Source organism: Osmerus mordax, chromosome 11 (genome assembly GCF_038355195.1).
Source record: "Osmerus mordax isolate fOsmMor3 chromosome 11, fOsmMor3.pri, whole genome shotgun sequence".
Lineage (NCBI taxonomy): Eukaryota > Metazoa > Chordata > Actinopteri > Osmeriformes > Osmeridae > Osmerus > Osmerus mordax.
The window spans coordinates 5,862,598-5,992,287 of record NC_090060.1 but is presented as its reverse complement, the minus strand read 5'-3'; the positions used below and the strand labels follow the sequence as shown (position 1 = coordinate 5,992,287).

Below are 129,690 nucleotides of genomic sequence, written 5' to 3'. Positions count from 1 at the left end.
AGCCTTGGTCAGGTCAGCAGTTTAGCGCAGACAGAAGATACAGAAGCCATGATTGGTTTTTTTCAGCTAACAGAGATGGATATAATACATTTCAGGTGTGATTGAAGTAGAAGGAGAAATGTTTATTGATTGTGACTGGAAGGAAGAAAAAGACACGTTTCACTCTGTCTAATTGGAGAACATGAATGCTTTATGGGGTTGAGATTTACGTGTAGGTTTACAGTGCAATAACAAGCATCCCACACAATACAGTTTTACAGGAACTGTATGCTACTATCCATCTGTCCATTCACAGTGACTCTATGCTTGACAGTTTGCACCTCCCATCATATCTACCTTATCACTCTCTCCTATCCCCCCTTCATCCCTGCCCCTTCCTCCCATCTGTACCTCCCCCATATTTCCCAGCATTCCCCGTACTTCCCTCTCTCCCACCCTCCCTTCACCACCAGGGGCACAATCCAAACAGTCATCTCAGGACGAGTGCTCTGCATCTTGGAGAACTCTCCTTGGAGAACTCGGCCCCCTTCCACCTCCAACTCCTGGACCATTAATAACAGGTAATAACATTGTAGTGTGCATGTCAGGCATGCCAAGCTATCTCAGTGTCTACCAGGGAGGGAGAGGGGAGGGAGGGAGGGAGGGAGGGAGGGAGGGAGGGAGGGAGGGAGGGAGGGAGGGAGGGAGGGAGGGAGGGAGGGAGGGAGGGAGGGAGGGAGGGAGGGAGGGAGGGAGGGAGGGAGGGAGGGAGGGAGGAGTAAAGGAGGAGTGAGAGAGGGGATGGTGAGGTAGGGGGAGGGAGGGGGAGGCCAGGAGCGAGGGAGAGGAGGGGGGAGGGATAAAGCACTTGACCTTACACACTCCTTACATCCACTACCTGCCTCCAAACTGTCAACAGGGTGTCATTCATCTAGGAGAAGGGTGTGTGTGTGTGTGTGTGTGTGTGTGCGTGTGTGTGTGCGTGTGTGCGTGTGTGTGTGTGTGCGTGCGAGTGTATGTGTGAAAAAAGAAAGGAAAGGTATTTTAAGCTGCTGAGTGGTTCTCGTGTGCCTGCCAATAGCTCGTTCATCTTCATCTCAGCTCAGAATAATGCGGGGGATATTACAGGCGAGATAATGGTCTAGCATCAGCCTGCAGAATGGCAATACGTCTTCCAGCCATCCATCCATACTGGTGTGATGTTGTGTGTGTGTGTGTGTGTGTGTGAGAGAGAGAAACACGTTTCTCTCTCTCTCTCTCTCTCTCTCTCTCTCTCTCTCTCTCTCTCTCTCTCTCTCTCTCTCTCTCTCTCTCTCTCTCTCTCTCTCTCTCTCTCTCTCTCACCTTCTGTCTGTGTCTCTTTTTCAATCACTATCTGGCTCCCTTTTTTATCCATTACTCTCACTCCTCCCTCACACACCCTAGCGCACACACACCCAGCAGAAACCACACACCCAGCAGAGACACACACACAAACCCTCAGCAGATACACACACACAGTTGTGTAATGATCTCTGTGGACATTAAACCTCTACTGTCTCCCCCCCATCCTCCTCCTCCTCTGGAATACTGGCCTCTGTCCCAGCACCAGCCTACAGAGGTGTGATATAAGAGGGAAAAGCACTAGACTGGCACATTCAGAAGTCATTCATCCGCCAATGAATCAACAGCCTGCTAATTCTAGTCACATGAAATGGTGCCTGGACCAGGCCAAGGTGAGGGAGGTGTGTGTATATGTGTGTCTGTAGCATGTGTATGGTCAGTGTGTGTGTGTGGGTGGTCAATAAGTGTGGTGAGTGTGTGTGTCAACAGGGGTATATTGCACACACAGACTTGCATAAACCTGCTTAGTCAACAAGGGCATTTCTCAGGAAATGCATTTGATGACAATGCCAAGTTTATTAGCTTTGTGGCTAGTACATTCATTCCACGGGGCAGTGAGCTCTCCCACCTTGATAAAGGACTTCATATTTAATTTTACCATTGGTTGTCATGAGCCAAACATACTTAGAGTGATGCAAAGTCAACCACATAAATCAATTTGTCAGTTTTAAGTTCACGCCCAACCATTAAATGTGTATTACTTGCAAAAATAAATAAAATGATTGAAGAACGACTTTCTGTGGTCTCATGGACCTTAATCAATCCAAGTTTGTCAACAAACAATGACATGACAGTTTCAATCCCTCCTTCCTGACCTGGTCTGGGTTAGGGGCAGGGTTATTTTGTAATTAGCCACCAAATACCTCATTGTATTCAACGTAGCCACAACAAGACCTAAGCCTCCATGCTAAACCAGATATAATACGATTAGCAGCCTAATAGTGGCAAACAAATACTTACTAGACCTCATACTGCTGTGAGTGGGTGAGGAAACATCTAGAGCAGGGGTGGGAACCCTTTTTCTCAGGTGCCACTGTCCTGCATGTTTTACATGTTTCCCTGCTCCAGCACACCTGTTTCAAATAAATGGGTTGTGACCAAGCTCTGTGGAAGCCGGGTAATGATCATTCATTTGAATCAGGTGTGCTGGAGCAGGGAAACATCTAAGACATGCAGGACAGTGGCCCCTGAGGACCAGGATTGCCCACCCCTGAGCTGCTAGAGCTTTCAAAACCACCTCTGTGACGTGACGGAGAGGGAGGGACGATCGACCGTGTCTGTGTCTCTGAAACCAAACTGGAGCAGATTAGAATCATAGCGGAGCAAAGTGGCTGGTAAACACAGACCGTTCCTTGACTCTGACAACCAAAATACTGTTAGAACTACACACTTCTGATCCTTGATATTTTGCTGTATTTGATTTGTTATGTTGTTATGTCATATAGAAAAAAAACTTGAAGTTGTGGGGCCCAAATAACTGTTTAAATACCCCACAAGGGTAGTTAAACAGTCCCGTCCCCCCCACACACACACACACAAACACATTCACACATACAAACACACGCTCTTACATACAAACACACGCTCTAACATACAAACACATGCACACAAAAGCACACAAATACACACATACATACAGAGACACACAAACACACACTTACACACACTAACATAAGGCACTCTCCTTGACTGGACGACATATTGACATTCTGTCTGGAGGTGCCAACGAAACTAAACACAGAGCCATTCGAAACTCCAAACAGCAGAGAGCTGTGGCAGAGCACCTGTAGGAGCTGGGAATGGATAAATAAACGACTCTTTGTCGAAGAAGAAATCAACATGGCAACCTTGACAGGTTCAGATCTCTCTGGAGGGAAAGAACATACATGGGTAGTGACATGCTGAGCCAACATCAACATACTTGGTCAAGGTGTGAAATTGGTTTATAACCTTAAATAGTCAGCCTGTGATGCACCTTGAACACGAGAAAGTGAATGCATGAAAGTGAAAGTGATGAATGTATTCTGTGTGGGGATGAGCATAGAGTGACAGAAAATGCAAGCTTATCCAGCATTTGAAAAGGATGCCATGAAACCGGATTGTACGGTAGTTTAAGAAATGTCAAACATTCAACTATTTCTCCTAGACGTTAAAAACAAAATACTGTTCTGAGAGTGAATATGTGTCAAAACACATATCGGCTTTCGTGTTAACATGATACATGTTGTCCAAGAATAATGTTTCTCAAACATTTCTCCACAGAAGGACTGCCAATACCCTTTCAGGGGCTGAAATATGAACCTCGAACGATAAAGATAATGGAACTATGCAAGTCACCAGTGGAACATTCTGGAGATATGTTTATTGGAAGTGACCATAGTGGACTTACTCATTCAGTACCTGTGCCAGCCAGAGAGGGCTTGGTCCAGATTGGGACAGCAGTGAGCCTGGCAAGTTCACACTCAATAAAGGGATGATTTTATGTGATGAATTATTTCCTTCTTTTATTGTCACAAAAACCTTCAAGAATAAAGTTTCTTCTGGTTAAGGAATAAGGCTTCTAATAGTTTTGAAGAAGGGTTCTGATGGGTCCTGAATAATATTGTTAATGTTTCTGGAATGAAGCCTTAAATGGTTCTGGAATAAGGCTTCTAATGGTTTTAATGGATTTAAGCGTTCTTATGGCTCTGGGAATAAGGCTTCTCTTGGTTCTTAGCGAGTTTTCAGATGCAGATGGGGCCATGGCTGTTTCCAGGAACCCAGAACCTGTTTGGCTATTCAGTTTCCCTCAAGTTAAGTCCACTGAATCAAGTCTTGAACACCTCTTTTTTATCTTTTCATTTTGTGGCGAGTGTTTTTTGGCTTCTTCCCAGACTCCCCCACAGCTTGTAAAAGCCAAATTAGGATTGATCACAATAAGATGTCATGAGAAAGTTGAGCTCCCAGAATCAGTGGTTTAGAGAGCTCATTGCTGGGAGACCACATAATTAGCTCTTCCTTCCTGCCTCTTATAACTACATGGCATGGAGCTGCATTGACAGGGGCTTTGGCATTTCTCGGGTAATTTGATCAGAGTCGTGCCCTTCACGGCAGATTGATAAAATGGATGGACTCCTGTTAGATACTCTGTCTTGTTGAGATTCCTGTGGGAAAAAACGAGTTCAAATGTGGGCTCAAACAGTGGTCAATTTGTAAATGTATTTGGTATTTGCTCATGTTGTTATTATGTCACTGTATTTGTTGACAAAACTGTACTATGTGCTATAGAAATACTGTTATATTTACATTCACTCATGACTGTAATAATATAAATAACAGTATAAAGCAGTTATTACTCATGTGGAAGAAAAGAGGGTCATTGTTAACCACAGTATGATCAGCAGTCATGTCTACAGCAGAGCCTGAGCTGAAACTATGCTTTACTGTTCATACGATCGTACAGAAATGACTCTTTCCAGCCTGCCCTCAAACTGTGGTCACGCCAGACCAAACCACTATCCGTCATGGTCGTACTGTACCGTAACCCTAACAACATGCCAACCTGAGGTGCTGGGCAGAGGACTCGCACTGTAGCAACAGCTCCTGTGTCTCACCTGGTTAGCGTCAGGGTGAGGGCTTCAGTTTCCGTCCTCAGGTGATATTTGCGTCTGTTTGTCGCTCTCGGCTTGGCTTCCTCCACTGAAGGACACGTTTGAAATGTAAGCAGTGTTATTTATCGTCAAAGAACCAGTAAATCACCAGGCCTTATGGGATAGAGCTCTGGGTCTCTGGCAGCTCCAATCAACATCTCAAGATACCTAGCAACTGTAGCTAATGCTTGCTAGCGGTGACTGGTGTGAGCATAGTGGTCTGTGGGGACAAAATGTGTTGAAGATATAGATTCGGATCCAAATGAATCCAATGGATACACCCATGTGCCTCCCCGAAACATGTTACAAAGCTGTCGGAACGCTTTTTTTGTGATTCGTTAGATCATAATGCCAGGGGGTGTGAAATAGAAGACTATAATCCGGGTGCCTGAGAAGCTGAATACTACAGCATCAAGACAAAAGCCAAAGAGATCTTTCTGTTCTGCCAAATGAAACACAACAGAAAGAGAGAGAGAGAGATTCTGTCCCAGATCAATCTGTCATCAGGGGAATTATGTTTTCATGCATGACAGTGTGTGTCTGTGGTTCAGCGGTGCTGACCGGCCACAGAGTGATCTGGCGTCCCTCCTCTGCCCTCAGGGAGCTGCGAGGCGGAGGGGACACCGGTACAGGGAGACACTGCAGCCTGCTATGGTTTTATTTGTTTAACTGCAGTGCCCCCCCACCCCCACACACACCACCGCCCCCCCCCCCCCCCCCCCACCCCCCCCCCCCCCCCCCATCATCCCCACTCCCCAAACATCCACCCCAACCCCCCCCCCCCCAATATCCCCTGGCATGCACCTCTAGTGGACGATTTACCACAGCTTCACTGTTCTCTCCTCCCTGGAGTGGTGGTTCTTCACATTCAGTACTGAAGTCCTTGGACAGACATAGATAAAACAAAGAAAAGAGAGAGAGAGAGTATGTGTGACAGAGAGAGAAACAAAGAGAACAACTGAGATAAAGAGACATAAAGAGAGATAAAGAGAGCGAAAGCGGAGAGAGGGAGGGAAAAGTAAAGAAAGAGACAGAGAAGGTGTTAGACAAAGGGAGAAAAAAAGAGAGAGAGATAACAAGAGGTAGAAAGAGAGAGAAAGAGAGAAAGAGAGATAACAGGTGTATTTTTAGGCTTCCCTGTTGAAGACCATCGTCTTTGTACTAGTTTATTATCATATGTAAAGGATACACAAGTATACAAGGACAATGAAAAGCTTTGTGCTGCCGAGATACCTACAACTGTACAGTTTTTAATAATCAAATGGATAGTAGCGGACAATAATAACAAAACAAGATAAAAGATAAGATAATATTAATAATAAAAACAAAATTAAACAATATCATACACAATACTCACTGACCAAGGTAATGAAACAGGGATGGTAGGCAGTTGCAAGGTGGTTATAATAAGTGCAAATGTGCAAAGTCTATGCTGGGCAGTGCAGTACTCAGACTGTAAAGTCTGCGTTTGCGCTGTATGCATGAGCATCAAGGTGAAGCCTATCTTCATCTGACTTCAGAGGTCAACCCAGCCACCACAAATAACATATCAAGCCAATACTCCTAAGGGACTCATATCGTCCCATGGGACCATTATCTTCCCATGTTCCCATGACAGCCCTTATGACAAACGGCTTCCAACCAATAGGGGCCAGATGAGGGATGGTATGTTTATGAGGTGACTGTCGCCATACGTTACAAGTCAGCGATACGTCCGGCCCGTTCCCCGACACTGCACTGCCGGTATCCACTGTGACCCCCGTTCTCCTTCCGACGCGGCCCAGAGGAAGCCAAGCTTCCTGGGTGTCCCGTCTGCATCTCGACGGCCCAACATCGGGAGAGTTTATGTCCCACTTGTCTCAGATACGATGTTGGATGCCTCCTTCTCCTGGTCCTCCTCCTCTTCCCCTTCCTTTCCCTCCTCCCCCTCCTCCACCTTCCCCTTCTCCTTGTCATCCTCCCCCCCCTCCTCCTCTCCCCCCCTCCTCCACTTCCCCTTTCTCCTCCCCCTCCTCCTCCCCCTCCTGCTCGCCCTTGTCCTCGCCTGCCAACCCAGAGCGCAAGCTGAGTCAGGGAGCGTGAGTGACGGATGGTGCCCGGCAGACAGCCTTCTTTATGGGCCGTCGTCAGACCCATTGCCTCCCTCCCCTCCCCTCCTCTTGCAGATGACCGTTAAACGTAATCGCCTCGGGAGCCAGTTTTTTTGGGACACTTCTGCATGAGTGACATTGTTAAACCTTGGATGGCCTCAGAGGCCTGGTGAGGCAACAGGCAACGCTCTCTACTGTACTGACACAGAACTGTGCAACATTAACCCTTAAACGCCCGTGGACTTAATGTACAAGCACACAAAGGCCGTTGTCTTTTGTGTACTTTGCAGTGTGATCTGCTCGTTAGTCATGATCCGGCCAGACCAAGTCACAGGGCTACAGTATCACTCCTATTATGGGCCTGGAAGAATGGCTTACTCACATCGACACTGGCCAAAAGATAACATTGACCTGTCACTGATTTACGAGGCGTGTGGAATTTATAAATGGTATTGTGTACAGTATGGGCTGTACAATTGTCCTTTCACTCAGACGATTGTATAAGAAATTAAAATTACAGGTGGATGTCTTATTCAGAGGAACGCATTTGACAAACAAAGTCAAGCCCAATACATTTACATTTAGAAGACGCTCTTATCCAGCGCGACTTACCGTAAGTACAGGTACATCCCCCCCGAGGCAAGTAGGGTGAAGTGCCTTGCCCAAGGACACAACGTCATTTGACTCGGAATCGAACTGTCAACCTTCAGATTACTAGCCCGACTCCCTCACCGCTCAGCCACCTGCCTCCCTATCCAATAAAACGTAGCAAATCCTGATTTACAGATGTTTACATGAACGTAAATGTAAAGTGTCCCTTTCCTCTAAGGCACTGCTGATAGGAAACCCAGGTCAGTTTCAAGCCCATTCAATCTTAAATCAATTGCTTTAATTCTAAGTAAATTCAAGATGTGTAAGCGTCTTCCACAAATTATCATATGTTTTCTACAAGGAAGTTTAAGGATGTCAGTTAAACACTGGTCAACCGGACATCATATGGTTTTACAGTAACAGCACAGTATGGAGAAGCAAGAACTCTCACTTCCTTTTACCATGCTGTCACATAGTTTTCAGGTACTGATTGACATTAACTATATGTTGGAATGGGGTGGTGACAAGGCTATGTGTGATGTTCTGATTCCCGTAACCTTCCAAAATGTTACGTTCTGCTTATCCAGCATGTTCTCTGAGTGACTGCTTTATATTTCACTGGGCTCTTCAGGTATGTATACAGGCCACCCGCGCCAGCTAATCGCTAGCTTTTCGTTGATGTAGCTGGTAGCGGCCCGAGCTTGAGATGACGGAAGTGGCGGGTTCCGTCCCAAGGGTGCGGGTAAACGTCGGCCAAGTGTACCTCGGACCGGGCGAGGCCATGTCTGTTCCAGCAGCACAGCTCCATCCGTGGGCTTCAGAAGAAAAACTTTGGAACTCCTTCTGAGTGGATATGAGGGAGACGTCAACAGTTCAGTTCTTAATGCTCCACCTGTTAGAATGTCCGATGCCCTTGAACAAGGAACTGCCCAATTCATTACCTTTGACCTCCGACATCAACAGGACAGTAAATCCTCGCCCGCTGCCATGTGAGAAAGCTGTTTACGAGAGACACAGCACAGTATGGGCCATAGTAAAATAAGCTGTAAATTCCTGAAGCTCCAACCTACCCTTATTTACAGTGGTGCCTTCTCCAAAGTACACCAAGAGATTTTAAAAGCCGTTCTGGATTGTGAGAGACATCGACTTGTTTACTGTACCAGACACAGTTCAGTGTTCCAGGTAAAGAAACATTTTCCACCCACAGGACCCCCATCTGCGCTGGGTGCATCAGCAGGGCTGATGTGGCAGGCGTATGTGACTCCAACCTGATTTTAGGCCAAAAATCTGCCTGGGGGGAAAAACAATATGTATGATCAAGTACATTACTGTAATACAGTACCACCCAGCCAGCGCTCTGCCCCTCTTGTCCCCAGGGTTGGGTGGCTCTTCGGCGGGCTTCAAGGACAGCCATGCACCTTGTCCCTGGTCCCATGGTTCCTGTTCCAGCTTTACTTTTGATGAAGTATGGATCGTGACGGAAAGTCACCCTGTGGCGGTGTTACATCATCTGGAAATAAAAACCTCAATAAAGAAAGGAGGAGACAGAAGTGGATGGTAGAGAACCAGGGGTCTCCTTTATAAAACTATGCGTGGAATTCACATGAATTATACGCATTGAATTCACGTAAATATTTAAGGGTTCTTTTGCATAAACAGATATGTCTGTATTTATCGGAAATCATGTTTGATTTGAAGAGTGAACTCTTCATATGTAACACGATGTGAGATTATATTTATATTTCACAATGTCCACTTGAAGGCTTGTCCAGAGTTTCATCCTTCTGCCATCGGAGTCGTAGTTTCCCATTTCTCAAAGTTTTGTGCGTACGCACGGGTCACAGTGTGCGTGCAGGACCGCACATTCTCACCTGAAGTTTGGTTTTTATGAAACCCAAAGTTTGCGTACGAACTGGCGTATGCATTCATTTGTGCGTACGTCCCATTTATAAATGAGGCCCCAGGAGGAGAGGAGTGGAACTCACCCAGCTCGGTTACACAAAACCTCTTTATTCATTTCTCTTATGCAGTTATTCCAAGTCTCAACTCCTCAACCTCATTACTGGTTCTCTGAATTACCATATCCCTCCTTAGCAATGCTATTCACCAGAGCCAGGACAGGCTGTAGTAACATGTCTCCCTGGGTGATTCAGGAAGCCTTGAGGAGCTGCTGAGTGACAGGACTAGTGCCTCCCTATTGGCTGGGTCATGACTGGAGGGCAGCATAGAATAAGTACTGTAGGGCACCATAGAAGAAGTACTGGAGGGCAGCATAGAAGAAGTAGTGGAGGGCACCATAGAAGAAGTAGTGGAGGGCACCATAGAAGAAGTACTGTAGGGCACAGCAGAAGAGACAGCAGTGTCTCCCAGCTAGCCAGTGCTCCTATGCATCATTTGCAGTGTTAGTCTAGGTGCTTCGCCCAAAGGCTCTCTCCTCTCCCATTCAGCTCAAACAGGAGTGAAAATACAGTGATGAGTCGGAACGTGTTGCTGGCATGCATCACTGAGCTTAGTTTAGCACAATGGCTTGTAAGTACTGTAAGTCGCTCTGGATAAGAGCGTCTGCTAAATGACTAAATGTAAATGTAATAGAGGAACAGGTCACCAACACAACCCTAAACATCAACACAGTACTATAGTGGGGATCTTAAATGAGCCATAACACACTGTAAGAAGGGCTGTGTGTGTCAGGGAGTCAGGTGGCTGAGCGGTTAGGGAATCGGGCTAGTAATCCGAAGGTTGCCAGTTTGATTCCCGGTCATGCCAACTGACGTTGTGTCCTTGGGCAAGGCACTTAACCCTACTTGCCTCGGGGGAATGTCCCTGTACTTACTGTAAGTCGCTCTGGATAAGAGCGTCTGCTAAATGACTAAATGTGTGTGTGTGTGTGTGTGTGTGTGTGTGTGTGTGTGTGTGTGTGTGTGTGCCTGTGTCAGATATGACACAAGGTAACCTAAACACCTTATTTAAAGAATTCCCAGGAAGATTAGTGCTTCTGACAGGTATTGGACACACCTGGTTGGAGGTGACCAGCACTGCCCCACCCCTGACCCAGCAGGGTGACCCAACACAGCTCACGCGTGGGCGGGCAGTGGCCTTCCCGGTCGGGGTGTGTGATGGGTGAATTCTCATGGTGCCTTTGTGTGGTACAGGTTAGAACGAGAACACGAGCAAACAGTTCAACAATGGCTCAACTAAGCAAACAATACTATCCTGGCACGCAAGGATCGCAACCGTTGAAAGTCAGCTTTGAAATCGTTGTTTGTCTAGTGTCACGAACAATGTAACATAGATTACAGATAGCTTATTCGAGTAGTGTGAAAATGTTCTGAGCCATGTTCAGAGCAAAGCCCTTCTTGGGTCTTGCTATGCACAGCCAGTGTCTGGATTCACCGATGTTTTGATTTGTGTCTTCTGTATTATTTCGTCATGTCATAATGTTATGCAGTTGTAAAGATTTACACATTAATCCCCACTGTAGCTTTACATGTGACACACTGTTTCGCGTGCTTTGACGAGCACATCTTACAAAGCGCGATCCACGGAGAAGAGGGGAGGGTGTGACTGCGGCCGGACCCTGCGCAGTCTGTCACCGGGACAAGTGTTTTTTAACGTCCGCTCCTTAAGTCTCATTTCCAAGAGCTTAGAAAACACCGAGTGACAAGCACGTGTTTTCCACACATCTTAAGATTTTCTTCACATTGACCAAACTGTAATTCTTAAATCACGCGGACTACTTTTGGCGCTAAGGGGCACGGTGGCGCACGGCACGGGATCTTACTACAATCAACCGCACATTGATAAAACATGAGTTTTCAAACGGTAAGCTGCACACGATATAATTGCATTCTCTATTTTAAAATGTAATGTGATCTGGTTTCATTCAAAAGTATTCGTTGGTCAGATCTGTCTAATGAAAAATTTGCTTTTTCTGGTGGGAATGGTAAGAAAGAGATTAGATACAGTAAGATGTTTTATTCGTCTAATTACAACTGAAAGTAAAGCAGACATTTGCTGTGACAATTTCTTAGCAGAAGGTTGATGAATGGCATCTGCTTATATTGAAACTGCTCTAATTAAGCACCAAGGAGTGAAGCGTTACAGGATAGGCTACTTAGTACTGAGACTAAGAGACCATAATTATAGGATGTCAGTCAATTAGAAAGATTCTCAACTTATTACTTGTCTGTAGCCAATGATTTATGGGCTACGGAACTTTTGTATTCTTTTTTTTTTTTTTTTTTTTTGGGGGGGGGGGGGGGGGGTTATCAATCATTTCATATTTAATTCTCATAAGCAGGCTAACATAATATAACATATAACCTAATAGCCTGCATCTTTTTAGAAATCTAATTGTAAAGTTAGACTTGCTCTCAGCTTGTAGTGCTCGAGCGTTGTCTGTGTGGAAAACTGCTGTTCATGGATTGAAGATTTAATCCACACAGAAAAACAAGAATATTTAAGGGCACATTGTGCAATGCCTGAATTAGCTATAGCCTATTAATTTATCGACGGTCAGATATCAAAGAGCGTGAAATCCTATAGGTGCAACTTAAGCGCGACAGCAGTGATCTGCCCTCTTGTTAAGGGTTTAATATATTATTCGTTATACAAGTTATACAATGCTGAATTTTACACAGCACAGCCAAAACAATCCTAGACTCAGTTTAGACCGTGTACTGCTTTAAGCCATAGGGGGGTTTACCTCCAACCTAATAACGCTCTCTCAGACATTAGCTACATAACTGGTTATAAACAGGATATTTGTTAGCTAGCACACTGTTATTATTAATTAACTATGGGATATTAGGACGTGTTAGGTCTACCGAATTACTGCCTACTGGACGTCTAGAAACCACTACTGAGTAAACACAATAATCATGTGCGGTATTTGGTATTCAGAGGTCGGGATATTGGGATCTTGGACATGACTGTTGGGAGTTCATCTCTGTTGTGTTAGTGGTCGGCCGTGGTGTACAAGCATTGTGCCGTATTTTTAGATTATGTTGTGGTTCTGTTATTAATGTACACCTAATGTGTGCTATTTTAGGTAATGTTGTTTTATTGGTGTACAAACATTGTGCGGTACTTTAGAAGTCAATAGGAGGTTGTTGTTATTTTATGGGTGGAGTTGTATTGTTGAGATACTGTAGGTGTGGCTGGGACTGTGGAATGTATGATCTGAAGAAACAATATCAGCTGTCTGCCTGGCTGTCTTTTAACCCTCGTGCTGCCTTCGGGTCACATGACCCAAAGGTTCATAACGAACCATCGTTGTGTTTACCCAATTTTACCCAATACAAGAACAAATACACAATAATTTTATTTTAACCTTTGCAATGTGGGGGGTCTGAGACAGCCCAACGGTTAAAAGAAAATGCTTCACTTTGTTTCTGTATGAGGTAAAGTTGTCGCAATACTACGGTGGGTCACAATGACTGATGGGTCAGAATGACCCGAAGATAACACAAGGGTTAACCCTAACCCTATCAGCTGTCTGCCTGGCTGTCTTTTAACCCTTTCTGTGTTGCTCTTTAACTCTATCTCCCGCACATTTTTCATATCTCCCACTCCGTTTCACTCACTCCACTGTCCTCCTACACACACATACACACACACACACACACACACACAATGAGAGTGTTGATCTGTAGTGGCAGCTGCTGTTACAGTTATGGTAAAGAGAGCCATCAGGCAGTCAGCCCCACTGTGTTGTCAGTGCTAATTGGTCAGGCTCCTGTGTGCGTGTGTGTTTTTGCTTATGTGTGTGTGTGTCCCTATATGAATGAGTCATACAGGCAGCTGTGCTGTGTGTGTGTCAGCTCCCTTGCGGTTCCAGGTTAGAGTGTGATAGGACAGGAGCCGTCAAACTCACATCGAAGCCATGTTGAGGTTTGCTGGTGTGTGTTGAGGTATGCTGGTGTGTGGTGAGGAGTGTGTATGAGGCTGGTCTATATGAAGCTGGTCTATATGAGGCTGTGCGAGGCTGGTCTGCATGAGGCTGGTCTGCATGTATTAGGGTGTTTGCGCATGCTTAGGTGTGTGTATGACTGTGAGTGTGTGTGCATGCTAGGTGTGTGTTTGTGCGGGACCAGGCCAGCAAGTATAAAGGCCTGCAGCAGTGAGGAAGTGTAAAGCAGTATGTTATTGTAGTATAAACAGTGGGAACACAGAGCAGAGCGCTCTATGCTGGTGCCCAGCCAGGTTCAGACACAGCTGACATGGCCTTAAACAGTCAAACAACCTCGGAAGTTAGAAACCTGTCATTTTTGTGTATGTGTGTGTTGGGGGGTGGGGTGAAGGGTGGGGGGAAGGGGTGTGGGAGGGTTAAGGGATGGGTGTAGGGGGGTTAAGGGATGGGTGTGGGAGGGTTAAGGGATGGGTGTAGGGGGGTGGGAGCAGGTTAAGGGATGGGTGTAGGGGGGTGGGAGGGTTAAGGGATGGGTGTAGGGGGGTGGGAGCAGGTTAAGGGATGGGTGTAGGGGGGTGGGAGGGTTAAGGGATGGGTGTAGGGGGGTTGGAGGGTTAAAGCTTAATTTATACTTCGGTCGCGGACACTTTTGAAATGGTCGCAGACGGAAAAAAAAAAAGTGTCTGTGCTCAAGGTTCGCGTGACGTAAACAGAATCATTTTACCGTTACATTCATAGCTATTGTTACATTGTTAACGCTTTGTAGCCTAGGTGATCAATCGGAGAAACTGACAATTTAAATTTTTCACTATGTGACGACATCCGCGCCAGTAGAAATTTCTCCTGGTAGGCGACACTTCTAAGCGACGGTTAAAAGTGTCGACCGAGACGTCATTTCTGTCGGCGACCTTTTCAAAAGTGTCTGCGACCTAAGTATAAATTGGGCTTAAGGGATGGGTTACATTTTACATTACATTTACATTTAGTCATTTAGCAGACACTCTTATCCAGAGCGATTTACAGTAAGTACAGGGACATTCCCCCCGAGGCAAGCAGGGTGAAGTGCCTTGCCCAAGGACACAACGTCATTTGGCACAGCCGGGAATCGAACTGGCAACCTTATGATTACTGGCCCGATTCCCTCACCGCTCAGCCACCTCCTGGGTTGAGCATTCAGATCAGTGGGTTCAGTTTGCATTCCTGGAGGAGAGAAGAAGACTGCTTGTCTGCTGGGATCATTACTGTTGACCCGGTAAACAGACTGGCTGCCAGCCTGGGACTCCTAGTACTATGTGTGTGTACACACACACACACATCCCAACTCTCCTCAACACTGCGTAGAAGACTTTGATCAGGCTTTGATCCCAGACGACACTATTCCCTTATTACCACAAAACTAAATTGTTTTGGTGTAATTATTTATTTCCCTAATATAGTTAATGAGCAGCAACACATTTCATGTCTGGGAGAACGCTCACAGTAATCATCTTTTTTAATCTTGTAAAACACCCCTTTTGTGGATGTTTACAGCACTGGAACAACTCCTCCAAATTGATTTAATTTAGATGTTGTGGGATGATGGCCTCAGTACAACCTCTGTACCCGTGATTTGAGTCAAGCTGCACTTCAAATAAATATTTGATTCATGTGTTCATTTGGTAAAAGGTTTCATTAAATCAAGCGTTACGACATGCTGATTGCATATTGATGGTTGCGTCTAGAGTTCCAGTTAGCGACTGTGTCAGGGCCAAACCAACATTAGACAGTCCAGTGTCTGTGTTCAGCATTATGTCATGCGTTCATAAAGGCAATGTAATGCTCCATACAGAATGATATAACAGGCTGGCCAGTATGGCACCATAAATAGCTGTGATGTTATCTCCAGGGCTAGGGGTATGCATGCTTGGAGATCTCCTCCTGCCCCTAAACCGGTCATGATGCCCTCTAGCAGAGGGCTCGTGAGGAGGAGTGAGTGACGGCTCCTAATTGGATCGTCTCTGGCCGGGTCACTTGACAGGCTGAGGGAATCGGAGTTCCTCTGCTCTGTCTCCCTCCCTCTCTCTTTCTCTCTCTCTCTCTCTCTCTCTCTCTCTCTCTCTCTCTCTCTCTCTCTCTCTCTCTCTCTCTCTCTCTCTCTCTCTCTCTCTCTCTCTCTTGTTTTCTCTTCCTTTTTCTCATATTCTCTCTGCCCTCCAAATGTATTTTTCTCTCCTTCTTTCTTTCTCCATTTCTTCCTGTCTCCCCTTCTCCCCCTCTTCCTCCCTTTCTGAAGGATGGTCTAATTTTCCCTCTCTCTCTTTCTGTCTCCTCCACTTTCTCTGCATCTCTTTATCTCTCTCTCCACCCTTCTGCCCCCACCCTGTCCCCTATCTCCCCTTCCCTCTCCCCCCTCCAACTCACTGAGGACAGAAAGATGGATACAAAGAAAAATTGGAAAGGGAGAGAAAGAAAGAATAAAATGCTTTGTCAAGTTAGTTGTTGTGTTTGATGGCAGTGGGAAGGGTTTGGAATTCATGAGTGAAATTAGTTTTAAGAGTTGTCACACAATGTTATTGTTTGTTTGTTTTTGTCCTCAAGCCCCGACACTTTGTGTGTGTGAGAGTGTCTGTCTGTCTGTCTGTGTGTGTGTGTGTGTGTGTGAGAGAGAGAGAGCGAGAGAGAGAGAGAGAGAGAGAGAGGCAGCAACAGAGACAAATGGAAACTTTATTGTTTACCTTTCTAGGAATGCTATCTGTCGCCTAGCAAGTGTGTGTGTGTGCGTACGTGTTTGTATGTTTTAGATTTCTGTGGGACATTTTCCCCCTCGTCTGCCATTCCGGCTCTTTGCCTGCATGGTGGACAGCACAGGCCATCCCTCAAGGTCCTGGGGATGTCAGCTGTGCTGGTGCTCCTCCATGACCTATCGACCCTGCATGGGACAAATCCGCCCCTCTCTCCTCCGTAACCTTGCGGAGGGGTGAGGGGGTCAGGGTGGTGTCAGCCCTCAGCACTGCTCCCTCATACGGGTTCTAAGTGAAGTTCGAGTGAACAGTAAACAGGCTTGTCAACATGGCCGCCTGCCACTGTCTCTCTACTGATGCGTCTGTCAGATAAAGCATTAGGAATGCACTGTATGAACTTCCGCCCTCTCCACACTCCTCTCCTTCAGTCTCCTCTCCTCTCTTCTCATTGTCTATTGTCTCCCCTCCTCTCCTCCCCTCTCCTCTTCTCTCCTCATCTCACCTTTCTTCTCTTCACCTCTCCTCTTCTCTTCTCTTCTCTCCTCTCGCCCTCTCGTCTCAGTAATGGATCCACCGTGGCTTTGGTCGCTGTGACCCAGTGGGGGTGTAGCTCAGGTCAATCAGAGCTATTCATCCTCCCAGTCCTTTAACCAGGAGTGGTCACTAAGAGCACGAGGCAGACCCCGTCCTGACCTGTTTTCGTCCAGGCACGACTGCAGAGAGACCGTAGGGAGCAGGATCCTGGACAGGAATATGACTGATGTGCTACAGCACATTGGGGATGTCTGGAATGTGTCTGTTGGTAAGCCTGTCTGTCATATAACTGTCTGTAGTCCTGTCTGTCTGTACGCCTATTTGTATGTGAGCTCTCTGTCTGATAGCTGTCTGTCTGATAGCTGTCTGTCTGGTAGCTGTCTGTCTGATAGGTGTCTGTCTGTAAGCCTGTTTTTCTGTAAGTGTGTCTGTCAATCCTGTTATACTCCTCTGGATATGCAAAAATGCCACTTAAACCCTCAGGACTCGTTAAAAAGCAGAGATCTGACGATACGCACTCCAAAATGAAGATAATCTGTCTGGGTTTTTCCTTGTCACTGCATTTCTCTCTCTTTCTCTGCTTCTCTCTTTCTGTCTTTGTGTCTCTCTGTATCTCTCTCTCTGCCTGTCTCCCTCCCTCCCTCCCCTCCCTCCCTTCGTAGTGACTGCAGATGGGGTGTGTGTACATGGCTGGAAGCATCAGGCTTCATTGTAGCAGCAGCACTGACACACTGGAGCTGGGTTTCCCTGCACCTTTCTTTCTCTATCCCTCTCTTTCTCTCTCTCTTTCTCTCTCTCCCCCTCTCTTTCTCTCTCTCTCTTTCTCTCTCTCCCCCTCTCTTTCTCTCTATCTCTCTCTTTCTCTATATCTCTATCTCTCTCTATCTCTCTTTCTCTGTCAGTGTCCAGGGTAATGCGGGTACAGTAGGTGTGCAAAGGTCTCAGTACAGTGGACTCACTGGGCCCTGACTCAACTAATCTAACAGAGGTGGTTCAGAGACCATGTTTGTGTGACTGACTGTAAAAAGGTTCCTGGTACCTGGTCGGTTCTGGGTGCTACAAAGCAGATAAAGCCGGTGAGTCAGCTCCAATGCTGGTCATCCAAGCATCAGTTAGATGAGCCTGTAACAGGTCAGGTTGGGTCACTGTTTCTGTTGGGTTAATGATGTACACACAGTTTGTCTTACGTAATAATTCCCTGGTTCTCTGAAAGAGGTTAGTGTTACCTCTGTGGTGTAGGCACAGGAACCAGAACCAGCAGGACACACTCACACTCTCGCCCTCTGACCCCCCCACCCCACACACACACACACACACAAACACTCACACACTTACTGTTTCCTGTTAGCCCAGGAAGTACTGAGCCGCACGCTAGCATCCTGTTTTATTACAAGCAGGAACACACTTTTAGAGAGGGTCCCTAAGAGCTCTGTCATGTCACACACACACACACACACACAGACAAACAAACAACTCTGGACACACATACACTCCAGATGAATCCCCAGGGGTCATGTACTTCCTTTTTATGTTCCATTTCCTCTTAAAGGAAGATGCTTCTTTTGCACACACACACACGTGCACACACACACACATGTTTATTCCTGATCTTTAGGGAGTCCCTAGATCGATGGTCTTATTCAGAATGCTGAGTTCAGGTCATTCTTGTACATCAAACTTCAAAACTTATCAATAGTCAACTTCAGAGGACTCATACAGTACAGTTGTATATAAACATACTGTCATCTTGGAGAGCATGGACATAGTATAACCCTGCTTTCTGCATCTACCCATCATCGATAGTTCAGGACATGATTGTGAACACAGGGACATTACAGGGACAATAATAACAAATCAACTGAGTCTATACAGAGTAATATCAGTCTACTGGAAATGAAGCCAGATTCTCTCACAAATCTTTGCAATTTCCTACCTTCATTTGACAGGCCACTTTTAAGCACTCTCTCTTCCCCTCCCTCCCTCCCTCCCTCCCTCCCTCCCTCCCTCCCTCCCTCCCTCCCTCCCTCCCTCCCTCCCTCCCTCCCTCCCTCCCTCCCTCCCTCCCTCTCTCCCTCCCTCCCTCCCTCCCTCCCTCCCTCCTTGTCATCATAACTGTTGCTGTGGACTGCCTCCTCCAGTAACCTTTATCTTCTAAACCCCAGCCCCCACCCTTCCCTTTCCGGTTTTTGCTTCTGCCTCTCTTGCTCTCTATCTCCTCCCCTCCATCTCCCTCTCCCTCCCTCCCTCCCTATCTCTGCTTCTCCTTGTCTGTAATGAACTCAGACGCAGGCTCTACGTACGCTACGACCATCTCACACCATGTCACCGCGCCGCCTTTTTTAGGGTTCGGATTCCGTTTTCGTGAATTTAGAGAGGCGTACCAGAAGGGTCGATTGATTCTGAAGATGTTTATCTCGGTAAATCAAAGCTTAATGAGCGCGTTATTGGCTCGTTATCGATCGTGCCCATTCAGACGACTGGTCCTCAGACGCACAACCATAAATAATATGTGTTTGGAAGTGAATAGTTCTGGAAAGCTCTCCCAGTTGCCTGCTCTCTGTCTTTGTTTCCTTCCGTTTCTCCGTTTCTGTCTTTCACGCTCTCCTGCTCTTTTTTTGGAGTCCTCTCACATCCTTTCATCTTTCTTCCTGCGTCTCGTCTTCCTCAGCTGTCTGCTTGACCTGTCTGTCTGCCTCTCGTCTCCTTCTAAAACACAGACAACCCTGCCTGTCTGCCTTTCTGCCTGTCTGTCTGTCTGTCTGCCTCTCGTCTCTTTCTAAAACACAGACAACCCTGCCTGTCTGCCTTTCTGCCTGTCTGTCTGCCTGTCTGCCTCTCGTCTCCTTCCAAAACACAGACAACCCTGCCTGTCTGCCTTTCTGCCTGCCTGCCTGTCTGCCTGCCTGCCTGCCTGCCTGCCTGTCTGTCTGTCTGTCTGTCTGTCTGCCTCTCGTCTCCTTCCAAAACACAGACAACCCTGCCTGTCTGCCTGTCTGCCGTCTGTCTGTCTGTCTGTCTGCCTCTAAGCACGCTGACAGGCAGGTAGTAGCTCCCCAAGCCAGCCAACTTTAGGAGCTTAGAGACAAGCCTAAATGGTTCCACACCACTGCCTCCTGTGATATGAAGCAGATTATTGCTCCCTGCTCCATTCTAGCTGTCAGTTTCAGCAAAGCCTTCTGGGAAGAATTTGGGACGCAACACACACGAAGAGCAGTGGTGTTCATGGCCAAACATAATGCTAGTGGGGGAATTGGCTTCCAATGACAGCTTTGAGACTGAATTATGGTTGTTTATCTCTTCAGCAGAGATGACTTGTGACATGATATGAACCAAGGTTGGGGGGGCATGTGTTTTGACCAGGAGACAGTCTTTCTTTAACGTGGTCATCCAGTTGTTCTTGAGGTTAATTGAGTCCCAACTTGAGAGTTCTGGCAGAATGTTCCTGTCATAAACACGGTCATATTTTATTCCCAGAAAGAGCCCGTGGGCCTCACCAGCCAACTAACGAGGTGGCCTTTCATTAGGATTCATGACCGGGTAAATATCAGCAGCTCTCTTCCATCTCGCTGTGTACGCACACACACACACACACTCACTCACACAGTTAAACTCATGCACAGCCACACGCACCACCTCGACCCTCTCTCTCTCTTTCTCACACACGCCCACACACTCTGAAAGCAGCAGATGTTTTGGTAAAATCCTCTCGTCCGTCTCGAACCTTAAAGGTTTTGACTCTGACATTTAAATATACGTCCCCTTTCATACGCACATGCTCACAGATAGTGACAGGTGTAATTACCTGTTATCTGTGAGATTTACCTGTATTAACTTTGTGGTTTGACTGACAGGTTGACTTTAAACATAGGGGCCTTGAGCATGAAAGCCCCATGGGTAAATGACCTGTCAGTCACATGTACCTCACATCATTTCCTGAGATGAATCCAACCAGACTCCATTCCTTTTCGGGGTCAAAGAGGCATTACCCAGATTGCACCGAGCATTTTTTTGTAATGACTACGGTTTGCAATCCAATTCAGTTAAACAGCGGCTTCAATCAAGATATTGTTCAGGACATCTACATACAGACACACTTAAAGGGCATGGAAATAAAGAGTTTGTGAAAACAGGATGGGTTATGTTCGGGGGATGTTATGAAAATTCCGCAGCTCCCAGGCATACAGCTCATCTCCACAGAATCAAGCAACATTTAATATGTTGGAAGCACAGCGGGCTGTTCCTACGGCATGCTTTTCTCTCTCTCATGGTGAATACATTACAGTGCATCACTGGCGAAGCCACAAGACGCCGCAGAAAACAGAACAATCATCGAAGCCTTTAAACCGTTCCCTCTCGACGGGGAGCGTGAAACGGCGAAAGCAAACGCGTTCTCTTTCCTTCTGATGTTTGTCTCTAGACTTCTTACTGTCCTGGTGCGTGTGGGAATCAGAGTCGTGTTATCTGTAAAGCCCGTGTATGTGAAACAGAAGACGCGCTGCCGTCAAGATGCGAGCGAGCGGGGCTGATGGGGGTTTGGACTGTGTGGACGGAGCAGGGTCCTGCCCCTGTGGGGCTCCTGGAGCTGGGCTACAACTCCCAGAGAGAGCTCTACACTGCTGTTGTTTTTAGTGTGTGTTGTGTGTGCGTGTGTGTGTGTGCAGGAGGGGGGGGGGTTAACAGAGCTGTTTTCTGCCCTGTTAAATAGAACATTGGGGCCACTTACACACACAGGAACACACACGTTTACACACACACACCTACAGATACACACGCTCGCAGAGCCATGAATAATAAACAAGCCAAGCCGTTCATTCATCATTTATCACAGTGCTTGGTCTCCAGGTGGAAGACAAGGGAGGGTTCAGAAGCCTGTTTCCGTGTTTTGTCTTATCCCATCCGCCGGTGTGGTGTGTCTGCCTTCAGAGTTGTGTGTGTGTGTGTGTGTGTGTGGGCAGGTACGGATGTTTGCGAGGGTGGTTGTGTTTGTGTACTTTTCTTACCGTGTGTGTGTGTTGTGTCACCTTACCAGTACATAACAGGCTTTGTTTACTGTGAGTGGATGTGTTTACTGTGAGTTGGTCCACATCAAACTGGAGTCCTGCTTGCTGTGTGCAGGTGCCGGGCCTCAGGGTGGAGGGGGTATGAGTCATGGCTCGGATCTGCCCCACCCCGCTGCTGTCCCTCTGGGGTAAGTGAGCCCCCGAGCCCTGAGATGTCTGCCCCCCCGACCCTCGCACCCCCCTGAGTAATGAAGACCCTCGCCTCCTTCCTACTCCTCACCCTGTCTGTGCTCAGCGGAACAGAGGTAGGTCCTCCTGCACCCCCGTCCTCCACCTCCATCCTGGTGAGACACTCCATGGAAGAGTTTTGTCATTTGAATTGAAAGAAATGCATACAAAATCATGAAAGCTGCATTTCTACGGGAAATGAATCAAATGAAATGAAGTTCTTATCGGGAAACTCGAAATGAAAAACAACCGGCTGAAAAAATATAGCGTGTCTATTCTCTCATTAACGTGTCTCAGACTACAATCGATCTGAATACAAATCATTTAAAATGATGAAAATATAAAATAATGTATATTATAATATATGTACCCATAGGCCAGCAGTGCAGGCTCAGTAGAATCACTTCAGAGTGCTGTGTATTGTCCCCCAGACCAGCTCAGACACTAGTTAGGGTGTTATATGGTTGTCAGTGCCGGCTGTGACACTTCGGTAATGAGAAGATCCCTCTCATGATGACCACAGGCCGTGCTGTACACCTCCGAGCTCGTCCCCGAGCCTGGCCGGGAGAGAGGCAGCGCTGAAGGGAGACAGAGGCAGTGAGAGGAGCTCTGCTCCAGCCGCAGTATCGATCCAGCTGGTTTAGGGGTCTGTCAGCTTTTATAGAGTCGCTGGTCGAGAAGGCAGAGGCTTTAGAGGCAGTTAAATCAATCTGGAAATGAGCACTTTAGTCAGTACTCGTGGGCAGTACCAAAACACCTACTGATATAGTACAGAAACACTTACAGACTCAATCCAGAAACACAGACTCACACTGTCCAGAAACACCTTGTTAGCTCAGTCCAGAAACAGTCCAGATCAACCAGCCACACATCCTGTGCCTGGTTGATCATGGCTAAACTGTGAACGATACTTGGGAAGTCCATGTAGGATGAGGTTGGACAGCTGTAGATGCAGATATGAACGGTCTCAGAGGTTACTGGGCCTAAGCCCTGACCTCAGACTCCTGACCCCTGACCTGCGCTGTGATTGGCTGTGTGCAGCGTGTGTCTCAGAAGTCTTGGAAGGACACAGTGGAGGAATGGAACAAATACAGGAACGAGTGTCTGCTACACCAGAGCACAGAGCCCACGCCTTCAGGTAACACGGCCGATACACACACACACTTACACACTCATACGCCTGACACACACATACACCACACACACCTTCACGCACAACACTTACCACCTCTTTCCTCCATCCTCTCCTCCTCCCATTCCTCCCCTCTCCGCCTGTACTTGTCCTCCCCCCTCCTCTCTCCTCCTCCATGTTCTCCTCCTCTTTGGATCAGGCGTCTTCTGTGGTCGTATGTTTGACATGTACGCCTGCTGGGGAGATGGAGAGCCCAACTCCACCGTCAGAGTGCCCTGTCCCTGGTACCTGCCCTGGTATGACACAGGTAGGGATACCCACCCCATGCCACTACCCCTACCCTGGTACCTGTCCCTGCCCTGGTACCGATCACTTTAGGTAGTTACTGCTTCATCGTGAGGGACAGCACCTTTTGTGTTCCACATTGGAGCTGATATTATGTTCTGTTCATAACAATCCCAGCTACTTACCCCAGACAAAGATGAGGAAGAATCCTGTATGTAATTACACATTCCCCATGAAGGTCTGACATTATCTGGCTAAAACTCTGTCTGGGAAACTGGCATGAGAAAATATGTGTGTGTGTTTGTGTATGTGCTTGTATGTGTGTATCCACGTCTGTGTGTGTGTGTGTGGGTTCCTCTGTGTTTGTGTAGTCCACCATGGCTACGTGTTGCGGGAGTGTGGACCGAACGGCCAGTGGGCGACCAACATGACGAGCCCAACATGGAGAGACCACTCCCAGTGCGAGTACGACAGCAAGCAGCAGGGGGAGAAGGTGGGCCGGCGCAGTCGCTATGGATACTAGACACATCTGTAGGCATCCCTGCCACACTGAGTAACTGTTTGTCTGTCTGTCTGTCTGTCTGCCTTCCTGTCTGTCTGCCTCCTTGTCTGTCTGCCTCCCTGTCTGTCTGCCTCCCTGTCTGCCTCCCTGTCTGCCTGCCTGCCTGCCTGCCTGCCTGCTTGCCTGTCTGTCTGTCTGTCTGTCTGTCTGTCTGCCTGTTTGCCTGCCTGCCTGCCTGCCTGCCTGCCTGTCTGTCTGTCTGTCTGTCTGTCTCCTCAGGAGTACCAGATGGCGGTCCTGGCCTACTTCAGAATCATGTACACAGTGGGCTACACTCTGTCTCTGGCCAGCCTCTCTTTGGCCCTCATCATCCTGAACGCCTTCAGGTACACACACACTCTCAAACCAGCACACAAATACACACACACCCTCATACAAACCAGCACACACACACACTTAAAACAGCACACATACATATACAGTAGCGCTATATCCAGATAATTAACATAATTCACACAATACAGAGAACCAGTATATAAAGAAAAAATACAGTACAGTCTATAAAGTAAATATACAGTACTGTACAGTAAACACAATATCATTTTAACCTAAAACATAAATGGCTATTGTGTGTTTCTTTGGGAAGGAAGCTGCGGTGCACCAGGAACTACATCCACAGCAACCTGTTTGCCTCATTCATCCTGAGAGCCGTGTCCATCCTGACCCGGGACGCACTGCTGACCAGAGACACGCCAGAGTTCAAGAACAACAGGGACGTGTCAGAGGTGCTGAGTGACCAGGTCGGCAAACACACACACTAGTCTCTCTTCTCTCTGTCACATACACACACACTAGTCTCTCTTCTCTCTCTCACATACACACACACTAGTCTCTCCTCTCTCTCACATACACACACACTAGTCTCTCTTCTTTCTCTCACATACACACACACACACTAGTCTGTCTTCTCTCTCTCACATACACACACACTAGTCTTTCTTCTCTCTCTCACATACACACACACGCTAGTCTCTCTTCTCTCTCTCTCACATACACACACACACGTTTACTTCTTACGCATCCACACACATCCACACACACACATAACACAGACACACATCCACTCTCCTACACACACACACACTTCTGCTCTCTTACTTACTTTCCCTCCACCCCATACCCCCACCAACCCCTCCTCACCCCACCCCAATCCACCATACCCCGCTCAATACCCCCTTCCCTCATCTACCCTCCAACCCTTCCACACCCTCTCCCTCTGCACCCCTACCTTCCTCCCCTCAGGCGGTGTCGGGCTGCCGGGTGGCCCAGGTGCTGATGCAGTACTGTGTGGGGGCCAACTACTACTGGCTGCTGGTGGAGGGACTATACCTGCACAACCTGCTGGTGCTCAGGGTGTTCTCTGAGAACAGCTACTTCTGTGGGTACCTGCTCATCGGCTGGGGTAGGCACTCTCACACACACACACACACACACACACAATAGCAGACGATGCTTGCAAGATTTGATTTCCGTTCGTGCACACACACACACACACAATGCTCACACCTGTATTTTTGTATTCCAGGGACCCCAGTGTTATTCGTGGTCCCATGGATAATCGTTCGGTACTTGTATGAAAACACCAGGTCAGTCCCTCACACAGAGTCACACACAGGGTATCTAGAAGGATGGATGGATGAATGGATGACTGGATGAATGGATAGATCAGTAGTGAAACAAGGACATGATCTTTAGTATATCTACACTATACAGCCCATCTGTATGGAGGCTTGTCCTGATGGTTGTGTGTCTCAAGGTGCTGGGAGATCAATGAGAACATGGCCTACTGGTGGATCATACGCACACCCATCCTACTGGCCATTCTGGTGAGTAGCACACACACACATAGGCACACAAACAAGCAAGTACACATTCTGCTGTGCCTTGGAGTAACAGGGAGTCTGAGGCTGACTCAAAAACAGCTAGATCCTATTGTCCTTTACTCACACGCACACGCACACACACACACACCACAGCCTCCCTGAAGTCTTGTGTTCTCTTTGAAGTTAGCGGACCGTGACAGGCCACGGGCAATTCTGCCGACGCGAGCGTCAAGTGGTTCAGTTCCGGAACACTCCAACAAATTAAAATTCATGGATGAGTCATTGGCTTCCGACAACAAAACAAAGAGTAACTCATGCCACCACCCGGATTATTTTCTCAGTAACCCAGTAAAGAAGGTTGAGGGCTGGGAGCCATTAAGGGCTTGTTGCTCTCACAACTCAAGCTCCATGAAGGCTTCACACTCCTGTTGTTGCGGGTAAACCTCCGATACTGTGGTGGCGTGTCTATAGCCTAGCTCTCGCACTGCTAACAGACCCCACACACACACAGGCCGAGCAGTCAGCAGGTTCCAGGGACAGTGGCAGCGTTGCTGCCTCATCGCCTTGTCCTCCGTCAGACGAAAGCCCTCGTTCAGTGGCTTCTGTCACGGCTACGGCTCTGATTCCGAAGACGCCGGTACAATCTCAGCCCGGACACTCGGTGACATTACGATTTGTTCATTTAGCAGACATTTTGTATTCAAAGCGAAGAAACACACAGTGCATTCAGAAAGGGCACTAGATAATCAGAGACTAGTACACAGTTCTAACAGGTTAGTGCCTCATTTATACACAGTGCGTTATCCTAAACGCTCCATTTTTATACACAGTAGCTTGCCCTTTATGCTCCACCTGATAATCTAAGAGAACAGCCTGAACACATCTTAAAATAAATTACGTAGTAATTAAGTACACTCAATTAGTGTGGTTGACCTTTGCTGGCAATTTCTTTGCTGTTTAAATGCTGTGGGAGAGGAAATTATTTTGTTTTTTTTATCTGTCTGTTTTGAAGTTGTTGTCGGAGTTGTTGACCAGTTAATGTGTTTTCTTTTTGTTTCCAGGTCAACTTTTTCATTTTTATCCGGATCATCCAGATCCTGGTGTCTAAACTCAAGGCTCACCAGATGAGATACACAGATTACAAGTTCAGGTGAGTTGATCTCCCACATCCCCAGATCAGACACACGATTGGCTTCTGTTGGGTTCCTTGTCAATTAACACCTTCTATATGACTGTGTGCGTGCGTGTGTGTGGGTGTGTGTGTGTGTGTGTGCAGGTTGGCCAAGTCCACCCTGACACTGATCCCTCTGTTGGGGATCCATGAGGTGGTGTTTGCTGTGATGTCAGAGGAACAGACGGAGGGAGTCCTCCGAAATGTCAACCTCTTCTTCGAACTCTTCTTCAACTCCTTCCAGGTAACTGATGACTAGAATGGAATACTTCTTTGTCATTTTTAATGAGGAAAATAAAAATTAACCTTTTTAAATATTAGAAGTAAAATGTAAAAGAAATGCATACAAACATTCCTCTTTTAGATATGTTAGTTTCATATTTCGTACTACCAATGGCTCCCCGCTCCTCTCCTCATTTAGGGTCTCCTGGTAGCCATCCTCTACTGTTTTGTCAACAAAGAGGTGAGTGTGGAAATGAAGGTGTAGAAGCTGACATGTGGGAAGGTGTGTGTGTGTGCGTGTCTTTGCAGGGCGGCAAATAGTTAGGTTCTGTGATAATGTATTACGGCAGCACCCAGTGACTGCTACGTATGTGTGTGTGTGTGTGTGTGTGTGTGTGTGTGTGTATGTGAGAGTAGCAGAACACACACCTGTCACTCAGGCTTAGTAGTCCAACTGCTAAACACAGCCGACTGGCCAGCAGGATATCACTGGTCGAGGCAAGAGTGTGTGTGTGGTTCATAGGCAGTGCAGGGTGTATATGTATATGTGTGTGTGTGGGGGGCAGGTTTTTGTATGAGAGGGGGGCTTCAACCCATGTCAGCATAAAAGGTCATGGTTGGAGAGGTCACGTCAAAGGCCACATTTACACACATGGTTGTCCTGTTGAACTTACTGCCCCCACGTCATACTTCTCTTCATGTCCTGTGTGTCCCTCTCTCTCTATTCCTTTTTCTCTCTCCCTCCCTCTCTCTCTATCCCGCTCCCTCCATTCCTCTCTCTATCCCCCTCCCTCCATCCCCAGGTTCAGTCGGAGATAAAGAAGAAGTGGCAGAGGTGGAAGCTGGGCATGACCGTGCTGGACGACCAGCGAAACACTGGCAGCCAAACCCCACAGGTGGGCGCCAACGCACCTCTGTGCCAACACGACCCTCCCTGCCAGCCTGACTGCCAGGCGTCGGAGGGCCCTGACCCCCACCCTCCTCCCCTCTACCACCACCACCCCGGAGCCAGGAAGGGGAAGGCCTACTGCTACATATCTGCCCGCAAGCAAGTGCTCAACGGGCTGGATGGACCACCACAGGGCAACACAGGAGAGGGAGCGGTCAAGTACTCAGAGAGCTACTGTTGATACCGAGACATGTGGACTGGAGAGGGGAAACTAAGGGCAAATGGCTAGCTAGCTGTAGCTTTTCCAGTGGGTGGAATAAAACTTATATCCAGAGGACTACTGAGGAGAGGATCATGAAGGATCAAGCCCTACTGAGGATGAAGGATCATAGTTCCCCTGTTAGCAGTTAGCATCACCTGGAATAGGAGAATCAACTGCCTCTTATACTGAGGTCTTGGAACTGCAAAAGGGGAACTGTACCTTCTTCATGTCTCCACATACAAAAGGCCTCTGGATGGACTTGTGTCTAGATTTATGGGGATGTCATCATGAGATCTTGGTGCTGGTCAGCAATGTTGTAAAGGGTTCTGTAGAGCCGTGGTTCTCAAATTGTGGGGTGCGACCCTCAGAAGGGGGTGTCCAGTGGAGGCATGAGGGGGGATGGAGAAGGACAGTGTATTGTGGAGTGTTTTGAGGCTGTAAATAGAAAGAAAGAGGATACAATTATAATTGGGGGGGGGGCTGTTTTTGAGGGGTGCAGGGCTGCCAACTTTTCAAAAAACCTTGGAGTGAGAATTGGTTGGGCCAACCAAAACTTTGCATTTCACGTGTTTGCACCCCCCACTCCACCCTACCGAGACAAGCTTTCACGGATGTTTGCGCGTCTATGTTGCTTCACTCTGTGTGCCTGTGCCTCGTCCATTACTGTTTACAACGTCAGCAGGACTACTTGGTTGGCGTTGCCTTCTCAGCGTGAGAAATAAAAGGTGTGGCATGAGAGCGTGTGAACTGGTTGAAATGCATGTGTCTCACGGCCAATGCGTGACAGTTGGCAGCCCTGGGGGTGGTAGATGGACTGAATGAAACAGTTTGAGAACCACTGCTGCGAGTGGCTGCTGTTTGAGCCTGGATTTGAACCTGGGTCTGGGCCTGAGCCCGGGTCTGGGTCCAAGTCTCATTCTGGTTCTGGGCCGTTGTCTGGTTCTGAGTTTGTCTGGATGACTGAAGATGCTAACTGGTCACACCATGGCACCTGACATCCTCCATCTACTCTGGCACACACTTTTTATGTAGATTTTTTTTCTACCTCTGTTTTGACTTTTGGAAAGAATTACAAAATGTTTTCTGTAATGTGCCAACTGTAGTGACGATTGTGTGCAATGAACAACAAATGAATAAATATCATAATTATGTGTTGCATATTGGTATTGGAGAACATAAAAACATACAGTACATCTAATATTGTATTTAGAGTTAGAATTTGATTATAAATTATTTTCACATCACTAACCACAGGCCAATACCCCTTGTAGACATTACTAAGCAATGCCTGTCCTCTTATCTAAATGGACAGTCACCTGGAAGACATGTTACATGGCGATATGTGTGTGTTTGTGTGTGAGAGAGTTAAAGAGAAATGGTGAAGATCATCTAAAGAAAAAGAGACAGAGAGCTTTTGTATCTATATATCTCAATCTACTTACCGTAAAAGTATTTATGTAAAAACATGAAATGCAGGAGTAAAACAGTGTGAATAGTATATTACTGAAACAAAATTAATATCCTAATAATATATCCTAGTAATTTTATTTTAGTACCCGATATGGCTAGACACAACAACAGCACCAATGATAAGCCTACACTGCACTCAGCCATCTCACCAGCAAACATGATACAACTTCCACAACCCAGGATGTGTATGTGTGTGTTCATATGTGTGTGTCACTCCTCTCTCCTGGGTTTGATGAAACACTCGTAGTTGGGCGGAAGGCGTCCAAAGCTGGAGCATTTGGATGTGATGTCGATCTCCTCAGGGGGTACAGTGCCCACGAACGTGAAGCGCTGGAGCAGAGAGGTGAAGAAGAGGAAGAGCTCCACCCTGGCCAGACCTTCTCCTGGACACACACGCTTCCCTACAGGGGTCAAAGGTCAACACAGAGTCAGTGACCTAGCAAAGGCAGAGGTACACATTTTTATTATGTAAGGTGTTAAATAACAAGCGGACAAATGTATGTGAAAATGTCTCAACTTTACCCATCCCAAAAGCAAGGAATGCTTCGTTATTCTTGAAGCTTCCGTCTTCATCCAGGAAGTTCTCAGGGTCAAATTCTTGGGGGTTCTTGAACAGTTCTGGGTCTGAAAGGGCCGAGGACAGCAGAGGAAGGACCATGGTGCCCTGGACCAATCACAGGACACTATCTCAACCGCCTTTCATGACAACACACAGTTGTCAAAACAGTAGAGCTGTTTAGTAGATACACATGTTTAAAGGGACATTTCACAGAAAGTTGCGTGTTTTACCTCAGGTATGAGATAGTTGTGAAACTCTGTGTCCCTCATGACTTTGTGAGGAACGGAAGTTGGGGCCAGGTCCATAAACCTCTGGACTTCATGGATGACTGCGTCCGTGTAGGGCATCTTAGACCTGTCATCCATCCGAGGTATGCGACTGGAACCCACCACCTCATCTATCTCCTTCTGAACCCTCTCTGAGAGAGGAAGAAGGAGAGGAGGGTAGAGAAGTGGACGGGAGAGGAAAACATGACCTTGCAGTTGATCCAGACTAACCAGGAAAGGCATGTTCTGCTAGGCTACCTTGGACGTGAGGGAACTTGATCATCATCAGGAAACACTGTCTCAATGTAGAGCTGGTGGTCTCAGTTCCTGCTGCAAACAGGTTCCACGTGTTCGACAGCAAGTTCTCATAGTGGAACTCTGAATCTGGAAAGTCTTTATTCTACAGTTGGAGAGAACCGGAGATTACTGTAACTCAGTCCTCATCCATCAATAGGCATACAAGGACATCTGGTGGGGAGCTGATGCAATCACACCATGTTTTTAAATACGTAGCACCAATGTTGACTGTGCATCACGTAACATGGGCCAAATGTGTGTATGAAGTTGGGACATTTATTAAGCTGCAACCCAACCTCCTAACAACAGTTGATGGCATTAAGGTGGGCTGAAAGAGCCTCTATCCTCCAGTGGAATATCTCCATCTCTGTACCTTCAGTATCTCAGCCAGGAAAGCCTCTATGAAGTCCTGGGGGTTTGAGGGGTCCATGGTTTTGAGACGTTTGTCAGCCTCCCCTCGTACATACTGCCTGGCCTGGTCCAGAGTGCGGAACATGTCCTGGTGTGACCCCGGGAGACAGCCAACGATCTTAGGGAACGTGTTATACAACTGTACAATAACACAAACACAGGAGGGGGGGGGGGGGGGAGATATGGGGAAAGGGAAGGGTATTTTTGTTTAATTCATGATGGTGACTGACACCTAACTTTTAGTTATGCAGTGTTATGTATCTATGTATCAGCAAATACTAACATATTGAAGAATCGTGTTTGTAAAAGGACAGTCTTGAATTTAAGGACTTTCATCTGATAAAAGGGAGTCAGTTGGCTGAGCGGTGAGGGAGTCGGGCTAGTAATCCGAAGGTTGCCAGTTCGATTTGCGGTCATGCCAACTGACATTGTGTCCTTGGGCAAGGCACTTCACCCTACTTGCCTCGGGGGAATGTCCCTGTACTTACTGTAAGTCGCTCTGGATAAGAGCGTCTGCTAAATGACTAAATGTAATGTAAATGTAATAAAAATGTATCTCAATCCACACATGCAGTAAGGTTGTCGGTCATTTTCCCTACCACTCCAATAGGTCTGCTGAGAATACTGAAGTAATTGTCCATAGCCTTGTAGATCAGAGTGAAGTTGGGGTCATCTTGTTCATATCTGTGGCCAAAGACTATTGAGCAGATCACATTTGCCACAGAGTAGCACAGGTGGTCTTTGAGGTGTATCTTGGTCAACTCTGAGAGATGCAAAAGAAAGGGTTTGGTTTGCTGATTTGATCACACACAAGCTGAGATAATGGAGAGGAATGGGAGCATATAAGGAGTAGCTGTCAATTAGAAATTAGATTCCTTACTCAGTTATCATGGACTCTTAGCTGGGGGTGATACTGTACCTCCTAACAGGCTGAAGGACTGAACCAGACACATGGCCTCTTCCTGTACCCTCTCCTCAATGCTCCTGCGACCCATCCCAAAGTTCTTCAGCGTGGACAGGGTGAACCGCCGCATTACCTTCCAACGGTGCCCACTGGCCACCAGCACTCCTGCAGGACAGGGAGGGTAATGACAGGCCAGAGTGAGGATTCCTGGAATTGAAGTTGGATGTCTCGTTGGATAAAAGTGTCTGTCAAATGAATAAAATGTAACATGGGCTGAACATGTTAATGTATTGACACGACCAGGTCATAGAACCACTGTAACTGGGTTCATGGCAGCAGTGTAACCTGGGAGGCTTCCCTCCTACCGAATCCTTTGGTGATCTTCATGATGAGGGGGTAGGTGGCCCGGCCGCTGAACTCATCCCCCTGGTTGACAAAGGCCTCCCTCAGGGCCTGGTAGCCAGAGATCACCACCACAGGAGTTGGACCCAGCCACACCGTGAACACAGAGCCATACTGCTTGGACATCTGACCAGGGGATGGGGTGAGGAGGGGTCGGAGAGATGAAGAGCAGGGGGACGGTATGAGGGGAGGGAGGGAAGGATAGAGAAGACAAATAAGTGAGTTATGAAATGGGTAGGAGTGAGAGAAACGGAGGTGTAGAGAGCAAGAAAAGGCCGTAAGAGTAAAGGTCTTTCAGGCGTAATGACTACACTGTCTGTTGAGGCGTGTTCTCTCATGTTACTGATGCACTTCCACTAATATGCCCTTCTGTTGTTGCGGGCTTGAGGCAAAACAGTGAAGTCAGGTAAGTTGGGATATCAGGTCAAATGGGACAATGTCCATTACAGGAAACAATGATTTGGTTTGATCTGAGAGAACTTTGATGGGCAGAGCAAAGGCTTAAAAATGTAGGCTACTGGTCGCAGAACTTGAAAGTATTAAATCAGGCAGGAAGCACAGGAAATCAAACGGTTGTTAGAAGAGATCCAGAGATGCAACAAAGGCCTGATGGTGACCTTGTGTTAGATCATTCTCTTTATCAAGTAATGCACAGATTCGGTGAAGTCAAGGAAGTTCATTACTAGCGGCATTCTGCAAGGACACAAATCATCATGGTGGTACAAAGTTTGTCTGCTAGCCAGCCATTTGCTAACCATTTAAACAACACCGCTCTCAACAGTCATTGGTTCATACACAGACAATATACAGACATACAGTTGTCTTATGTCTCCTCTCATTGGCTAACTCCCTTGCATAGATCTTGTGCATGTGTGTATGTGTGTGCTTACATTTACATTTATTCATTTAGCAGACGCTTTTATTCAAAGCGACTTCCAAGAGAGAGCTTTACAAAGTGCATAGGTCACTGATCATAACAACAAGATAGCCACAAAACATTGCGAGTAGCCAAAACATGAAGCACACATTGTGAACAACCAAAGTAAGTGCCAAAGGGAAGAACCATAAGAGCATGTAGTTAAACAAGTTACAATTAAACAACATGAACCGCTATAAGTGCAAGTGTACCTGTGGAAAAAGCAAGCAACAATAATAAAAACAATATATCACAGCGAGTACAAAAATTTAAATCAGTTACCACTAACCACAAGAGCAACAAGTCTCTAAGCAAGAGTCATTGTGATCCTTGAGGAAACTAACATCGGGTCAAGCGAACCATTCCTAAGTACCGTTGTACTCCCGGAACAAGTGCGTCTTGAGCCTTTTCTTGAAGGTGGAGAGACAGTCAGTGTCTCTGATGGAAGTGGGGAGTTGATTCCACCACTGGGGGGCCAGACAGGAGAAGAGCTTGTGTTGGGACCGGGCGGTCTTGAGCGGTGGGACCACCAGGCGGTTGTCTGAAGAAGACCGTAGGTGACGGCTGCAGGAGAGACTTGATGTAGACGGGTGCAGTCCCGTTCACTGCTCGGAAGGTCAATACCAGGGTCTTGAATCTTATACGGGCCATGATAGGTAGCCAGTGGAGAGAGATGAGGAGCGGGGTAACATGGGAGCGTCAGGGTAGATTGTAGACCAGGCGGGCCGCTGCGTTCTGAATCCTCTGAAGAGGGCGGGTTGCACATGCTGGGAGACCAGCGAGCAGCTAGTTGCAATAGTCCAACTTGGAGAGGACAAGTGCTTGGACTAGCAGCTGGGTGGAGTGCTCAGACAGGTAACTCCTGATCTTCCGGATGTTTTAGAGGGTGAATCTACACGACCGGGAGACCGCAGCAATGTGGGCCGTGAGGGAGAGCTCGTCGTCCATGGTAACCCCAAGGTTCCTGGCAGAGGATGAAGGGGTCACCGTCGCAGATCCCAGGGTGATTGAGAGATCGTGGGAGATAGAGGGTTTAGCCGGGATGATGAGAAGTTCTGTTTTGGCGAGGTTCAGCTGGAGGTGGTGCTCGGTCATCCAGGCGGAGATGTCTGTGAGGCAGGCCTCAATCCTAGCTGAGATCCCCGGGTCGGTCAGGGGGAACGACAGGTACAGCTGCGTGTCGTCAGCGTAGCAGTGGTAGGAGAAGCCATGGGAGGTGATGATTGGTCCAAGTGAGGTGGTGTACAGAGAGAAGAGGAGGGGTCCAAGGACGGAGCCCTGTGGGACACCAGTGGAGAGCTGGCAAGGTCCTGACAGTTTGCCTCCCCAGGAAACCTGGTAGGATCTTCCCGACAGGTAGGATGAGATCCACTGGAGTGCAGTGCCAGTGATGCCCATCTCAGAAATTCTGGCGAGCAGGATCTGGTGGTTAATCGTATCAAACGCTGCAGAAAGGTCCAGCAGAATGATGACGGATGACCTGGAAGCCGCTCTGGCAGACTGGAGGGCAGTGGTGACTGAAAGGAGGGCAGTCTCTGTGGAGTGGCCAGTCTTTAAGCCCGATTGGTTGGGGTCAAGCAGGTTGTTCTGAGAGAGAAAGTTAGACAGTTGGTTAGATACAGCACGTTCAATTGTTTTTGAAAGGAAGGGTAACAGTGATACCGGTCTGTAGTTCTGGAGGACGGCAGGGTGTGCTTGTTTACGATATCAACCCTGGTTGAAACACAATAGCAGCTCTCTGGTCCTGGTGTCCTAAAATCTCCTCCACATAGGTGACAAGCAAATGGTCACCAGATCTTACGTCTCCAGCTAGCACTGTTGAACAGTATCTCCTTCAAACAAACAAACCCCCAACATCTTCTAGTCTTAGTCACACAGAGTCAGTATGCTCACCCTTCCCCCAGGGTAACAAGATAAGATTCCATAAGTTTACGTAAGCCTAGAGTTAACTTAGAGATAGTTCCTCTCTGCACACATGGAATGTTGAACACAGTATCATTTTATACAGAATAAAGGGTTACATCTTTCTGACATCTTGTGAACACAAACTGAGTAGTGCAGAAACTCTCCAACAGAAACTCTGCAGAGAACATGATCTGGCCTGGGCAGGAACAGACTTAAAGTTGCATTTAAAATGTATTCAAATGTGTTCATTACTAAAACCAAGTCATGGGCTGGTGGAAGAGGAGGATGGGGAAATGGACTGGCAAAGTCACAACAGCTCTGATGAGGATGAGGCAGAGATTGGGACACTCACTTGACTTGAATCAGACTCAAGTCACAGTTGTAATCTCCTGAGACCTGACTTGATGTAGCCTACTGTAGGAAATAAGATACTCTGCATACAATTTAGATTCATTTTCCTGGTCACTGCAATGTTATAGACACTATGTGTATTGATGTGTTACAATGTGTATTGATGTGTTAGAATGTGTATTGATGTGGTCTCTTTCCTTCTGATTGCCCTGAATAGATAGCATGGTAGGCTACAGGCATTTGACAACAGCAGAGCACTGTTATTTGTATTTGTCTGATAGAACACTTAGCAACTTATGACATGGGTGAGCTGGCTAACGTTTTCTGTATTTGTTTTATTTAGATGGGTTATGCATTCACTGTAAGGTAAACAGTGGGGAGGGCCAGCGGATTTTTTTTCTCACAACTTAGCAGTTCTGTTAAAACTCTGTCTTATTATTTTTCATAAACATTAACTCGCGTATTTGGACTAGTTAATGTTTACTTAGTGGCTGTAACAGAAGAGAGGACTTTGATTGAAAGTTTCGACATTCTGAAGACGACTGTCGGATCAAATAAACTAAACTTGAATACCTGGCTCCGTCGTTCTCGCCTGGCAAAGCAAGGCGACGTAACGTTAAGATAATGAGTTACTATTATGATAATGATGAGTATTGCTTTATTATTACTATCTTACTGTTATTGTTAATGCCATCATTGTGGTGTTAACTTATTCAACGTTGAATAACCCATAACAATATTGTGGTTATCAGACAATTTATGAATAGTCTTTGCTCCAGATGAACAAGTCAACAATCTAATGACGCCTTAACATGCCACGGTGTCACTAACTATAATATAATTAGCCTACGTTTGTCAGGTCATGAACGTTATCGTTCATTGCAAAATTATTACATCTGTGTAAGCTTAATGCCTCTGACCAACCTCTACGTAGAATTTGTAGGGAGCTTTCATGTCCATCTGTAGCAAGTTTCCTAACAGAGGCACCGGAGGTGGACCCGGCGGTAAACGTCCAGAAGTTTGTTTTCCACGGTTCTTCAACCAGAGGATACAAAGAACTACAATTCCCAAAACAACTGATAAAAGGTTCGACTGGATCATCTGTAGCAAATCCATCTTCAGGAGAGGAAGGCGCACTGAGTAACCAAAACTGCGTACTCTGCGTTTGTTCGCGTTCGTGTGGTTTCCTTAACACACCAGCAGTGTTTTATCTAAACTCTGGGAGAGAATAGATTATACTACGAATTATTTTCTAATCTGTAAACATTAACTTTTTTGTAACTCGCTTCTTGTTAATTTTTTGTCCGCTGGTTCGGGTAGACCTATTTTGCATGCAAATGACATGAATATCTTTAAATAAAAATCAATATTTTAAATGAAATTATTTATACCCAAATTCTACCAAACTGACTCCAGATCAGCACGTACACACATTGACATGGGACAAGCCCTCATGCTCTCAGTCTCCTGAGAAAACCTCCTGAAAACTGCTTTTATTTACATTTAAATTTAGTCATTTAGCAGACGCTCTTATCCAGAGCGACTTAAAGTAAGTACAGGGACATTCCCCCGAGGCAAGTAGGGTGAAGTGCCTTGCCCAAGGACACAACGTCATTTGGTTGGCATAGCCGGGAATCGAACTAGAAACCTTCTGTTTACTAGTCCGATTCCCTCACCGCTCAGCCACCTGACTTTAATGCTGGTGATTTTACAATACATTTGGCAATGATAGCAATACTGTTGGACTTTAAAAGCAGTGTATATGGTTTGGCAGGGGCATATTTTGAGTTCTGATATTGGACTGGTTTTTGGGCTGGTTTTATTGGCCATTGGGCTGGTTTTGATTGGCCATTGGGCTGGTTTTGTCACACAGACCTGGCAACCCTGCATAGATGCGCTCATCAGCGAAGACAGGTGTTGAGAGTGCATTCTTCCATCCAGTGTCGGACTGGCGGGAGAATCGGGAGATTTCCCGAATGGCCGGTCAAACTTACGGCCGCTATGGCCACGGCACCATGCGAAAAAAAAGAAAAGCGTAATAGTTTACGCTCACTTTGAGGACAACCTGAATACCAAGCAACTGTTTAACTGGAGCGATCCAAAATCCAAAGTGTGTGGGGGTGGGGATTCCCCCCGTGTAAACTTGAACGGTTCCTCCAGGGAAATCTGTTCCCCCTGTGTTCTCAGTGTAAAAGACTGATGTATAGATGAAATGTGTTACACATAAGGATCACAGTAACATACATCATCAGCATCACTGTAATACTTTATAAATGAACAAACTGTAATATACAGGGGGGAACTACTTTCCTCGGGCCTCCAGGGAAATCTGTTCCCCCTGTGTTCTCAGAGTAAAAGACCGGTGTATAGATGCAACTTGCTATATACATTATGATCACAGTAACATACATTATCAGCATCACTGTAATACTTTATAAATGAACAGTCTGTAATATACAGGGGGGAACTACTTTCCTCAGGCCTCCAGGGAAATCTATTCCCTCTCTGTTCTCAGTGTAAAAGACTGGTGTATAGATGAAACTTGCTATACATAATGACCACATTAACATACATCACCAGCATCACTGTATTGCTTTAGAAATGGCCAGACTGTAATATTTAGAAGACTGTCCATCGCAGAAAGTTGGCTGCATTCCAATTCTCATTCCATCCAAAAAGAAATTCCATGCTGACGAACTCTCTGCCCTCCAAACTGACGCTGAATGTTGGACTGACCTGGGATTGAACCTGCATGACGAAGCAGCACTGTGTTTTACTGTAATGTTGCATTGACTCTGTAACAAATCATCCTTTTCTCCTTCTCACCCTCCTCTCTTTCCTCCTCCCTCTCTTCCCTCCTCCCTCTCTTCCTCCCCAGGCCCAGAGTCCCCTATCAGCATGACAAAAGAAGAGACCGGGGAGGTGGAGGAGGAGGCCCAGCCTGTCTCTGAGTACCAGAGCCCCGTCCACGAGCCTCGCAAGAGACCCATGATGCACCTTTGCTTTATAAATGGCCAGACTGTGAAAACCAAAGTTGAAATCCACACAGGAATACTGTAAAAAAAAAAGTTAGGCCTACAAATTTGCATAGCACTCTGGATTGTGTAGCGTGTGCTTGCTTGTAGGCTGTTTGCAGAGGAAAGGCTTGTAGTGGTCCATGAACGCGCGTGACTCACATCCGTGACGCAGGCAGAGAGAGTTCGAGCCTTCCAGCAGCATCTTCAGCACCATCTCTGTTCTCCGTAGCGAGACCGCAACAAATCTGCCGAGAGGAGAAGCTCGAGATAATCAAACCGAGGCTTGTTTTCAGGTGAGACAGTGATTATGTTTGATTAATAATGTGACATGTTCATACGCTAATTCAGTGGGGCAGATGTGATAGGTTTTTGTTTTTCATTACGGCGTTCCTCGGGTTGCATGCTGAACTCAGAAAGATGGAGAAGCCATGAGACGCGGTTCCACTGAATCCCCTTGGGTGAATTTGTTTATTCTCTCTGCCATTATAGGCTACAGAACAGGACAGATACTGAAGAAAATGCTCCTATTTTATCGATCAATGTGGATGCAATTTAATGTATATACGCGTGGATTTATTTCGCAGCATCCTTCTTATTGTTTGACAACGGGGCGTTTTTCTCCCCTATCTCCGAGTAGAGTAGCCTACATGCCACACGCCCTCCACTACGCACATTCGCAGGAGTAAAAAAGACACATTTCTCGTACACTGCTAATAACCGGAAGCAATATGAATAGCCTATCATTCATAACCATTCACGTTTTACATAAAACGGGTTTTTCACGACTGAAATGTAAACGACCCTCAACACATTGTGGTATTGTGTTTATAAAATGGAGGAGTCCCTCTTTCTCTCTGCTTTTCTCTCCCGCACTAGACTGAATAGGCCTTGACTGAATTTTAACCGGCTGTAGTGTGGAACACAAATAATAGTTTGTTTTGATCATTTTAGAATGACTTGGCATAGGCCTACATGCAGTATTCACAGGAAGTAGCACGGTACATCATTTTGAACGGCATGAGAAATAGTGGAGAATCAGGGTGTCCCATTTAAGATCATATTGAGCAGAAATAATATAAACATTCTCCGTCTTCACCAAAATATGCAACTTCGACATTTTAAATCGTTGGCCATAGCGATGAGAAAAGAATTGTGCATATGGGGTATTAGGACTCAACATGACCTGTGTGATCTCTGCGACCTGCGTCCACGGTTATCTCGGTTGGTCACGAGCATGTCTCAATGTTCGTATCTTATGAGTACCGTTGCGTAACACCGTTGAACATGACTGGGTTAATTAGAAACCTTGTTTTTTCCTATCTCAAATCTGCACGTAAATGCTTGCGTCACTTGTGGTTTGACCAAACAGTTTTTAATTTCTTTAACATCAAGTGTTATGCCTAAATGTCCACTGGTTGTGAACAGCCATATATAAACGACCAGGCTAATAGGTTACAGGCTGTACTAGCTACTTTATGAAGTAGGAACATTTGATCACCTACTGTAGACAATATTGATTGTGATGAGCACCAGATGGTTCCATATGCATATAGACAGATGAAAGATAGACTGAATCAGTACCTTTCACACACCCAAGGAAGCTTTACAGAGGAATGTAAAATAAGCAATACTAAAATGCAGATACATCAAAAAAGAACACATTGACATTGCCTAGATATTCACATGACCATTCTCATGCTACTCATAGATATTCAAATGCCAACCATGGATGTACTCCACAATACCATGGAGGGACAATGATAACAGTAACTGAACAGACACACCATCAATAATCCCAATCACATCCCCCTCTCTTTCTTTGCACTGATAATCACCCTCAAATCATTTGGACTAAGATGTGTCCTGGTCAGCACGGTGGGTTAGTTAAAATGGGGCTGCCCTCAATATGATGCAATGCAGAGAAACAGGCGGTCAGTATAGTCGGTGTACTTAAAGCTCTAACCCTGTCTGCCTGGTTATCTCTTATAGTATGGCTGTGTTAGTATCACAGTACAGTATGGCTGTGTTAGAATCACAGTACAGTATGGCTGTATTAGAATCACAGTACAGTATGGCTGTGTTAGTATCACAGTACAGTATGGCTGTGTTAGAATCACAGTACAGTATGGCTGTGTTAGTATCACAGTACAGTATGGCTGTGTTAGAATCACAGTACAGTATGGCTGTATTAGAATCACAGTACAGTATGGCTGTGTTAGAATCACAGTAAAGTATGGCTGTGTTAGTATCACAGTACAGTATGGCTGTATTAGTATCAGCACAGGATCTGTGTCTGACTGGGTTTAGTTTACCCTCTCTCTCCAGCTGCTGATACAAATCTAGAACAGTCTGGTGGATGGATGGGTTGAAATCCCATCCAATTTAATTTGTCAAGGCCTTTTTACTTTCAATGTCACAGAGCAGGAACTATAACCAACCTTAATCCTCAAAGAAGATTGTATGTCTTTTGGATGAACCCTATAGTGCTGTAGTAGACTGGTGATATGCAGAGTTTTTGTATACATGAGGCTTACTGACCAAAGCTTGTGTATATGCCAAAGATTCATCCTATTAACTGGTGTTGGCAGTCAGACTACACATCTGGTCTATAGTATGGGATAAGAAGCTATGCAGACTGTCAAACCCCCTTCTCTCTGGTACCCCCCCCCCCACACACACACACACACACACGTACACACACACACCCACACACTCAATACCCTTGCCCCACACGTACACACATACTCAACCTTTGTGTATCTACTGTATGTAGAACTAAGCTGGCATTGAGCACTGGCCTGTACTGAAGCTATGAACCAGATGGTACTTATGTTCATTATGTCTCAGTATTGATATTCTGACATGATGCCCTCTCCATAGAGGCCTAAATGCTTTAGTGTGATCAGCACCTCTGACATAAGTGCTGTCAAATATCTGATACATGCAGGAGAATAGTCAGGATGGATGGACGAGAGAGAGCACCTGCATTAATGTAGCTCTGAACTGATGATGGACGTTGGCAGGTAGAATTTGCATGCCGAGCACTGAGAGGTGGGCATCAATTAGCATTGTCTCCTCACTCTGGTTCAGCTGCTGCAGCAAGCACACATGTACACACATGCACACACACAAGCACACGCATGCACACACACACACACACACACACACACACAGGCCCTAGAGCAATCTGTGACTCACTCACTGCCCCCACGCACTCACACACACTCTCCCTCTCTCTTTCTCTCTCACGCATCTTAGAAATGACCACAGCACGCTTCCAAATGTATCAGTCAGGTGGGATTAATCAATAACATTAAATATATATATACATACTGTTACAATAATAGCAGGGAGATGGTAAACTTCAAAACACAGCTTCTCTATTGAGACATGTTAGTTTTTTAATAGTTCAGCACAAAGAGAGAAAGATCTAAGATGCAATACAACAGTTCCCGCTCATAAATCTGTAATGTAGTGAGCGTTTGTCTTTCTGAGAAACCTGGTTGTTTTTTACGACAGTGTGTGTAAACCTTTGCCTCAGTGTTTTTCCATTGAACTGCAGTTTAGTTATTTGATTCTATTCACAGTATATATATCTCAGTTGAGCCAGCTAACCTAACCTTTTGGCCAAGGAGCTGGCCAAGTCAGACATCCTGTTTGTGTATCATTAACCATCTCCTCATTTAGAGAGGGAGCTGTGACATCAAAGAACTGTGGGACACTTGATGTGGAGTCAAACTGTCACTGAGTATTGCTGGCCAATCACAGAGACTGCTATATTGATTGATTGAACATCTTGAAGATCCTTTGTTCTAAGTTTATATAAGGCAGGGCTTTATGGTTGTTCTCCATCACTCTACCGAACGACCTGTAGCACGTCCTTCGGTCATGACTGATCACAGAGTACTCTGTTCATTCTTAAGTTGTACAAACTAAATAAATTGTATTGAAACCGCCATTTTTGACTATATTCAAATCTTCACAGTTCCGCTAGAATTTTCTTTGACACTTCCTATCTATTTCATTTTTTCTTGTTCTCTCTCTCTCTCTCTCTCTCTCTCTCTCTCTCTCTCTCTCTCTCCTCTCTCTCTCTCTCTCTCTCTCTCTCTCTCTCTCTCTCTCTCCCTTTTTCTCTCTCTCCTCTTTTCTCTCTCTCTCTCTCTCTCTCTCTCTCTCTCTCTCTCTCTCTCTCTCTCTCTCTCTCTCTCTCTCTCTCTCTGGCTCTCTCTCTCTCTCTCTCTCTCTGGCCCTCTCTCTCTCTCTCTCTCTCTCTCTCTCTCTCTCTCTCTCTCTCTCTCTCTCTCTCTCTCTCTCTCCCACACACACACACACCACACACATCCACACACACACACAGGCCCCAGAGTTAAACATAGAGCCTGGCCAGGGCCCTAAGTGAAGGAGGGATGGAAGTATGGAGAAAAGAATGAAGGGAGAGAAGGAGAACTGGAGAGGGATGAAAGGAGGGAGGGATGGAGAGAGGGATGGCACCTGCTGGCTAGAAGCATGCCAGAGAAACGCTGCCATGGGAACCAATGACTCTCAAAGGGAATGACTCCCTGTAGCTCCAACTGTCCATCGCAGAAAGTTGGCTGCATTCCGATTCTCATTCTTTCCAATAAGAAATTCCATGCTGACTCTCTGCCCTCCAAACTGACGATGAATGTTGGACTGACCTGGGATTGAACCTGCATGACGAAGCAGCACTGTGTTTTAATGTTGCATTGACTCTGTAACAGATCATCCTTTTCTCCTTCTCACCACCCTCTTTCCTCCTCTCTTCCCTCCTCCCTCTCTTCCTCCCCAGGCCCAGAGTCCCCTATCAGCATGACAAAGAAGAGACCGGGGAGGTGGAGGAGGAGGCCAGCCTGTCTCTGAGTACCAGAGCCCCGTCCACGAGCCTCGTAAGAGACCCATGGTGCACCCCTCCGCCCAGGCCCCGCTCCCCAAGGACTACGGTGGGTCCTGGTCCTGATCTCAGTCCTGGTCCTGGTTCTGGTCCTAATATTGGACTTTTTGATCAGTTTGGGGTTTACTAGACAGACTTCTGTCTCCCTGCTTGTGAATTCTGAGAATATGCCAAATTGGTGATAGCTATTGGTGATAGATATGGGTTCTCATTAAAGAGGCTGTGGAATAACACTGCTGGATATGTTCAAGTCTGTTCTAATGAATACAGACTGGTTCTACAGGCCATCATGACCAAGAGGTTTGAGACTGAGGAAAATGAAGAGCTTCTTTCATATTCTGTGCTGGTCTGCTCTGCTTAGCATGCAATACAGTGGTGCATGAGAACACTCACTTGAATAGCCACTCTGTAAAATCACAAATCATATTTAGCAGCGCACTGCAAGTTTGGTGCTCAGAGGTAACATGCGGGCTGTACGGACAGCACAAGAAACAACTAGAGAGGCAGAGGATGATGATGAAGATGATGATGACGAAGAAGAAGAAATAATGAATCTGGTGTTGTTCTCTGCCCTCCTCATTCCCCTCCTCCAAACCTCTACGTTTCTTCCTCTACGCTTGTCTTCTGCTCCTCTCCTCCTCCCTTCCTCTTTGTCTTTCCTCCCTTCCTCCCCCTCTCCTTCCCTCCTCCCTCTCTCCTCCATCCCTCCGACCTCCTCGCTCCATCCTCACACCCTCTATTTCCCATCCTCCCTCCTTCCTCCCGTCATCCTCTTCCCCTTCAGCCTTCACGTTCTTCGACCCGACGACCCGCCTGCTTGGAGATCCTGCTGGATCCTCAGACCACCATCCCGGAGCTGTTCGCCATCATCCGCCAGTGGGTTCCCCAGGTGCAGCACAAGATCGACCTCATCGGCAACGAGGTGGGTGTCCGACACAGACTCTAACCCCAGTCCGCCCTTCCTCCTTTCCCCTCCGTGCCGGGCCTAGAGCTCTCTGTGTCTGTTAGTCGCTTGTCTGTCCATGTTTCTATCATGGACGTCCGGTACCATGCAGGCTGAAACATGATAACAGAAAGCCAAGAGAAGGGGCAGTGAACCGGAGTTGGACAGACAGCTAGGCCCATTGATCTGTGCTCAGCTCGCCAGCCCTGATTTTCTGCTGTGGTATTGCTTGCTCGGCCAGCCAGGAGATAGAGTTTCCTGATCCAAGAAGGAGGCTGGGAGAAAGGACAAGAGGAGGAGGAGAGGATAGGAGAGGAGTGATGGTTGTGGTAGAGGAGGGAGGGGGTTGGAGAGGAGGGGAGTGTAGAAGGGAAGGTGGAGAGGGGGGGTCTGGAGGCATTGTTATTGTGCTGTATGTGTCAGCAGTTGTTGCCCTTTCCTTTTCTCTGTCTCTCACCCTGTCTCTCTCTCTTCCTCTCTCTCCGCGGTTCTTTACGGGATTAGAGACGTCTTGTTACGCTGACCCAGTTACAGCCAGGACAGGCTGGCGAGCTGAGCACAGAGAACAAAGGGAAGCCACAGCACACTCATCACAACAAGCTCTTTCTCTCCCCTCTGCAGCAGTACTGACTGGAGCACAGTGAGGACTGGCGCAAGCCAGGAAGCTCTGGAGTCTAAAACTGGGGAACAGCCGACATGATTTAAACAGCAGAGATGATTTCTAGCTGTTAAAAAAAACAGCAATTTTCAAGATTGTTTGAGACGTGTCAAATCTTAGGAGTAGTCTCACAAGGAAGCAGATGTTCCAGCTTCTTGTCAGACAGAACAGATTTTCAGGGACTGGCTGCAATTTCTCCTAGTGCAGGATCTGCTTCCTTTCGGTCCCAAAGCTGCCTTTACTCTGTCAGCCTCGGCTGGGTTAGGTGGGTCTCCTTTGTTCTGGATCTGGTGTTTACATCATGTTGTTGATGATGAGGTGAAGCTTATGGAACAGCTACTATAATGTGAGCGTTGGAAGTGCTTTTGTGGCCGTGCTCGCTTTCTCTCAAATCCCCGTAAAGAAAAGAGGGGAAGCGAGAGGTAGGAGGGAGGTATGTAGAACAGTTTTGATAGGCCAGAGTTGTGTTGTTGTGGAGAAAGGGAGGATGGTAATCTCTCTCTCCCTACCTTTCTCTCTTTCCCTCTCTCTTCTCTCTCTGTGTATCTCACAAATACGCAGAGCATTTATTTTTCTCTTTGTCACTCTCTCGCTTCTGTCCCCTCTATATACATATATTTATCTTTGTCTCTCTCACTCCCCCCCCATACACACACACACACAATAGAGTGGCAGAGGACTCCAGGCACTCTCGGTGCTATTGGATCAATACCAACACATAAACCAGCCCTGGAGAGCGGGAAACACACAATGAATGTGTGTGTGTGTGTCTGTGTGTGTCTGCGTGTGTGTGTGTAATAGAGGCTGAGATAATAAGGCCTCTCCATTATCCAGACACACTATGCACTCAGATGGACAGTAAATCACTGAGTCTACACACACACACCATTCTGGCAGGGCCACGACTATACACAGCCTCAGCCTCTGGGCCAAGACACAGTGTCTGTAGAAGACAGACTGCAGAGCCAGTCTGGGGTTCAGGACAGCCTCATGGTAGCATGACAGCTAAGGAGATCTTTCTGGAAGACTCCTGTTCACTGGTAGACGTTCACAGTCATCTCTCTGTCCCAGGAGATAACCTGTCTGTGAAGAGAAGACACACACACCTGTACCTGCGTATGTGTGAGCAGGGAGGATTTCAGAAGTGTGTGTGTGTGTGTGGATGGTGGGTCTGGCAAGAGACAAGTGTAGATGAGAGTTCTCCTTCTCTGTTGATTGACAGTGGTCGATAATGAACTGTCTTTCCACAGACAGTAGTCCTGTGTATCTTCCCCCCTCCTCTCCGCCTTGTCATTACTGTCGTGCCTCTACTTTACCCAGTGGAGTTCTTCTCCTGCTCCGTCTTTGGGGAATACACCGTAGGATAGGATAGCAGACACTTTAAGTGAACTGACTGGATGATAACATGACCTTTCATGACCTTGGAGTCTTGTTAGAAAAGGTGGCTGTTATCTGACTACCGACTGTATCTAGCAGCAAGTTTTAGAAGACTAGCTTCAACCCAACGTGATTGAAATTCCCACTCATCTTTTGAAGGCACCGGTTCTGGTCTGTGGTGATGACTCAATCATGCAGAGGACCTCGACACAAAATATCAGTGGAAAAATATAGTCAGGAGCTTGCTATGCTTAAAACAAGTAGTCGGCTACCAGATCGGTAAGAACATTCCACTTAATAAGATTTCTTCAAATGATGAATCGTTTACTTAAATGGAGCCATTTATACGAGAAACAAGTCTAACTAGATAAAAAAAGAAAACTACAAACTAGATGGTCCCACTCAGCTAGATGTACAGTTTTTGCAGTGCTCTGCTTCAGTCTTATGACTCAGCAGAAAACCTGCCCCTCCCCTCCTGCCTGATCCTCATCGTCATCACAGCCAGGCGAGCTGGGCCTAGGCCTAGCAGCTGTGCGGGAGGGGGGGGGGGGACGCTCCTGTCAGAGACACCCAGCTGTGAGAGGTCAGGGAGGGGAGGGAGGGAGGGAGGGAGGGAGGGAGGGAGGGAGGGAGGGAGGGAGGGAGGGAGGGAGGGAGGGAGGGAGGGAGGGAGGGAGGGAGGGAGGGAGGGAGGGAGGGAGGGAGGGAGGGGAGGACCGGCAGGCTTGGTGTCGTAGGCGAGGGGGGTTGCCGGTTCAAATACCCCTGTACACAAGTTCCTCTGACATCCCTGCGGCTGTGAAAGGATTCTATATTCACTTTGTCTTTCTCTCCTTCCTCTCTCATCTCCTGTCCTCTCTTCTCCTCCTCTCCTCTCTTCTCATCTCTCCCCTCCTCTCCTCTCTTGTCATCTCTCCCCTCCTCTCTTGTCATCTCTCCTCTCTTCTCATCTCTCCCCTCCTCTCCTCTCTTGTCATCTCTCCCCTCCTCTCTTCTCATCTCTCCTCTCTTCTCATCTCTCCCTTCCTCTCCTCTCTTCTCATCTCTCCCTTCCTCTGCTCTCTTCTCATCTCTCCCTTCCTCTCCTCGCTTCTCATCTCTCCCTTCCTCTCTTCTCTTCTCATCTCTCCCCTCCTCTCCTCTCTTTCTCACCCCCTCCCCTCCTCCCCCTTCTCCTCTCTCTGACCTCTCCTGGTGTCCTCTTACAGATCCTGAAACGTGGTTGCCATGTCAACGACCGTGACGGACTGACAGACATGACGTTGCTCCACTACAGCTGCAAGGCTGGGGCCCACGGAGTTGGTATGGAACTCTCACTCTCACCCCCCTCTCTTCCTCTGCCGAACCCCCTTCTCCTGCTCACTCCCTCTTTCTATACCTCTCCCTCTGGCTCTCTCTCCTCCTCCTGCCCCTCCTTCTAGCTGTTGGTGCTTCCCTTGTGAGTTTCAAACTAAAATAACGAAACGTGTATAAGTAGTAAGTGTATGAGTGAGCGAGGGATTGAATGTATGCGAGTGAATGCCTGAATAAGAAAATCTAGTAAATATTTAAAGACAAAACAACAACTCAACAAACACGCGAACAAATTAATATGTATGTGTGTATATGTGTGTGTGTATTTGTGTGTGTGTATTTGTGTGTGTGCAGGTGACCCGGCGGCAGCACTGCGCCTGTCCTCTCAGCTGATCTCTCAGGGAGCGGACGTGAGTCTGAGGAGTCGCTGGACCAACATGAACGCCCTCCACTACGCCGCCTACTTCGACGTCCCAGAGCTCATCAGGGTCCTGCTCAAGGCCTCCAAACCCAGAGGTCTCTCTCTCTCTCTCTCTCTCTCTCTCTCTCTCTCTCTCTCTCTCTCTCTCTCTCTCTCTCTCTCTCTATCTCTCTCTCTCTCACACACACACACACACACACACACTTGCACTCACCCATACACACAAGTCAAGACACTCCAAGCCAACTCAGCTCCAGCTCCTGTCATTGATCTTAGACCCCCACACTCCTCCGTAGAGACACTCACACACACACACACTCACACTCACACTCACACACACACCAGTTACCTGGCGTAGGCCCTCTCTCCAGCCCCTCCAGGATTGACCCAGGTCCATTTCATTAAGCCCTCCATTGACCCACACACCTCCTCACCGAGCTGCTCATTGATTGGTCGGCTTCCACCCATTAACCCTCCTTTATCCAGCAGCCAGACTGGACTGGACCAGACCACCACTTGGTCTGAGTGCCCCTGGAACAGCCCAGGACCTGGGGTGGGGGGTGGGGGTCTGCTGGTACTAAGTAGAGAGGCAGGATCTAGCAGGTCTGGGGCTCTGATTTACTTTGCTGGTGAATGGGTGTGTGTGAAGTCTGGCTTTATGAAGGCCTGGGAGACTTGAGAGGACTTGAGAGGATTGAATTTTGCCTGATGTGCTGTATGTTAAATGTGGATGTGTGTTTGCATGCGTGTGTCTGTGTGTGCGTGTGTGTGAATGTATGCTCTCCACAGTGCTGAACTCGACATGCAGTGATTTCCACCATGGCACAGCTCTGCACATCGCTGCCTCTAACCTGTGTCTGGGCTCCGTCAAGTGTCTGCTGGAGCATGGAGCCAACCCCACTGTCAGAGTAAGAGCCAAAATGGCCGTCTATCTATACCCTGCTGTCAGAGTGACTCATGCACCTCAGAGAAGGAGCCAACATGGCCGTGAATGTCTTAAACGTGTCCGAAAACTTAAATGTTCTCCTTTCTCTCCACTTTATTGACATCTCCTCCCTCCCTCCCTCCCTCCTTCCACCCCGCCCCACCTCCAGAACGACAAAGGCCAGGGCCCTGCCGAGGTGGTGCCAGACCCCATGGACATGAGCCTGGACAAGGCCGAGGCGGCCATGGTGGCCAAGGAGCTGAAGCAGCTGCTGCTGGACTCTGTGCCCCTGAGCTGCAACCTGCCAAGGGCCACCCTGACCAACTACGACAATATCCCTGGGAACCTCATGCTGTCCTCCCTGGGGCTGAAGCTGGGGGACCGCATCCTGCTGGACGACATGAAGGTACGGGATGGAGGGGGGACGGGACAGGACGGGGTGATGGAGGGAGAGGGAGGTAACGGAGAGACGGACGGAGAGGGGTGGAGGGAGACATGGAGGGAGAGGGACAGCACAGAGAGATGGAGGGAGAGAGAGGTGACAGCGAGATGGAGAGACTGAGGGAGGGGAGGGTGACGGAGAGGTGGAGGGGAGAGGAGGGGAGGGTGGGCTGGGCTGGAGTGCAGGCTCTGGTGCTCTGTGTGGAGGGACGCTGGACTGACACAGTGCATCGTGTGTTTCCACTTGTGTCACACATGTAGCTGCCACAACACTGCAGTGATGACAACTCATCACCTCCCCCTGAAAAACAGGTGGGTAGTCCTGCATCTGTCTGGATATTTACAGATCCACACCTGTATGTCCATCTAACATCTAATAAAACACCTATAGACTTATATCTGTCTGGATACTTACAGATCTACACCTGGATGTCTGTCTAACATCTAATAAAACACCTATAGACTTACATCTGTCTGGATACTTGCAGATCTACGCATGTATGTCTGTCTAACATCTAATAAAACACCTATAGACTTACATCTGTCTGGATACTTACAGATCTACACCTGGAGGTGTCCATGTATTATCTAGTTTATCGTTGTGTCTGTGTCTAACTCATGCTAGACTGGTCTGTCAGTGGGGTCTCCTACTGTGTTTACTGTACTTAGTGGACCTGTAAAGTTCTCTATTCTCTATCCTGGTCGACATGTATGAGGATGAAATATCACTGTGAAGTCAGATATTAATAATGAGTTAATAGAAAACTCAAACTAGGTGGAACATATAGAGGTGGTTGGATGATGCTGTATGTAGGTCGTAAGATTACACTCCCACACATATATACAAACACATACTGTATGTATATATATATATATACACACACGCCAAACACATATACCCACACGCAGATCACATCAGATCACACCACACACATAGACAGACACGCATACACACCACACACACACACACATAGACGCCCCACTAATATACACACACACACACACACTCACCCCTCTGACTGCCCGGTTGTGCCCCCGTCAGACTGGCACCCTGCGTTTCTGTGGCACGACGGAGTTCGCCAGCGGCCAGTGGGTGGGCGTAGAGCTGGACGAGCCGGAGGGCAAGAACGACGGCAGCGTGGGCGGAGTCCGCTACTTCATCTGCCCCCCCAAACTGGGTACGACAGGAACATTGTACTTAAAAGTAGACTTGCAAAGTAGCAAAAAAACCTGCATCTATTTATTTATTTCGATCTAAGTTGTCTGTGTATGTGTATCTGAAGTTGTGTGTGAATATAAAGTACACTTCCAATTGTACACTTCCAAATGGGTAGAAAAGGATCACTATAATGAATGTAATTAAGCTCTCATTGACTACATTAGATGTTGGGCCATAATGCTACTGTCCTAGGAGATCTGCTCTGATGTGGTCGGCGTCTTAGGCCAGCTCCCAGGCAGGCTGGCCCTCGCCTCATCCCTCCTCCCTCTGCTTTCCCCTCTCCAGGCATCTTCGCCCCCGTGTCTAAGATCTCCAAGGCCCAGGACCAGACCCCCTCCTCCGTCACCTCCACCCCCCGGACGCCCCGCATGGACTTCTCCCGCGTCACAGGGAAGAACAAGAAGGAGAAGAAGGAGAAGGGGAGAGAGAAAGGTAGGAGGGGAGCCGTCTCTGATCGTCCAGGAACGGATGTTCAACGAGCACAACTGTGGATCATATCCTGTATTTAAATAATATCTTGAATCATATTGTTGTATATTTAAACTTTCTTTATGGCTTTTTATTTATTCCTAGCTTAGCTGATTGGCTTAGATTAGCTGTCTTGATAACTGTGACCCATATCCTGCCCAAACACCTACTGCTTAGTAGCTCAGGCAGATAGTTCAATAAAGTTCAAGACCTACAGGAGGTGATAGTACATGTCCATGTGTTTCTGGGGTTGTGGTTCAGGATTCCATGATAGATAAGGTTGTTTGTTTTGCCATACTTTGCAGCCCTGAAGAAAAAGTCAGCATCAGTGGCCAGTGTGGACCCAGAGCTGCAGGTGGATGTGGGGGATCAGGTGCTGGTGGCGGGACAGAAACAAGGCACCGTGCGTTTCTACGGCAAGACAGACTTCGCTCCAGGTTTGATTATTTACCTGCTTGTTTACCTGTTTTGTTTGGTCTTTGACCAGATCTGGCGTTTGCAAACTGCTTTGTAGGCTGAGCATTTTTTCATCTTTTTTTCATCTTTTTGTGTGTGTGTGTGTGTGTGTGTGCGTGTCTGACCACGTGTGTGTGTTTGTCCGTGTGTGTGTGTCCAGGTTACTGGTTCGGGGTGGAGTTGGAGCACCCTACGGGGAAACATGACGGCTCGGTGTTTGGGGTGCGCTACTTCAGCTGCCTGCCCAAGTATGGTGTCTTCGCCCCCCCGTCCCGCGTCCAGAGGTACACCCCGCTCCCTCATACAGATCGCTCAACAAATACATTCAGTTCAATTCAAATCGAATCCAAGGATATTTCGATTTTTTTACAAGCCGTGTCAGAGAGAGCTTCACTGGTGCCCACATTTATTATCTGATATGCTACCATGAAGGCTGAGGCCTTACCTCAGTGGCCTGGGTTCAAATCTGGCCTTGGCCCTTTTCTTCCCCTCTCTCCCTGCCTTTCCTGTCACACTTACATTTACATTTAGCCATTTAGCAGACGCTCTTATCCAGAGCGACTTACAGTAAGTACAGGGACAGTCTCCCCGAGGCAAGTAGGGTGAAGTGCCTTGCCCAAGGACACAACGTCATTTGGTTGGCATAGCCGGGAATCGAACTAGCAACCTTCTGATTACTAGCCCGCTTCCCTAACCACTCAGCCATCTGACTCCCCCACTTCACTTCCAAACTGACCACATTTCCTTTAATTGCATACTAAAGACTAAGGGTGTTTTGACTGAGGTACTGATTGTGAAATTGACTGGTGTTCTGTTCAGAATCGGTGGACCCAAGGAAGGAGATGCGTCCATGGTGAAGAAGGTCCACCAGGTCACCAGTAAGTACCCGTCCCCTTCCTCATCCCAATATTCATCATCACATATACATACTGGAACATGTTTATTATTACAACCAGGGGCCTAGGTTTGTTTTCAAATGTGGGTGAGACGGCTCATAACTGACGATGCGGCAGTTAAATATTATTTTCTTATTAAGGAGTGGGGGTGACAGATTTGCAGTTTTCATGTATAATGAAACACACAACCCTGATAACATCGCCAGATGGCTATGTGCTGGAGAGCTACCTTTAACAGCTTTCCTTTAACGAGTCATTGTCGGATCGATAAGAAACAGACATTTTACAGACTGACCATTGACCTCCTTCTTAACTGTGTCTACTTGTTTGTTCACCGCAGTGTCGCAGCCCAAGCGGAACTTCAACGCAGTGAGGTCTCCCAAGGACATCACGTCTGAGAGTTCAATATCCAGGTACTGCCTCCTGCTCCTCTGGGGTCACCCCGTCGCAGAGCTGTCGACAGCCTGCTCTGGCCTTTCACTGCATGTAAGTACTGTCTAATGTTTCTTCCACTCTTCTATCTTATCCCCATCCCCCCACCCCCTCCTTTCCAGGTTGCTGTTCTGCTGCTGGTTCCCCTGGATGCTTCGTGCTGAGATGCAGTCCTAACCGTGCCCCCCCCCCCTTTTCCTCCCCCCTTCCCTCTCCTCCTCCTCCTCCGCCACCACCAGATCAGCCGCACTCCTCCTCTTTCTGTCCATCTTTCAGTTCCGTATTTTTCTCTCAGTCTTATCTAACCAGACTGTTGCTGTTGTCAGAATTACAATAGTGAACCGACACTCTTGCCCCCGCCCCCCTCCCTCCAATCCCTGCTCTTTGACAGCAGTCCTATAGCAAAACCTAGTGCCTTGAATCTAACTAATGCCCTGGACCCGCATTCCATTTCTGTAACCTTGACGATTATAATTGTCACTCTCAAATCTGGGACTCGAGCCCTGCGAAAGAAATGATGTAAAAGACAGGATGTTAGTTAAGCCCCTTCTGAGATCCCCACTATGATCTGGTAACTAGTTTACCTGAGTCAGAGGACATCAGGTCTCAATATGCCCACTGCATCTGGTAGATTAAAACAGTTTGGTCAATTACAATTGTTTAGTAGAGAAACTGAGAAAAGTGTAAGTAGCTTAATCACACTTTGCTGCTACTTTATTTATTTCTGCTGCTGCTTAGTATTAACAATGTTTCCCTGGAGACCAAGAACCTTTCCCAATCTCAGATTAAAACCTTTTGTGAGATTATGTTTATTTTAAAATGTACAGTATAGGCACTACAAGTTAGGTTTTGTGTACTTGTTCCGGAAGAACCTTAGGCTTGAGCAAAGACAGGGTTCTGATTCATTCCTAAAGAAAATAAAAACATGACAATAACATCCAGTATTGCATGTTCTAATCTCAGTGAAAAGCAACAACAGGGTTTACCATGTCACTGTCTAAATGTGCTTCACCTTGTCTTCCGTTTTAGACTTATACACAGTTAAATAAAATATATCCATTCAGCAGTTACCTGCGTGTGTAATTGCAATGTGCCACCTGAGGGTTCTTGGTCTCTTTGAAACGTATCAAAACAGATCATTACTGATCACCATTAATATGTTTAATGAACCAGGGTTAATTGTGACAAAGGGGGAGTAAAGCTCAGTGGTTAGAGCATTTGAATGCAGATCAAAATGTGCGAATGTTGCAGGTTCAGGCCCCCCTTTTACTGCACATCGCTTTGAATGGAAGCAATGTCTTTTGTAGAATTCATATATTTGATTGTTTATTACTAATAGAATAATTGTCCTGGTATACATGATGTGGATGGACTTGAGCAGATCCACCACATAAAACCCTGATGTTATGTAGATCTGCAACATGTTAACCAAAATTGCTAACAACCCCAAAATACAGTGTAACAATGCAATGGAAAATGAGTTGAACTCACAGACTGTACATAAAGGCAGATATCTAGAGCTGTCGTCTCCTCCACATCAGACAGCACAGACCTGACCCTGCATTCATGCTAGCAGAGCCGTCTTGGTCCTGATTTGAATGTGTTTGAATCCCATTGCAACTTTGGACCGCAGGCCTCCCTTCCATGTCATAGTAAATGACTTTGTTTTGCCAATGATGATATCAATCCCAGTCTAACTCCTGGGGTGTCCTGCCAGGAGCAGCAGGAGCAATCCCATTAGATCCCTCCTCCCTCTCTTCCTCTCTCTCCTCCCCCTCTCCCCTCCATCTCTCTATATAAGACTTTGGTTAAGTTCTGTGAATGTGAAAATAAGAAGACAAAGAAAAACAAATCGGACCATCTAAATCTCTTGTGTGCTTAAATGTTTCAATCTATGAGTGTGCATTTAAAAACAGCAATATTTAACCAGTGTACCTTGCTATGTGGATATGGTTGATGTCTTTGTGTACTCTAATGCACCATGTAAGCACACTAGGAAGGAGAAAACACTAGTGAGTAGGAATCTTCTACTCCCTCCCTCTCTCTCTCTCTCTCTCTCTCTCTCTCCCTCTCTCTGTACACTGTTGTCGTGGGTGACATTCTGTGTTGAACAGCAAGAACACCCTGGTCGTCAGGGTGACTCGCACTGTGTAGTTTCAAGCTAACCGCCACATAGCCTACTCTGACCACAGATGGGCACTTGTTCACGACATTCACTAAAGGATGATGGGTACTGTCATTTTTAAACAGCCTGTGAAAGATGTTGCTCAACAACGATACAAGGGCATCACCCTTATTCTAAATTAAACTGGATTTTGGATATGTCTTATTGGGGCACAGTCATCCACGCGGAAGAGTCCGCAGTTCATTTTAGAGGCTTAACGCTGGGCAAGGAGTCACTTTCATAATGATGTTTCATTTGGTGACCAAACCAACAAAATGTCTTACTTACACACTGGTTGGTTTAGACATGGCTCTGGGCTCGGGCTCTTTACATGGCTCTGGACTAGCCTATGTGTGGGAAAACTCGCTTATTCCCTTTTTTTGTTTGTTAATTGTTTTCTTGATACCCTGGTGAAATTGTGTCAAATCATGCCTTCCAGTTTATTTACTGTTGCAAGCATTGGTGGCTACTTAGATTAATTATCCACGCCATGAGGCCTACTAAAGGTCTTGGTTTATGAGTAAGACTCAAGTTGCCAAACAGCGTATCTTCTTTATCTTTAAAACATGTAACTAAATTAATATAACATGGTGTAAAATTGTGCATATTTACTGACCCAGGGTTTTGCAACAAAAAAAAATCCCAATTCACTAGACAAGTTAATTTGTCCGACACTGAAATGGACCAAAATAATGGTAGATTGTGTTTATGCACGTGGTGTGTATTTCTCAATAGCGGAGCCTATGTTGAACATGACTAGGTGTTCTGACTATGATCTGCCGGTAGGTGTCGGTGTTGTACCACTTCGTCATCTTCTGTACAAGTAAATAGAAAAATCCCCTTGAATATTAGGCTATTCGAGGATAATATGCCATTTGATTTTGAACTTTGTGTTGTATGGTCAGTCTGAAAATGCTGTTATTCTTAATCCTTGAATAATAACTAACTTTGGTCAGTAACATTTATTGAAACATGTTTTAACAACTTGTTTGTCTTAAAATATTTATTTTTATGTTCCTGTTTTTTAAGTGTGTTTGAGTCTGTATGTCCCCCAAAACAGGTAACAAAGTTAAGAGCATTGTCTGTGTTCACCCCTCATGTTGTCATGTTTTATTTATGATGATAAAGAATTTGGGGGGAAGACTGTTGGATTGAGTTCTGTTGTCATGGTAAATAACCGATGCATGCTCTGTAAGTATTTTCTGACGGCTCCTTTTTTCCAACTCTGTATCTCAGCATGAAAATGCTTATAAAGACAACTATGACTATGAATATAATAAAATTTGATGTTGATTTTTACAAATAGGCCCAATGTCTTATTTTTTCCACAAAAAATAAATGATGGGGGGGAGGCAAACATACGTACGTGAAAGCTCGTCGGGGGGGGGGGGGGGGGGGGCAATCTCAGTAATCTCTTATCAAAGGCTAATCATAGCTTTTGATAAAACTTGACGACCCTGATGATATCGTATTTTTGTCTGTCTTTTTTAATACAGTTTGTATATGTCACTCTCTAGCCTATCTACTACGACTTGTAATAGGCCTATAATTAAATGTCAAATTAGCTACAGACTAAAAGATATTTGAGATGTTGGTAGCCACGTGTATTTGTGGCCATAACAAAATATTAAAACTTAAAATCAATCGAACCTTGTAGCCAATAGTGAATTGTGGTGTTACAAATTGGAAACTGAAACACTTTGGAAGTAAGAGGCTATAGTTTATCCGTAGGCTAAGGGTTTGAAAATGTTATTGAGATTAGTGTGGATTCAATGCTATTTTCAGAGATTAGTAATTTATTTGAATTTTGTTTGAAACTTTATTAAAAATATAAAGGTTGTGAAAGTAGGCCAGACTTTATTAGAATAATATGGTGTATATTTGAGATTTTTCAGTACAATTCTGAAAAAGTTATTAAGATTAGCGAGGATTTCATGCTATTTTCAGAGATTAGCGATTCATTTGAATTTTGCAAAAAACTTTATTGAAAATTGAAAGGTTGTTGAAGTAGGCCAGACTTTATTAGAATAATCTGGTGTATATTTTAGATTTTTTGACAACATTTTGAAAAAGTTATTAAAATGATTGTGGATGTCATACGATTTTCAGAGATTAGCAATTTATTTGAATTGTGTTTGAAACTTTATTGAAATTCCGAACGTTGTGGAAGTAGGCCAGACTTTATTAGAATACTCTGGTGTATATTTGAGATTTTTCAGTACAATTCTGAAAAGGTTGTTAAGATTAGCGAGGATTTCATGCTTTTTTCAGAGATTAGCGATTTCTTATCATTTGTTTTTAAACGTAATTGAAAAAGTGAAGAGTGTGGAAGTAGGCCATACTTTATTCAAACTTTTTCAAAAGTTTGAAAACGTTATTAAGATTTGCGAGGTTTAAACTATTTTCATAGATTTCCTATCATTTTGTTTGAAAGGTAATTGAAAAAGTAAAGGCTGTGGAAGTATACCAGACATTGTTAGAATACTCTGGTGTCCGTTTGAGGTTTCATATTCATAAAAATATTATAAAGGTCATCATTTTTCAAAATTGTATGGCCAGTTTTCACCCGGTCCCTAACACGACGCTGCAAAGTAGCATCTTCCAAGTGTGAGACGAATGTCGAATATGAAACTAACTTCACCTCGGTAATGCGTTGTGGGGCAGTTCTCTGTCAGACCCCAAGTGGATGTGCAGTTTATAGCCACATGGGGACTCCATATTATTGCATATGCCAGGGGCGATTCTAGGATCAGACCTCAGCCCCCAATGAGAATGTGACATGAATACAGTGCTTTGCAAAAGTGCCGAACCCCCTTGCTAATAACAGGCATGCAAACAAGTCAAGGGTAAAAAAGGTGAGAAGGATACGGCGAACCCCCGACCCTTTAGGGAGGTCCGGGGGCATGGTCCCCCGGAAGAACATTTATTAAATTAGTTAAGTTAAACGCATGAATCTGGTGCACGTTGAGAGCAAAATTAAGAGGCTAGATCTACGTAGAATCTGTGCTCTTGTAAACAATGTCATGTTTCTTTTAACCATAAAGAGTTTTTTTGTATAGCATACATCATAAAAAACTATTAAACAAACGGGATTACCTGTGTTGAACTACTTTAAAAAGCAAAAGTCAAAAGCATCACTTACTGTAAAGCTAACACACATAGACATAATGTTTTATATTGTATTAAAATTGTTTCTACTACATGATGTAAGATGGGTCTGTAAACCTCTCCCCACTCTGCCTCTGATTGGCTGTGAGATTTAGGCATTAGGAGTGACGATTGGTTCCAGAGCCAGTTGTAAAGTTGGGAAGCACGGGTAAAATGCTGTGTTGGCCATGGCCACGACACACCACAACCTTTTTTTTCATCAGATCTGCAAAAATCACGTATGTTACCCATTTTGGTTTCAAAAAGGTGAGTCTCACCTAAAGGTGAGGAGTTTGCATGCCTGTAATAAATCCCTAATTTCACTGGATAACAATTAATACATTTATGTATTATTATGCAAAATATTGTATGAATTAAAAAACTAAGGATGTCTCTTTCTTCATGAACTACCAGCATCAAATGATAATAAACAATAATAATTGTATTTTTAGGTGTGCTGAGATGAAATTTAGGCCCTAGAAAGAGTCTAAAATCACCACTGGTATATGCATTTAGAATGGGATGTCATAAAAGCTCCTGTAGGTGTAATGTGTAGGTGCAAACAAATACATTTGTTCATATACTGTAGGTAAATGGGAAGTTTTCCTATTTACTTATTGAATGTAGATTGCAAGTGATAAAACACCTCCCGTACCCCAGTTGACGACATAAGTCAATTTTGTCAAGTGACCTTTATTTTGAAAAACGTGGAAAAATCTACCGGAAATTATATTTCTCATTGAGGTTAGCTTTCTTTCACCCTGCTCAAACCAACATGGCAACAGGATACCTTATAAATCGTGGTGTTTTAACATTTGGTATTCACTACCGAAATGTTTGTAGAAATATCTTATTCACTCAGACCAGAGAAAAGAAACGATGGATGAAAGCGTACACCTTGTTAATGGAAAGGAAATTAAAACTTGATGGTCCTCCACTGCCTAAGCCACGGTAAAAGCCAAAGTCAGCTAGCTACAGCTAGCTACTGTACTGTAGCTGTCAAGACTCGTCCTTGTCTGTAACTATAGTCATAGATCTAGGCATTTTGACCCGTGCAGTGTGAACGAAAAACGCATGATGGATGAAAATTATGCTGAGAATTTGTATCAATTGGTGTTATAAATGTAATGTATGTGAAAAGCAAACAATTTTTAAGCTATTGCTAGCTGCCCTTTCGCACTGCAGAACAGTCCTCAGGAGAATATCAGGTATCATAATTATCTGATCATCTCGATAACTTAATTTTAAGAGGGTCTTCATTAGCTTTTTTTTAATTGTTTTAATACCGTTCATTAAACATTTGTCAACATTATTTCAATGTCGTTTGGTGCGGAATTTTCGCAATAAAAATGCATAATGCTAGCCTACAGCTAACCTAATGCCATAGGAACATAAACATGCATCAATTAAGTTAAGGTTGGAAATTTATTGGCATATCGCATTTTTTAAGTCTAATACAAAACCCCAACAATTATTAACATATCTCTTAACAACATACCACAGACTTTGTGTGAGAGGTAACCGGATTATGTGTGTTTGTTGGATGACAGAGTTGTGTGACAGAAATAACAGATTTTCTGTGACAACTAGGCAGATTGCATTTATCTTTGGAAAATTACTTAAATGCCATGATGGTAGGTCTGATGAAATATGCCTATGTCTGTTAACAGTGCTGGTGAGTGACTGCTCACGAAAAATTGTTTTCTGTTGTTTAGCTCTCAGCAGCCTAATTGGGACTACCATGCAGAGGTCCAGGCGTTCAGCAGCCGCCTCCATGAGAATTTTTCCCCTCAGCTCCTGAAGACAGCTTTCATAAACCCCTGTTACATTGAGTCTGAGCAAGAGAGAAGACACTCATTAGGCATGGACACAGAGACAACTGCGCTTGTCCTTAACGATAACAATCAGTTAAACACCAACGGTTTGAAATTCACCCAAGACTTCTTGGAAGAGTGGTGCAGGGCAAGCTTTCCTTGTTTGCCTACAGAGGGTGTCTCTGCCTTGGTGGGGCATTTAACCAGCCATGCAGTTGTGTGCCATGTAGCAAGAAACCTCGCTATTGAAGACCTGGCCATGAGTGCCAAGTTTCCTGTCCCGGATGAAGTTCTGCACAGAACATTTATGGCTGTGATTGGGGCTCTCCAGGAGAGTAGTGGGGCAGAGCGGGCTGGACTTTTCCTCAGGGTAAGAACCAAACAATATCAATATAAAAGGACATGCATTGCTGTCGATACCATTTGTATTCATGTTATGGCTGTATCCATTCAATTTTCAGGACTTTCTGATCACCCAGCTAGTAGGGAAGGACCTGTTTGAGGTGTGGGCCGTAGTAAACCCTATGGGCCTGCTGGTTGAGGAGCTGTCAAAGAGAAGTGTTCCCCTTCCAGAGCCACGTCTCACCAGGTCGGCTGGCGCCAGTACCGTTCTCCCACTGTACTTTGTAGGATTATACAGGTATGTCACATGGCAACTGCACAACAGCACAATGCCTCATGCAGTGTGTAGGAAAGCAGTGTGAGTGATTTAATGTACTTGTGTTCATCCGCAGTGATAAGAAGCTTCTGGCTGAGGCTCCTGGAGAGACTGTTTTTGGTGCGGAGGAGGAGGCTGCCCGGGTAGCCCTGCGGAAGCTGTACGGCTACACGGAGAACCGGAGGCCCTGGGACTTCTCTGCACCCGAGCTATCTCAGGCTTCAGCTGTCAAGTCCATAAGCAGCAGCTAAAGGCACTCAATGTTTTGTAGCTTAATGATATCACAAAGTCCTCAGAAAACGGACTATTTGAATTACAGTGTTGTCTATTTGGCTAAATGTTTTCAGTGTAATATATTTTTGATCTGTGAGTCAAATATTCATAATAAATATGTATTCCAGAGCATTCAGTTTTAAGTAATGTTTTTCTAACAGTCTTGGTTATTAACACTTATTCCACATGTCATTCAAGAAGGTTATAGTCATGTTTATGGGTAATTAGGGCTCCTTACTCATGTTTTCAGTTGTGAGTTAACGCAAAAAATTATAATAATTGCTGCAACGTTCATCTAACGTGATTATCGGTTGAAAAAATATGGATGGTCGCCCATCCGTTTGGATGTTTAGTCATTGTGAAATAAAATACAAATTAACGTGGAATGTAGTGAGAGTATTGAACAGCTGGGTGCCGCTAGATTTCCAATGATGTAAACGAGGACGAGCGGGCGTTGCGTGATCCTCCACTACAGCGCGTCAACTCCTTGTCCGTGCCGTGGGGAGACTCGAGGCAGACCCTTCTGTCATTAACAACCAGCTACCCTCCGATTTTAGTCAGGTGATTACCCGGTAACGAGGTTTTTTAACAGCACGTTATTTCCCCAGTTTTGCTTTCAGTCGTCTTCATCCCATCTACCTAGTACCAACCATGGCAGCGAGTGCCAAAAGAAAGCAGGAGGAGAAACACCTGAAGATGCTGAGAGAAATGACGAGTTTGTCCCCTAACAGAAAGTGCTTTGACTGTGATCAGCGCGGCCCTACCTATGCCAACATGACAGTAGGATCTTTCGTTTGCACCTCCTGCTCTGGCATCTTGTGAGTACAAATATGATTGAGTGACCTTTAACGTTAGCTATCTAGCTTTTACAATTAGGCCTCAGTAGTTAGCACTAGCTCGTTAGCTATCCTGATGTTCCCCCATTTCGAATGGCAGTCACTAGTATGTTAGGGTACTGTAGCGGACTAGTATGGGCGGCAGCTAGCTTCAAGTTAACGAACGACAGCAAGCTACTGCTAGCTAGTTAGACTAGGGCTGACATTGTATTGTTCTGCAGAACGGGATGGGTCTGGGTGTATGTGGATGGGGGTTGGGAGTACAGTAGGGGGGTATCATCAGATCTAGCGCAGCTTTACCGACTAGCCATCCTGCTACATCTATAAGACAGCCAGTGAGCTGCTAGCTCTAGCTAGCTCACCCCGGCATTTATCTCGACTTCAGTTCTAGCTAACCACCGCACTGTCAGCCTGCTATTACTGTAGCTATCCGACTTGCTCATTTAAGTGACACACGCTGCTGAATGCATTTCAAAGTAGCGCTATGTTAATAGTACCTGCTAGGTAAATGATATCAGGTAGTTAGCGCTAATGTCAGTTATTGAATACGTCCCCCAACCCCCATAACTAACTAGAATGAATAATGTCGCCTTTGCTGCTAGCCATGCCCCACATTCCCATTAATAACCAGCAAGCTAGCTCTAAAGGTTGGTGTTACAGATTTATTAAGCTGTAACCATCAAGCATCTACAAGCATCTATGGACAGTTATCACCAGTCAAGGTCCTGAAATATGATGGTACAAGGAATAGTGCCACCTCACTTGGCATGTAGTTGGAAAAACCCATGCAAATGAGATGCAAACTCACAGCTCTCCCCTCAGGTTTGCCATACCTTTAACAGTAGGCTTATTTCAGCATACTAAAATATTAAATATTGTCAGATATTTGGTCTAACTATGTATTGCATTGTTATACTTATATTAAGTCTGGCCCAGTTCATCATCTACGTCATCGTTTTGGGCTAGGATGGGCTTGTTTCCATAGTGTCCAACTCTCTACTGATCAGACAGTTTTTCTACAAGTAGAAAGTGAAACAGTTGTCATTTCTGATTGAGTTCATGTGTCAAGTTAGACTCAGGTCACCTCATTAGGTCACCTTATTAGGGTGGTCATTTGGAATCCTACCTTTTGTTTCTTTATAGTTGTACATATCCATCTGTTAATCATTCTGTGTGTGAAGTACAACTTCATTGTCTGTGTAGTAGACTGTGTGTGAGAAAGTAATGTTTTTCAAATGGTTGATTTCAGCCTCCCTATATCTCCACTGTCACAATTGTTCTGCTGGGATTTCACTGTGAATTTCCCAGTGGTCTAAACTCTGTCATGTGTGATAATTGAGTTATTTTATAAAGTCAGACATAGGGGCTCCTCTAAATAGTAGGGGTGAAAATCTGTTGGTACCATTCGATTCTTGGGGTCACAAATCGATTAAAAATCGATTCACAATTTTCAGCATTTGTCAATAGATGTGAATCGCTAGAAGACTGAATCGCGATTCAAATGTGAATCAAGTTTTTCCCCCACCCCTACTAAATAGTCTTACACTCATGTTCAATATGAGGCGTGTGTCTTTCAAGCCAAGAGAAAGCAGAATAGCTGACTTTATTGTTATAACCTGGAATAGGTTGTGGAGCTGGTCTTTGGCCATGCTGATTGCACATTTCCACTGGCACGTGTCTCAGCTTTTTGTGTTTCCGCTAAAAGGAACGGCACAAACGGGTGGCTGTATTCCCAGAAAAAATAGTGATACATGAGATAGCACTTGTATGTTATGTTTGTAACACTTTTTTAACAACAAAAACAGACATTTAAGAAAAGGTTTTCGACATATGTACCAGCTGTCTCAAGACTGATGTATAGTGTTCACTGCAACCTTTTGAAATGTAAGTTGGCTTCTGTTATGTTATGGAACCAATTACATTTTTACCTCCTAAACTAGCTCAGCTGTTGCTAGCTTGATAAATTATACAGTCTACCATATGGCAAGTAGCTCATGTACCAATATGCCCACAGTAATCAAGAAAACATTCAGCTAGCTACTGAAAATGATTGAACATGTCTTGCTAACAGGCAGTTTTTTGACTAGTGTTTGTCACTGTTCATAATTTGACAGTCTGACCAAACAACCACTAAACAGATTCAACATAAATGTCTGAGCTACCTTGGTAGTATAAGTAATTGACTGAAACTGTATTTTGACAGCTGGCCAATCAATCAATTACTCAGTGAGAATGCAAGAATAGTTTCTGGCTACCTGGCTAGTGCTATGTCTCTTTCTAAACTGGAATGTTTTGGTTACAAGGGTAACTAAGACTTAGTTAAGTAAGTAAGTTAAGAATCTTAACTTGTGTATTGTAATTGTAATGTTTTTCCAGACATTTTGTTAATGCTGGGTGATACAGCAGAGCAGACTATGTAACAGTGTGAATCAGAATACTGCTGGTGGCCCAATTGTAGATGTTCCCATTTCAACAGACCCATCCCATAGCCACACACAGTATATGACGAGAAGACTTGAGAAAGTTAGCATTTGTTATGCATGTGAAGGGGGTCTATTATAGTGATAAGAAAGTGTAAATCTGCACCAGTGTTCTTGACTCAAATGCTGAGTGACAATGGTGTGTATTGTAGACATACCAGGAACTCAAGTCACTTTCTCTGCTGATCAAGAAAAAACCTGACTTGTGGAAAATTAGGCTGTGTAGTTTGACAGCAGCCTATGTTGTGTTGTGAGGAAAGATTGATGGAGGATTTTCATGTAGACAGGACGCCTGATGTGATTGCAGTGTCAGGAAGTGGCAAGGCTCCACCACATTGCATCAACAGCATGTGATATGTGCAACAGGAAGTGGTAGGGGTCAGCTCAGTTCTCACGTTGTTCCAGAACAGCAGAGGAAGTACTAGTGTGGGGTATGGTGCAGCCTGCAGCAGCAGGCACAGTGCAAACAGCATGCTCTGAAACGCTTGTGTTGTGGTTTCTCTTGAGTATTTTCTGTCTCCACGTAGATTATACATTTGCATATGATTTTAGCACTCCTGATACATATATGACAGATCTCTAGAGAGAAACCAGAGCCTGAAGAATGTGTGAGGAGTTGAATTTCTCGCACCCTGTCTCCACAGGCACCTGGTCACGACAGGCAATTTATCCCTACCTCTAACGACCTCCAGGTCAAAGGTCATTCTGAACCTGTTATTTGAAACCAAACCAATTTTACTGTGTTCCAAGTCACTGCAATGTCTTGCCTTTCCTTCATTCATTCCTTCCTTCCTTCAAGCTTTCGAATGCAGGTCTATTGTCTTTAAGCCTTTTATCCACTTAGGGCAGGTAGCAGACCTCAAGTGTTGTATATACCTATAAGTCAGGAAGGCATAGCTGGGGCCCATTCTTTCTTTAACTGACATCTCTAACATTCTCTTGGGAGGTTTAGTCCTCTCCTTGACAGCTCTTCTTATTAGGAAAACAGCCACTTCTTTTTACAATAGTTACAATGATGACGTGTCTATTTTAGGTATAACTTGCAAGTACAAAAGCAATAGGCCTACTTTATCTAGGCCTATGTAATTAGCTGAATGTCTTGTAACATATATTGCAAACCAAGTCTTTTATTGGATTCACTTTTTTAAAGAAATTGTTTCAAAATGTTTTGCAAAGGAAGAGATGGCATCATGGGCATGCCTGGAGGGCCTTGGAACTCTTTCCCTGTATCTGACCTAGTTTCATTCTAGGAAAATGATCATTCACCTGCCCTAAGCACCCAGCACACACACCCCCTCCCACAGACACCAGAAGCACAAAGACTTTCCTGGCCTCCTGGGAGATATCTAGCCACCAGAATAATGGAAAATTCAATCTCTTGAATTTTGTCATACCAAGCTACTCTATTTAGACTCAAGTCTAATGTGCAGTACCAAGGCAAGGGCTGGTTTGTCAGAAGGTCATGTAGCTCTAGTAGCAACAGGAGACGCAGTGGACTCGGTTGATTGGATAACTGTTCAGATGGAGAAAAGCCATTCAGTGGAGCTAGGCCTATAGGCTAAATTGCAGAGCAAGAGCAGTGAATAATTTAGCAGCTGGCCTATCCTTACACTGCATCTATGACTACCATTCTTATCACCTAGGAGATTTTTCTAGTTGGACCAGGTGTGTGTTTTAGGAATGCTTCGATATTGACTCGGTGGTGGGGGTTTGGGTGTGTGGAAGCAGGAGAACTGGCTGCCTGTTTGTGAAGCTCTCTGCCGGCCCCCCAGGGTAGACCAGGGCTGCACAGGAAGCTGGGAAATGGAGTCAGGAAGCGATTCTCCTGATGCCTTTCTCTCACATCGCTAATGCATCTCAGAGGTCATATGAAAGCACGCAGACACCTGACTGATATAAGAGTAGGTCATCTTTGTCTCACAGTATTCAGTTATTTAACTCTTTCTTTGTAGCGCTGCTGTCTCCCTGTGCAGTCTTGGTCCCAGATGTACCAGGATGCAGTAGATAAGTAGTTTGGATGTTTTCTGAACTAATCTGACCTCTTTGCCACCCCCCCTCTCCTCCTACCCACAGGCGAGGGCTTAACCCACCTCACAGAGTGAAGTCTATCTCCATGACAACCTTCACGCAACAGGAAATTGAGTTACTACAGAAAAATGGCAATGAGGTAGGCATGGTGACCCACAGAGCAGCAGCACATAATGTTATCCTGGACAAAGTGTTTCCGTTGACCGTTTTTCTTTTGGGTGGCATTCTTGGGATATTAGTGTAATCCTTTAGAGTATTTTTTTTGAGGATTTGTGTGTGAGTTCTGAGAATGCCATGATGTGCCTCAAACCCAGAGCAGCTCTCTCATGGCTGTTCTAACACCCCAGATTTGTATATTCAGACTTATTTGGCTCTGGCAAACTCAGTCTTGATTTGCCTAGTTGGGCTTTGAATGGGAGTGATATGGCACTGCTAAATAACATGGGTGATACAAGTACAACATGCCTTTTGTTTTCAACGTGCCTTCATTGCAAAGCACACGTGTCAGATGTTCTGTATGGCATGTGACTCTGCATTAGAGCACCCTCAGTAGTAGGAGCATCGATGCAACGACCTTGGTGGATTCATGCATCATCATTAACCTCCGGTCTGTTCACCTGCCCGGTTCTCCGCAGTCCAGTTGCAGCCTGCTAGTGGATCTGTTGCCATATTGGTCTCACTCTATTTCTACAGAGATGTCTAAAGAATGACACAGGGGTTTCTTTTCAAGCATGCCTGCCCTGCATCCGTGCCTGTTGGTTATTAAGGCCTCAGGTCTTATAATGTGTGTTGAGAAGCAGTCAAGTGTCAATGTTTGGGATCTGTATAACTTAGCCGAAGGTCTCCATTTTATTCGGTGCCAGGAAACCCTGGAATGTTCCCTTAACCTCCGGTTGTTAAAGTGTCATGTTTGCCTTTTGCTCATGGGATTGACCTCATGCCCCTTCCTCGTAGGTCGGCAAACAGATCTGGCTCGGCCTATACGACGACAGAACCTCCTCGATTCCTGACTTCAGAGAACCTCAGAAGGTCAAGGAGTTCCTTCAAGAGAAATACGAGAAGAAAAGATGGTAGGACTTGAAGACGTAGTAGATAATACCCAATTGCTCTGAAAGTACCAAGTCAATGAAGGGAATAGTTAAGACACGTTCAAGACAAAATCAACGTATTTATTACACATGTAAGGTGCAGGTGTCTGATGCACTCAAGTTGAGTATCACAGAAGACTGGACAATGAATACAGGAAATCAAGGGAGTATAGGGTATCACAATATGGGAGGATACAAGATGATTAGCATAGCCTTCGCAGGCACAGAAAAAGGACACTGTATGCTAGATAGCTTTTGTTTAGGTCTTTAGATAGGGCTCCTAAAAATGGCATTGTCGCTCCTTCTATTTTCCTCATTCAAAGTTGCATGGCATTATACACTGGTAATATTGTGACATCTGACTTACTATAGTGACACAGGCCTTTCATAGTCACACCTTACAAAGAACTAACTTATGGCTATGCAGGCATAAGAAAAACTGTCATTATGCTGTTATCAATGATACAAGAAACATCATTAAAAGATGTAAGAATATAGGCATATTTCTCTACTGGACATAACCAAGGGTTATGTGCTCATGAACCGAATATAGCAAGGTATAGATCAAACATTGTTTATTATATTCAGAACATTTCAAACAGTATAAAAGTAATAAAGTAATCATTATCTTTAATTATTGTTAACTGGTCAGTGGTTTAAGGACAGACCTCTTCAGACTTCCATAGTGTCCCCTGACTTCTCCTGCCTAAAAGCAGCTAATGCAGGAAGCCCTTGAGCCAAGCAATTTTCATGGATACCACTGTGTTATTGCATGCAATGTAGGTTAGCCACAGCCTACTGGCTGCCCTGAAAGCAAGCCTCTGTAGAGTGCAAGCGGTTTTATGCTGTCGGTTTTGGTTGTCAGGTACGTTCCTCCAGACCAGGCCAAGGTGGTGGCCTCGGTCCATGCCTCCATCTCAGGCTCGTCCAACAGCAGCACCAGCAGCACTCCTGAAGTTCGGCCCCTCAAGACCTTGTTGGGCGAGGGCGTCCCTACCCTGCATCTTAACAAGCACACACCGACTCAGGTGATACACACACACACACACACCTTGAACCTCAGCACAAACAGAACCAGTCAAGACACACACGCACCTTGTTGTCTGCTGTCGAGGTGTGTGTGTGTGTGTGTACTGTGAGGTAACCCTGGTGTCTCTCAGTCTCCAGTGGTGAGCCGCAGCCAGGCCCACCAGCAGTTCCAGGACAAGAAGTTTGACCTCCTGAGCGACCTGGGTGGAGACATCTTTGCTGCCCCTCCCTCCAAAGCTCCAGGCCCAGCGAACTTTGCCAACTTTGCACATTTCAACAGCCACCCAGGTATGTGATCAGAGGGTTCCGGAACAGACATCCTCATTAGAAAAGGCCCTCTCACTGTGTGTGTGTGTGTTTGGGGGGGGGGGGTAACTAATGCCACTAATGCAAAGCTGTTTGCTTCCTGTGGTGATGTGTCCTTTAAGAGCCTTTAAGGATTGGGAGGCAGTAGGACTAGGTGACACACCGAGGGTTTATTCACATAAATGCCTCACGTATGCCTATACTGACACACACACAGACACACACACACACACAGAGAAGGGTAGAAGGTTGTCCAGACAGGCGGCGCTCTCTGGTGAACCTGGATGTCCTCCCGCCATGTCTGCTGAGTCATCATTCTGCTTGGTTTAGTCCACATCTGGGTGTGTTCATTTGAGTTTGCCATCCCTGTTTCCGTACCCGTGTCGTCATCATCTCGTCATTCATTGTCTGGTCTGACCCTCCTCCCCGATCTCCAGCCAGTCACAGCACAGCTGCAAATGCAGACTTTGCAAACGCAGACTTTGCGAACTTTGATGTGTTCAGAAGCGCCGGTCCGTCCGGTGCGTTCCCCCCTGCACCTCCAGCCCCGTTCCAGCCCTCGCAAACAGGTAAACTCCCCACGCATCCTCACCCACCTTTCATGCCCTGTTGTCGTCCATTGTGTCATATCCATGTTATTATTTCTTAGTTGTTTCGGTCTGTTCTCTCCTGTTTGTGACTGCTGAACTCCCCCCCCCCCCCCCCCCTCTCCCCCCAGTCCGGTTCATGGCCCCACAATATGCTTCATCCTACAGTAGCACTCAACTGCACTGCCGTTCCTTGCTGCACACTCACGCGCACGCACGCACACACACACACACGCCCACACTCACACACTACTGTATACTTAACAAGCAGAGACTAGACTCCCTAGGCCCCAGCCACAATCAAGCTCATCTCTTTATTTTAGCCCCTCTGGTGGAGGTTGTCGAAGAGTGCAATGTCATCATGACCTTCTTGATTTTAATAGGACGACACCCAGCTCACTGCTTCCATAATCCCTGCTCTCACCCAATCTTCCTGGCTTCTACTTCTCTCTCTCTCTCTCTCTCTCTCTCTCTCTCTCTCTCTCTCTCTCTCTCTCTCTCCATTTTCTTGCTGTTATCTTGTTAGTTTTTTTTCCATCTGTTTGCTTTGGGCGACAGTCGTGCCTTTGTTTTGGTTTACGTGTCCTTCTGTTTCTCCGCCCTGTCTTGCATTCATTGCTCTCGTCCTGTTTCGGCGGCCAGCGTTCACCTCACTGTCATCCAGCCGCAGTGTGGGGGAGTTTGGCACCTCTCTGCCATACTGGGGCCCTCACAGTAAGTCTCTCTCTCTGGCTCTCGTTTGAACCGCTCTCCTCCTACTCCCCTCGCACCTCTCTCGTGCGTGTCTGTCCTAGTTTGAGTCCGTCCCAGTCCTTCCGTCCTGCCTGTCGATGAATGTATGCGGTTCCGTTGCTGCTGCTCAAATAGAAACGAGTGCTCTTTTGGTGAAGGTTATCCATCTTGGTGCGACCACCTGCAATTATAGTGGACGACGATTTGAAGTCCCAGTGTGAGAGTGCTCTGCTACACACAGTTCCTGTCAGTCGATGTGCCCAGGATGGGACCTCTTGAGAAGGGCCCTGCTGTACTGCAGCATCATGTGCCAGGCCCCTGTTCTCAGCTTTCCTTTCATGTCCTCCAAAGTGACACACAGAGCCTCACACGCTTCGCAGGCCCTCTCGCGACATGCTCTGTAATCGCTCTCTCTCTCATGCGGGTAGCACACCGGGGGTATTAGCTAATGCAAATTTGGCCAGTTTCGACCACTTCCCCAAATCCTGTAGCGCTGACTCTGGATGCTTCGCTAACTCCCCGGTAGCACCCTCAGAGGCGGTAGAGAGCACTAGCGGCGCAGCTGATAAATATGCAGCTCTGGTCGACCTGGATAGCTCTGCCAAAACGGAGCAAGGCAACTCTGCTGCCAGGCAATGTTTTGTAGGATTCAAGATGAGTTGCTCTGCAGCTTCTGGCGTGAGGAAAAAGCACGTGTGGACGCTCCGATCCAACACCTGTCTTCTCTGGAGGGATTAACGTAGTGCAGTGTATTTCATCCATGATGGGAAAGTCATCTTTCAAGGCTGTGATGGAACACCATGTGCTAGATGCTCATGCAGTTGTCTGCCATCGCTGCACTACTTTTGACGAGCAGAAAATACTGGAACTACAAGCTGCGACTCAGCGTTTACTGTATTTGTCCCTCCCCTGCGGAACTGTGGACTTATGTTACATTTCCTGTCCTAAATGTAAATGTAAATAAACCAGCAGCAGCATACATGCATGACTGGCAGGGTTGTGTCTATCGAGACCCAGGATCAGGTGTGAGTACCGCGTGCTGGATATCCCCTACCCTCCAGCCGTGAGTGAAGATCCCAGCCGGTGTGTCGTCTCTCCCCAGGGAACAGCCTGCCTAGCAGGGGGAGCCTGGGGCCCGGCCAGGCAGGACTGAGCCACCCTCAGAGCCAGCCTGCGGGGCTGGGAGGAGACCGCTACGCTCCCCTGGCAGAGCTGGACACCGTCTTCAGCCCGCCCGCCCCCCCAGCCAGCGTGTACAACACCAGCTCACAAGGGTGAGACAACACACCTGTCCTGTGTCGGTCTACATCCTAGTCTTCCTATTGATATCAATTTAGAAAATACAACTTTTTTACTACGATTTTTACACCCCTTTGCCCCTATTCTCTAGATGGGTATAGATAGTTATGAAATCAAATGTATATAAAGAAGGCTATTGGCTAAGGCTAACCCTAACCAAGAATATAATTGTTAATTGGTCGACCAGTAAGTGAGTTAGGTTCAAGTGTCTGGTAATGGCGTCAATATTCAGTTTGATTAGCTCTGTTTGGTTCTCATCCTCGTTGTGTGTCGTGGCGTCTCTCAGGGGGATGTATCCCAGCGGACCAGCAGCCTCCGCCAGCCAGGCACAACAGGGCTGCCTCCCCAGCATGCCCCAGGGTTTCGGAGGTGAGTGCGGTCCTCCACGCGTCTTCAGCCAGCAGCCGAGTTCGAGCCCAGTGAGGGTGGACTTCATGGTCCTCTGTTCATGACTGAGTCTGACCTCCTCCCTCCATCCCTGCCAGGTCCTTCAACCAACCCTTTTGTTGCTGCTGCTGTTGTCCCGGGAGCAGCCCACACCAACCCCTTCCAGAGCAATGGGCGGGCAGCGGCGGTGGCGGCAGCAGGTGGGGCACTGAACGTTGATCCACGTTCCGATACACGATACACTCCTAAGTCTGTGTGGTCGTTTGGAGTGAATGAATCTGAATCTGAATCAGATGGGATTTATTCGCCATGAAAGTTTGCACAGACAAGGAATTTGCTTTGGCAGGAAGGTGCATACAATAAACATATAGGGACCTAAAATTTAAATATGTGGACTGTATACTAAGGGTACATAAACAAGAGCGCACCTAACGACCGAGGCAGCCTTCATCGGCGCCATCTTGGCTCACTACTGAATGTGAGATATTATGGGCTTTGTGGAAGACTGGACCGGGGTGAGGAGGTTTGTGAGGGTGTAAGGAAGAGGGCCTGATGTGTCTGGTTCCTTCGGCTGGACAGGGTTATCCACCAGTCCATGTGGGCATGTCTCCTCCTCTCCCTCCAGCTCACTGCTCCTCGCTGCCCTCCTGTGGCCTGCCGTGGTACTGCTTTTTACTGTATCGAGAGCTCTTCTAGTGGTGTGGTGTGTGTGATGTTGGTCGTGTGCATGTTGTAACCTGCTCATATGCTGCCGTGTTGCAGCCACATTTGGCTCTGGCTCCCTAAGCATGCCCTCAGGACTGGGGAACGCTGCCGCCTTCAACCTCCCCACCAGCTTCAGTGGGAACTTCCAGCCGCCGTACCCTGGCCAGGCCCCCTTCCCCCAGGCCCAGGCCTACCCCCAGCAGCCCAACGGTGTGTGTGCCATGCATGGGCCAAACGGCACGTGGAATTCCTTCGACACATTTCAAAGTACTCGTCATCTGTGTGTCTGTCTGCACTGTCAGCGATGTTAAGGGATAGTCCTTTTAGGAGTATTGTTTTTCAAAAGCTACTTGGTCAAATCCTTTATATGGCCCAGGTCTGGTGTGTGTCTGGATACGTGTTTTATCTGAAGGTCTCTCAGCCCCCCTCTCACCTTCGTTTGTTTCCCTGTGGTCGTCCAGGCGGAGGGTTCTCAGGCTACGGCCCGGCCAAGCCCATGGTGACACCTTTCGGGCAGGTCATGGCAGCACCCGGGGTCTCTAGCAACCCCTTCCTGGTGAGAAGACCTGATTGGTTGCAATTGGTTTGTGTGAGTATTTCCCACAGGTACTTCAGTATTTCCTCACGTGTTATCTCTCTGCCGTCCAATCAGGCCGGAGCGCCGTCGGCCCAGTACCCTGCCGGAGGCTCTTCCACCAATCCTTTCTTGTAGCGCTTCCTCCCTGGACGGCCACGAGCACACAGCACACTCACCCCTCCTACACTGTTTTGTTTCACCAGTAGCTTTAAAAACACAATCTTTCCAAGAACATTTTTTTTATGAGAAGGAAGAACAAGACCAACAACAGGAAGGAACAACACGTGATTCGGTTACGTGGAAGCAGAACCGCAGACGGTGTGGTGAAGGTAAATGTGCTACACTGGACGTGGTGGTCTCCTCTTCCTCCACTCAACCTGTGAACTGAGCCCAGCTATATTCAAACTGGCTAATACTAAGTTATTGCAAATGTCCCGTTCATTATGCTGCAATCCTGTACATACGTTTTTCTTCAAAGAAACTGGCTTTTTGTGCATATCAGTATTTGTATCTTTAACATGTTTGTTAAGGCAGAACTGTTACTTTGAAAGCTGCAGTCTGCTGTCAGTTGCTGGAAAGAACCAAAAGCAGTGTGGCATTGTTAGGAGTGTCTCTACTGAGGAGAAGAGAACATTTATTCATGAGGAGTATTTCTGTAAGAAAAGCTGCCCCCCAAAAGGACCAGGGAATCTCAGCTGTCATGGGCAAGAACCACAAACTCGAGACTGAAGACCACTACTTGGATGTTACAGAAATTTAAGTTAATGTGTAAATATATATATATTAAAATGAATTTTACCAAATCACCTAGTTTTGGGCTTGGAAATATTTGATAAATGCATGTGTCGTACTCAGTGTGTACACAGGAAGCATGTGTTCAGAAGCTGTGTACCCGCTCCGTGTCCTCGGGCCTCGGGGTGAGCTCCGAGGCAGGGGGGTCCTTGTGTTGTGGCTGTGTTACCAGGCAGTACACCCCCCTCACCAAGAACAGGAGGGCAATGGCGGAGAAGTAGGAGCCATAAATGATGAACTGCAAGAAAGAGTGGACAAACACTGAAGATGATCCATTGCTTAAAGGGACAGTTCACCCCCAAAATATCTTTTTTTTTCCCTCTTTCCCATAGTGCTATTTATCCATCGAGATTGTTTTGGTGTGAGTTGCTAGTTTTTTGGACATCGGCCGTATAGCTGTCTGCCTTCTCTTGAATCTAATGGAGGTAGATGACTCAAGGCTTTTGGTGCAGGTTCAAGTAGAAAGAAAATAGTTCCTATATGAAACTGCTCCCAGCAAGGTTTATGAAATATCTAGAGAAACAAGGTCATGCTTTCAAGAAAAATATGTATTTTCGGGTGAAATGTGCCATTAAAGGTGAGTGCTTTTCCAAGAGCAGAGAGTGTTATTACCTGTGTGACGATGTTCAGACCCAGTCCCCTACTGTCCACCACTATGGATGTGATTACTGTCTGAAGGACCAGAGCCCCAAAGTTGTTTGCTCCAAATATCAGTGCGTATCTCTCCATTGATAGTTCTGCGGCTATCTGGAACCTTGGAGAGGGGTGCAAAATGAAGATGAAGTGGCTCACTCACGTTTATGTCAAAGGAAATGTGTCCTCTACGGTAAGTAGTGAATAGCACCATGTCCAGAACCTACATGGCTATAGTGATCAGCAGCATATACAGGGTCTTGAAGAGGATGTAGCTGATGTAGCAGACCCAAATGTTGCCAGCGTATGTCATGAGGAAGAGTGACGCGGCTCCCAGGCCGGAGAAGATCCCCAGGGCCAGCTCCCCCCACTGAGCCCAGTTCACCTGGGTGAAGCCGATCCCGTAGGCCGTCGCTGCACCTGGAGAGAACACGCGGTATCTGAGTCGACTGTGTCGGGAGGAGGATGATGGGATATGAAGTACCTACTGTACATGAAAGCAGTGTCTAGCTCACCCCGTGTCTAGCTCACCCACTGTCTAGCTCACCCACTGTCTAGCTCACCCACTGTCTAGCTCACCCCGTGTCTAGCTCACCCCTGTGCTAGCTCACCGTGTGATTGCCCCAGTTGGCGTTCCTTGACAGTCCTGACGGCCACTCACCGCACAGATTGGACACGGCTTCCACCGCTCCGTTGTAGACTGTGATGTTCTGAGAAGGCTCCACGTGCTCCCATAGCACCTGCACGTAGTTGACCGTCTGGTTGTATCCGCAAGTAGCCAGAGCCCACCACACGGACCAGTACAGCAGCTGCCTGCTGGAGTAACACTCCAGGAAGTCCCTCCACAGCTGGGCCAGAATGGACAGGCAGCCCCCTGGCAGAGCTGGCCTCTCCTCGCTGCCTCCTGCCTCCACTGGCTCATCACTGCTGCTCTTTGCCCTGCTTGGTGCATTACTGCTCCCCCCTCTTTCATCGAGGGCTGAGGGGCTGGACAGCGCACCACCTTCTGACCCGGCCACGATTCCTGTGGACGATTTCCTCTCCCTGTCATCACCGAGGCTACGATGGAAGAACATGCTTCTCTGTGGCATTGGCAGGAAGCAGGAAGTGACCAGGGCGATGGACGTCAGCACCAGAGTCAAGACCAGGATGTTGTTGTAGGTCATGAGGTTGAAGCTGAGGAGAAGCTGGCCCAGCACAGAGCCCATGGTGTAACCCAGCAGCTGGACACTGCGGCAGTAAGACGTGGCCTTGCGGTACCTCGTCAGATCCACCACGCTGTAGATGTAAGAGAAGTAGGCCACCTCGCAGGCTGTCACCACCCCGTAGAAGAACTGCATGGCCTGCATGGCTGCCACTCCCTGCAGCCACAGCAGCAGGGCTGTGGTGATGAAGAGGTTGAGGGACTGGAACACCACCACGGGCTTGTAGCGCAGCCAGTCAGTAAGCAGAAACACAGGGACCAGCACGGACAGGTATGAGTACGTCCACACTGGGAAGATCTCGTTGTTTACCTGTAGGGAAGCCAGAGACCCAGACCTAACTTCAACACTTCTGATCAAGAGGGTAGAAAAATACATAATGCTTTGATGTAGAAAAGTATGTTATTGAATATGTCATTCTTACAAAGGATAAATATTTGCTTGTTAAAGATCATGTAAGTTCATTTGATTTAATAATTTATCACTTGTTTATTATATCACAAAAGAAAAGAATGAATTCCATTGTTTATTAAATAATTCACACTTTCAGAACATTCCGGGATTTCAGAAATGTTTCCAACTCCAGTGAACTCAGTTTTTCAAAACCATTTGCAAATTATTGCACCTAATCAATCAGCATGTGCCCCTTCCCCCTCTTACTGAACTTACTAATATTTGACACTATCAATACATTTTAGGTCCATGCCCACAGAACCTTACAAATAATAAGAATAAATATATATTTATACAGCAGCCACTTTGGTTCAAAGTGGCACTACAGGGGGATTTGAAACTACAACCTCTTCATCTGCAGTCAAGTGCTCTTCTACTGAGCCATACCCACTCCAAATTGGTTTGAAGGTTAAACAAACTCAAATAATGGGATATTTTTTGAGGACCCTTGATCGGGATTTGATATTACTGTGGATTTATATTAATTCTGCTGTGACTGTCTCCAATACATTTCGACAAACACTTAATTCCCTGTGCAAGCAATCCATACCAAACTTACTTTATAGAATACAATAGGTACATTTTAGTTTAATCCAGCGTTTCCATGTGCAACAAAGTTGTCCAAAAAATTATAAATTAAATGCACTAATTCATGCAACTACTGAGTAATAAGTGCAAAGTTGTTCAAAAGTATATGGCTGCCAGTCAACTCAAACATTTTCTTTCTGACTTCTATTTACCTGACAACACCTAGTCACCTATTTACCTTCCAACACCATTTTAGACTATTTAGCAAAGACTTGACAGGACAAAAAATTAAAAAACAATCTACCTGTTCCACTGTCAGGTTCTTATCTGGTCCTGTCATGTAGGGGATGAGAAAGGGCTCCATAGGTTTCACTGTACTAAAGAACCCATAGCAACACAGCAGACTGGTGGGGTAGCCCCACCCTGCCTTCCAGCGCCGCAGAACCTCCATCCTTGTAAGACAGTGTAACTGCTGGAACACACTGATGTTGACATGAATATGAACCTGTCCAGGTAACTCCAGTCCCTCATGTGCTACTGGTTAGTGTTCCTGGCAGTGCTGTCCCAGTACACTGTCCACATCCAGTTGGGTCCATGTATGTAGTAAACTCAGTCTGTCAATCAACAACCTGCTCAAAGGGCACTTCAGCAGGCCTTACCTTTCTACTCAGAGGAAATCCCAATTTCTTCCACAGTCCCCCCTTTTGACGTTTAACGTCAACACAACAAACGTTTATCTGGGGCCTGCTGTAGTGCCTTACATTTCACAAGTTTCATAACATTTCAAAACCGTCAATCCAACAATACATTATCTGTTACTACTCAGCACAGCATACATGATTATAGGATTTGACGATATATTACACCATTCATTAAATTCAGAGCATTTCAAACATTATAAAAGTAATAAAGTAATTTTAATCTTTATAATTGTTGACTGATCGGTGGTTAAGGACAGACCTCTTCAGATTGCATAGAGCATTGTATATCAGTTGGAAAATAGAAGGAGAAAAATTGCCATCTTTATTATATTGGCAAAGTAGTCACTTGGTACTTGAGATTACATATCTGTCAATCATTCCCAGGGCAAGGCAGTAATCTTCAGTCTTGCTTGCTTTTGTCTGTGGCTTGATTTGGGCTACCATAATCTTACTGGCAGCCTTCCGAGAGCCTTTAACCCTTGTGCTGCCTTCGGGTCACATGACACAAAGGTTCATAACGAACCATCGTTATGTTTACCCAATTTTAGTCAATACAAAAACAAATAAAAATAATTTTCTTTTAACCTTTGCAATGTGGGGGGTCTGAGACAGCCCAACGGTTAAAAGAAAATGCTTCACTTTGTTTTTGTATGCTGTAAAGTTGTCGCAATACGACGGTGGGTCACAATGACCCGAAGATAACACAAGGGTTAATTAAAAAACAAAAAATTTACCTTTATCCCTTGTGTTATCTTCGGGTCATTCTGACCCATCAGTCATTGTGACCCACCGTCATATTGCGACAACTTTACCGCATACAAAAACAAAGTGAAGCTTTTAACCGTTGGGCTGTTTCAGACCCCCCACATTGCGAAGGTAAAGAGAAAATTACTATTTTTTGTTTTTTTATTGCGTAAAATTGGGTAAACGCAACGATGGTTTGTTATGAACCTTTGGTTCATGTGACCCATTATTCACAATATATACTATTTTTCAAGGGAGACCTGGCCAAGCCTACTGCACAGCACTCTACAGTGCACACAGTACACATCTTCAGAGAGCCTACTGCACAGCACTCTACACAGCACACAGTACACATCTTCAGAGAGCCTACTGCACAGCACTCTACACGCAGTACTCTTCCAAGCACAAACCACAATCATCACAACAACGATTAACATGCCCAATCCAGTGATTCCCATTTGAATGATAGTCGAAAAGAAACCCCCCACAGAGGAAGTCAGTCAGCAAAATTCCAAACTTCAGGCTCCCCCAAAGCTGAAAGGATTTCTTTAATGTGAGCAGCCATATTTGTGATATTAGAAGATTCATCTGAGATAAAAGTACAACAGTCATGACCTATCACAGCACAGGTAACTCCCTGAGCTGACAACAGATAATCCAGTGCCATACGGTTCTGTAGCCCTAACCCTACCTGCCTCATAGCCTTCATCTCAGAAGCAATCGCAGTTAAGGCGTCGACTGTCTCATTACCAATGGACTCCAACCCTACTGCTAAGCTCCTAGTATCTGCAAAGGCAGTGATAACACCACACACAGGGAGAATGGGGGTCAGATGGCTGAGCGGTTAGGGAATCGGGCTAGTAAAAAGAAAGTTGGCGGTTCGATTCCCCGCAAAAAAAAATGAAGTTGTGTCCTTGGGCAAGGCACTTCACCTTACTTGCCTCGGGGGAATGTCCCTGTACTTACTGTACGTCACTCTGGATAAGAGCGTCTGCTAAATGACTAAATGTAAATGTCTAAATGAGAATGGCAGCTGAAAATTTTGAAAAGTGATTGGGCACTATTGGATCCAAGTGATGTGATCTTAGCATTGCATTAATTATACTTCTCTTGTGGCGGTGCCACCAATGTTTGGGCAAGGGGTGCAGGGGCAACCCATCTACAGGTCTGAGGACTCCTACAATAAATCCAAGGTAACATGTTCCTGACCAGTTGGCTGGCAGGAAATAACAAGCACTCTTACCACATATCCACATGGTGCCATTGTTGGCCGCAAGAGGAACTCCAAATGGATCTGTTGTTATACTTATCGGTCCACTTTCAACAGGCAAATTAGGCAACTGGGTATAAGCATATATAGACACAGTATAGTTACACGTACTGTTTCCCAATGCCCTCCCCGTCCTGTTATGAGTCAGACATAACCAAGCAGGTGGAGCATACGCTAACCACAGTGGGGGTGAATAGGTAACTCCTTTAGGAATATGTCTCTCATGACTTTTCTCTGAATGAGACATGTCAGTAATTAAATGAAACATGAACATGAAACATGCTGCAGAAGCATTCCTGCCGTGAGCTTCATAATTAGTTTAGTTGAAGGAGAATCCCTATCTTTTTACGTATGTTTTACGAAAATGCTATCCAAGCAATTACATGCAACTGTGTATATTCACTTTTAATCATACATTTCACATTCATTGCATTATTTAAAGCATGTTGACATACAAAGCTGTTAACATCACACTAGGAGGAACCTGTATTCGTTTTCTTCATTCAGAACTGGTGTTTTGAGATATCTTGAAGCTCTGGCTCCTGTTTGCTCCCCTGGTTGTGTTCTCCTGGCTCAGGCCTGCAGTAGTGTTCCCCTGCTGTATAGGCCCCTCGGACCAGGAACAGCACTGAGATGGCTGTATAGTAGCTGCCATAGACAAGAAACTGCAAAAAGAAATGCAATTATTGTCTTCTTTTTTTTATCACAGTTGGTTTGTGTGTAAGTAATGTAGTGATAACTCTCCACCATCAGGTGTCACCCGGTTACCTCACACATTATTACCATCATTCTATAAGTAAGTGTTGACATACCTGTGTCACTATGTCTAACCCCAAAGCTGTTTTATCAACAACTATAGCCGTCATAATTGTCTGTAGTGTGAGGGCGGCAAAGGTGTTGATCCCAAACGTTAAGGCATAGCACTCCATGGAAAGGTTAGAGGCTATCTGAAACCTGAACATGGAGACGATGATAGTATCTCAATGTTTGTGAGAGTATCAATTACATGATGCAAATACATTTATAACATCCGGCAAATAAAGACTAACTTATCAGAGCTCTTATCTGACTCAATTCTGGAAACGTACGTAGTGATGGTGATGAGCAGCATGTAGGAAGCCTTGAAGATGACGTAGCCAGCGTAGCAAGCCCAGATGCTGCTAGTGAAGGCCATCAGAAACACAGCACCGGCCCCCACGGCCGAGAACATCCCCAGAGCCAGCTCCCCCCAAATGTCCCAGGGCACCTTCATGTAGCCTACGCTGAAGGCTGCTGCAGAGCCTGGGGGGGAAGGGGGGGGGGGGGGGTTTAGAGTCGTGCAGTACAACGGTTTGGTCAAGATGGTCAGTGCATCAACATGCCTGTGTCCTGTCATTTTTAAAAGCACCCACCTACCACAGTGACTCCTCACCCCATAACCCCTCCCAGCGCCTTAGGTCAAGTGTCCTCCTTCACACCCCCAGAACAGCTGTTGATGGAGGTTGAGGACCTCTGCTCAACTGTGGAACTCTGTCTGAATATCTAAGGGAACCCCAGTCGATAGATGTCTTTAAAGCTGGTTTGAAAAGTTATTTTTAAGGCTTATCTTCTATTGCACTTATTTCTGTATGCATTTTTACATGCTTTTATTTGTTAAATATGTTTACCACTATTTCCTTACTGCTTGAGTTATATATTTGGGGTCAAACTCAGTCATTACTGTTATACCAGTCATATACTATCATACTATCATACTAATACTTATTTAGGCTGCTTATTACACGATCTCACGTGTCTTACCTACTAGTGTGCAGATAGCCTCTACCCCTCCATTGTAGATTGAGGAGGTGCTGGACGGCTCAATGTGGTCCCACATCAGCTGGATGTAGTTGAACACCTGACCGTACCCGGCCGTGGCCAGAGCCCACCACAGGGACCAGTACACCAGACGCTTGGACGAATAGGACTCTCTGAAGCTCCTCCAGAGCATCCTGCCAGCGTAGGCCATGTTGTACCAGCTGCAACAGCCACCCTCTTCCGGCGTGTTCTCTGGGCCAGCCCCACTCACAGCCCCATTGGCCTCCTCCACCGCCCACCCTTGCTGATCCTTGGAGCCCATTTCAGGCCTCCTTCCTCTAAAAAACATGCCCTGCTTGGGCATGGGCAGCCAGAAAGAGAGGAAGAAAGACATGCTCTGAATCCCCAGTGTGATAGTGTTGATGTAGAAGTACTCGACCCCTGCTAGGGAGACGAGCAGCTGGGCCAGCGTGGCCCCGACAGTGGACCCAGCCAGCATGGCACTGCGGAGATAGCCTGTGGCTCGTTGGTACCGAGCTTCCGGGATCACACTATAGATGTAGGAGAAGTATGCCACGTCTGTGGAGGTCACCACAGCATAGTTGAACTGCAGGACAGTCATGGCCAGCAGGCCTGGGGCAAAGCAGAGCAAGATATAGTTTGTGACCAGGAAGAGGCCCTGCAGCACGATTAGGGGCTTGTACCTCAGGAAGTCCGTGAGTAGGAACACTGGAAAGAGGACGGCCAGGTAGGAATAGGTCCAGATAGGAAACAGGTAGTTTGTCAGCTGTTGCAAGGGAAAAGGAAATGCAGTTACTACAAACAGTATGCATCAACATTTCTAATGGAATCTCTGCCACCTTTGTGTGTGTGTCTTGTGGTGTGTAGACTGGGAGACACCCCCCTCCACATCTCATACTGAAGACTGGAGGTGCTGTATGAAGTCTGCTTGAAGTTTGCTTGATGGGTCTCACCTCATTGTGTGACCTACTACTGCTGGTGCATTGGTAGTCATATGTTGATAAGTACGGTTTCAAGATGTAGTCTGATTGGTTGTTCTCACAGATAATAGTTGGGTATAAGGGAAAATGGAACATTGTTCTGTAGGTTTCCTTCTCAGCTTGTCTTCTCAGTGCTCTCTTCTTACTCTTTCTCTCTTCGCTTTACAATAATCATGGTCAAGTAGGTAATATTTAAACCATAACATGTTTTCCTTGTAATTGATTACATTAATTTGCAGTGTTATTTTATATATCTATTATATTTAACTTCAATGAGACCATTCATGCTCTGATTTAACCCATAAAGTCAAATAACTGCTATTCCAGCATATTTGTTTGATTTCTATACACTGGCCAGTTTACCCCCCACACCCCCACACCCCCCCCCCCCCCCCCCCCTCCACACACACACACACACACACACACTTACATTAGATCAAAGGGCATAATTTTTTTTATTTGGGCAATAGGCCTATATATTTATCGAAAAACCTACTGTATATGCATACACAGTGTGTATGTGCATATTTCTTACCGCATCCTCAGAGATGTTCTTGTACGGCCCAATCATGTATGGCGTCAGGAATGGCTCTGCTGGTCTGCAATTGGCAAAAAACCCATACAGAGAGAGGATGGCTGTTGGATAAACCCAGCCAGAGTACTTCAGCTTGGTCAATAAATTCATCATGCTCGCCTCTGGATTATGTAAAGGTTCCAGGAAAAAGGTACAACGCTAGATTCTGGCTTCAACACACTGGTGTTGACATGAATATGAACCTGTCCAGGTAACTCCAGTCCCTCATGTGCTACTGGTTAGTGTTCCTGGCAGTGCTGTCCCAGTACACTGTCCACATCCAGTTGGGTCAGTGTATGTAGTAAACTCAATTGGCAGCAATAAATGAAACATGATGCTGCAGAAGCATTCCTGCCATGAGCTTAATCATTAGTTTTGTAGAAGGAGAATCCTTATCTTAGGCTAAAAAGGTACAACGCTGGATTTGAGGTACTTGCGTACTTTGTGATTGGGATAACATTTGTAATAAGTTACAAGTGAAGTGGTCTGTCACGGAGATTTCTTATCTGCGTTATGTGAGAGACTTTGATCTCTTATGAAAGCAATAATCAGAAAAGCTTAAATCAGTTTAAACACACTAATTTAATTTACTGTTAGTTTAAATGTTTGTTTTATCCCAACATTCTTAACTTACAAGCGAAAACTGAACATTTCTGGCTTCATGAAACAAAACACTATAATTTGTTCATTAATATGACCGAGGTGAATGTGCCTGCCGAATATACGCATGCGTGTTTGTAGCCTACTTGTCACCATAGAAACGGTTTGTTGTAAACTTGTAACGAGATGTGTGGACTGCAAAATGAAACTCAAAAGATTCCTTATCAGATATTATCCACCAGGTAATGCTTAGTAATGTCTGATTGCTGTTCTAGCAACCTACAACATTACTCTCAAACGCGAATGCATGAATATATTAGGGTATTTGGGCAAATGCAGCTATCTAACGCGTTCGGCTTATTCTGGCTGATTCGTTGCATGTTGCCGATCAGTGCGATCAAACCGGGGGTTACAGTACGTTCTAGCAAGTAGGCCTACAGGGGAGCTATTTACCAGTAAATAGTGTAGCACTAGTTGATATCTTAAAATTAACATAATTATGCTAAGACAGGTGCTTGTTTTAGAGATCGATTGGACACAATGTTGAATGTGTGACACTGACTGCTCCTTGAAACTGCAGACAGGTCATCAGGATTCAGTCACAGATTTGGGTAAAACAGAAAGACAGATAATTTGGCAAACAAGCACTGCAGTATTAGCTGGCTTGCTAATATAAAATTTAGTGTTTGCATAAAGCAGCTATATTTAAAACAAATATTTCCCTACGTTATCTAAATTCAACTCTGCATTGCTTTCTATACGCAAGGTATCATCTTGGAATATGAAAAACGAGGAGAGCTGAGGACCAAATCGATTGACCTCCTTGATTTGTGTCCTGAGTAAGTAAAATGTAGCCTACTAATAATATTTTATGTTAGGTTTGGAGAATATTATACTTTCTCAGATCAAACGAATTGGTTTCTTCTATGTCATAGAAGAAACCAATTCAGCTTATGCTATTGCGATTTATGACTCTTAAGCTTAATTGTGCAACATCTCTTCCAGAACTGACACAGATGAATTAATTGCAAAAATAATGCAGTCAGAGCCACTGATCACACCATCCCGTGTTGATCAGTTAAAGCTTCTGATTGTCCGACTGCAGGAGAAGCTGGGCCAGCAAGACAACCGCAGGTTCTATCTGTTCAAGGTCAGCTGGGACACATTCCTTGTTACTCTAAACACAAGTAATGTACAGTATATGTAGCAGAGGACACAGTCTTGATACACTGAACATACAGTACCTCTGCCCTTGTTGTTACTGACTGAAGCCAACTTGTAGTTTGTACCACTAGATGGCAGCAATTGGTAAAATAGCAAGTCTATAACACATTGGAACTACAAGTCATGTAGCCTAGCTATATAATTACTTCTCAGACAATTTTGTAAAATGTTATTGTAATGAACTCAGCTAAGTATATGGCCTCAGGATTTATTTTTCTGTTCCTCTCTTTGTTTGTTGTGTTCTGCAGGCTCTGCAAGCTCACATACTGCCTCTGACAAACGTTGCTTTTAATAAATCAGGGTCGAGGTGAGTGTATGGAGCTCCGCACCTTTGCATCCTACAGTCCCTGAAAGGCATGCCTACTGGGTGTAAACATTAACTGCCCCCTCCCCCCCTCCCCATTTTTCTCTAATTTCCCCCCCTTTCTCTCTTACTGAAGCTTTATAACTGGCAGCTATGACAGGACGTGTAGGATATGGGACACAGCATCAGGGGAGGAGTTGCAGACGCTGGAGGGACACAGGAACGTGGTCTATGCCATCGCATTCAACAATCCCTATGGGTAACCCCCCCCCCCTTTCCAGGCCTTCCCCATTTTGGTTCCTGTTTCAGGGATCATAACCTGCATATTTTTTTCTTCCTCCTACGAATAAGAGACAAGATTGCCACTGGTTCCTTTGATAAGACTTGCAAGCTGTGGAGTGCTGAGACCGGCAAATGTTTCCATACCTTCCGAGGACACACGGCGGAAATAGTATGTCTGGCATTCTTGATTTAGTAACGAGGGTTGAAATAAGTAAAATTATATGATGAGAGTCTCGAAACCAGGGTTCTCCAATCCTGGTCGTCGTGGGCCGCTGTCCTGCGTGTTTGAGATGTTTCCCTGCTCCAGCACACCTGCTTCAAATGAATGGGTTGTTATCAAGCTCTGTGGAAGCCGGGTAATGACCATTCATTTGAATCAGGTGTGCTGGAGCAGGGAAACATCTAAAACATGCAGGACAGCGGCCCTCGAGGACCAGGATTGGAGAACCCTGCTCTAAACACTTGCAAAAGAATAATGACCAGATCAAACACACGGTGATAGTAATAAAGTTTCACCCCGAGGCATGAAGGTCAGAGGATGGTATAGCGAATGGGGAAACTCAAAAGATAACATTCAGCCAACAGATGTTCATTACAGACAGGCATATACCACATCAGGCAGATCAAAGACCTTTGACTGACATCAGTACAGAGTATAGGTTAAAGTAGGCACACATATTATGGCATAATAATGATAATAATAGGAATACGATGCTATCATGATACGATAGCTGATCTAGTGATTTCTCCCACACTAGGTGTGCTTGGCGTTTAACCCTCAAAGTACTCTGGTTGCCACTGGCAGCATGGACAGCACTGCCAAGCTGTGGGATGTCCAGACTGGGGAGGAGGTGGCCTCCCTCACTGTGAGTCACAACAGCCTTCAGCCCCATCTACTTGGAGCATTTAGCTGTACCCATCTTCTATATACTTCATTCATTCATTTATTACTCGTGTGTATATATCCATGACTTATTCTTGCCTCGCTGTACAGTAGCTCTTGCGTATGTAGTCTCATCTGAGAGCTCAGCTGTTCTTCTGTAATTAGGTAATCAGACTCTTTACAGCTACTTGATAGAGAGGTCAGCTTTGATGTCTCTCTGCACATGGGAACACTGTGATTGTGTGTTCCAAGGGCCCATATACATCTCTGCTCATTCAAGCTGTTCCCAACACATGTTTGTACTCAAACCACAAATTGTGAAATTAGATTCTATTTTTACATAATGGTATTCCTAAAAACAAATTGGAGTACATTATGTTGGTACTGGTCTATAGTAATAAGTAGTAGTAGTTCGCTAAGTACTATCGAACGCATTTTCTAGGAATCGGATGTTTCGCATTTAAATGTTTCTCGGTGAACCCTGCAATTACATGCCACAACTAATGACTACTCTCTATCTCTTCCACATAGTCTAAAGATCTGTTCTTTTTTATCAGGGTCATTCAGCAGAAATCATCTCCTTGGCATTTAACACAGTGGGTGACCAGCTAGTCACTGGTTCTTTTGACCACACTGTCTCTCTATGGGATATCTTCTCTGGGAGGTGAGGTTCAACATGTTTGTGTGTGTGTGTGTGTGTGTCTACTTAATTCACTTCTATGATACCAAGTATGCCATCAATTTTGCTCAGAATTGATGCTCTCTTTTTTATCAGGCTCATACACACACTGATTGGGCACCGAGGCGAGATCAGCAGTGTGCAGTTTAACTGGGACTGCTCACTTGTCATCACAGGCTCCATGGATAAGAGCTGCAAGGTGGGCTCTCTCTTCACGTCTCTCCTCTGCATGTCTTCTCTCTCTCTGCTCTATGATCTCCCTCGATCCGCAGAAAAGATACCTTCTATGCTCTTCATCATATAATAAGAAATATGTTGAAACCTTTAATCCGCTAATTATAATCATGCTTACATAAGGTGTTTGTATCATTGCGTTCCATGGACAGGATCTTGGGAGACGGAACGCAGGATTAGGTGGCCTGGCAGAGTCTTGGTTCTTGATAGTGTCATTTATCGAGCCCCCGTGTGTGTGTGTGTATGTGGGTCTGTGTGTGTGGTTGCAGGTGTGGGAAGTAGCAAGTGGGAAGTGTGTGGGCTCTCTCGCTGGCCATGAGGACGAGGTGCTGGATGTTTGTTTCGATTACACCGGTCATCTCATAGCCACCGCCTCTGCCGATGGTGAGACTGGTTTCATGACCTACAGAACATGCTGTGTAATAGTACACACTGTAGACCCCTCTCTTCCTGTGCAAGAGCCAGCTGTACTGGATGGTGACAGGCCTCTGCTCTGGTCCTAGGCACAGCCAGGGTGTACAATGCTTCCAGCAACAAGTGCATGGTGAAGTTGGAAGGTCATGAAGGGGAAATCTCCAAGGTGAGCAATGTCTCATCTCCAAAAGTGATATTGCGATGTGTGTATATATATATATATATGTATATATAAATACATACAGCATTGAGTATTTTGTATTTATTATTATCATTTATTATATATATAGATTTCCAGTCTATTCTACATCTGAGTAACCACATTGTCTTTTGCATCACGTGAATTGTCGTCCTGCCGAATGCAGACCAATCCTCAGACCACACACCTTCTAGTGTCCTGGTGTAAAAGACAAATGAGCTGCTGTCGTTTATCTGTAGGCTTCACACCAGTCTTGTTATATGACTTCTCTTATTCCTGTGGTTGTGATCATCTGAGTGTGTAACTACATTAGCCATGGCAGCGAGGAAACAGCCTGACCTTGGATGGTGTTGAACGCCACTCAGCTGTGACCTTGCACTTTAATGTGCGTGATCCTATCAAACCGTATTCCCCTGTGGCAGCTTGCCTATTTTCTCCCTCTTTTGGTGTGTGTGTGTGCATGCGACCTTGTGTGTGTGTGTGGCTCAGTGGGTTGCTATGGATGAGGAGTTGTGTGTGTTTACTGAGAAGCATCAGGCAGCCAGTAATAGACTGGATGGAGGATGATTTCAGAGGATTATGACACTAATCTCTCTCTAACAGGACAACTTCTCTCCCGCCCATCTTTTAACCATTCTGGAAATGTTCTTTCATGCTGTCCCCAGTATTTCTGCCTCAGTCTCACTCCTGGCCTGTCCCTGTTTTCACTTTCCATTACCTTCCCCTGTTAGCATCCATCCCCGTCTTCCTCCCTCTCTTCCTCCGCCTGTTATTCACCTCACCATGTATCACCAGGTCCAGGTCAACTCTGCACTGCAAACCCTATGAAGCAGTGATTAGACCACACTGTCGTTTGTAGTGGCTCCCCAGATAGAACTATAACAATCGCCCAATCACCCTTTTTCCACTTACCAATGTTAGCATCCTCTCCCCACACACACACTCTCAACCCCCCCCCACACACACACACTTTACAGGTAGCCACAGCAGAGGGCAGACTGAATTTGTGTGTCTGTTGTAAAGTCCCCCCATCACAAGCTGTTCAGTAGGGCCTTTTAAGCAGATCATCGTTTAAGAATATAATGATGCTAATAAAAGTGCACCACGCTAGATCCCCTCCCTCATGTTGCAGTTCTTAGAGTCTCTGCTGTCAATAATCAGTACTTATTATTATCGTCTCTCTCTGGTGATAGCGCACATCACGTGTTGAATTGAACCCTAATTTCTCTTGCCTGTGCAGATCTGCTTTAACCCCCAGGGCACTAGGATCCTGACGGCCAGCGCAGATAAGACGGCTCGTCTGTGGGACTCGCAGACTGGTGTCTGTCTGCAGGTCCTGGAGGGACACACAGACGAGATCTTCTCCTCGGCCTTTAACTACGAGGGAGACACCATCATTACAGGTGACCCGCAGATGCATCCACAGCACAGCTGCCAGCACGCCTGTGGCTCTGGCCACAGCTCACACAGTCACAAACCTCCAATGACGTGGACGTGGACGAGTGTACAGCGTGTGAAACCACCTTGTCTGCTCTCTTCTTCTCTGCAGGCAGTAAGGATAATACGTGTCGGATCTGGCGTTGACCCAAAGAACAGGAAGTAGTTCACGGCATTCCCTGTCCCCAGGATGGGCCTTGACCCCTGAACTGTAGTTGCTGTTGGGTATGTTCTAGTAGACTTGATCCCACTGCCCTTCTCTGCCTGATCTCAAACAGCTGCATGTTGTGCACACCAGAAGGCCGCTGTGGTGAGGAACGTCCGCACTGTCACAAATCAGATGGTTTAGACTTGAACTTGTGAGTTTATTATGTTGACATGAATTATGTTAATCAGTGTTCCTTTGTATGTTCTGAGTTCTTTCCAAGCTGTTTCAAACAATAAAGACTTCCTTTTCAGATCACATACATTTATTGGTTTGAAAAGATACATTCAGTTCTACAGCAACAGAGTTGACAGTTGAATCGTGTGCTTTTAATGTTGATTAAACACAGTACCACTACGCAGAAACCAGTGTCACACACCAACTGGACATTACAAACCTTGATATACCTCTGTCTTTCTGTAGTTACAAAAACTGAATGATAATATTTTGCGGTGAGTCTTTTACCCAAGGTGCAGTTCAGAATATTCAGTATTTACAGCTATGCTAAAGAACAAAATTCAAAGAACATGAACAACAAATAACATACTTATAGTTCAATTTCAAGGTCACAACCAAAGTGGACATGTCGCCAATGTAAACATCAATTACTATATGGACATTTGAGCTGTTTTTTTAAGTGAAGTGCCCATCTGTATCTGTCTGTAGAAGTGGTGGATTTATAGGCAGATCTACATTTACTTGCAGGCTTGTACCATGGTAGCTGTTCAACTGTGTACATGAGTGTGTCTTTAAAGGGAGGGATGGGAAATGGGGAGCATATTGTTACATTGCCTGGTACTTCAGTGGAAGAGATAAAAAACACTTGCATTGGTGTTCAGTAATATAGAATAAATACATATTTGGCTGTAAAAAGCAGCAGGCTAGATAGAATCTCTGAGGTTTACTTTCACTACAAAGTTACATCCCACCTGATGCTTGTTTTTTTTCTAGGGCTAATCTCACAAGGGATGTGCAGAGAGTGAAACATGCTGATCTGAGCATGAGGGAGACTAGTTGGTTAACAGCAGTTCAATAGAGAGGCTTTCTCCCGGGTCTAGTAGAGGACAGAGAAGGGGAGGGTTCTCGGGGATGCAGCGGAGGAATCCTAAGGGAGCTTTACACTAGGGGTTGTGGGCAGGTGCACACAGCAGGAATATGTGTGTGTGTGTGTATGTGTGAGAGAGAGAACATGCTAGGACAGCCTAGTGGTTCTCCAGCAGCCAGTCAAAGAGGCTGGAGAGAGCTTCTCCCGTATTGTCTTCTTGGGGGAGCTGGCAGAATTGAACAACAGCTCCAAAGAGATCAGCAATTCTCCAAGCCTTCCTGGACACGTGCTGGAGCACCCTCTGGAACTGAAACAGCACAGGGAAATGGTTGCACCAAAAAAACACAAACACACACAAAAAAAGGTGTACTAATGACAATGGGCTGACTAACTGAATGTACCTTGGCTGTGATCATCTCTCTGGACCACCGGAAATAAAGGGCCTGGAGGCCCAACTCTGACGCAGCGATCCACTGGAGCACCAGTCGTAACTCTGGGTCCACGCACTCAGGATCCAGCTCCCAGTTCACCACCAGCAGCTCCCGCTGGCTGCAGCTGGCCCTTACGGTGCGGACTGAGATTCCCTCTGCCAGAACACACCATGTACATACTGAATGGCCAGATGTATGTGGACATCTGACCATCATACGAGCTTGTTGGACATCCCATTCCAAAACTGTGGGTATTTATAGCGAGTTGCACCCCAGCTGCCTCTCTTCTGGGAAGGCTGTCCACAAGGTTTGGGTCTGGGGGAATTTGCACCCATTAAGCCACAAGAGCTTTTAGGAGGTTGGGCACTGATGTTGGGTGATTAGATCTGGCTTGCAGATGGCATTAGAATTGAACCCAAATGGGTGTGATGGTGTTTAGGTCAGGGCTAGTGCAGGCCAGTCAGAACTGGACAAAACATCTCTATCGCTTTGTGCATGGGTCCTTCTCAAGCCAATTAACAATTGGGGCTGTTTTTCAAGGTTCCTTCTACTCCTGGAAATATCCATGCCAAAGCATACATTCTAGACATGTTTGTGCTTCAAACTTTATGGCAACTATTTCGGGAAAGCCCTTTCCTGTTTCAGCTTGATAATGGCCTGACAGACAAAACTGTTTTGTTGGTTTGTGGCAAAAAACTTGACTGGCCTGCACAGATCACTGACCTAAACACCATCAAACACATGGGGGATGAATTCTAATGCTGCAAGCCAGGTCTAATAACCCTGGATCAACCTCCCTAATTGCTCTTGTGACTGAATGCAAGCAAATACCGCATCAGTGTTCCAACGTCTATTGAAAAGCCTTCTCAGAAAAGTGAAGGCAGTTTAAAGACATCAAGTGGGATGAGAGGTTCAACAAGCTGCTATCTGTATACTGAGCACTGTCCACAGACAACTGGCCATATAGCTTACTTCTAGCATCACTACCACCTCCAGAGCCTAAATTACATGCTTAAATAAGTACATGAGAAAAATGACTTGGGAAGATGTTATTATTGAGTTAACTAGCGGGTGGCCTCATTAAATGAGGACAGAATGTAACTAAGTGGACTCACCGTCAACATTCTCCTTGGTCTCTGACAGCTGAGCCTTCTCGGCCTCCTCACTATGGGAACAAAGCAGAATTAGGAGAAGACACTTCCAGTAACAGTGAAGTGAATGTGGGCAGGCTCTATCCGGTTCAGAGGCAGGATTAGTCAGTTACCTTCCTAATGAGCTTTGGTTGGGCATGTCAGGGAAAGTCTCCAGGTCTCCTAACCCGAGACTGGAGGCACTGCTGTTTCCGTTCCTGAAATCCAAACAGAGGACATTTCATATTTTTTTTCTCGACATGCGACATAATCACTGGCTTGTGAAGGGACCAATAAGGAGCTGCAGTGATGCAGGCCATGTTCATTAAGTGGTGATTAACATATAAATAGCAGCTGCAGCTGAGCGAGGGTGCTGGCGTTGTGGGGGCAGACTGGCAAGAGGCCCTTGCCGGAGATGAGAATGGGGATATTTGTCAGAAGGAGGGAGTCGGGAAGGAGGAAGCAGGTGGGCAGAGTGGGCGACTAGACCGTGTGTCACGAGTGTGCGGTTGATCAGAGATGAGGTGGAAGTAAAGATAAGGTGAAGTCACGAGGGCCGAGTGTCGACATCTGCTGCACAGCGGCATGTTAAGCAGCAAGCAGGCAGGTCGTCACTGCCAAGCAAAAGCCACACACACCTTCTGTTGTCTTCTACAAATGTCACACTAACGCTTACAGTCCACTACATGCACTCTCCATATTCTTCTTCTAGTTTCATGAGTGGTCTATTCCAGGATGTGTCTGAGCTGTGTGTCAGTATGGTGTAAGCGATGGGGGTTAAGTGAAGCAAATGTTGACGTGAATATTATGTTGACTTTGATGAGAGAGGGCTGTATGAGGTCACAGCTGTGCGGGCTCGTCTAGCTGGGTCTGAGCTGCCGTAGGCCAGCTAACCCGGGAGACAGCCCTGTGGGATTGTCGCCTCGGACTGGCACACGACAGCATGAGCAACGATGGGCCAATGAGAGCAGGGAGAGTAAGCAGCACTAGGAGCGTTGGTGATTGGACAGGACAGAGCAGCGGTTACTGACCCCTCGCTCAGTTGGATAAAACTACTGTTCTCCTCGTGGGGGTCGTCGTCAGGGGCGATGTGGGACCAGCTTCCTGTGCTCTCCTCACTACTAGCACTCAGGGAGCGCTTGTTACGCTCCCCTGCGGCATCCCCCGCTGCCCTGTCTTTTTCACTGCTGCATGGGGAGAGCAAACCAAAAGGTCACCCACCACACCAAGCCCAGGCTCCGGTTACTGGCTGTGTGGATGAGGGACAGGTGTGAAGGAGCAGATAGGGCAACACATGGTTTATTTTTGTTTTAAAATAAGTCGTTTTGCTCCAATATTCATATCAAGAATGACCACTTTTAACCACATAACAGACACACAATGTGTTGTGCTGGTTGGGCCCTAAGTTTAGCAAAGCAAACTTTTTTTGGCAGGCTACAGTATGTTGTCGCACTCTCCCTCTAATTAACTTCATATGTAGATAACTGAGGCAGAATTTCTCGGAGCTCCTCAGGAGGGGGTAGGGACGTGGGTGGGCTTGTGGATGAAGGAGGTGTTTTCACCCGGGACTTGCACATGTGCACGTGCTTTGTACCCTAATGAAGTTTATTAAGTATTAATTGAAAATGCAGCAAACTCAGCAGGCCCCTTAAGCAGCCTGGCTTTCTCTCCCTGTGGGTTTACACTTCTATTTATATATCAGTCTACTGCATTCTTAAACCACTTTGAATACTGACCAAGGATGGAACTATTCTAATCCTAGTACTCACAGTAATACTTTGTGTTTTTCTTTAGTTCCACACAGCCTATGATCTGTATCCCTCCCCAGTGAAACCTGTCGTCTGTATCTCAAACCTCTAAGGTTACCCTTGTTTTATTACTCTCAGACAATATGACAGAAACCTGCGTCCACGTCGCCTTCTTTTTTTGGATAGGCCAATCTCCCTCCACTAATGTCTGGGTGAGATTTTGCTCCAGCGCAGCTTGAATGACCATTTGTAAATGAAACGCGACTACCCTGCAGACTTGAAGGGGTCTGTGAAAGCATCGTCACACAGGTGGAGCATCAGATATAGAGACCCCCTGCAGAATGGGGGCTTACCTGCTGAGGCTCGCCAACCCTCTGTCTGCCCGCCTCTGACACGTCACGTGTGGCGCCAAGTCCCGGGGGTGATTGTCAGCCCTTCCTGGATCCCTGTGTAGCTCGTCCCTCTGATCGCCCTCGATGTGGATCAGAGGCACCTCCCTGGTGCCCCTCGCGGGGGGCGTGCTGACGTCACCTACCCCCCCGCCAGCCTGCTCCTGGCTGGCCCTGCTGCGGCTGCAGCTGGGGCGGGACTGCTTGAAGCCTCTCCTCTTCTCCCCCACAGGCATGTGCTGCTTCCGGTCAGTCGTCACCCCACCCGCCTCCTGCTGGCCTCCCAGGGCCGACCTCCCTGCCTCCATAATGTCTGCCGCCAGACGGCTGGCGTGCTGCTGGACATGAGGATGGTCCCCTGCTCCGTCCAGGTCTATGCTGTCCTCTGGGTCGGCGATGATCTTGTTCTTCCTCATCAGGGACTCGATGGAGCTGGACCAGGTGTCGTGGATCAGCATGTCGGTGATCTGGTCGGTGTGGCCTCGCTGGTACAGGCAGGAGTCGGACTTGCACAGGCCCGAGGCCGACGCCGAGTTCGCGGGGTAGATGTTGAGCGTGTCTCCGCGGACGTTGCGGGCGAACCCATCGAAAGAGTTGGCTTTGACGGGGGAGTTCACGGTCAGCCTGGAGTCGGAGGAGCGCCTGTCGGGGACTGAGGACTGGCGGATACAGAACGGGGTCCGGAGGGACGGAGGTTGTAAGCTGTTACTCCACTCCTTGGTCTTGGCTATGCGGTAGTCCTTGTTCTCCTTGTCCATGTCCCGGAGCATGAAGCGGTAGAACTCCTCCGTGATGCTCTCCGTGCTGGACTGCTTGGACAGGCAGGAGGGGGCTCGCACGTTGAGGTGGCCGTTCTTCTTGGTGGCGGCCTGCTGCACGGCGGCGGAGAGGATGCTGCTGGCGTTCTTCCCCGCGTAGTAGTCCAGCAGCAGGTCGAAGCCCCTGCCCTCGGTCTCCATCTGGTTCACCATGAACCTGGAGAACTCGTCCGTGATGCTCTCGCAGCTGGACTGCTTGGAGATGGAGCTGCCCCTGCTCAGGTTCTGGCCCAGTCGACTGCCGGGCCCCAGGGTGTTGGGGGCCCCTGAGGGGTCCGCGTCCTCCTCTGGGATGCTCTCGTAGCTGGCCGGCTTGCCCCGGCTCCACCGCTCGCACGGCAGCCTGCAACGGGGCTGGCCGGGCTTGGAGGTGTCCACCACGCTGAGCTCGGGGCAGTTCATGATCCTGGCGGTGACTTCGGAGGCGAACAGGGCGAAGGGGTCCAGGGGGTCGTCCGGGTGGACCGTCTCGTCGACCACTTGGTTCACCAGACGCTCCATCAACTCCGGCTGCTCCTCCGTCTTCCTCTTGATCTCGCTGAGGCGCGGGGGGCGGTGCTTCTTGGAGGCCACGCCGCCATTCTGGCCCTCCTTCCTCCGCAGGGCGGAGCGGCAGGGCAGCAGGTACGCCTCGGCGCCCTCCCCGGACGCCCCCTTCAGAGCGCAGAACCACGGCTGCTTGCCGCTGGAGTTCTCCAGGTAGATGGCTGCCAGCTCGGTGGCCATGGAAACCACCGTGGTGGCCAGGTCGTCGGCGAAGCAAGTGACTGGCGTCCTGGACTCCGAGTCCATCCTTAGAGAGAGTAGCACTCCCTGGCAGGAAGACAGGGAGGACTGAGGGGTGAGAGAACTCTGTCTGCTATCGTTGCCAGGCCTGGCTCTCCGCTCTGTGCTTAGTACACAGACCTCACTGAGAGGCTCTCTGTCCATACCCCGGCACTGCACTTCACAGAAGTCGTTAGGAGACCGAGCTTTAGTCTGACCATGTCTGTGTAGCTCTATGATGTGGAGTGGTGAGCTCTGAGATCCAGGAGGTTCACCCTCCCTCTCCGTCTCGTCCGATCCATACTTCACCTCCCCCGAACACTTTGGCAACTTCTCTGTGTGGTGGAACATTCCGGTCAGGTTCGAATTATGGTCAGGTTGCTGGGAGCCAGTGAATTGCTGCAATTGGCTGAATGGATCCCTACGCTCCTTGTTGGATCTGAAGCAGGCGTCCCCCTCCTGTGAGTCGACGGACCCCAGATTACACTTGGAAATGTCACCGATTTTCTTTGATGCAAGACAAAGGACATCAAAGAGCAAACTGTTCACCCTTTCTTGGAGAAAGCCCTGGAGGTTTGGGACGTCTTTGCCCGGGGCCTCCAGTTCTTTTTTCTTCTTTGCCTTCTCTAGAGCGTGCTTGAAAAGGCTGTCTGCCACCTCGGTGATGAAATCGTCAACCTCTGTCTCCTCCACATAGGACTTCTTGGGACACGTGATGCCATCCACTATCTTGTTGTGTGTGGTCTCCAGCAGGTGAGCTAGACTCCTGTAGCCTTGAGGCTGGGCCAGGACCTCTGCGGCCTCTTTGTGGAGGACCTCAGCAATGTTGGCCCTGAAGTTCTCGATGCTACTGCCCTCGGCCACGCTGCAGTGGAGGGGCACGGCGGCGGACGCCTGCGCTGCGTTCATGAGGCCGCGCGAGGCAGAGTACGCCTCAGAGGACTCGTCTGACTCGCAGCCTTCGCCAGACTCCTCGGTCAGATCCACCACCGCTATCGCCCCCGCCACTTGGGCCATGCCACACATGGCAGAGGAGAAGGAGTAGTCAGTGCCGTTTGGGTCCTCCTCCCCTTCTCCTCCTGGGTCCTCCTCCCCTTCTCCTCCTGGGTCCTCCTCCTCCGGCTCTAGGGTCAGTTGCTCTGTAGCCTGCGGGCTGCTGATGGTTCCAATGACGCTGGCTGCACATGCCAGGGCCACTTCCAGGGGCTTGGAGGTGTGGCCGCTCCGGCCACGTTTCCTGTGTGGCGCTGCTGTGCCAGCCTGGGGAGGGCCAGCCTGGGGAGGGCCAGCCTGGGGAGGGCCAGCCTGAGGAGGGCCAGCCTGGGGAGGGCCAGCCTGAGGAGGGCCAGCCTGGGGAGGGCCAGCCTGGGGAGGGCCAGCCTGAGGAGGGCCAGCCTGGGGAGGGCCAGCCTGAGGAGGGCCAGCCTGGGGAGGGCCAACCTGGGGAGGGCCAGCCAGGTCAGCCGGTAGATGAGAGGCCTGAGGTCCTGGCCACTCCGGTGACCCCTCGGCATTGTCTGGGCTTTGTACGATTACGATCTTGGGGAGCTCAAAAGGGCAGGCTTGGGGATGGGGAAAGGGGATTGGGTGACTGTTCAGGGACATGCTCCTAGCGACCTCCGGGACGAAAGAGGGCTCGTCCTGAGACAGGCGGATGAAGGCGTCCTGGAGAACCGACTCGGCCAGGTTGGTTGCGTAGTGGCCGGCGGACTCCTTGGTGTAGCGGCTGCATGGATGAGCTCCTCTCTTCTTCGCCGGGGCACAGATGGCCGCCTCAGACTCCTCGCTGTCCTGGCGCTCGTCCAGGCGTGCCTTCTGACCCGCGGGCCGACCCCTGTGGGCTGTCTCTGCCCGGCTCCCTGCCACCTCTCTGCTCTCAGGCTCTGTGGGAGAAAGACACGTCAGTTCCAGTTAGACTGGAGCTCCTTCACTGTCCCAGTGTTCCCCAGCCAGCTGGAGCTGCCCTATCAATAAACACACACTCAATGGCTCCAACCTGACTCCTGTAGAAACAATGTTCTGAAAGAGGCAAACAGACAAACTCTTATCCTGGCACATCTACTAATAAATAATATATAGACAGAATGATGCTGTGGCTCTGATTTCAGATGCAAGATTAATTATAGATCAGTGGAGACTGGTGGCTGCACAGCTCAGGGCCACATTCGCATAAATGATGACAAACATTGATCTGTTTTAGTGTATTTCTTATCAGTTACATGTCACGTGAGCAAAGCAGGCGGGCAGGCACACAGTCAGGCAGCAAAGCCAGAATGAGGGGGGTGTATATATAGAAATTCACAGGCCACGCAAAGGAGAGGGAAACTGCATTGTAATGGAGATGCATGAACAGAAAATATTAGACTCACTCTCATTTACAACCAGAGGGAAATGATTCTTGTGACAATTTAAAGTAAATGTATACTGAGGAGACTGGCAGAACAACAGCATGATGACATGACTTCTTTCACAAAGAAAATACACAGCCATTTTAAGCTGCCTATTTAGAAGGTATTTATAAATCCATTACTGAATCTTACACAATGGGGAATGCTTGTTTCACATGAATGAGCATTATGCTTCATCAGCTCACATTTGTTTCTAATGGCACCTTGAATACGACTGAAGGTCCAAAAAATAACATATTTTTTTATGATCTGACAAATACATAATTAAAGACAAAGTATTTAATATTGCCACTCCCAACCTCTTTATACTGATTTTTTTTTTCTTTTCTTTTTTTCTTAAAATATAAGTGTAATTGGAAACCTCAATATGTAAACACAAATGATATATTTCAAGAAGCACATTTCTAAAACAGACACAATGCTTGAGCTTTTAGTCTAGTTCATGATTCGACTCTTCAGTGAAAGCACATACAGTACCACAACAACAAGAGCTTTTATCGTCCTACCGTTCTTGAAGCCATCATCCTCGCTGTCATCCCCCAGGTGCTCCGAGGCCGTCAGAAAATCATCCTCTATGGATGAGATGGAACGGTTGGTGTCATCGTCCAGACGGGGCCCCGCCCCTCTACCCATGGGCTGTTTGTCCTGACCCCACTGCAGCCCAATCAGGAACTTGTTGATCTCAAATATGATACTGTCAGCTTCAATGGGTCGCGGGCCCCCGGCACACTGCACCAGACACACATCTGCACCTCTCTGGGCCGGGCCACACACACACACAAACACACACATGATTAAACTATTTTATACACAGACCTTGTGTTCAACACTGTTGTTTACGTTGACAGCTCTACTAACAGATAATAGGAGTATAAGATGGGTGAACCGTGTGACTCACCCTGGTGTGGGAAGGGTCTGGGTGACAGCTGTCAGGAGCCTCCAGCCCACTTAGCAGGAGGATCTCATTTTCCTTGGGCAGGCGCACACTCAGGGAACCAATGAGCTTGGGTAGATCTGGAGAGACCGAGGCCAGCTTCTGTGGGAGAGATGCCCACCTTCACCATCAACAACCTGCACAAACCCGCTAATTACCTAAACAAACCAACCCTCTTCATCAGGCTAATTATCTTGAATCCATGGCAACACCGCCTCTGATTACAGTGTTTGACAGAGGGGAGCTAAGAGCATAGGAGGGTGTGTGTATGTGCGTGTGCGGGGTGAAGGAGTAAAAGAGGGGTGGTGAGGAAAGAGCAAGTAGAAAGAAGTGGAGAAGGACCGGGCGCGGGCGCGGGGGTGGGTTGGGGGCGTGTCTACACACCTTGACACGGCCGTCATCGTGCTGAGACACCTTGGTCTGGTCCAGATTCACGAAGCAGATCTGCCGAGGAAAGAGGAACACGGCTCAGGAGGACTGCAGGAGGACTTCACCCTCTCAGCAAAGTCACTTCTTTCAACTTGAAGCATCATCACTCAAACATCAACAGCATCATCGGACGCAGAATAATCCCCGGAATGCAGAAAATAATCCCCCATGATTAGGATTGTCTTTTATCAACAGTGCGGCCAGTCAATTCATGAGAGGATTTGAAACTCTCATGGGTCTGCTCCCATCATCCCTTCATCTCTAGTCTGAAGCCAGGGACTTTTATTATACTGTATATTTAGCAGTGCAGTCGCAAAATCAGCACCTTCTAGATCATGGCTCTAAATTAGATATCGAGATGGCTACACTTTCCTGCAGATAATGCAGGTCTGCTCTTATTTTGACTCTCATACATGCTTTGTAAATGCGTGCCCTTCTTGTGAAAAAAAATGCCCCCCCGTTTAATTTGTTCAGGAACCGAGTCTGCTCACAGACGAGGCATCTGTTTTTGGAGGTGGATGGAATGGAGGGAAGAAGGAGAATGGGAAGGGTGGCTGGGAGGGAGCGAGGGTGAGAGCACAACAGATATCCATTATTTTGTCCTTACCAAGGACAAACAATTTTGTCCCATCACAATCAGGTGGGCAGCATGAAAACGGCTTGCCCTTATGAAAGATTTGATCCAGTCATTGCCTCCCTACGGTGGACTGAGAGAGCCTCCCTTAACTGAGACTGGGTCAAAGAGCTTGGATGAGCCTGCCATCGCTAAGGCTGATAGAGCCTCTAGAGAGTGTCCTGTCTCGGGGCTGGAGATTGTCTTGAGTCTCCGGGGCTGAGAGCCTACAACGCTGCTTCTCAAAACACATTCCTTTTCTGAAGACTTGTCTTTCTAAACTTCAGCAGTCCTCGAGGTCAGTGCAGCAACCAATCGAAATCTCTGAGTGAATTTGAATTTGACTAATGAGCTCAGCTGGTTGATGACGAATCAGGTATAATTTAGGCGGCTTGCAGGGAAAACCCTGAAGGTACACAAACATGGAGAACATATGGGTTTACTGTAAACAACATTGAACACTCACGGTCTATTTAAAATGTGTACTAAGATAGCTGAGGCTGGAGGCGGGGGACAGAGGCTGTAGCTGACCTCCTGCTAGCCTGGTAATGGTCTGGAGGGCTCCCTGGAGGTGAATCGGCTCTACACTCAAACCTTCACAGAAGGGGCTTGTTGTCCTCAACTAGCTGGGCACATAATCTCTATTGCCCCAAGGGATGCTTTAATTGCAGAAGCCTGGCGAACATCCAACAATTCACCCCCCAAACACACTCTATCTCTTTTTCCTCTCTTTCACACTAACATACACACACACACACACACACACACACACACATACACACACTTTTCCCTCAGTTTTCCATTGGATTCAATTCAATCACAGGCTGTGTGGCATAAAAGCTTACAAACATACATTTATGCTCTCCTCCTCCTATTCAAGCACTTTTCCGTGCACACACCCAAGCCCTCTCAAATCCCCACACCCCACCCAGTGCCCACAGTCTCTGTGCCTGTGTCCTCTGTGTACCCTTGCAATGATTATGCAATCCTGCAGGCCGGTCTCTGAGCCTTTCTCCCTCTCTGTGTCCTACTGGGACTGTTGTGTAACAGTGCTGAGGAGGCCTGCCTTGCCTACTGCCTGCACTGCAAGTCCCCACCCACGGGGAACACACCCTTGACAAACCAGAATGATCCGCTGAGGTGAGTTACCCCTTCTCAGACAGCAGATGGGGCTGCTCCCCTCGAGCCTCATTACTGACGACCTTCCATGCAGCTGAACCTGCCTGACCTGGTCTCCTCACACATCAGCCAAACATCTCTCTTGACCAGCATGTGGAGCTACCGGCACCTGGCTCTTCCTTCCAGGGTACTTCACACACAGCCAAACACAGGGATTTGCCAAAAGGTCAATTAGAGCTGGGCCCGATGACAGGTCCTGATTACGAGAGGAGGGCTTCACCCTGCAGCTGTATGGCGAGAGGAGGTCTCTATCCTCCACCCTCCAGCTGTATGGAGAGAGGAGGTCCCTATCCTCCACCCTCTAGCTGTATGGAGAGAGGAGGTGTCTCTCTATCCTCCACCCTGCAGCTGTATGGAAAGAGGAGGTCTCTCTTTATCTTCCACCCTCCAGCTGTATGGAGAGAGGAGGTCTCTATCCTCCACCTTCCAGCTGTATGGAGAGAGGAGGTGTCTCTCTATCCTCCACCCTCCAGCTGTATGGAGAGAGGAGGTCTCTATCCTCCACCCTCCAGCTGTATGGAGGAGGGTTGCAGCCTCCCGCCTTCAGTTTCTCGCCATTAGCCTTCGGGTGTGTTGAGTACATAGGCCTCCATCCTGCGATCTCTCATGTCCTCAGGAGCACATGGCCTGGAAAAAGCTTGCGGATGACCGCTCCCTCTTGGACGCCCTCGCTCTCAAAACATTAAGAGAGATGAGGAGAGCATGTAGAAGGTGAGGAGTGGTCAGAGACAGGATGATGCCATCCAATCCCACGGCTGAACTACTTGTATTGATTGTACACAAGTTCAGTTAGGATGCAGTTTTCTAGTTTAGTTAAGATTCCTGGCTTTCAGTTCGGGAGAAGGGTGAGATTTCTTATGACTGGAACTGCTGTATAACACTTCAGTGTGAGCTCATGCATTAAAACATGAACGACTGATCATGAGGTGACAACACTTGGAAGTCTGTGGAGGGGAAACACTTGCCTCATCTTCACTCAGAGAGCGCACAGTGCTTATCTTGCACAGTCTCTACTCGCCTGCAAGTTGCCACGGCTCAATCATTAATCTTAGTGACATGTCCTTCAACGCGTAATAAAGACATCATGTCATGTAATGGCTCAATGTATTACAAAACACAAAGCAATCCCGTTGTAACTGGATGTCAATGGCATCAGCCAAAGTGCCTCACCTTAGAGCTTAATATTAACAATGACATAAACAATCCTGTTACGGACCTCCATAGCAGATGGCATTAAAACTGACATAGTCATTTAGATCCCTTCCCTCTCTGGAAGGGTGAATAAACAAGCATCCATCAATGTCTCAGCAGAGCCGTGTCCATCCTGACTGTACTGAGTTCAGGTGATACAGTGTAGAGCTGCACTGAGGGTAATCCTGTGAGACTCTTGCCTCTGCTCCAATCCTCCTCCTCCCTGTGTACCAGATCCTGCCCCAGTCATCCCCTTCCTGATCCTGCCCCAGTCATCCCCTTCCAGATCCTGCCCCAGTCATCCCCTTCCAGATCCTGCCCCAGTCATCCCCTTCTTGATCCTGCCCCAGTCATCCCCTTCCTGATCCTGCCCCAGTCATCCCCTTCTTGATCCTGCCCCAGTCATCCCCTTTTTGATCCTGCCCCAGTCATCCCCTTCCTGATCCTGCCCCAGTCATCCCCTTCCAGATCCTGCCCCAGTCATCCCCTTCCAGATCCTGCCCCAGTCATCCCCTTCCTGATCCTGCCCCAGTCATCCCCTTCCTGATCCTGCCCCAGTCATCCCCTTCCAGATCCTGCCCCAGTCATGCCCTTCCAGATCCTGCCCCAGTCATCCCCTTCCAGATCCTGCCCCAGTCATCCCCTTCCAGATCCTGCCCCAGTCATCCCCTTCCTGATCCTGCCCCAGTCATCCCCTTCCAGATCCTGCCCCAGTCATGCCCTTCCAGATCCTGCCCCAGTCATGCCCTTCCAGATCCTGCCCCAGTCATCCCCTTCCAGATCCTGCCCCAGTCATCCCCTTCCAGATCCTGCCCCAGTCATCCCCTTCCAGATCCTGCCCCAGTCCTCCTCCCCCTCTTCTGTTCCAGATCCTGCCCTTTCTCACTACTCTATTCCTTTGCTCTGGCTGCTGCTCCTCTTCCCTGGCCTCTCTCCTCTTCACCTCCACCTCCACAGTGTCTACGGAGAGAGATGACCAGTACAGCTCCCACACCTCAACACCACAGCTACTGTTTAGATCAATCCCTTGTGCAAGGAAAAGCTCAATAGTGGATTGAGGCAATCCATCACAAGGCAGTATCAAGGCAGTTGTTCACATTAGAATATGAAAGGTATGGTGCTGAACAGGCTGCATCAGTTATGGATAACCTAATACATCTTGGTGAATCACAGAACCTGGAACTGGTGAGTTCCAGGTTCCAGTTCCTCTTCGAACATAAAGATTGAGCAGTTTTTTTTTTACAAATGTGTAATGACAATTTATGTCATTATGACAACAACGGTCCTTTGTGCCTAAAAGCAGAGGAAATGGTGCCTTGGTGAAATTCAAACATTTTAAATGTGGCACTAGCTATTGTTGAGTCCCTGGAATCTCAAAATCTATTGTTGATGAAAGCATACAGTATAATAAAGTATTTAACACAACAAAACATGAAAACACACACAATTCACAACACACAGCACACCAGTTTCACATCAGTGAAATTAAACAATTAACAATTTCACACCAGTGAAATCATGAGCATTATTATCCACCCTAGTGTGAAAAGTAGCCACAGAATCATACGTTACAAATATACTTGTTATATATATATATATACAGTTTGGGTTGATTTAGTTTTCCTGGTCTGGCTGGTGGTTTACGAGACAGAACTAAGTCACATATGAGCAGTTTCACAACGATTATCCTGGTTCAGTAACTAAGGAGCGGCCAGCCCCCAGAGTGCAGCTAAATCCAGGCTTTGACCTGCAGATAGACAGCCAGGCTACTCACAGTGGTGCAGCTCCCGTCAAAGTCTTCCTCCAGCAGGCTCACTCTGCACAGCACCTTGTTGTTCCTCAGCCAGTATTCACTAGAGTCCAGCAGACTGTTGCTGCACAGCACCTGCACACACAGACAACACACCACTTACCATACATACAGTATATACACCACATGACTCTTTTAGCTACACACGCAGCAGCACACCTGTGCACGAGGTAACACGCAAAAAATGCGCACACATAAACATACGCACACACGGACATACGGACACTTAACCCTGAGTCTTCCGCTCACCTTGACCTAAAAGTCTATATGTTGACCATCTGAATGATGAAACCACTGACCTGTTCCCACCCTTTTACATTACATTTACATTTAGTCATTTAGCAGACGCTCTTATACAGAGCGACTTACAGTAAGTACAGGGACATTCCCCCCAAAGCAAGTAGGGTGAAGTGCCTTGCCCAAGGACACAACGTCATTTGGCACAGCTGGGAATCGAACTGGTAACCTTCAGATTACTAGCCTGACTCCCTCACCACTCAGCCATCTGACTCCCTTTTGTTGGAGATAAGTCACTCACTCCTGACGCAGCGGCTAAGTTTGATCTGTGTCCTAGGGATGGTCTCAGCGGGCACAGAGTGTGTCCCCACACTGATCCCCACAGTCCTTTTGACCAACGTGACACATTGATCTCCTGAGTGGTATTGAATATTGACCTGCTGTTTTAATGGAGCAGAGACAAGGGCTTGTTCACTGGTTTCCCATGTGTGCTGAGAGTACCACACAAACATGCTGCTTCCTGATTGATCGTATGAAAAGTGTATTGCTTTGTAAACAATGTACCGCATCTTTCGAATCTCAATTGATAAATACTTAGAATGACCATAGTAGAAGGGTGATACCTTGAGTCTGCCCATTCCTTTGTTTTCCCATGGTCTAACACAGAATTGATGTTGTGTTGAATCTCCAGTGCGTGTGTCTCCCTGGGTAGATGTATATAGGTAGGGCCCAGGTGAAGTAGAGGGAGATCTCACTACATCACTATCTGTCACAACGCCGGGTCGCATAACCCTACAGTATACGATACACAGTGTGCTTTTCATGTTACAAACAGTACAAGAAGCACTTCATTAGAGAGCTATTTAACATAAAGTCCTGTCCACTAATGAAGTGAGTGAACAAACAGGGATATTGACTAGTACACCTTAATTGGAGGGAGAGAAGGGCCACGGGAAGGTTCAATTGAAACTATCCTTCACCTCCTAGCACAATGCTTAACTGTCTTTAGACAAAGTCAGGTGATAAATCTTCGATATCCCCCTGAAGTCCAGTCCCTCCACTTTTCTCTGGTGCCAGGCCTACTTACATTTACATTTAGTCATTTAGCAGACGCTCTTATCCAGAGCGACTTACAGCAAGTACAGGGACATTCCCCCGAGGCAAGTAGGGTGAAGTGCCTTGCCCAAGGACACAACGTCATTTGGCACAGCCGGGAATCGAACTGGCAAACTTCTGATTACTAGCCCGATTCCCTAACCGTTCAGCCACCTGACTCCACCTACTTGGCAGGTGCAGCCACACACACACACACACACACAATGTTTCCAGTACCTTCTTGCAGGCGGTGATGGAGGAGCCCAGGGTGGTGTCTGAGGCGATGCTGCTGACCCCTTCAGCCTCAGCCGACGCTTCCAACATGGCTGACAACTGGAAATTACTGCAGGAGCACATTAGAACATCGTCTCAGAAACCATGATACATATCCAGCAAAAGACATATTTAGATCCCACACTTCAGAACAAACAGCCATGATATCTGTTTATGTTTCCCAGATGAGTCTTGATATACAAATTGGTATACATGGCTTATTGCTCATGGGAAACTAAAAGAGTCTCAAGAACACAATGTCTACATCATGTATTTTTCTCTACTGTGACAATTTGTGAAAAACTACTAAGAAGAATTTAAAATCAGCCATTGATCCAATTGCCTTGAAATGTTGCGTACATGTGTGAGGTCCTTTTTCCTACCATGTCAATTTCTAAATGGTAAGCTAACTTAGGGAGGAATCCGCCATTGCTGCTTGCAGCTATATTTAGATGTATTACTTTCGTTTGCATTAGACATTTCAGATCGAAACCTAGTCAAATTTATATCTGATCTTATCAGTCACACAATAACATACTGGCCTTGTTTTGCCTTACCGGCAATAAACCAGGTATGGAAATACTAAAACCTGTCTCTGCCAAAGTACTACGTTAAACACGTAAGAAAATGGTGTCATGTTTTATACAATAAGGTAAACGAAAAACACAAAAACCAAGTAGCCTATGCTGTGAGATGATGTGACGGAATCAACCCCAGTGCGCAGCATGGCTACACCTGGATGGCGCGCACGACCTTGCCGCTTAAAGACCCATTTTCAGTGACGTTTGACTGTACATTTTTTTTACACTAATTTTGCGCGCCGAGACATATGGAGAGACACGTTCCATATTTCATATGAGAAGCACTCAATTACGCGTCGTCCCGATGACAGGACAGACTCAACTCAGTTTTGATAAGGCTTGGCATTTTGCCAGGATTGCTTGGAGATTTGTTGAGCTCGTCACGGCTCACGAGTGGTAACCTACTAAAACCTAACAGTACTTGGAATCCTCGCTTCAGTACACTAGAAAACAACAGGGTCAGTTGGCCAAAATGATTCTGTTTGAAACATCTGTGTGATGAATTGGGCCTCCTGTGTTGATGTGCCTATGTGTCTCATGATTTTATGTAAATTATGTCAAATGCGTGACAGACACTTCATGTCAACATAACTGCAAATGGGACCCAGGGTGCTCTTCAGTCTCTAATTGCAGCCTATATTTCCTCACGAAAAGGATGACAATCGTTATGATAATTTGTGTGCTTAAAAGATGTTTAACCATTTAGAACACTTATAGTTGTTTCGTTATAGTCGTTTTGTAATGTTGGCAAAGCCTACTCGTATGTAGTTCCCAAATGTGATATCTCATTCATTACAGGCGTTAACTGTGTAGCCTATGTTTTGTCCCAACGACCGCTTTAATAAGCTAAGACGCACGACTTGCAGCTGCTGTTTTGATAATATTTGTAGTTTTTTTCCGGATATGGTAGAACATGTTCTACTAACCCCATGTTTAAATTAGGTTCATTAATATTGAGCTCGTAAGCATGTAGATGTTTTTCTTTTTGTTTTAATTAAATTGCCATAAATAATAGAGCATTACATGGCATTCCAGAATAGGATACTTCAATTCGTGACATCGCCACAGTAAAGTAAACGCACAGGCTTCATTCACATACCTCGGCATTTTCAGAAGGCTCTTGGCGCCAGCCATCCCGTTAAATCGGAACCGGTCGGATTAAATCCACGGAGGGAGAGAGGTTGAGGATGGTAACGCTTGGCTGTCCCGAGGTGCCCAGATGCACATCCCTGGCGGAGGACCGGAGAGATTCCAGCGCAGTCCCTACCGCGATCGAGTAAGAACTGTCTGTAGCGTGTAGGGTAACCGCGCGCAGCCACCATCGAATGACAGTCTGCCTCAAGAGCCGAGGATATTTTCTGCCCCACTTAGATTACACACCAAACACGCACGTAGGTACTCACGCAACGCATCAACGCACAAAACCAAAACACTCACACACGCAGTTTTTTGATAATATTGGTTGGAAATAAGGCTCTGCTTTATTTCTCCATAACGGATGAAAGATGTAGTTCATTCACCAGCTGATCGCAAAAACAAGTTCCGATCAGATTTGAGTGTTTACCAGGTCTTACCCCCAGCTGGGTCCTAACACAAACCTGATTACTGAAACATAAATTGGTCAAAACTTGATTGGCCTACCACAAAGATCACTGGCCAGCTATACAGCGGAGAGTGGTACTATAGCGTATCCATGACAATCTATATATTGCCTTACATCTTTTAATTAGGAAAATACCATTTACTATAAGTTATCAGGGAGCAGCGGAGGTGTCTGTGTAGTCTATGCGTATCCCCTGATGATCCATTGACAAACAGTCTCTCTTTCCCCTCTCTTTTGATTTGTGACTGCCTCTTTACGAAGGCAGTACATTTCACCAGTCACATTTCACCAGCCATTTCTTTTCACAAAGATGAAAGACATTTTACTTTGTTTTTAACGCCCATTCTCCCCATCACTCACCCTCCACTGAGCACGAATGATGGGGGTGGAGGGATGAGAGTTCAGAGATTTCTTTTCTTTATGAATACGAAATGGATCCTCCATTACAACCACAGCAGTGAGTAGAGTGATGCAGCTGCTTATTACAGTAGCATTGTTTTTCCCCTCTTCTGATAGGACCTCTTCCAGGAGAGGAGAAACCTGACCAGACAGCTTACAGCTTGAGTGTATGTTTGTATGTGTGTGTGCGTGTATGTTCGTATATGTGTGTGTGTGTGTGTGTGAGAGAGAGAAAAAAAAGAGAGAGAGAGAGAGAGATAGAGAGAGAGAGAGAGAGAGAGAGAAGAGAGAAAAGAGAATGAGAGCTGCATTGTAACACAGAAGAGAGAGTGTAGGGAATAGAAGGCAGCTAAATGCAGACCTGTGATAAACAGAAGCCTAAACAAAGACAATTTGTTTAATCACATATAATTGTGCCCTTAGATAGTAGATTGCTTAGTGTGTGTTGTAGGGGACGTACATTCAACAACTCTGAAAGAGGAATCACATCCCAGAACTCAGACCAAGACAAGCAGCTCGTATGTGGCTCCTTTTTGGGTAAGTTCCTTCTAAAATGTACTGCACACAGACAGGCAGACAGATAGACAGACACAGACAGACATACAGACAGGTAGGTCCTCTATCAGTTTCTGCATTGTCAGCCGCAGTCTGAGTGACAGTTGTCACAGTCATGAGACCACAGAACTGTGCTGATTGGTTGTTATGATCCCCAAGGCATCCAGTCTATCAGCCAGAACTACAGTTGTCCAGGTCCTTATTCGAGCAAACCCTCAATGCCTCCTGTTTACATGGTCTGCTTTCCTGTCTGGATTAATACATCTCTCTTTCGATCTCGCTCTCTGCTTCTACCTTCATCTACGTGTGTTTCTATCAAGCTCTGTTTGCTATCTCGCTATCTAATCAAAAAGCTGCGAACAAATCTTTCACACCAGTCTTAAACTAAAGGCTGGAGGAGAATCTGTAGAGATTAAAGGAGACCATCAGCATCAATACAAACTCCCATCAGAGAGAGCTCGGAATAAACCATGAGAGGGTGAACATCAGAAGGAGTCTGCAGGAGGTAGCTATAGCACTGTCAAAGCTCTGGCATGAAATATATTTCAGAACCTGTATACAAAACAGGAGAGTGTGAGGGAGCACAATTCAATGAGAGGGATGTATGATGATTATTAACAGAGCGAGAGAGACAGAGAGAGATGTGGAGACAGAATAGAGAGATATGTAGAAACGAGAGGCAAGAGGAGGACAGAAAGAGAGCAGAATAATGGCATGGAAAGAGCTGGAATGTTGAAACACGCTGCCTGGCTCGATAAGTAGACACTGGTTCAGGGTTGTCACGGGCACAAATCGTTGATGTGGAATCAAGATAAGGGTAGTGCGACCCAGTGCCATTGACGTTTGAGAAACAAACAACACAACGCAAAGGGCAGTTCATTTGACCTATGCCCAAGAACAACTCAGGATGGGGTCTGCTCTTCTGGAGGGGTCATGTGAATTCATGAATGAGAAGGAGAGTTTCAATTAGATGATTCAAGATATATTTTCTGTGAATATATTCTTATACATTTGGGGGATTGACTGATGAACTGTTTGTGCGTGTGTGTGTGTATGTGTGTGGTTATTAAAAGGATTTGGGACTCCTTAGGCCTAGACTTAATTGACTGTGGTTTGATCTCTCCATCTGATTGTGATTTGTACAATTTACCCCTGCATCAAAGGATTGAGGAGGACATTATTAACCAGTGTGGCTGCAGTGACTGGGGTATGTGGTCTAGATGGAGGATCAGAGAGGCAGGATGGTATTGTAATGAAAGAACAAATACGATTCCACATAAAATCCTCTTCCTGAAGGTTATTAAGGTATCCTTTAAACCTTAAAGGATACCTTTAAGGTTCCAAGCAGCACACTGCCAAGCTGAAACTAATGTGTGGAACCTCAGGGTTTGGTTCAAAACATTGTGTACCTACATTTCTCAGATGCCAATGTCATTTTCTGTTGCTAAAATACACATTCCATCAAATCTATTGCACATTTTTCTCTCTCTCTCTCTCTCTCTCTCTCTCTCTCTCTCTCTCTCTGTCTCACACACACACACACACACATGGACACACATTGTTCTTGCGGTTGCGTTAAAAGAGCTGGCACAGGGGTCTTGTTACTGTCAGCACAATTAGGGCTAATGACATCATTAATCAGTCTAATCACTGTTCCTCTCACTGCAACTATTCTTCTAGATATATTTATATTTGTCCTTGGCATCTCTGTGCTTGTTCATGCAGATTAATAACAGGAGGTTGTGATGAAAACAAATGATTCTTATCATCATCATAAGGTGCCTTCTGACCCTGGGAAGACTAGCTGAACTAGAACTGTGTTGGTGAGGGTTGTTGGCATGGGGACTCAGGGAGGGGGATGGGGCTGGTAGGTGGGGAGTGTTCTAATGTTGGCCGAGGGACCCAGTGAGGTGTTGCTGGAGGAAGGATGAGCTCCCGGAGCAGACAGACGGTGTATCCATAGGGCCAGTGTGTGGTGGTCACATAGTGTGGTGGATGTCTGGGTTGGGGCTATGCCAGGTCATATAGTGTGGTGGATGTCTGGGTTGGGGCTATGCCAGGTCACATAGTGTGGTGGATGTCTGGGTTGGGGCTATGCCAGGTCACATAGTGTGGTGGATGTCTGGGTTGGGGCTATGCCAGGTCACATAGTGTGGTGGATGTCTGGGTTGGGGCTATGCCAGGTCACGTAACCCAGCCCAGGCAGGTCAGAACTGGTAAACATCACAGACCTCAGATGTTCACTGGAGACCATGGAGCCTGGATTGATTGATTTTTCTAATAAGTGGAAGCAGGCACGGCGTCCCATCTCTCTCTCCCCCCCCCCCCCCCCCCCACCCCACTCTGCTCAGCTCTGATTAGCTCCTGTCCACTGTAATCTTCCAGGGATGGCAGTAGAGAGGGAACAAGCTGTCTTAGTTCAGGTAATACTGCACATTGTCTGCCGATGAGTACAGCACACCGTCCCATCCCTGATATACAGAGACATGCATACACACCGTCGCTATTCCTGCCAATTTGTGTGCTGTCTGACTGCACTGTGACCATGGGAAAATACTGCTATGACTAATGCTCTGTTCAAATATGCAGAGTGGTTATGACGCTCTCTTGTTTTATCCTCAGCCTCTGTCGCATATGATGTGCTGAGCTATGACACGCAAACTATGACACCAGCTCAGAACATGATATGAGGCGAGAGACTGAGAGGAGAAAAGAAATAAACCTACAAAGAGTTTGTAATTAACATGGAGAGCAAATGGACAAGCAGGTGCCTTGACTCCGCAATTCAATTACTGGCTTTAGCTGGAATCCCGTCTATACAGAAGGTCAGTCTGAGTTGTAATTGCGTGGCTGTGTAGCAATAAGGATTATAAAATAATTAATGTTCACTTTTGAATGTGAGCTCGGTTCACTGAGTAAGGATGTGATAATGACAAAGAATAATGTATTCACTAATGAAACAGCATGAGCATTAATGAGCATGTTGGAAATGTGGCACGGCTGTAAGAGAGCATTGTGGCATGGAGTAGAACATTCTAGAATGTCAGTCTGTCTCTTTGTCTGTGCCATGTTGGGCCCACTTCCTTGCACTCATACCACTTCAATATGCAGGAATTAACACCATTTCTTAATGAAATAATTATTTCATTAAAGTGTCAATGTTTTACCCTCTGTGTGTGTCAATGTGTGTGTGCATGTGGGTGTCTATTTAAATAGAATATGACTCATTGTGAATGGGATAGAGACGTTTGTGACTGAACTATTTTTAGACCTTCCCAAGAGAGCACTGACAAACATGCTGGCAGGTAGCTTCAAATTCATGGTTCATTGATGGAGCAGACCAGTTGGTTTGATCGTACCCATTAAAGAGTTATCATGTTTTTAATCAAACATGTTTTTGCCATGCATGAATGCTTTTCCATCTATCACTCTTCATCTTTAGCTCCCATCTGCATGTCCCTGACAGTCTGTGTGGCTTATGGGCCCCTTCTCACCAACAAGCAACCCCCCCAAAAACACACACACACAAATCTATGGTACATTGTTGGATATGCTAACTTTGGAGCAACTAATTTCTGTGTCTTTCCCAGCCTCCATGCCTGCAGTCCGGGGGGGGTCAATGCGAGGACACTGCCCTTGGGGGCTCTGTTCACAGTTCTACAAGCCCACCGTCTAGGTACCAGGCTGCCAGCCTGGGTGTCCAGGATGCAGGCTGCCAGCACCAGCAGACCAGCCAGAAGCTGTGAGCTGGAGAGAGCTGCAAAGGATCCAGCTCTTCCCTGACATCGATCTTTCTTCAGCTCAGATCAACGGGACAGGAGCTGTGTCTCCTGGAGGGTAAGAGGGATGTCTGACTCTGCACACGGCCAGCCTACCTTCATGTTAGACAGGGCTGGGAGGAGCAGCTGTCTGGAAGGGGCCGAGGAGGGTGGAGGAGTACAGTATGTGCTATGGTAAGACGGAGATACTTGCAGACTGGAAGTCACAATGGCTGTACTGAACTAATCACTTTTCCTTTTTTAGATTAAGCCTCTCATATCTAGTGGCAGACTTAGTCGGTCTGCTAACAGAGAGATTGCAGTGTGTGTTTGACCTTCTGCACAGCTGTGTCTCAGTTCAGTCTAACAACACATAAACGTCACGCCAGTCTGAAATCTGATCGAGCGATTCAGCCAAGGAAATTACTACTTCGTACCTGAGACAGATTATTATCACAGGCCCATACCTTTGTTAATAAGGTGGGTCAGTTACATGGGCCTTCAGTAAAAGGATAAAGTGTTTAACTGGTAGACGTCATCTAAGCATCAATCAATAATTTATAACTTATCAAATCTTTGATAGTCAGATTAAATGGGTCTGGTGTTGAAACAGTGGCTGTTGAGGTGCACCCTGCAGACACATTCTGCCCTGTGTACTGACGTGAGCTCTCACCCAAACACACATAAAAGGTATAGACCGAGGTAGTTTCAACCGACCGAGGAAGAGATGGACAAGCCATAACTAGTGGATGGCTGCCAGGAACAAATGAATCCACCTTGTAGCCATGTGTTTGCTGCTAAATAGTACATCCCTGTGTTACCTCTGTGTGCTGCCCAGAGAGGCTGGTATTCCGGTTTGTCTGTATCGTTTATTAAAATCTGTGGCAGTCATGAATCCAGGAGAAGCTATCAGGCTGCTCAGTGAGCCAGTGGATAAAACACACAAATATCCACAGGGTGACAATGTTAATCTACCGGAAATATCCGTCTGCAGACACACTGACTTCCTCTCCCTCATTCCTGACTCACTCCATCCTCTGAAACTTTCTCATTTCCATCCACGCTGCCTTTGTCACCTTTGTGTTTGTGTTCCCTTTGTGTTTGTGTCACTGTGTGGGTGTGCGTGTGTGTGCATCTTTGTGTGTCCATGTTTGTTGACATCCGATTGGGGCAATGCGTATTGTCACATTTCCGTGCACCAATTCTTATCGGCATGAAATAATCATGTTTTCTTGGCAGGGTAGCCTGATGTCGCAAAGTGAGAAATCAGGCTCAGTGGTACACAATTCTAGTAATGGCTGCGACCATCTTCCTGCTCTTGGTTTAAACAGCCTTCCAATGGGTAACGCGGCGGGAATTCGCTATTTTTCAGGCCACCTCAGGTGTGTTTGTGTAGATTCTGTCACAGAGTTGGCGTTGCGGGTCATGGGTGTGGAGGAGAGGGACAGCAGAGCGGTACTCATCCTCCTCCCAAATCACCTCTTGGCCATCGACAAGTTCTTACACAATGTCGTTTATTTCCAAAGCCACAATTGAAATAAACAACATCAATCAGTCAATCAAGCACGTGAATTCAGAGAGCAATATGAAATGCAAGGGTTTCCATTGCGTAAACGATCAGGTTATTTCACTCATGTCTACTGGGCCTGTGTGCCATTCTCCTGGCTCAGCAGGGTGCAAAGTTATAGCTCTACAACATGGGCCTCTCCTTCCTCAGATCCCCCAGAGGAGACGTCCGTCTCAGGGACGGACGTCGTGCAGACAGTCAAGCTCAAACCCAGACGCTGCACTCGGAGGCCGAGACTCTAGAGCCTGTGGACATGACGATGATTTCTAAATCATTTACTTTTGATTTGAAGTGTATTCATTTTTCAGGCAGACCAATTACAAAAATCAAATCAGTTGAATGCATTATACATATATATATGGTTTTGCACATCAATTGACAATATATATTTCACATGGACAAAAGCTTGTGCTTAAAGCACTTACCTGAGGTACGAGACGTTCCTGCCTTTATCCCTCCAAACGCCGTCTGAGGTCATTTGTGGTTTTGCTTTAGTCAGGTGTTCTTGAGACGGCAGACTAACATGCACTGAAAGCCACTGTCTGTCTAGTACGTCTTCACACTCTATTCTAGGAGTACCAGTCCATGGGGATGGTGAGTCTTCATTCATCTTTCATCCTTTATCTCTATGTTGGTGAACTTCCATCTCAGCATCTCTTTGCATAGCAGCTCCTTTCTTTTCACACAACCCCTTTTCGTACCATCGGGCACCTGATTGGCTATAGGGAGCAGCCATATTACTAAGCATTATGGTTGTGCCTTATTATGCAATTATTCCACACACATGGTGAAACTGATCTCACCAAATTCCAGATAAATTGTGTGAACAAATTGCCAAATTATTTTTATTTTGCCTAGAACATTAGACCATACCCTGGTGCATAACACTGTAGTGCATTAGACACTGTTTTGCTCTTGTTAGATGGGGACCATAAACACAATGTCTGCCTGACCTCCATGCTGCAAAACTGTGTTACACAACCTTGTGTGTCAAAAGCAAGGACTTGAAACGTAATTTTAAATGTAATTCCAATAAAATAACTATGAGGTTGAAGTGCAGATTTATTCAACAGTACAGTCTCCATAAGGCTTCAACAATTTAATGATTGTTGCATTTTATCATAACATTACTGCAAGTGAATTTGTGGTAAGCTGGATCCCTATGGTCATTGTTTTTCTTGGCAGGTTTTCCATTAGAGTTCAAGATAATATTAGATGAGTGAAACAAATAATAGTCCCCACAGTAACCTTGGTGACAGGGGCATGATTGATCATTTAGTCAAGAAAACGTAGCCATAAAGTCATGTGTCCACAATGAAATTATTATATCAATGTGTGTGTGTGTGTGTGTGTGTGTGTGTGTGTACTTAAGACTCAGTTTTCACTACCTTTTGCTTAGCTCTGATCAATACCAGCCAACCACAAATCTTAGCTAAGGCTAACAAGAGAGTGGCTGAATCACCAGTGATACCTTCACACAGCGTTTATAACTCTGCAGCCATGCCCAGTAAAACATTAACCAGGAGACATAAAAAATCCAATCCATGCCAGTCTAGACAGAATGGGGCTCGAGGGGAGATATCGTTTTTTGTTTATTACTGAGAGTTCTGACCTCACAACTTTTACCGTAAGTATTACATTTCAAAGTACAACTGCCTACTTCTGTAATCGTTTATGAAAAAGGATACACACTTTCTGCATCTGTAACATGTGTGCTTCTTTAGCTAAACGAAACATTTAGCTTCCATTATGCATTCTGTGAAATAACATGTCTTAGTATTTCAATGTTAGTTAATCTGGCTATGTGCCGAAAAGGCCATATATTGTGTACTTTTCTGATTAATGATTGCAAACGTGCCAACTTGTAGTGTGCGCCATGTAATGTAATAATAATGCACAACTTTTCTGGCTTACATAGGATTTAGTTTTGGGCCGCAATATACTGTATAGTAGGAAACATAAGCCAGGTTTTCTAAACGAACCTCTTGGTCGCTGTCTCTCTGGGCTGTGCACACTCAGCAGGGATAAGCAGCCATTTACATTTTATGGCCTCTTCTGTCTCAGCACTCACACACACACACACACACACCATCTCACACACACAGGCACACACACAGACACTGAAGTGCTGGCCTTTTCATTTTCATATCTCTCTTTCCCTGGGGCTGCCTTGCTGCTTTCATGATGAATGCAGACAATTTAATGTAATCAAGACCTGTGAGCCTAGTTAATAGACAGTGCAGCTGAGTAGCCTACTCCTCCAAGTGGGCTGGAGGGGGAGTGCATTCAGACGGAATGTCCTACATGATCCTCAGCTCCAAACAGACGTGTTTCGGCTGGCATGAAGCCCTTCAGACTTCTATGTGGGTTTCGCGAGTCTCTTGCCAAAGCATGTTAGAACTACAGTGTCTTGCCTTACCTCTCTGTGAAGTTCATCAGCACAGAGAAGAACGAGGACAGCATTTTTGCTCGTTGTCGTCTCAATCCTCAACGGTGACCTGGGATTTTCCTACCTGAGGAGCAGAATTAAACATATTTTATTATTTTAATAATAAAATAAAAAGGCATGTCTACTGACATCATGGAATGGCAGTAAAGTAAGCTGTATTGTAGTTTACAAATCATCTACAAATGAGTATAGGTATGACAGTTTCACACATTTGACATAGCTGTGTGATAATAAACCATTTCTGACATTTTCAGGCAGAACAGACTGCTTCTAGCTCTGTACACCAGCAGTCATTTATCTGCATCATTACGGGTGACTGAGACTGGGATCACAAACACCATGTCTTGACGTCACACAAACACACACAGACACACACACTCTCACGCCCTCTCCTGTACCTTGTGGCTTGTTGCTCTGCCATCTGGTGCCGTCAGACCGGCCCTGTGTCACAGGAAGACCACACCTAGAGATCCAACAGCCCTACTCTGAGAATTCATTACATCCACCTTGGTCACAATTGAAGATTTCCTCTGGGAGTTTACAGTGCTGTAGTACTGATGAACGTTCTAGGCACAGTTTGATAAGACTGTGCAATTATCTGAAATGGCATACAGGACCATGTGATGAGGTCACACCACACTGTAATGAAGTCACCACAAACAGTTATGAATTCATTATGCAGATGTAATGAGGTCACCGCACATTGTGATGAGGTCATTAAGCATGGCAAGGAAGCTGCGGTGCTTTGGTCGGAGGTCATCCTGCACAGTAATAGCCTCGTCCGACACGGCGACGAGGTCTTATCGTTCTGATGCTGAGCAGAAGAGAAACTGATCAAAATCGTTGTCAGTCGTATCAGTTACTTTATCTCCTGGTCTTTTCCCAGAATGCTGATATCGTTGGAATACAAAGCAGATGAGAGTTTTTCCTGGTAACTTTGTTCATTTGCAGACAACACCTGGGGTGTGAAGAGCCATTCTCACAGCCCAAATCAGCGCTATCAGATTGGCCTGTCAAGCCGCGGTGGGCGCCTGCACTCTCATTATCAGCCCACACACACAGCACGTGCACGTACAAAAACACACGCGCGTGCACGTACAAAAACACACACACGCATGCACATGCAAAAAAAAAAAACACACACACACTCACTCACATACACAACGACACCCTACATCCCTCTGGCATGCCTAATCAAGTGCTACATGAAACCTCTCTATCTGGAGTGTGGAGGGGTCCCTTGACCCCCCTGCTTTCCTCCTGTTAATGATCCCTTCAAAGAGCAAAAGATGGAGGCCAAGCTTCAAACAAGACCTATTGAGCAGAATGTCAGTCTAGCCTCTAGAAGGAGCCAAAAGCAGCCGCCCCCCAGCCTGGTGCTACACACACACACACACACCAGGATGAATATGAATCACAGGATGCGCTGCAAAGCATCATGGGTAACTAGAAAGGCATTTCCTGCTGAAAATGCGTTGGAATGCTGAAAGATTAAATTATTTTTCTTAAATTGCAGAAAATACAGAAATGAGAAAATACCCGCAAGCTGATATTGAATGTCAAGAAATGTGTGAGTCACACAAAAGAGGCAGTGTGGAAACTGAACTGCATCATCTAACAACGCTAAGAGCTGAAATACAATGCGGGAGAAGCTGAAAGCTGAACTGTTAAACAGAAGAAGTAGGCCTTGGCTAGCTAGTCATAAAAAGAATATTATAGTCTTATCAGCTGAAATTATAGTTGGGATAGTAATAGCAGTAGCAGATGTGTGCATTGAGTGCGTTTACTCGGCTTTCTTAGTAGGATTCAATGTGTTGATGGAATGAAACATACAGCAGTAGGGCCGATACAGGAGGACACGGCGACACTTTGTTGCAGAAGGATGATGGTGCAAGTTTTGTCCGTGGAGCATACAACGATTAATAAAAAAGAATCATGTAGACGCGTTTATTGAGTAATCGCATAACTAATTACACATGTAAACGGAGTAATCGTATTATTGGCATAAACCAACAATTGCTAGTAATCGGGTTTCTCATGGTCAAGTAAACGTACCAATCACCTGTGTGAGAGACTGAGTGGTGCGTGTCTGTCGTTACGGTGATGGTGCAGCTATGATTGCTAACGCTCTGAGGGCAGAGAATAAGAGAAATGTAGCTAGAATCCACACCTCAAACAAGATAACCTAGACGCAAAACTGTACGTCCAATCCAAAATCTAAGGATATTTTCCAAGACCAAATACTGCCGAAACCAGAGATATTCTTTATATGTCTGTGCAGTCAGAAATACGACTCTACCTGCAGTTTCAAAAACGTGTTCCTTCTGCTTTCCTGGTGCGTGTTTGTTTGGTTGTCACGGCGATGGAGAAGCTGTGATCGCTAACGAGCTGGGCAGAGAGAATAACTAATGTAGCTAGAATCCACACCTCAAACAAGTTAACCTAGACGCAAAACTATACGTCCAATCCAAAAAATAAGGATATTTTCCGAGACCCAAGACTCTGCCTAAACCAGAGATATTCTTTATATGTCTGTGCAGTCAGAAATACGACTCTACCTGCAGTTTCGAAAACGTGTTCCTTTTGCTTTCCTGATGCGTGTTTGTTTGGTTGCCACGGTGATGGCGCAGCTGTGATGGCTAACGAGCTAGGCAAAGAGAAAAACGAAAATTTACCTAGCATCCACACCTCAAACAAGTTGACCTAGACGCAAAACTATACGTCCAATCCAAAAAAATAAGACCCAAGACTCTGCCGAAACCAGAGATGTCCTTTATATTTCTGTGCGGTCAGAAATACGACTCTACCGGCAGTTTCAAAATCTTGTTCTTTTTGCTTTCTCTGACGATTTTGTCACCAGATTTGCATTGGTCTCTATGGGGCGAGAGTTGGACTTTGTCTCGCTTTCGTGGGGCTCTGAACAAATGTGTACGTCTGTTGGATTCAACAGACAACTGTCTACGACCAGCACAAAATTAGCTATCTATTGATCCAAAAACGAAGCATGAAGAGCGAAAATTGTGGCAATGCTGGCAAACTAGAAATATTTTTTCAACGACATCCGAAGCTGCCCTCCACTCTAAGCGTTTCAGTCTGCACTCTAGGGTTTCACGTAAACACCCATGTAAATCTCAGAAACGGCTTGAAAAAGTCATGAAACATAATCAGTGATATTGAAAAAAGTTAAATAGATATCAAAAAGCTGAATTATTTAAAAATAGTTTAGGGGTTTGTCAACATTTTAAAGTTTAAATGGTGGCTCTAGGAAGAAGAAGGATTTGGAAGTTGAAGAAGTTTAAAGAAGTTTGAGAGGATTTGAAAGTAAATTCCATTGGAAACCCATGTTAAAAATATTATGAATATTGATTTATATTAATTCAAGCATAAGAGGTACAAAGCTGAAAAGTCATAGCAGGAATGGCCTGAAACTGCTGAATTTTTTAATAGCTGAAGATTTGAAGGCGCTGAAACGTGCCACGGAAGAAATAGGGGTCAGGTGGCTGAGCGGTTAGGGAAGCGGGCTAGTACTCTGAAGGTTGCCAGTTCGATTCCTGGCTGTGCAAAATGACGTTGTGTCCTTGGGCAAGGCACTTCACCATACTTGCCTCGGGGAGAATGTCCCTGTACTTACTGTAAGTCGCTCTGGATAAGAGTGTCTGCTAAATGACTAAATGTAAATGTAAATAGAATAAGAAGAATATGAAGAAGTTGAATAAAGATTCAAAGAACAATACTTGGAATGCTGAAGCAGCATTCCAACAATTAGAGGGAGGGTTGCATCCAAAGGGCCTCTGAAGACGCTTGGAGAAGACATTTAACATCCTCAAACTGAACACTGACACACACACACACACAGCGACAGTACCAACAATCATACTACGCTCTAAGTGGGTTTGCGTTTCTAATATTCAATGTCACATTGACTGACATTGACCCAGGGATAACTCAGCTGTCCTCAGTGCATGGCCACTCAGAGTATATATTTTATCTAGGTTACGTCATGCCGATTTAGCGTGTGTGTGGTGTGCGAGGGGAGGAGGGGGGCTGGGTGTACTGGGACCAGTAATCATGTGCTGGTCCTTGTGGGGTTGTTCCATACACCCATGCAGTACATCTTCATTAACTGTGACAGCCTCCCTCTCCCCCTCCCCTTTCCACTTCTCGTTCTCTATGTCCCTCTCCCCCCTCTCCTGTTCACCATCCACGAGTGTCTCCTCCACCCTGTCTGCAGCCTGACTCCTGCATTATTCACATCCGTTGTTACAAATTGCAAAGCTTTCTTAGTCACCGTTTACGCACGCCTATGCTCACGGGCTGAGCTGGTATTTGTGGAAGTTCAGTGACGGAGCAGGGCTGACACGACGCCCAGCTGAAAGCCTTCCCTCTGTGGCAGTATATCATGGGGCTTCTGACGGCTACTCCACCACAGCACACTTAATCTCCACGGTGCTGTTCTTCATGAACTGGTTTCATCCCTAGCACTGCACGTGCAGTCCATATATAGCAGGTGGACTTAAGTGGCAGTGGTTGAGACTGGTTGGACTGCATCACGTGTGACTAAACTCATGTTGGAGCTTCAAAACGATCTGAATATAGTTCCTGTTTAGCGATTGAGGGATCTTGCCTGGTGTCTGACTGACAGAGTGGCTGTGGAACTAGAATCTTCTGATCCTTCTTCTTCTGCTGTACTTTGTACATGCTCTGTTTGTAGTCGCTATGGATCAAAGCATCTGCTAAATGAATGGAAGGTCAGATTCCAAAACGTGAGTGACAGAGTAACACTGAAGAGAGTCAAAAGAGATTCTGTCTCGATTTCTCACTGTGTGTTCATCTCTTTGTGTGTGTATGTACCTGTGTGTGTGTGTGTGTGTGTGTGTGTGTGTGTGTGTGTGTGTGTGTGTATGTACCTGTGTCAGTATGTGTGTATGTGTGTGTGTGTGTGTGTGTGTGTATGTACCTGTGTCAGTGTGTGTGTGTGTGTGTGTGTGTATGTACCTGTGTCAGTGTGTGTGTATGTGTGTGTGTGTGTTGGTGTCGACGTGCCATGCATGCATGTCACATTGCACAATCAATAAACGTTTCTCCTTCTACTTCAATCACACCTGAAATGTACTATATCTATCTCTGTTAGCTGAAAAAACCCAATCATGGCTTCTGTGTCTTCTGTCTGCGCTAAACTGCTGACCTGACCAAGGCTGCGTCGACCTCAGGGCAGAGCTGACTCCACACGACCTGATGCTCATTCCAGGCAGGTACTGTTGAGGCTTGACTGAAGTCTCTGCTGTTTGTGTTATCTTATCATAAACACTGAACTCCTCTCTCTCTCTCATCCTCTCTCTCATCCTCTCTCTCTCTCTCTCTCTCTCTCTCATCCTCTCTCTCATCCTCTCTCTCCTCTCTCTCTCTCTCTCTCTCCTTTTCTCTCCTCTCTCTCTCTCTCTCCTTTTCTCTCCTCTGTATGCTGAGCTCTGTTATTCTGCGCTTGTGATAGTGTGATGCACATCAGATGCACAGACATCCTTTTCTGTGTGTGAACTGATGAAAGAGATTTCAATGTTGGGTTATTGATTATGTTTTTGCGTGAAGGACTGCACACATTCAGTTTTCTTTGGAGTTGGAGATCTTTCTGTTTGAGACTGGAGGAGTAATCTGCTTGTCTTGCTGTGTGCTTTTCATCTCCATCTCCACTCTCAAACAGATACTGTACCCTACCAGTTTTTCTGTGTGTGTGTGTGTGTGTGTGTGTGTGAGATGGAGAGAGACAGAGAGAGAGAGAGAGAGAGAGAGAGAGAGAGAGAGAGAGAGAGAGACTAAGGGAGCGAGAAAAACAACCCACAGGGTTGGAAACAAAATCTGATTCAGCCCATAAACAAGCTAACTGTTAGAACTGGTAAATGCTAGATTACTAAGATTAGAGGTACACCCAACAGGAAGGTGGCTCCCCAAGAACAGGGATGGTGACCCCTGGCTCACACAGTCCAAATGTAGACCGTAATGACACTACATGTTGTGGTGTCTCTAAAAGAAGCTGTATGTGGTTTACAGTTATAGTCAATAACTGAAGACTTCAACAGCATACAAGCAGAAAACAAAGCCCTTTTCTCTCTCTGACCGCACACGTTTCTGATCTCTCACTCTTCCCTACCTTCCAATGCTGTCTCTCCCAAAACACCACCTTCCCACTCTCCCGGTGGGGGAGGACTGACGGAGCATGTCCCCAGCTGCTCCTGCTGAGTCTGGGCCGGCGCTCCGCTCACGTCCCTGCTCTGGTTCTGGCTAGGTGGGTGGGGAGGGAGGCGTGGGGGGGGGCAAGTGTCCTGTACTCTCTGTCTGTGTACTCTTCCCTAGGAGCCCAGCCTCCTGTCCACCATCGGGCCGCTGCACGGCAGCGTGATGCTCCCAGGGGCTCACACGTGGCGGTGAGACCGTCAGGGCGTGAGCGCGGTGACGTCATCGTGGCGCCCTCTGGCCAGCACCTCAGACGGTCAGCCGAAGGAGAGTGCAAGGTCGTGTCTGGAGAGAGAGGGGGGGGGGGGTCACTGAGAAACTTTTATTGGGCAGGATTGTTTTTCTCACTGAGAACGTGTCGTGTGAGTCTCGAAGTCTACTGATTCATACTGGATTTTCTTCAAGCTGTGAACGTTCATGAGAACGGCGGTTCGTGTCGCCCGGTTTCACACTGCAAACCCAGCGACAAAGGTGATGCTGAGACAGCATGGGTGCAGAGGGGCAGGCAGGGTGCTGCAGCTGGGAGCGGGGGACACATGTTCACAAGTGTTCTTTTCACGTTTGGACAGCACAACTTATCGTTTGATACGTTAGAATTGTCGAAACTATTTCATCACATCCAACATGAAATAAAATGGGCATATTCATATTATTGCTGTGGATTCTTAAATGACAGATGAAGGAGAACGGCAATGTATTCTTTGGGGTGCCTTGCCAGGGCTCCTTCAAAATGTCCTGCCAGTTAATCGTCACTCTGGCAATATCCATTTTTGGCTAATCGGAAATGTCAAGGGTGCGGATTATGAAGCTCATTCACTTGCAAACAATTCCTGATTCTTGATTGGAAACATGCTTCTGTGTAACGCTCGCTGCACACACAGACTTTTTTTAACCCTATATATGCCACCGGTTTTTCTAAATGAGACCCCAGGTGAAGGCTAGAGAGCAGACTTCATGCTCACAAGCTGCATGTAGAACATGAATATAAGTAGCTTCTGTGGAACAGCCTGGTAAAGCAGGCTCTGGGAAGAGGAGATGGAAAGAGCCCCACCCTGGGCCACACATCAGGGCATCCGGGCACAACATCAGGCCAATAGCTTATGAGGGATCATCCCTTTGTTATTATTTGTCTCTGAAACACTTTATTAAAGTGTTTCTACAGTAACTACATTTACATGCACAAATTATTCATTTTTTTGCGCTTGTTCCGAAAATGACAATATTCCTATAATGAGCTGTTTACATGGTTTATGAAAATGCATGATCCACTAATATTCTCATTTACGTGCAGTGTGTCTGTGTGTGTCTGTGTCTGTGTCTGTGTCTGTAAATGACTAAATGTGTTTGGTTGTGTGAGAAAGTAGGGAGCCAAGGCATGAGGAATCTACTTTTATATCTGTATCTGGTCAGTAACATTTTACTTTTGTGTGTGTGTGTGTGTGTGTTTGTGTGTGTGTTAAGCTGTGGAAGAATGAATTCTCCCACAAAGCCTACTGCTTGTGTTCGAGTGTGTGTGTGTGTGTGTGTGTGTGTGTGTGTGTGTGTAAGTGAATACGTGTGTATATTTCTGTGTTTGTCCTGGGGAGGCAGCTTCTATTTTTAGCTCCTCCTGATGTATCTGCCTCAGATGCCAGGCGGCTCCCGCAGCCCCTTCCTGGGGCAGAAGGACACTCTCATCCGCCCCTTCCTGGGGCAGAAGGACACTCTCATCCGCCCCTTCCTGGGGCAGAAGGACACTCTCATCAGCCCCTTCCTGGGGCAGAAGGACACTCTCATCCGCCCCTTCCTGGGGCAGAAGGACACTCTCATCCGCCCCTTCCTGGGGCAGAAGGACACTCATCCGCCCCTTCCTGGGGCAGAAGGACACTCTCATCAGCCCCTTACTGGGGCAGAAGGACACTCTCATCAGCCCCTTCCTGGGGCAGAAGGACACTCTCATCAGGCAATTTAACCACCAAAACTCTTCATACTGAGACAATAAAAAGCTCAAGCAGTCTTTTTTCAGCCTATTCAACCTTTTACAAAAGACCAGATGGATCAATATGAGGAAATTACAGAGTCAATTGTTGTCACAACGGCACAACCTTCAGGCTGTGCCGTTGTGCAACAGTCCGCCAGATAGCATCAGTCAGCCAGGCATTACCAGTCATCCAGGCAGCAAGCCAGGTGGTAGCTGCCAACCAGGCATCCAAGCCGCAGCAGTCATTAGCCAGTCAAGCAGCAGTCAGCAGTAAGGAAGCCCAGACGGAGCTCAGCGCCCAGGCACAGCAACAAGCCAGATTACACTATAGATAGACAACAGCTAACACAAATGTGCAAGGATACAGCCTCTCTCTAAAAAAGCTAACTTAACGAGAGAGAGTACTCCAGCACACCACCAGTCAGAAAACCATGACAGCACACAATCAAATATGGAGTGAAGGGAGAGACAGAATGTGTTTTCTGAGCGTGGCTGTGTACACAAGCAGAGAGCAAGTGTGTGACACTGAAAGGTCAGGTAAAGGTTGGACGTTAGACAGGGGCACCTGTGGGACTTTCATTAGCTGCTAACCCCCTCCCACTGTTTAAGGAACCTCTGTGCATTATTTAGATCTCAGGTTTATTTTCAGAGGTGTTAAATTATGTACGTACAAGGCTGAAATGAGGTCCGCTAGGAGTACGCTGCTGTTTGATAGCTTTCCTCACAGCAGTGTGTGTGTGTGTGTGTGTGTGTCTGAGTCCGCATACCCGTCAGTCCTCCATGCTTTCCTGTAACAGCCAAGATCAATACCCACTCAGTGCATTAGCGATCCAGAGCCCGTCCCATTGGGAAGAGATACGAGAGAAAGGAAGACTGAAACAGCCCAGAGATAGAAGTGGTGGCAGGAGCCAACGAGATGAGGGGATAAGCCAGGATAGGAGTATCCTTTGCGCTGCCTAGACGGTCTACCAAGAGTCTGGGCAGAGCATGTTGCACTGATGTACTCCTTCCACCTACATGTCGCTGGGGTTAGACAGACCTACTCACATAGTGGAGGGCTTGTTTTGGTGTCATTTCAACCTGCCACCTTGTGTTCTTGACACCATCAAAAACAAATATCTATAACTTGCTTGTACTGAGCACTTGACGCCATCAGAAATAAAATATGCATTACTTTTCTAACCACAAAATGCATTGAGGGAGTGAGTGTTCAGTGAGGACACTGAAGTGAGCAGGCTTCCTCTATTGACATGTAATAGGAGAATGCCTGGTTGCCAACAGAACCAGCGACTGCAGATGTGAGCAAAGGAGAATACAGAGAGAGGAAAAGAGTCACGCATGGATCTAGCAACAGAGGGGTGCGGAGCTGCCTGACTCATTCACATGTACTCTCCCAAAGCCTTTCACCTCTCCTGTTTATCAAAGAGATTCATTGATTACATGTATATGGACAATTAACAGGCTCACCAGCCACCCACGTGTGTTCAGCTTTAATGAGCACTGCAGCGGAGTCCCCATCCAGACCTTGTTAAGGTTTGTCGAAGTTTGCTGTAGTATAGCCCTTCCTAATTGCTCCATCACGCTGTGTCCACTCTCTGTGGTGCTGTCAAGCACTGAGTCACCCAGTCTTTCCCTGGCCAATGCCCCTGCCGTACGACCACGCTATCAGTACCTGTTCGCAATCCGTGCCTGCACGCACTCAGTGCCTGCACACTGTTAACTCGATGAGGCCCGCCGTCAGTTGCCTCGGCAGTCTTTTCTGAGGGTCTAACCTAGTACTCGTGCTGTACCTCTTAAAACACACCAGACACGTCAACACTGCACACACTCACAGACTCCCCGTTTCCCCCTCTCTTGCTCTGACTTTGAAGGGCTGTCAACCCAAGCGCCAGTGCCAACAACACTCTCGTCCGACTGGCGCTCCTCCAGTCCAGTCTCGTCAATCTCATCTCCTCACATCTCTCCTGTGATGACGTTCCCGCCCTCTCCGTGGAGCCCTCTCACCTCGCACTGCCTCCTCCCCGTCGGTGAACACGAGTGAGGGGTGCGGCAGGTGACAGAGACAGTCTCCGTAAGCAGATGGGTGCCACCTTTTAGTTCTCCCTCCATGGGTGGGTGATACGAGCACACTTCTTTTTTGTTCTGGCCTCCCAAGAACACTATGTGGGCTGCACTCTGGGGACACAGAGTGGAAAAATGGGAGAGACACTACTGAACGTGTGTGTGTTCAGGGGAGGGGGGCTCAGTAATAGCACTGGGGGAGCAGCAGTGTTGGACTGAGATTTCCGAAGCGGCACATCCCTCATTAAACACACAGCAGGAAGATACAGTATCAGGTGCCAGAGCAGCCCACACAAACAAAAGCACACACATCAACGCACTCAGACGTTCCCTAGTGCAGGCAGGCACATGCCACGCTGGCTTCAGTTTATCCACGAAGGTGTTACTGTCCAAGGTATGCACTTGTCAAATCAATCGCTTTGAAGCCCAACAGATTTTATGATATTCCACAGCTGGTTTTTCAGACTGCAGTGCAGTTATTTGCGGCAGGGAGTTTGGTCCTCAGTTCCTCAGGGGGGCCGTGTGAGAGCCTGAGCTAGACCTTGGCTGCACAGGTCCTGTTGCTCTGTTACTTTCCTCCGCATGGAGAGGACAGAGACTACTCAAAGATGAGTGTGTATTAGAATACAAGTTCATCTCTGATCATGAACCTCCTTTACTTTGGGCTTCAGCAGTTTGAATGTAGCCACCCGTTCCAAACACCCGGTCAGGGTAGGTGAGGAGAGGACATGTGTTATGGCTGGCTCAGGGCTGCTGGGTTTCAGAGCTGCTGTGTCTCCGAGGGTTTTTCAAAGCCTGGCATCGGGTCACAGCCCTTACACAGAGACTTTACCAACGTTATGCTCTGTCAACATCCATTAGAGAGCAGCGGTGTCTTGCAGTGGAGCGGAGCTCGCCAGAGACTGGTTGTGCAAGGCTGGAGCAGACATCACAGTAAACATCGCTGTGCGACAAGCGGGGACACCTAACCACAAGAGGCGGAGGCAGCATGCTCTCTGGGTTTTGACATGCAGAGGACACATCTGGGCCTTCTCTGAGAACAACTGAGGCATTTGCAGGGATTTTTTTTTTGGGGGGGGTTACATTTCTGGATGCCCTCCATTTTATGCGTGGCACTTTCCAAGGGCATCAACGCACAATAACCCCTTCGTATTCATTTCCGAAATATTTATAATGAAGATCCCAGTGCTCGTGTTCAAAACGGACCGGATTGGCAGCGCACCACAATGGGAGCAGCATCTCTCTCGGCTCAACGGTAACGGCTAAGTGCTGATCATCTCCACAGGCTACCGTGGCTCGTGTGGATCAGTCCTCTGTAAATGGACTAAATAGTAAATGGACTGCATTTATATAGCGCTTTTCTACCTTAGCGGCACTCAAAGCGCTTTACAATGTTTGCCTCTCATTCACCCATTCATACTCTCACTCACACATACCGACGGCAGCGAGCTACCATGCCGGCCTGCCAATCGGGAGCAACTTGGGGTTCAGAGTCTTGCTCAAGAATACTTCGGCACATGACTTAGGAGGAGTCAGGGATCGAACCGCCAACGTTGCGATTAACAGACAACCCTCTCTACCCCCTGAGCCACAGCCCCCCTCTGTAATCAAGAGGCCTTATGACAGCACCCTGCTGGAGGAGGCCGCCTCAAGGTGATCACGTCATGGCTGCCTCTGCCTCACATCTGCATTACTCAGATCAATATGCCTAGTAATGGTCTGGTTGCTATATGATACCAAAGCCCTACCTCTGGATCAGGTGTCTCCTGGAGTCTGCTACAACTCTTAGTCTGACAGGAGATTGGATATGTGTTTGTGTGTGTGTGTGTCCACTGAACTACAAAAGGCTTCTGTGCAGATAAATGTACTGTAGGCTGCATTTGTCTTTGAAAACAGAACTTAAGCAAACTGAACAGTGAGAAGAATTTCCTTCACAGGTGAATTTAAATGCTGTAATTACGGATGCCTCTGATTACAGATTAATACAAGGAGAGAGCAGCAGGGACTGAGAAGATGAGAGACAGAGAGAGACAGAGAGAAAGAGTGTGAAAGTGAAAGAGAAAGAGAGAGTACTATCTGGAATAGATAATTATAATTCTTCATCAGTTCAACCATCAATGAGTAAAGAAAAGCCATAATGTTCTGTAACAGAAATCTGTTCATGTGATCCACTTTGGCTCCATTTTCAAGGCTCTCTTTTCTCAGCTGTTATCTCAATCGTGGACACTCAGTGTGTTGGGTGAAGTGAGAGAAGTGCCTCTAATGGTAAATCAAAACGCTGCCGCCATTCTCAGAAAATAATCCACGCAATTAGCGACATCTATTAGACTCTACTTTTCGAGTGATGGTGGATTGATTGGTACGTGTGGTCACCTCAGAAAAACTCGCTGTGTTTGTGAAGTAGGAGTAAAGAACAGAAAGATTGAGGAGAGAGGGGGCGAG

At 46.5% G+C, this 129,690-nt stretch overlaps 9 protein-coding genes across 10 annotated transcripts; 5 read left to right on the top strand and 4 right to left on the bottom strand.

Moving 5' to 3' along the window:
• Positions 1–11,212: 11,212 nt before the first annotated feature.
• Positions 11,213–29,529, top strand: gipr (gastric inhibitory polypeptide receptor). The gene is made up of 14 exons (XM_067246368.1): positions 11,213–11,494; positions 21,953–22,142; positions 23,107–23,203; positions 23,397–23,504; positions 23,854–23,975; positions 24,264–24,370; positions 24,631–24,784; positions 25,287–25,446; positions 25,570–25,630; positions 25,801–25,870; positions 26,929–27,017; positions 27,144–27,282; positions 27,460–27,501; positions 28,064–29,529. The coding sequence occupies exons 2-14, from the start codon at positions 22,086–22,088 to the stop codon at positions 28,388–28,390; spliced, it is 1,533 nt and encodes a 510-aa protein (XP_067102469.1). The 5' UTR covers positions 11,213–11,494; positions 21,953–22,085; the 3' UTR covers positions 28,391–29,529.
• A 30-nt stretch (positions 29,530–29,559) lies between these two features.
• On the bottom strand, positions 29,560–37,058 carry LOC136951772 (cytochrome P450 2M1-like). Its single transcript, XM_067246372.1, has 9 exons — positions 36,817–37,058; positions 32,684–32,846; positions 32,334–32,483; positions 32,014–32,177; positions 31,377–31,553; positions 30,965–31,106; positions 30,671–30,858; positions 30,404–30,545; positions 29,560–30,282 (listed from the first exon to the last, which is right to left on the bottom strand). The coding sequence occupies exons 1-9, from the start codon at positions 37,006–37,008 to the stop codon at positions 30,092–30,094; spliced, it is 1,509 nt and encodes a 502-aa protein (XP_067102473.1). The 5' UTR covers positions 37,009–37,058; the 3' UTR covers positions 29,560–30,091.
• A 1,732-nt stretch (positions 37,059–38,790) lies between these two features.
• clip3 (CAP-GLY domain containing linker protein 3) lies at positions 38,791–56,775 on the top strand. The gene is given in 16 exon segments (XM_067246635.1): positions 38,791–38,948; positions 43,746–43,867; positions 44,603–44,624; positions 44,626–44,740; positions 48,005–48,098; positions 48,444–48,605; positions 49,300–49,418; positions 49,605–49,841; positions 50,138–50,188; positions 50,919–51,054; positions 51,381–51,527; positions 51,869–52,000; positions 52,180–52,303; positions 52,839–52,897; positions 53,256–53,328; positions 53,470–56,775. Coding segments are annotated over 16 exon segments (1,806 nt in total). The 3' UTR covers positions 53,525–56,775.
• Positions 56,776–59,430: 2,655 nt separating this feature from the next.
• On the top strand, positions 59,431–61,527 carry mrpl44 (mitochondrial ribosomal protein L44). The gene is made up of 4 exons (XM_067246616.1): positions 59,431–59,609; positions 60,374–60,842; positions 60,934–61,112; positions 61,207–61,527. Exons 1-4 carry the CDS (start codon positions 59,434–59,436, stop codon positions 61,379–61,381), a joined length of 999 nt encoding a protein of 332 aa, XP_067102717.1. The 5' UTR covers positions 59,431–59,433; the 3' UTR covers positions 61,382–61,527.
• Positions 61,528–61,939: 412 nt separating this feature from the next.
• LOC136951770 (arf-GAP domain and FG repeat-containing protein 1-like) lies at positions 61,940–74,263 on the top strand. 2 transcript variants are annotated; one of them, XM_067246369.1, is made up of 12 exons: positions 61,940–62,221; positions 66,793–66,886; positions 67,702–67,817; positions 68,701–68,863; positions 68,996–69,152; positions 69,608–69,739; positions 71,592–71,763; positions 72,075–72,157; positions 72,274–72,375; positions 72,938–73,090; positions 73,342–73,436; positions 73,533–74,263. In XM_067246369.1, exons 1-12 carry the CDS (start codon positions 62,055–62,057, stop codon positions 73,590–73,592), a joined length of 1,494 nt encoding a protein of 497 aa, XP_067102470.1. In that variant the 5' UTR covers positions 61,940–62,054; the 3' UTR covers positions 73,593–74,263. The 2 variants fall into 2 exon arrangements, with proteins under 2 accessions (XP_067102470.1, XP_067102471.1); XM_067246370.1 differs by lacking the exon at positions 69,608–69,739.
• Positions 74,223–77,581, bottom strand: slc19a3a (solute carrier family 19 member 3a). The gene is made up of 5 exons (XM_067246371.1): positions 77,370–77,581; positions 75,544–76,396; positions 75,110–75,302; positions 74,862–75,003; positions 74,223–74,487 (listed from the first exon to the last, which is right to left on the bottom strand). Exons 1-5 carry the CDS (start codon positions 77,514–77,516, stop codon positions 74,335–74,337), a joined length of 1,488 nt encoding a protein of 495 aa, XP_067102472.1. The 5' UTR covers positions 77,517–77,581; the 3' UTR covers positions 74,223–74,334.
• A 2,638-nt stretch (positions 77,582–80,219) lies between these two features.
• slc19a3b (solute carrier family 19 member 3b) lies at positions 80,220–83,242 on the bottom strand. The gene is made up of 5 exons (XM_067246527.1): positions 83,093–83,242; positions 81,560–82,343; positions 80,869–81,061; positions 80,593–80,734; positions 80,220–80,445 (listed from the first exon to the last, which is right to left on the bottom strand). The coding sequence occupies exons 1-5, from the start codon at positions 83,240–83,242 to the stop codon at positions 80,284–80,286; spliced, it is 1,431 nt and encodes a 476-aa protein (XP_067102628.1). The 3' UTR covers positions 80,220–80,283.
• A 1,500-nt stretch (positions 83,243–84,742) lies between these two features.
• daw1 (dynein assembly factor with WDR repeat domains 1) lies at positions 84,743–89,847 on the top strand. Its single transcript, XM_067246093.1, has 11 exons — positions 84,743–84,881; positions 85,204–85,262; positions 85,396–85,518; positions 85,611–85,710; positions 86,300–86,407; positions 86,982–87,088; positions 87,200–87,302; positions 87,607–87,721; positions 87,841–87,917; positions 89,191–89,353; positions 89,500–89,847. Exons 1-11 carry the CDS (start codon positions 84,768–84,770, stop codon positions 89,532–89,534), a joined length of 1,104 nt encoding a protein of 367 aa, XP_067102194.1. The 5' UTR covers positions 84,743–84,767; the 3' UTR covers positions 89,535–89,847.
• A 22-nt stretch (positions 89,848–89,869) lies between these two features.
• Positions 89,870–107,849, bottom strand: sphkap (SPHK1 interactor, AKAP domain containing). Its single transcript, XM_067246092.1, has 13 exons — positions 107,768–107,849; positions 106,052–106,157; positions 104,447–104,557; positions 99,645–99,704; positions 99,225–99,362; positions 98,833–99,082; positions 97,359–97,801; positions 94,300–97,298; positions 93,230–93,385; positions 92,333–92,416; positions 92,184–92,233; positions 91,039–91,223; positions 89,870–90,944 (listed from the first exon to the last, which is right to left on the bottom strand). The coding sequence occupies exons 1-13, from the start codon at positions 107,800–107,802 to the stop codon at positions 90,795–90,797; spliced, it is 4,767 nt and encodes a 1,588-aa protein (XP_067102193.1). The 5' UTR covers positions 107,803–107,849; the 3' UTR covers positions 89,870–90,794.
• Positions 107,850–129,690: the final 21,841 nt, after the last annotated feature.

Excerpts from the sequence above, each read along its gene's own strand:
- gipr (XM_067246368.1), top strand. The coding sequence starts at position 22,086 with ATGAAGACCCTCGCCTCCTTCCTACTCCTCACCCTGTCTGTGCTCAGC. Across the intron at positions 24,371-24,630 it reads ATCATCCTGAACGCCTTCAG|GAAGCTGCGGTGCACCAGGA; the intron begins GTACACACACAC and ends TTCTTTGGGAAG. Across the intron at positions 27,502-28,063 it reads ACTGTTTTGTCAACAAAGAG|GTTCAGTCGGAGATAAAGAA; the intron begins GTGAGTGTGGAA and ends CTCCATCCCCAG.
- LOC136951772 (XM_067246372.1), bottom strand. The coding sequence starts at position 37,008 with ATGGATTTGCTACAGATGATCCAGTCGAACCTTTTATCAGTTGTTTTG. Across the intron at positions 32,484-32,683 it reads GAAGATCACCAAAGGATTCG|GAGTGCTGGTGGCCAGTGGG; the intron begins GTAGGAGGGAAG and ends CCTGTCCTGCAG. Across the intron at positions 31,554-32,013 it reads TCAGCAGACCTATTGGAGTG|TTGTATAACACGTTCCCTAA; the intron begins GTAGGGAAAATG and ends GTTATTGTACAG.
- mrpl44 (XM_067246616.1), top strand. The coding sequence starts at position 59,434 with ATGGCAACAGGATACCTTATAAATCGTGGTGTTTTAACATTTGGTATT. Across the intron at positions 59,610-60,373 it reads CCTCCACTGCCTAAGCCACG|CTCTCAGCAGCCTAATTGGG; the intron begins GTAAAAGCCAAA and ends TCTGTTGTTTAG. Across the intron at positions 61,113-61,206 it reads TACTTTGTAGGATTATACAG|TGATAAGAAGCTTCTGGCTG; the intron begins GTATGTCACATG and ends GTTCATCCGCAG.
- LOC136951770 (XM_067246369.1), top strand. The coding sequence starts at position 62,055 with ATGGCAGCGAGTGCCAAAAGAAAGCAGGAGGAGAAACACCTGAAGATG. Across the intron at positions 67,818-68,700 it reads AAATACGAGAAGAAAAGATG|GTACGTTCCTCCAGACCAGG; the intron begins GTAGGACTTGAA and ends TTTGGTTGTCAG. Across the intron at positions 72,376-72,937 it reads AGCGGCGGTGGCGGCAGCAG|CCACATTTGGCTCTGGCTCC; the intron begins GTGGGGCACTGA and ends GCCGTGTTGCAG.
- slc19a3a (XM_067246371.1), bottom strand. The coding sequence starts at position 77,516 with ATGGAGGTTCTGCGGCGCTGGAAGGCAGGGTGGGGCTACCCCACCAGT. Across the intron at positions 75,303-75,543 it reads AGCCGTGTCCAATCTGTGCG|GTGCAGCGACGGCCTACGGG; the intron begins GTGAGTGGCCGT and ends TGTTCTCTCCAG. Across the intron at positions 75,004-75,109 it reads CTGCTGATCACTATAGCCAT|GTTCCAGATAGCCGCAGAAC; the intron begins GTAGGTTCTGGA and ends CCCCTCTCCAAG.
- slc19a3b (XM_067246527.1), bottom strand. The coding sequence starts at position 83,242 with ATGAATTTATTGACCAAGCTGAAGTACTCTGGCTGGGTTTATCCAACA. Across the intron at positions 82,344-83,092 it reads AGAACATCTCTGAGGATGCG|CTGACAAACTACCTGTTTCC; the intron begins GTAAGAAATATG and ends CCCTTGCAACAG. Across the intron at positions 80,446-80,592 it reads GGTTAGACATAGTGACACAG|TTTCTTGTCTATGGCAGCTA; the intron begins GTATGTCAACAC and ends TTCTTTTTGCAG.
- daw1 (XM_067246093.1), top strand. The coding sequence starts at position 84,768 with ATGCAGTCAGAGCCACTGATCACACCATCCCGTGTTGATCAGTTAAAG. Across the intron at positions 85,519-85,610 it reads GCATTCAACAATCCCTATGG|AGACAAGATTGCCACTGGTT; the intron begins GTAACCCCCCCC and ends CCTACGAATAAG. Across the intron at positions 87,089-87,199 it reads TGGGATATCTTCTCTGGGAG|GCTCATACACACACTGATTG; the intron begins GTGAGGTTCAAC and ends CTTTTTTATCAG.
- sphkap (XM_067246092.1), bottom strand. The coding sequence starts at position 107,802 with ATGGCTGGCGCCAAGAGCCTTCTGAAAATGCCGAG. Across the intron at positions 104,558-106,051 it reads CCATCACCGCCTGCAAGAAG|GTGCTGTGCAGCAACAGTCT; the intron begins GTACTGGAAACA and ends CTGTGTGTGCAG. Across the intron at positions 99,363-99,644 it reads ACGATGACGGCCGTGTCAAG|AAGCTGGCCTCGGTCTCTCC; the intron begins GTGTGTAGACAC and ends TCTCTCCCACAG.